Source organism: Schistocerca americana, chromosome 1, assembly GCF_021461395.2.
Source record: "Schistocerca americana isolate TAMUIC-IGC-003095 chromosome 1, iqSchAmer2.1, whole genome shotgun sequence".
NCBI classification, from domain to species: domain Eukaryota; kingdom Metazoa; phylum Arthropoda; class Insecta; order Orthoptera; family Acrididae; genus Schistocerca; species Schistocerca americana.
In genome coordinates this window covers 798,218,551-798,358,951 of record NC_060119.1, presented here as the reverse complement: position 1 = coordinate 798,358,951, position 140,401 = coordinate 798,218,551, and the positions used below count along the sequence as shown (strand labels likewise).

The 140,401-nt window shown below is 41.9% G+C and overlaps 1 protein-coding gene and 1 non-coding gene across 2 annotated transcripts; one reads left to right on the top strand and one right to left on the bottom strand.

The window, feature by feature from the left end:
* The first annotated feature begins 31,707 nt into the window (after nucleotides 1-31,707).
* Nucleotides 31,708-31,780, top strand: Trnat-agu. Its single transcript has one exon. It is a non-coding gene; the product is annotated as a tRNA-Thr (tRNA).
* A 9,472-nt stretch (nucleotides 31,781-41,252) lies between these two features.
* On the bottom strand, nucleotides 41,253-129,365 carry LOC124612575 (5-formyltetrahydrofolate cyclo-ligase). Its single transcript, XM_047140863.1, has 5 exons — nucleotides 129,346-129,365; nucleotides 125,874-126,014; nucleotides 46,967-47,094; nucleotides 46,757-46,890; nucleotides 41,253-41,592 (listed from the first exon to the last, which is right to left on the bottom strand). Exons 2-5 carry the CDS (start codon nucleotides 125,988-125,990, stop codon nucleotides 41,369-41,371), a joined length of 603 nt encoding a protein of 200 aa, XP_046996819.1. The 5' UTR covers nucleotides 125,991-126,014; nucleotides 129,346-129,365; the 3' UTR covers nucleotides 41,253-41,368.
* Between the last annotated feature and the right edge of the window lie 11,036 nt (nucleotides 129,366-140,401).

Here is a 140,401-nt window from a genome sequence, read left to right as displayed (position 1 = left end):
TCCATGAGTGACCTGGCAGACATCAATACGGTAATCTAATTCGTGCTATACCTGTCCCAGCATGGAATCGTCGACTGTGGCAGTCGCTTCCCATATTCTCTCCCAGAGCTGTGCTACATCATGTGGTAGAGGCGGTACACCATATCTTTAATGTGGCCCCACAGAAAAAAGTCACATGGGGTTAGATCTGGTGATCGGGGAGGCTGTTTCACGAAACACCTCTCCCCTTCAGTAGCTCAGCCAAACCATTGCTGCGGCAGCTCCGTCTTCAGATACCCATGAACTTCACGATGGAAATGGGGTGGAGCCCCGTCCTGCTGAAAGATGAATGGAGTGTTTGATTGCATTTGAGGCATCAGCCATTGCTGCAACATGTCCAAGGAGGAATATCCAGTGGCAGTGCACTCGGCAAAGAAGAATGGCCCATACAGTTTTCGACGTGACAAGGCACAAGACACATTTACCTTTGGGGAATCACACTCAAATTCAATGCATTGGTGTCGATGCTTTGTACCCCAGATTCGACAATTATGCCTGTTCACTTTCCCATTAGTGTGAAAAGTGTCTTCATTGCAAAAAATTAAGCGATCAACAATGCCATCATCATCCTCATTCAATTGTTGCAACTGCGAACAAAACTCAAATTGCTTCTCTTTGTCATCATCATTGAGCTTCTGCACTAGCTCCAATTTGAATGGTTTCATAGACAGCTTTTGTCGCAGAGCTTTCCAAACTGTCATTGGAGCCATTTTGAGTTCATGGGATGCATGATGCATGACGAGGCACAGCCACCATTTCTTTGGACTTCTTATGAATGTCTCTTGCACGCGCTCCACATTCACTTCATTCACACTGGGATGTCTGCTTCTCTTTGCCGGGCACAATTATCCCATTGTTATGAATTTGTTATGCTAGTGGTAAATGGCCTTCCTTGTTGGTGCTTCTTACCGTACTTGGTTCTAAACATCCATTGAACAGCTGTAACACACTTGTTGTTGTCGAACTCCAACAACCAGAAAGCTCACTCTGCACCTGAACTCAACACCCAGAAAGCTCGCTCTGCACCTGAAGTCACCATGTTTGCGACTAGCACAGACTATTGGCAAATTACCAAACTACGTTATGGCGGTATACATGAAAACAAAACAAAAAAAAACTTTCAGGGTTTCTCTTCAAAATTACATATGTATGATATTTGTACAATGTTTGGTTCTTGTGCAATAAATAATTAAAAGTGTTCCTGAACTTTATGTACACCCTTTATTTTGGTGATAATAACTGTATTATTTTGGCATGTTAACCATTTTAGAAAGATTGTGACAGTTTTAAGTATAAATTCTGTAAGTTGTTTTAGAAACCCAATCAACTTGTAATTGTAAACTTCAAAATTACTGTTTGAAACAATAAAGCCATGATGTGGCTTGTATTGTCTCAGACTTTGTAAGGTCAATGTCAGTTTATTAGGCTAAGACAGCAGCTCTTCTGGGATTTGTGAAGAGTAATCTGCTTTTACAAAAGGTGGGTGTATATGAAATTCCATGTAAGTGTGGTAAAAGGTGCATAAGACAAACGATACACACTGTAAAAGAAAATTGGAGTGAACACAAGTAATACACCCACCTTCTACAACTGTGGCTGAATATGGTATTTCAACTTTAATTCCATGGATTATGGGAAAATTAAGATACTGGTCACAGCCCCCTCGTACTGAGATTCAGTGGCCAAGAAAGCCATGGAAATACAATTAGCAGACAACTGGCTCATCTGAGACAAGGGTTTCCAAATCGACAAATCATGGTAACCATTTTTTCATGTCTGTCTCTCAAAGAAAATATTGAAAGTCTTCATGCCATCTATAACTATCAATAACACTTTGTAAGTGCTGTGGATTCACTGAATCTACACTTGCTTTGTTTTACTTTTATATCCATCAAGTTTTATCTATGACATGATGCTAAGTGCGTTTACTCCACAGTGTGTAAAGAGATTTTTTAAAGAAAATGATCGGTTGGCATTGGTGGCTGGAACGCCATATCCAGGAGAGTTCGGCCACCTGAGTTGCAAGTCTTATTCCAGGTGATGCCACATTAGACGACTTGCATGTTGGTGATGATGAAAAGATGGTGGTGGTGGTGGTGGTGGTGGTGGTGGTGGTGGTGGTGGTGGTGGTGGTGATGATAACACAAAACCAGTCCACATACGGAGAAAATCTCCACCGTGGCCAAGAATTGATCCTGGGCCTGCTGCGTGGTAGGCAAACATGTTTTCACTCAGCTAAGCAGGCAGACAGAGATTTAAAAACTTCCAAGTGCATCACCTTGAGAATATTTCAAAGATTCTCAGCCAGAACATCGGAACATGAGTTGAAAATATCTCGGATACATGTCCAAAAAAATGAGGAGAGATTTAAAATTACTGTTTGAAACAATGAATGCTCTCCTGTTTCAGTTGTTAAAACACATACAAGGTACAGTGGGAGCATCCATGGTAAGAGTGCTGTTGTCTCAAGATTTTGTACGGTCAGTGTTAAGTCATCTTTATGGCGCAAATAAACAAATTATTAAGTTCATTTACGTTTCGGCTACATCAGTTACTAGATTTGATAACCTGACGTGTTGATCCTGATATTACAAAGAGCCCAGACTTACTTTAAGGTGGAGGCAGTTTACAGCAGCCTACACATCTCTAAATATGATCATCAAGAAATAGCAAGTTAAGTATCCAGTTTGGATGCCATTAAAGGGGGCTATATTTTAACACCTCAAAAACAAGCATTGATCTGTTTCTTGTTACAAACTAAATATTTTCGTAAGTGAAACCTTATGTACACTATTCAGTTGAGCATTCTCAAATTAATCGACTTAGATATTTTGTTGAACATTTTCTCTTGACGGACAGAAAATTATGGAGAATAACTAGCACTACAGCTGTGACAGTATCGGTTCTGCATGACAGAAACAAACAAACAAACAAACAAGCAGTGTGGCACGCACCAATACAACAAATGTGGCAAGCCATTCAAGAATCATGTGAATAACATATGTTTAGTGACCCTTCTGTGTCTAATTAGATGCTGATCAAGAGCAGCCCACATAGCCACAGATCTTGTACTGTCTTGGACAGTATCACTATACAGATATTTTCACAGAAGAGTCTGGTATTTCATTTTCCGTAGTCTTAACATAGCAATATCTTTTGTGTTGTGCTATGCTTCAGGATAAAACAAACAGTAAAAACCAGGGTCCTGTAGCACTATTGTGTTGGCAACCATTTGCTCACCACGTCTTCCTTCTTTAGCATCACCGTCAGCTTATTCCAAAACCATGGCTGCGTTTCCCATGTCAGCTGATAGGACCATGAAGAGAGGCTCACTGCATAGCATGCAATGGCCGTTGTGCTCAGCCCTAATTAATTCATTTTGGGTGGGTGCAGTTTCGATTTTGAAAAGACAGACTCATTTCATTCACAGTCATCATGAACACCTGCATTGTAGAGAGGGTGATCTGATGGTCAGTTTTATTGTCATCTCATTATTTGTGTATACTCCAGTCAAAGACTCTGTACACATGTTCTCCCAACTCTTTGTCAGCATAAGTTTAAACAATCGAAATTCAGTTACATGGAACATGCAGAATATGACTCCATCTGAAACAGTTTAATGTTCACTCAATTACCACTAAATTGTAAACAAGATCTCAGTTCAGGAAGGCTAGTTATCTCCAGAAGACTTTGCAGTGATTTAAAGACTTGTTGACCAGAAAAAAAGAGTAAATAATGACTTCACAATTATGAATCTGCAGAACTGAGTGATCTAAAATGTGTTAGATGACCATTCTAAAATAAATAATTTCTGGATAAATCTCTCTCCCCCCATAACAGAAACTTCCCAATGAAAAATACAAAGTGTGCCACCAATATAAAATTATATATACTAAGGGAAATGGAACTATAAATAACGACTAGGACAAGTATAGATCACATAATATTGAAAAATCCAGCTCATTTTGTTCTATGACAACAGGTTCATGGAAAAGTCGTTTTCTTAATTTCTTCAAAATACTAACATCAAAGGTATAGTTGATAATATTTCAAGCAAAATTCTAAAAGCTTGTTCTGACATAATTGTTACATTCTGTTATATATGTAATGATAAATTTCAGAAGGAGTTTTTCAAGAAAGATTTGTTTGTTGCTTTTGAACATGTGGCAGTACAGTCAGGCCAATAGCCTGGTCATGGGCTTGAACCACAGACTTTACCTTTTGTTGTTAAACACAGCTATGAAAACCGAAGTAATGGAGATATGAATAATTATTGACTCGTTTCATACACTCCTGGAAATGGAAAAAAGAACACATTGACACCGGTGTGACAGACCCACCATACTTGCTCCGGACACTGCGAGAGGGCTGTACAAGCAATGATCACACGCACGGCACAGCGGACACACCAGGAACCGCGGTGTTGGCCGTCGACTGGCGCTAGCTGCGCAGCATTTGTGCACCGCCACCGTCAGTGTCAGCCAGTTTGCCGTGGCATACAGAGCTCCATCGCAGTCTTTAACACTGGTAGCATGCCGCGACAGCGTGGACGTGAACCGTATGTGCAGTTGACGGACTTTGAGCGAGGGCGTATAGTGGGCATGTGGGAGGCCGGGTGGAGGTACCGCCGAATTGCTCAACACGTGGGGCGTGAGGTCTCCACAGTACATCGATGTTGTCGCCAGTGGTCGGCGGAAGTTGCATGTGCCCGTCGACCTGGGACCGGACCGCAGCGACGCACGGATGCACGCCAAGACCGTAGGATCCTACGCAGTGCCGTAGGGGACCGCACCGCCACTTCCCAGAAAATTAGGGACACTGTTGCTCCTGGGGTATCGGCGAGGACCATTCGCAACCGTGCAGCCCGCCTCCAGTGGTGTCGCGACAGGCGTGAATGGAGGGACGAATGGAGACGTGTCGTCTTCAGCGATGAGAGTCGCTTCTGCCTTGGTGCCAATGATGGTCGTATGCGTGTTTGGTGCCGTGCAGGTGAGCGCCACAATCAGGACTGCATACGACCGAGGCACACAGGGCCAACACCCGGCATCATGGTGTGGGGAGCGATCTCTTTCACTGGCCGTACACCACTGGTGATCGTCGAGGGGACAAACCGTCATCGAACCCATCGTTCTACCATTCCTAGACCGGCAAGGGAACTTGCTGTTCCAACAGGACAATGCACGTCCGCATGTATCCCGTGCCACCCAACGTGCTCTAGAAGGTGTAAGTCAACTACCCTGGCCAGCAAGATCTCCGGATCTGTCCCCCATTGAGCATGTTTGGGACTGGATGAAGCGTCGTCTCACGCGGTCTGCACGTCCAGCACGAACGCTGGTCCAACTGAGGCGCCAGGTGGAAATGGGATGGCAAGCCGTTCCACAGGACTACATCCAGCATCTCTACGATCGTCTCCATGGGAGAATAGCAGCCTGCATTGCTGCGAAAGGTGGATATACACTGTACTAGTGCCGACATTGTGCATGCTCTGTTGCCTGTGTCTATGTGCCTGTGGTTCTGTCAGTGTGATCATGTGATGTATCTGACCCCAGGAATGTGTCAATAAAGTTTCCCCTTCCTGGGACAATGAATTCACGGTGTTCTTATTTCAATTTCCAGGAGTGTAGTTAATACACCCATGTTCCAGAAAAACAGAACACCCTGAATGACTAAAGATAGGAAGTTCATATTCACAGGACATGTACATTAGTATGTCCTGCAGGAATGATCAGCATTTCTGTCACCTCAGTTCAGCATGTGTCCTTTTGCCTAGTAGGCACAGGGCCCGCCATGGATCCTGATAACTTGTTCCATGCATGATGGTATCAGTGCATATAAGGCGCAAATCGAGTCCTGTTGTGTAGCAATCTGTGCTGCATTCACCTAGTTCCGAAGTTCATCTGTGGTGGTTGAGAGTGGGTCACAGCGCTGCACCCCTCATTTCACCATATCCCACAAATTTTCAATTGATGATGAGTCTGGTGATCTGGCAGGCCAGGGCAAAAAGGCTGATATTCTGTGACACTAAGAAGGAACATGTTCACGCAGCAGCACGTGGTCATGCATTGTGTTGCTGAAAACTGGCGTCTAGGGTGACGTGCAAAATGGGTATGACTACGGGTTGCAGGATGTCATTCACGTAAGTCACACTGGTCACAGTACCCTGGACACACAGCAACTGTGATTTGTGGTTTTACCCAATAGCACCACACATCATAAGGCCTTGAGTTGGCACTGTATGTCTGGTGTGAATGCAGTTGCTGTGATGCTGCTCCTCCTGTCTGCAACGAACAAAAATGTGGCCATCATTTTCAAACAACAGAATGTGCATTCATCCGAAAACGCTATCTGAGGCCTTTCCTGTCCCCACTGACATCGTTCCATACACCATTGCCATTTAGAATGTTTCTGCAAATTTGTCAAAAGTAGACTGTTAAGTGGATGACTCACACTTAATCCATGCTGTAACCAACAGTGACGGACTGTCACCCCCGGTAAGGTACGGTGTGTTCAACTGTTGCACCATAACCGAGGAGGACGCAGATCTGTTGTACAATGCCATTCAGATGTGGTGTTGATCTTCTCGGGTGTGGGGGGGGGGGGGGGGGGGGGTGATACGACCTGACCCATCTTGTGTTCTACGACCTTCCGCGAATCATTCTGCACACATTGGTTGCACTACCAAGATAATTCGTCCCACATGAGCTTTAGTTTCCCCGATGGATGCATCACATTCTCTCAGGCCAATGATGCGCCCTCTGTCAAACTCACTGATTTGGTGGTACAGTTCAGTCATACATCTGCGAGGCATCCTGCATGTCTACTCATGTCGCACCGATCCATTACCTCCAGCCGCAGACACATTTTCGTCAATGGTGGTGTGCTACAATATTGATGTTGATCTTGAACCTGTGGGCCATCGTGATCCAGATACTAATCATTTCTGCAGAGTATACTAATGTACATGTCCTGTGAATAAGAACGTCCTATTTCTAGTCACTCAAGGCATTCTTTTTTTTCTAAACATGGGAGTATATTTTTCACAACTCTTTAAAAAGGTAATTTATCCAAGATTGCTTGAGCATTTCTACATTGCATTGTAATACAGGGTGTTTCAAAAAGAATGTATGTATTACAAATTATTATATTGTCAAAACTATTGATTGCTGTGCCATGGCTCAGTTATTGGAAAACCAAATGCATAGTCTAGTCCATATTCATTGCCACAATCAAACTAGGGAAAATCTAGGATGGAATAATGGCAGTGTTAATGTAAAGGACAGACTTTTGTTCATCATATAGAGATGTTGAGCCACAGATAGGTACAACGAAAAACTGCTAAACATGTCAGCTTTTGCCGGAAAGGCATCCTTCTAAAGTAGACAACATGTGTTATCTAATTTAGAACAGTGTTCATATTCATTGCTGCTAGATGTCAGTTGTCTTCTGTTTACTTGGGTACCATCACCTGTTGCAAAATGGCTTCTCCATGCAGAAATAATTGTGTGTTCTCGACGTTGCAAAGTCATTTCAAGTTGAGGTACCAAACTGACCCTCCAAATGGATGGAACATTCGCAGATGATATCAACAGATTTTAATTATCTTGTGTATGTAAAGGGAAGAGTCTTCGTGTTCGCAACAAAAATATCTTACAAATTCAGACTGCTTTTCAGCATAGTCCTACAAAAGTCAAATATCATGCCAGTGGGAGTTACAACTGCCTACAACTTCAGTTTAGTGTGTTTTGAGATGTCAGTGGGTTCTGAAGTTTCAAAAGTTCATCTGTTACAGTATCTTTGTCATGGCAACAAACTGAAGTGTTTGGCATTTTCTGACAAACTTCAGAATGCTATTGTCAATGATAACACTTTTGCACAATCCACTGTGTTCAGTGATGAGGCAACAATCCACTTTAGTAGAAAAGTAAACAAATATGATGTTTGAATTTGAAGCCTACAGAACTTGCATGCACACAGTGAACATCTACAAAATTCACCCAAAGTCAATGTGTTTTGTGCGATAACCCACTTATTTGTTTACAGCCTATTCTTATTAGATGGAAGCACAGTTAACAGTCAGCAGTATCTTGCTATGGTGCAAAACTGGTTGTTTCTGAGGCTGAACGAGGACAACTTAATTTTTCAACAATATTGGGTAAATCCCCCCCCCACCACTGAAGTCACCAAGTGTGTGAATATCTGAATGAAACTCTACCGAACTGTTGGAATGGTTGTCAAAAAGCCAGCTCCCCCTGCGGGTCCGGGGATTAGAATAGGCCCGCGGTATTCCTGCCTGTCGTAAGAGGCGACTAAAAGGAGTCCATCCCCCTCACGGGGGTAGTTAGCGCCTGCGTCCGGAGACGGACGGTTCCACGGCCTATCATCGTGGTCTTTTAGGTTTTTCACTTCTCGTTTCTTCCTTCCTTTTGTTGGTTCCTTTCTTTGCTTTTCTCCACCTCACTGTCTTCCTTACTCTTTCCCTTGACTTCTCCTTGCCTTCTCATTGCCTTTTTCTCCTTGCCTTCTCATTGCCTTTTTCTCCTTGCCTTCTCATTGCCTTTTTCTCCTTGCCTTCTCATTGCCTTTTTCTCCTTGCCTTCTCATTGCCTTTTTCTCCTTGCCTTCTCATTGCCTTTTTCTCCTTGCCTTCTCATTGCCTTTTTCTCCTTGCCTTCTCATTGCCTTTTTCTCCTTGCCTTCTCATTGCCTTTTTCTCCTTGCCTTCTCATTGCCTTTTTCTCATTGCCTTTTTCTCCTTGCCTTCTCATTGCCTTTTTCTCCTTGCCTTCTCATTGCCTTTTTCTCCTTGCCTTCTCCTTGCCTTCTCATTGCCTTTGCTTTCTCATTGCCTTCTCATTGCCTTTGCTTTCTCATTGCCTTCTCATTGCCTTCTCATTGCCTTTTTCTCATTGCCTTTGCTTTCTCATTGCCTTTGCTTTCTCATTGCCTTCTTCTCCTTGCCTTCTCTGGTCTCCGCCTCGGCGTTTGAGACAGTCTGTCCTCTTTCTCCCTCTCTCTCTCTCTTCTTTTTCCTCTTCTTCCTTCCTCCCTGTGCGTGCCTGAAGGCCGACCCACGCGTTCGCACGCGTAGCCGGTGACGGGGTAACGCGTAAGTCCCCGCCCTGGGTAGACATGTAAGGCACGCGCGTACCCCCTGGTAAAGGCCAGGCCCGGGGAGGGGTGATTGCCTGAGCTGATACCTTCTGACCATGCCGATTGGTCCCTCAGTCTGTTTCTCGGGAGGTGTGACCTGAGGTGTAAACATTCACCTAAGGCGGGAGTGCCCTCTGAGAGGGTCCCCACAAGGAAGGAGCGCGCCATCAGAGACGCTGGCAATCATGGAGTCGTGTGAAGTTAGCACCCCTTTTTCGAGAAATATACATTTTTTTCAGAGTTCTTGATAGATATGGCATAGTTCTAGAGTTCTTTGTACAAAATTTCAATAGTTCTGCAGAATTTAGCGAAGAAAACAACAAAATTCGAAAAAATTTTCGTATCGAAAACGTTCTTTGGCAATTTCCGCAAAACGTAAATAAGTACAAGAGTTCTGAGCACAGTTCTGAACAGAACTCCAAGAGTTCTATCGAAAAGCCAAGTAACATTTTTTTGTGCAGCTAATAGTTTACGAGATAATTGCATTTTAATGAGAAAATCTTTTCACTTACTGTGAAGTTGGCACCCTTTTTTTTAGAAATATATATTTTTTTCAGAGTTCTTGATAGATATGGCATAGTTCTAGAGTTCTTTGTACAAAATTTCAATAGTTCTGCAGAATTTAGCGAAGAAAACAACAAAATTCGAAAAAATTTTCGGATCGAAAACATTTTTTGTCAATTTTCGTAAAAATTAAACTTGTACAACAGTTCTGAGGACAGTTCTGAACAGAACCCCAAGAGCTCTATCGAAAATCCCAACAACATTTTTCTATGGCGATAATGGTTTGAGATAAATTGATTTAATATGGGACACACTTTCTTTAAGGAAAATATAAATATATTCGTACAACAGTTCTGATGACAGTTCTGGACACCACGTGAAGAGTTCTATCGAAAATCCTAGTGAAATTTTTTTGTGCAGGTAATAGTTTAAGAGGTAATTGCAACTTAATTAAGAATTCCATAAGAGCTCCTACTGTGAAGCTGGCATCCTTTTTTTCAGAAATGTATACTTTTTTCAGATTTCTTGATAGATATGCCATAGTTCTAGAGTTCTTTGTACAAAATTTCAATAGTTCTGCAGAATTTAGCGACGAAAACAATATTCGAAAAAATTTTCGTATCGAAAACATTCTTCGTCAATTTTCGCAAATTGTAAATAAGTACAACAGTTCTGAGCACAGTTCTGAACAGAACTCCAAGAGTTCTATCGAAAACCCAAGTAACATTTTTTTGTGCAGCTAATAGTTTACGAGATAATTGCAATTTAAGGAGAAAATCTTTTCACTTACTGTGAAGTTGGCACCCTTTTTTCAGAAATGTATATTATTTTCAGAGTTTTTGATAGATATGGCATAGTTCTAGAGTTCTTTGTACAAAATTTGAATAGTGCTGCATAATTTAGCGAAAAAACAACAATACTCGAAAAATTTTTCGTATCGAATACATTCTTTGTCAATTTTCGCAAAAAGTAAATTCGTACAACAGTTCTGAACAGAACACCAAGAGCTCTATCGAAAATCCTAATAACATCTTTTTGTGGCGATGATAGTTTATACGGTAACTGCTTTGATGTTAGACCCACTTTCTCCACAGAAAAAGTAAATTCGTTCAACAGTTTTGATGAACAGTTCTGGTTAACACGTCAAGACTTCTATCTATAATCATAATAACATTTTTTGTGGTTGTAATAGTTTGTATGGTAATTGATTAATTGTGGGGCACTCTTACTCAAAAAAAATTATGTCTGTTCGTATGCTCTGATGCCAGCTCTGGATAGCATTGTAAGAGTTCTATCGAAAAAACTAGTAACATATTCTGTGCAGGTAATTGTTTACGTAGTAACTGCCATTATTAAGGAATGCTTATGAGCATTTCCCGTGAAGTTTGAACCCCTTTTACGATAAATATAAATTTTTTTCACAGTTCTTGATATATATGCAATAGTTCTAGATTTCCCTGCTCAAAACACGAATAGTTCTACAGAATTTCGGGAAGAAAACAATAACACGGCAAAATTTTGGTATGGTAAAAAATTATTTGTCAGTTTGGAAAAAATAAATTTGTATAAAAGTTCTGTTGGCAGTTCTGGATAGCACCGGAAGAGCTGCATTGAAAATGATAAGAACATTTTTGTGGCGATAATAGTTTATACAATAATTGTAATAATCTGATACTCACTTTATCTAATATAGCAAAATTCGTAGAATAGTTCTGATGACAGTTCTGAATATCACCCACAGAGTTCTACCAAAAACTATAATAACATTATTTGTGACGATGACATTATATGAGATAATTAATGTGGGACTCACTTTTGTCATGTAAAAGTAATAAATTCGTACAAAAGATCTGACGGCATTTCTTAATACGACCCTAAGAGTTCTACCGACAACTGTAATAACATTTTTCTGGGGATAACAGTTAATGAGATAATAGCATTTTCGAGAGACCCACTTGGTCTACATTATAATAAATTGGCACAACCCTTTTGCTGCCAGTTCTGGATAGCACCGAAAGAGTTCTTTTAAAAACCCTCATAACATTTTTATGGTGCCAGTAGATTATGAAATAGATTGTGTGTTCACTCTGCAGTGGGTGTGCGCCGATGTGAAACTTACTGGCAGATAAAAACTGTGTGCCGGACCGGGTCTCTAACCCCAGGTTGTGACCAAAGAATATCGTCACAATATCCTTTCGTCCAGGAGTGCTCCTTCTGCAATTTTCGTAGGACAACTTCTACGAAATTGGGAACGCAGGAGATGAAGTACTGCTGGAAGTACAGCTATGAGTACGATCGTAAATTCTCACTTTTATTTTGGAAAACCGAAAATCGAAAACCGGATGTATATTCTACTAAATACAAAAAGTCTAAATGTTCAGCACTATACAAATGCCAGCACACCTTCTTAAGACTGACTGTAGTAACTGTAGGTGGAAGCGTGGGATGTGCACACTTAGATGATTCAAGGAGAGAAGGCTCGTCAGTGCAAAACAAACAGATGGCTGAGAGAGCAGATACATTCACACGCGCCACTAACCAGATGGTGTCACACCTGTCGAGAATCGCACCAGAGGTACAATGAGCTGTGGTGGAGTGCTGTTGGCGTGGTTACTATGCAACTTACTTGATGGGCATCAATACACCGTTATATTAATGTACAATACTTGAGAAACAATGTCATTCACACACTCCGAGTTCCTTATCACTCAGTACTAGACTAAATTACCGGCCTGGTGATAAGCAGCCTATGTACCTCACCGACTACACATCTTCGTGTTATAAGAAAAAAAGAGAAAAATACCAACGGACACAAAATATGAATCCGGATAAACCGGAAATCCGGATTATTGTGGACCAAATAAACGAGGTTCTTATTTACAAATTTCGAACTTCTTATTAACTTTAATACTGTATCCCCTCAACATTATAACACCTCTATCAGTCATGTATTGAATTAGGATTTAAACATACTATTTAGTTCGTTTGTACGATATATTCAGTAAATATACTTACATTTCTATACATTGTAAAGACTTTTAACTCTCGCTGTAGTGTAACTCATCAAACTTCCACACTTCCTTTCTAACTAGAACAAATGTTTGCAACAATATTAACGACATCAATTTCAAATTTATTCGTTACACACAGCACATGTTTTTATGTATCCTAGCGGCTGGTGATGTTGCAATATAACTTTCATCCATGAGGGTCCTGGGCATATTTTTAGCTGTTAGTGGGTCCTGGATGTCATGAGAGTTCAAAACAATTACTGTTTTACGTGATAAAATTCATCTGGTTCTTCCTGATTCTAAAAATATACACTTCATGTGTGCCTTTCATTGTTGTATGTATGATTCAGTATCGACGCTAATGCTCTCTTGATGAGATATGAGCCGATTGCTCGTTTTTATCCACTGTGCCCTTTCGTATTTCATTTCAGCGACTAGTTTATTTGTTTATCAACGTTGTAAGTAGTACAAAGCTAATCCAGAATGTAAACTGCACTTAAATTCTTGTTTAATAGTCAGTGTCCGCTGTCTGAACGTCAAATATCAGATTAATACACTGCGCCTGGTTGCGTTATTTTATAGGAATTTTATTATTTTAAGTGGGAAGTACTAGATAATGTTGAAGAAATTCGAAGCATATTGTTCGAAGAGCATAATATTATTCGAAATTTACCTGTACCAATAGGTGCAGCCAAAGCAGCATTTGTGATGCTGTAATTACCTCATAGATAACGATATTTGTCTATTGTAGTTTTGTATTCCAATCAGAATTTTGAGAGCATCAAAGCCTCATTTCAGCGTGAGAGAGGGGTAAAATCAATAGATGATATTGAATTGAAAGCCTTCATCAGTCTCTTGTTTTTAATTGTTGTTAACAAAAGTAACAGATAAAGCCTGGAAGATCTGTGTGGAACTGATGGTGATGGCATTGAAAAATTTCACCTCGCAAACGAACATAAAACGTTTCAAATTTATTCTGGAGAGACTTAGATTTTACAGTCGCGCTATTCGGGATGAAAGGAGACAATTAGACAAGCTAACAGCTATTCGGGAAATATTTACTGTGTTTGTACGCAACTACCACAAATCTTACACCCTTGGAGAAAATGTTACAGTAGGCAAGAAGCTGGAAGGATTCTGTGGAAGGTACAGTTTTCGCCAATATGTATCAATCAAAACAAACGAGTATGGATTCTTAAGTGTGGATTCTTAAGTATTTTACCTGTACAATTTGGAAATATATGCTGTGTTTCAACCAGATGGATTTACCAACTGAGAAATAAACAATTTGATGTTGTTCTGTGACTGTGTAAACCTATATATCAGTCAGGTCGAAATGTGAAAGCGGACAACTGGTTTACTAGTACTGGAATGATAATAGAGCTATGAAGGGAGAGTTTTTCTTTTGTTGGCATGATGAAGAAAAACAAGTGTGGAGATTTCTCTAGAGTTTGCTATCAGTAAAAGAAAGGCTGCCCACATTTCCTTTTTTGACTTCCACAAGACTGAACTCTAGTTTCCTCCGTACCTAAAAGGGGAAGTGAGTGATCCAGGCATCACGTTTGCATGAATATAATTCGATAGATGCTGACATTGTAGATAAACGGAAGCCATCCACCGTAAATTTTAAAATAGCGTTAAGTGTAGTATTTTCTCAGCGGATAAGCCGAATGCTTTGTACAACGCTGCAAGAAATGTGCGCCGCTGGTCAATGGTTGTATTTTTGTAATGATCAGTACAGTTGGAATCTATGCACAAGTGATTTATTGTGGCAACAGGAAGAATTGTATCAAAAGGAAAGGGTTCCTGAATCAGCTTTGTTATACAATGTTGTTTTCTTCGCTAAATTCTGCATAACTATTGAAATTTTGTACTGAGAACTCTATAACTATGACTTATCTATCAAGAACTCTGAAAAAAATATATATTTCTGAAAAAAAGGGTGCCAGCTTCACAGTAGGAGCTCTTATGGGGTTCTTAATTAAGTTGCGATATACCTCTTAAACTATTACCTGCACTAAAAAATTCTACTAGGAATTTCGATAGAACTCTTCACGTGGTGTCCAGAACTGTTGTACGAATATATTTATATTTTCTGTAGAGAAAGTGTGTCCCACATTAAATCAATTTATCACAAACTATTATCGCCATAGAAAAATGTTATTAGGATTTTCGATAGAGCTCTTGGGGTTCTGTTCAGAACTGTCCTCAGAACTGTTGTACCAGTTTAATTTTTGCGAAAATTGACAAAAAATGATTTCGATAGAAAAAATTTTTCGAGTATTGTTGTTTTCTTCCCTAAATTCTGCAGAACTATTGAAATTTTGTACAAAGAACTAGAACTATGGCATACCTGTCAAGAACTGTGAAAGAAATATACATTTCTGAAGAAAATGGTGCCAACTTCACAGTAAATGAAAAGATTTTCTCCTTAAATTGCAATTATTTCGTAAACTATTAGCTGCACAAAAAAATGATAATTGGGTTTTCGATAGAACTCTTGGAGTTCTGTTCAGAACTGTGCTCAGAACTGTTGTACTTATTTACAATTTGCGAAAATAGACGAAGAATGTTTTCGATACGAAAATTTTTTCGAATATTGTTTACGTCGCTAAATTTTGCAGAACTATTGAAATTTTGTACAAAGAACTCTAGAACTATGGCATATCTATCAAGAAATCTGAAAAAAGTATACATTTCTGAAAAAAAGGGTGCCAACTTCACAGTAAGTGAAAAGATTTTCTCCTTAAATTGCAATTATCTCGTGAACTATTAGCTGCACAAAAAAATGTTAATAGGGTTTTCGATACAACTCTTGGAGTTCTGTTCAGAACTGTGCTCAGAACTGTTGTACTTATTTGCAATTTGCGAAAATTGACGAAGAATGTCTTCGACACGAAAATTTTTTCGAATATTGTTTTCGTCGCTAAATTTTGCAGAACTATTGAAATTTTGTACAAAGAACTCTAGAACTATGGCATATCTATCAAGATATCTGAAAAAAGTATACATTTGTGAAAAAAAGGGTGCCAACTTCACAGTAAGTGGAAAGATTTTCTCATTAAAATGCAATTATCTCGTAAACTATTAGCTGCACAAAAAAATGTTACTTGGATTTTCGAAAGAACTCTTGGAGCTCTGTTCAGAACTGTGTTCTGAACTCTTGTACTTATTTACATTTTGCGGAAATTGCCAAAGAACGTTTTCGATGCGAAAATTTTTTCGAGTATTGTTGTTTTCGTCGCTAATTTCTGCAGAACTATTGAAATGTTGTACAAAGAACTCTAGAACTATGCCATATCTATCAAGAACTCTGAAAAAAATATATCTTTCTGAAAAAAAGGGTGCCAACTTCACCGTAAGTGAAAAGATTTTCTCATTAAAATGCAATTATCTCGTAAACTATTAGCTGCACAAAAAAACGTTACTTGGATTTTCGAAAGAACTCTTGGAGCTCTGTTCAGAACTGTGCTCAGAACTCTTGTACTTATTTACATTTTGCGGAAATTGCCAAAGAACGTTTTCGATACGAAAATTTTTTCGAATATTGGTGTTTTCTTCCCTAAATTCTGCAGAACTATTGAAATTTTGTACAAAGAACTCTAGAACTATGCCATATCTATCAAGAACTCTGAAAAAAATGTATATTTCTCGAAAAAGGGGTGCTAACTTCACACGACTCAATCATGGGGGATTCCTCCGCAATGGATTCTACTCCATCTCTTTCGACTTCGACCCAAAAACGGAAACGTGACCAGCCAACAGTGACAAAAGTACTACCGCCTGCCCCACAGTTCCTCGTAGTTTCTCGATCTGAGGACGGAAAGGATTTTTCCTCTGTCAACCCTTTCGTTATTCAGAAGGGCATCGATGCCATAGCCGGATCTGTCAAATCTTGTACCAGGTTGCGTAACGGCACCTTATTACTAGAAACTGATAGTGCCTTTCAGGCACAAAAACTGCTTCGGGCCACCCTCCTGTACACGTTCCCTGTCCGGGTGGAGGCCCACCGAACTTTGAATTCGTCTCGTGGTGTAGTCTATACTAGCTCCCTCGACGGATTGACTGACGAGGAGCTTCAATCATTCCTCGCTGAGCAGGGCGTGACGGCTGTCCGTAGGGTCATGAAAAAGGTCAACAATGACCTTGTACCGACCCGGACAATTTTCTTGACCTTCGATAGTGTTAAGCTGCCATCGCGCATCAAGGCGGGCTACGAGGTTATTTCTGTTCGCCCCTATGTCCCGACACCTACGCGCTGCTACCAGTGTCAGCGTTTCAATCACACTCGACAGTCTTGTTCCAATGCGGCTAATGTGTCACTTGTGGCAGGGATGTCCATGAGGGTGACTGTCCACCTCCGTCTCCTCGTTGTGTGAACTGTCAGGGTGACCATGCCGCATCCTCCCGCGACTGTCCTGTCTATAAGGAAGAACGCGGTATCCAGGAAATTCGGGTCAAAGAGAAAGTGTCCACCTCGGCTGCTCGCAAGCTATTGGCTAGTAGGAAGCCCACGCTGCTCCCAGCGGGGAAATACAGTACTGTCCTCGCCTCTCCTCGGACTACCCGGGAGGTAGCAACCCAGACATGCGATCTGACCTTCAGCACCACGGTCGTCCGTTCGGCCAGTGCTAAGATCGCGCGGTCGACGTCTCCTCTTCCTCCCATCACCCCACAGACACGAGCACCTTCCTCAGCTTCTGCTAAGACGAAGACATCGAAGTCAGATGCACGGGCCTTCAAGAAGGAACCATCCCGTGCAGACTTCCTCCGTACCTCGACCTCCCAGCCTTCGACCGGTACTTCCACTACACGTCCTTCCAAAAAGGCGCATAGGAAGCACAGTTCTCCTTCTCCGCCACGGCGCTTTTCTTCTCCTGCGCCACCCAGCGGTTGCCGCTCCAGGCCGTCATCCGTTTCGCCTGGCCGCACCGCTGGTAGCCGTACATCTGGCCGTTCACTGGCGGAGGAAGCTCCCCCTCCCGGCCATCCTCCCGAGATGGCCGATGACCCTATAGACCCAATGGACGATGACTGTCCGCCTACTGATAGCGGCGGCAGTGCTCGCTCGAAGCCAGGCCCTAAGCGGCCTTCGAGGTGACCCCTTCTTTCATCTTCCTTTCCTTCTTACGATGGCACTTATTCACTGGAATATTCGCAGCCTTCGCTCCAACCGAGAGGACTTGAAGTTGCTGCTCCGCTTGCACCGTCCGCTTGTCGTAGCCCTCCAGGAAACGAAGCTACGCCCATGCGATCAAATTGCCTTGGCACACTACACCTCTGTGCGTTTTGACCTACCCCCTGTGGTAGGTATCCCAGCTCATGGAGGGGTTATGTTGCTGGTCCGGGATGATATTTACTATGATCCCATCACGTTGCACACCGGCCTGCAGGCAGTTGCCATCCGCATTACTCTCCCCACTTTTACGTTTTCCTTTTGTACCGTTTACACTCCATCGTCATCTGCCGTTACCAGGGCAGACGTGATGCAACTTATTGCTCAGCTACCTGCACCATTTTTGTTAACTGGAGACTTCAATGCCCACCATCCCCTTTGGGGCTCTCCAGCATCCTGCCCGAGGGGCTCCTTGTTAGCAGACCTTTTCAACCAGCTCGATCTTGTCTGCCTCAATACTGGCGCCCCTACTTTTCTTTCGGACACATCTCACACCTATTCCCATTTAGACCTCTCTATATGTACTCCCCAACTTGCACGCCGGTTTGAGTGGTATGCACTTTCTGATACATATTCGAGCGACCACTTCCCGTGTGTTATCCATCTCCTGCAGCATACCCCCTCTCCGTGCTTCTCTAATTGAACCATCTCCAAGGCAGACTGGGGGCTCTTCTCTTCCAGGGCGACCTTTCAGGATCAAACCTTTACAAGCTGCGATCGTCAGGTCGCACACCTCACGGAAGTCATTCTTGCTGCTGCTGAATATTCCATCCCTCACCCTCCTTCTTCTCCATGTCGCGTACCGGTCCCCTGGTGGACCGCAGCATGTAGAGACGCTTTACGTGCTCGTCGACGTGCTTTACGCACATTTAAACGCCACCCTACAGTGGCGAATTGTATCAATTATAAACGATTACGTGCTCAGTGTCGTCGTATTATCAAAGAAAGCAAGAAAGCCAGCTGGGCTGCTTTCACAAGCACCTTCAACAGTTTTACTCCTTCTTCTGTTGTCTGGGGTAGCCTGCGCCGGCTATCTGGCACTAAGGTCCACTCACCAGTTTCTGGCTTGAAGGTCGCGAATGACGTCCTTGTGGCCCCTGAGGCTGTCTCCAATGCCTTCGGCCGCTTTTTCGCAGAGGTTTCGAGCTCCGCTCATTACCACCCTGCCTTCCTCCCCCGCAAACAGGCAGAGGAGGCTAGGCCACCTAACTTCCGCTCCTCGAATTGTGAAAGTTATAATGCCCCATTTACCATGCGGGAACTCGAAAACGCACTTGGCCGATCACGGTCCTCTGCTCCAGGGCCAGATTCTATTCATATTCAGATGCTGAAGAACCTTTCTCCTGCGGGTAAAGGTTTTCTTCTTCGTACATACAATCGCATCTGGATTGAGGGACATGTTCCCGCATGCTGGCGCGAGTCTATTGTTGTCCCGATTCCTAAGCCAGGGAAGGACAAGCACTTGCCTTCCAGTTATCGACCTATCTCGCTTACCAGCTGTGTCTGTAAAGTGATGGAGCGAATGGTTAACTCTCGATTGGTTTGGCTGCTCGAGTCTCGACGCCTACTTACCAATGTACAATGTGGATTTCGTAGGCGCCGCTCTGCTGTTGACCATCTGGTTACCTTGTCGACCTTTATTATGAATAACTTCTTGTGGAAGTGCCCGACCGCGGCTGTGTTCTTTGATTTGGAGAAGGCTTACGACACCTGTTGGAAGGCAGGCATTCTCCGCACTATGCATACATGGGGCCTTCGCGGTCGCCTCCCTCTTTTTATTCGTTCCTTTTTAATGGATCGACAGTTCAGGGTACGTGTGGGTTCTGTCCTGTCCGACACCTTTCGCCAGGAGAATGGGGTGCCACAGGGCTCAGTTTTGAGCGTTGCTCTCTTCGCCATCGCGATCAATCCAATCATGGATTGCCTCCCAGCTGATGTATCTGGCTCCCTTTTCGTGGACGATTTTACCATCTATTGCAGCGCCCAGTGTACACGTGTCCTGGAGCGCTGTCTTCAGCGTTCTCTTGACCGTCTTTACTCCTGGAGTGTCGCCAATGGCTTCCGTTTTTCTGCCGAGAAGATGGTCTGTATTAACTTCTGGCGCTACAAAGAGTTTCTCCCACCGTCCTTACGACTCGGCCCCGTTGCTCTCCCAATCGTGGAGACAACCAAATTTTTAGGCCTTACATTTGACAGGAAACTTAGCTGGTCTCCGCATGTGTCATATTTGGCCGCCCATTGTACCCGTTCTTTAACTGTCCTCCGTGTTCTCAGTGGTCTGTCGTGGGGAGCGGATCGAACCGTCCTACTTCGTCTATATCGGTCGATCGTCCGCTCCAAGCTGGATTATGGGAGCTTCGTATACTCCTCTGCACGGCCATCCATCTTACGCCGCCTCAACTCCATACAACATCGGGGTTTACGACTTGCGATCGGAGCATTTTATACCAGTCCCGTAGAGAGTCTTCATGCTGACGCTGGCGAATTGCCACTCACCTACCGGCGCGATATACTGCTTTGTTGGTATGCCTGTCGGCTACTGTCGATGCCCGACCATCCGTCTTATCGTTCCTTTTTTGACGACTCTCTTGACCGTCAATACGGGTTGTATGTCTCTGCCCTGCTACCCCCTGGAGTTCGCTTTCGTCGCCTCCTTCAACACCTTAATTTTTCACTCCCTGCAACCTTTCGAGTGGGCGAGAGCCGCACGCCACCTTGGCTCCAGGCTCAGGTCCGCGTTCACCTTGACCTCAGCTCGCTCCCAAAAGAGGTCACCCCCGGTTCGGTCTACCACTCCCGTTTTTTGGAACTTCGTTCGAAGTTCATCGACATGACTTTCATTTATACAGATGGCTCTAAGACCAATGACGGGGTCGGGTGTTCCTTTATTGTCGGGGCACAAAGTTTCAAATACCGGCTCCATGGCCATTGTTCGGTCTTCACAGCTGAGCTCTTTGCCCTCTACCAGGCTGTTCTTTACATCTGCCGCCACCGACATTCTGCTTATGTCATCTGCTCAGATTCCCTGAGCACCATCCAGAGCCTCAGTGATCCGTACCCGGCTCACCCTTTCGTACACCGGATCCAACGCTCTCTTCAGCGGCTGGTGGACGTCGGTTCTCCAGTTAGCTTTATGTGGGTTCCTGGCCATGTCGGTATCCCAGGGAACGAAGCTGCAGATGCCGCGGCCAAGGCTGCGGTCCTCCAGCCTCGGACAGCTTCTTGTTGCGTCCCTTCGTCCGATTTTAGCAGGGTGATTTGTCGGCGCATCTTATCTCTGTGGCATGCCGATTGGGCTGCACTTACCGACAACAAGCTTCGGGCCTTAAAACCTCTTCCCGTGGCTTGGACGTCCTCCTCACGCCCTTCTCGGCGGGAGGAGGTCGTATTAGCCCGGTTAAGAATTGGACACTGCCGGTTCAGCCATCGCCATCTGCTGACGGCTGCGCCGGCGCTGTTCTGCCCATGTGGGCACTTGCTGACGGTTAGACACATTTTAATGTCCTGTCCAGATCTTAACACACTGCGCCTCGATCTTAACCTGCCAAATACTTTCGATGCCATTTTAGCGGATGACCCACGAGCAGCTGCTCGTGTTCTTCGTTTTATCAATTTGACAAACCTCGCTAAGGACATTTGATGATGCTGTTTTTTAATCCTATGCCTGTCAGTCTGTCTTTTATCGTGTTTTCCCTTTTAGTTGTTGTGGTCAACTTGTGCCTCGCGGTGCATTCTTAGAGTAGTCAGGGCGCTAATGACCATTGAAGTTGTGCGCCCTAAAACCACAAAAAAAAAAAGCCAGCGACGTAGCACTTAGCTGGCCTCCGTGGTCACCAAATTTGACACCCTGCAACTTATTACTGTGAGGTTTCATTAAGAACGTTTCTACACCATCAGAACCACAGAACCCAGAAGAGTTGAAGAACTTGATCCATACAGCCTTAACATCAGTGATGATGGACATGTTTATCTGAGTACGGGAGGAATTCAGGTATCAATGTAATTTTGATTGTCATATTGGTGGAGGACATATTGAATGTCTATAATCTAAACGTGAGAGATTCAAAATATGTATCCCAAGTTTCATAGTTGTACGACTTACACTTTAATAAATACATGCATTTGAAATATGTATATTCTATTTGAAACATCCTGTATATTTCATTAGTTGTATTCCTTGGATCCAATGGAAGGAGGTCTCTGTGATGAAAATAGATGGCAAGAATGTATGTGCAGTTCAATGAAATGACATAACATTATAAAATATTATTGTATTACAGTACTAATTTAACTATAAAATAACGCAAAACATTAATTTTAGAAGTTTCCGTAAAGATAATGTTCAGCCATGTGGAAAGAATTGTCTGACACAAAAGAACTAGAGATGGTCCCACTGGCATGGTAGCAGAGTCATCAAAGGCATTTTTTTCCTCAAGATTCATGGTGAAGGACAACTTCTCCACTTCCTGCCACAACTGAACTACTTTTCCCAACTCAAATTTAACGGGTCATTTTCCATATCCTGGACATTTACCTCCACGTCACTGAAAACCACATCTGAACCTCAGTCGATTTAAAATCAACCAACATCCTAGTTGAACAAAATGACATCGCCAAACCACTGTCCGTACATGATGGTTCCTACCTGTGCAATAGCAATAGTTTCCACTGTAAAGCCTGCCCAATGCAACCCCCCCGCCCCACTACCACCTCTCCATCCCCACCACTGGTAACTCTTACAGTATCCAAGACAGAGTAACTTGTGGAACCACACATATTGTTCATCAACTAACTTTTTTTCCACTATACAGTTAGTGCTGGGTGGGATGGTTTGTATGCATCAGTGACTCTGAGGGTTATGCCACACTTCATATGAACCCGAAATCTTTCAGAAGCTGTTAGCAACAGACCTGGCATTTCAAACCACATACAGCTGTACACTGTCAGAAGACCACTATGCCATCCCCTTTACCAATGTGAGCAACTTCACATAAGTTAGGAAAAACAGTACACAGAAAGTTATTCCAAGTCAAAGAAAGTGGCAACTGATGAGCCTTCTCCCTTTCTGATGGTTATTTTACTGTCGAGAATATTGAGATCCACGTGGAGGAACCAGAGAGCCGGGCACCGTCTTATGTTCCCCCCTGACCTCTCGGATAAATTACCTCCACCGAGGAAGGAGGACAAGGACAATAATTGCTAATCAATGGCTCCCATAGGAACTTCTGTGTTGCATGGAACTTAAGTGATTTCCAGTCATATTTGGAAGAAATATAGCTCCCGGCCCAGCAGAGACCATTCGGCATCTCTTACAAGAAACTCCTTTTAAAGTCATTGATACACTTGCCTTAAGGGGCTATCACGACTACAAGAAGCATTTATGTCGATGGAGACAGGACTAAGGGTAGTGTGTGGGTTTTTTGTCAATGTCAGAGCCATTCCTCTCCTGTCCTTGTGCCAGGGCCATACAAGCAGTTGCAGTGGAAGTTCTCACAACAGTTAAAATCACAGAGTGTTCTCCATATCTTCGGCCTCATGATCTGTTGGATGCAGGTACACTGACAGAACTCTTCTGGGCACTTCTCTGCCCATTCCTCCTTGTGGGGGATTTCAATGCACACAATGTACTGGGTGACTTGGCTACCACTTGCTCCAGGGGTCGAATTACCGAGTGTCTCATCCATTCAGAGAATATCTGCCTTTTGAACTAAGAGGAACTCCTGGAAGGAATTTGTGAATTCCATTAAGCGGATCATTTCCACTGCTCTAGTTTGAGACTCAGTAAGATGAATTCCAGGCAAAGGCAGCTTACATCCCCTTACGGCCTTGTTGAGAAATAGGGTTTTGTAGACACACCCAGAAGACATGGCTCAACTTTGCACTGATCATTTTTTTACCATCACTGTGTCATTGAGATGAACCAGAGTATTCCAGGTGTTTTGTAGGACTGAGGAGATGAGGAGGCTCTGCTGCATTTTATGTAATGAGGATGTATGCAGTCTTAGAACTGGAATCAGCTCTGTCCACAGCTGGAGACAGTGTTCCAGAACACGTGGTCAACCAAAGCCTCGTCTGTCTCCTTGAATGCCGAGGTCATCTGTGCTGCTCCCAATGCAGTTTCAGGTGCTTCAGTTCTGCTCTTGACAACTTAATTGTACTGGAGACAACAACACCTGGTTGGTGGGTCTTTTTACCTTGAATAACTGTACAAAATCACTTGGAGGTACAATATTCTTCATGGATGGGGTCCACCTGGACATCTGCTGCTTCTTATCCAATCTTTTCAGTGCTTTCAATGTTGCACTGATGATCCCTTGTCTGATTGCTGTGTTAAGGAGAGCAGGGTTCCCAAAGGAAGTGTACTCACTGTCACATTGTTTGCAGTCACTATCAGTAACACCACCTCCACAGGTGGTAGTCCTATTAAATGCTCATTGTTTGTGGATGACTTTGCAGTCTTCTACTCTGTCTCAGATCTTACAATGACAGTGAGGCAATTACAGTTGACCACCTGGAGGCTGGAAGCTTGGGCCAGTAAAACTTGTTTTAGGTTTTCATTAGAGAAGACTACATGTATCAGTTTTAACTGTGCTCGTTGAAGTTTAAGCAACCAGAACTCACAGTGGGAGACAATATTTTCATTTTAAGGACAATGTGCACATTTTGGCCCTAATGCTTGATTCTAAATTAACTTGGCTACCACACCTCAAAGACCTGTGGACAAAGGGCTTCAAATCATTGGATATTTTAAAATGCCTCTCCAGAAAATGTGGGGAGCTGGCAGGTCCCTCTTCTTGCAGTTTTACAGGGCATTTGTCAGTCCACAGTTACTTTATGGCAGCATGGTTTGTGGATCAGCCCTTATTTCTTACCTCAAGATGTTAGACTCTCTCCAACATGAAGGTATTTGATTATCGACTGGAAGCTGCCGGACCAGCTCAGTTTAGAGTATGTGGGTGTCTGGACCCCACCCCCAATGAAATTACAAGTGACCTAATTGCCATGCAGTGAAACTGAAAAAAGATATTTTAATTTTCAGTCATATAATGAGAAAGGGGTATGCACTGTTGATAAGTCAGCAAGACCATCAATACATTTAAACTGTTGATATATCAATAACCCCATCAGCTCTCGCTCATCCCTACTTTAGCAAGATACACTACTGTACATTGTTGGCCTTGCTTGAGGTCAGTTATTGTTTTGTTGATCAGTTTAGTTCTTACTTGCTGTTGAATTTAATGTAAGCGCTGCAATTTATTGTTTTCGTGCTGTGTGCTGTTATGATAGTTTCTAATTATGCATAAGTTCATGACAAGAAAGAAGAGGAAAACCAATTGTGATTCATCTGCTAACATTATGGTAGATTAAAAATATGTATGCCCTGCTATAATAGCCTAATTCCTTGAGTGTTGCAGTTTAAAGTTAGCACTGGAGTCATAATTAGGAGACTGGTAGAAATTTTGGGTTGACATATTTCAGTATTTCATGAGGCAGCATAGTGGTAAACATCATTACAAATAACATTAAACTAAAGTCAGTGCACAAAAATACACTCCAATTTGCCTGTGTCACCCAAAAATCGCATTGAACAACAAAAATATCACCTAAATGACATAGTTACATTTATTTAAAAAAAAGTTGCTCAAAATTTTATCATTAGTAGCCCAAATAGCTAAATGTCACCCAGTCTGGTCACCTGTGTGGCACTCTGTTATGAAAAGCAGTTCTGGTATGGATCATTGGGGTTTTTGGAGACTGGAAGAGGTATGTGATGATGGCACATTCTATAATTTGTTTGTTACAAAAATACAACAACCTCTGGTCGGGGGGGGGGGGGGGGAAGCGTCTTCGATTAATAATCATAATGTCCTTGATCCTGCGTTCAAAACCGGCCTCTGCTTAAATTTAGATAAATAATCAGCATTGGCAGATGAAGACTTCTAGCATAAGAAGTCAGTCTCATCCTGCCAACAGCCTTGTCAAAGAGTGTGGAGGAGTGCAGAGGTCCTTGGGGTGGAAACTGCCCCTAAAGCTGGAGGAATCAGCAATGATCGATGGCATGACGATGCAGAAGGCAATGGAAACCACTCCATTAAAGACACATAACGTGTATCCACAGAACATGTGACCTGTAATTGAAAAATTGTCATGACAACCTCTCCATTGGCAAAAGATTCTGGAATAGTCCCCCATTCAGATCTCCAGGAGGGGACTGCCAGGGGGGAGGTGACCAAGAGAAAAAGATTGAATAACCAAAAAAAGGTTACATTCTATGAGTCAGGGTGTGGAATGTCAGAAGTTTGAATGTGGTAGGGAAGCTAGAACATCTGAAAAGGGAAATTCAAAGGCTCAACCTAGATATAGTAGGGATCAGTGAAGAAAAATGGGAAGAAGACAAGGGTTTCTGGTCAGATGTGTGTAGGGTAATATCAACAGCAGCAGAAAACAGTATAACAGGAGTAGGATTCATTATGACTAGGAAGGTAGGGCAGAGTGTGTGTGTTACTGTGAACAGTTCAGTGATAGGGTGTTCTTGTCAGAATTGACAGCAAATTAACACCGATAATGATAGTTCAGGTATACATGCTGATGTCGCGAGCTGAAGATAAGAGATGGAGAAAGTGTATGAGGATATTGAAATGGTAAAAAAATATGTAAAAGGAGATGAAATCTAATAGTCATGGGGGACTGGAATGCAGTTGTAGGAGGAGTGGAAGAAAAGGTTACTTGGGAATTTGGGCTGGGGACAAGCAATGATAGAGGAGTAAGATTAGTTGAGTTCTGTAATAAATTTTGGCTAGTAATAATGAATACTCTGTTCAAGAATCACAAGAGGAGGAAGTACACTTGGAAAAGGCCAGGTGAGAGGGGAAGATTTCAGTTAGATTACATCATGGTCAAACAGAGATTCTGAAATCAGATACTGGATTGTAAGGCATACCCAGGAGCAGATATACACTTAGATCACAATGTATTAGTGATGAAGAGTAGGTTGAAGTTTAAGAGATTAGTCAGGAAGAATCAATATGCAAAGAAGTGGGATACAGCAGTGCTAAGGAATGACAGAATATGCTCAAAGGATATAGGTACAGCAATAATCAATAGCTCAGTAGTCAGTACAGTTGAAGAGGAATTGATATTTATAAAAAAGGCAAACACAGAAGTTGGAAAAAAAACATAAGTACAAAGAGGGTAACTGTGAAGAAACCATGGGTAACAGAAGAAATACTTCAGTTGATCGTTGAAAGAAGGAAGTACAAAAATGTTTAGGGAAATTCAGGAATACAGAAATGCAAGTCACTGGGGATTGAAATAAATAGGAAGTGCAGGGAAGCTAATATGAAATGGCTGCATGAAAAAATATGAAGAAATAAAAAAAGAAATAATTGTTGGAAGGACTGACTCAGCATATAGGAAAGTCAAAACAACCTTCGGTGAAATTAAAAGCAAGGGTGGTAACATTAAGAGTGCAATGGGAATTCCACTGTTAAATGCAAAGGAGAGAGCAGATAGGTGGAAAGATTACATCGAAGGCCTCTGAGAGGGGAAGATTTGTCTGATGTGATAGAAGAATGAAACAGGAGTTGGTTTAGAAGAGATAGGGGATCCAGTACAAGAATCAGAATTTCAGAGAACCTTGAAGGACTTAAGATCAAATAAGGCAGAGGGGATAGATAACATTCCATTAGAATTTCTAAAATCATTTGGAGGAGTGACAACAAAACAATTATTCATGTTGGTGTGTAGAATGTAGGAGTCTGGTGACATACCATCTGACTTTTGGAAAAATATCAACCATACAATTCTGAAGACTGCAGGAGCTGACAAATGTGAAAACTATCACACAATCAGCTTAACAGCTCGCGCATCAAAGTGACTTACAAGAATAATATGCATAAGAATGAAAAATAAAATTGAGGATGTGTTACATGATGAACAGTTTGGCTTTAGGAAAGATAAAAGCGCCAGAGAGGCAGTTCTGATGTTGCGGTTGATAATTGATGCAAGACTAAAGAAAGATCAAGACACCTTCATATAATTTGTCAACCTGGAAAAAGTGCTTGACTATGTAAAATGGTGCGAGGTGTTCAAAATTCGGAGAAAAATAGGAGTAAGCTATAGTGAGAGACGGATAATATACAATATATATACAAGAACCAAGAGGAAATAATAAGAGTGAATGAACAAGAACGAAGTGCTCTGATTAAAAAGGGTGTTCAATCTGTACATTGTACAAGGAATGGTGGAGATAAAAGAAAGATTCAAGAGTGGAATTAATATTCAAGGTGAAAGGATATCAATGATACAATTCGTTGATGACATTGCTATCCTGAGTGAAAGTGAAGAAGAATCACATAATCTCCTAGATGGAATGAACAGTCTAATGAGTACAGAATATGGATTGAGAGTAAATTGAAGAAAGACAAAAGTAATGAGAAGTACTAGAAATGAGAACAGCAAAGAACTTATCCCGGATTGATGGTCATGTGTAGATGGAGTTCAGTGATTCTACTACCTAGGCAGCAAAATAACCAATGATGGATGGACCAAGGAGGACATTAAAAGCAGACTAGCACTGGCAAAAAGGGCATTCCTGGCCGAGAGAAGTATACTAGTATCAAACACAGGCCTTAATTTGAGGAAGAAATTTCTGAGAATAAGTGTTTGGTGCACAGCATTGTATGGTAGTGAAACATGGACTGTGGAAAACCAGAACAGAAGAGAATCGGAGCATTTGAGATGTGGTGCTGCAGATGAATGTTGATAATTAGGTGGGCTAATAAGGTAAGGAATGAACGGGTTCTGCAGAGAATTGGAGAGGAAAGGAATATGTGGAAAACACTGACAAGGAGAAGGGACAGGATGATAGGACATCTATTAAGACCTCCATGGTATTAGAGGGAGCTGTAGAGGGTAAAAACAATAGAGGAAGACAGAGATTGGAATACATCCAGTAGATAATTGAGGAGGTATTTTGCATTTGCTACTCTTAGATGAAGAGGTTGGCACAGGAAAGGAATTCTTGGTGGGCCGCATCAAACCAGTCAGAAGACTGATGACTCAAAAAAAAGTTTTTCAGCTGGATGCTTGAATTCATCTTAGTCATCTGTGCCCTGCATGTTTTTATGATACTAATTATGAAAGTTTTTTGAAATTTGTTACTGTTTGTTGGACAATTAACTCATAAATGCACTTAAACAATGATATTGCTTCACTGATTAGCAATCAATTGTTGTACTTGGTGAAGAAAGGGACTGATTGCGTAAAGGAGAGGAGAACTCATTATGATCGAAACTCAGGGTTGAAATAGCGCCATATTAGGAAAAGGATAGATTGTACTCATCATAAAGATGACAAGTGACAGTCTGACTTTCATATATCTTGAAATAGTTTCTCATTTGTTTGAAGACCTGAAAGTGTTAATAGATGTGTTTCTTATATGTTAACTTTGTGATATAAACTGTATGCTTGTATATTTTAATGGTTTGTTCCATACGAAAAAATTGTGTGTCATTCTGTGACATGGCAGGGGTTACAGAACACCAAAAAGTGGTGGCCACACCTACTGGATGCCATTTTTCCCTGTCTGGCCTATTTCTGCTCTGGCAGATGGCATCCTATCATAACCGTATGTCACTTGTCTGGAAACTCCATGAACTCCATGTTACTCCATGTAAAAGTTGTCACAATGTATGTACGAGGGAGCACTCCATAAGGATTTATGCAATTTTCATTTGTGAACAAACTTAAACAAAAAGATAACAGTTTGTTTAATAAGACAAGATGTTGTTATGATTTAAAACCAGAATGCTCAGAGTAGTGTACAGCTTATTATATCTATATTTATAAGTTTATTTTTGAAACTCTGTTGATATTCTGATGTTACTAGCAACTCATCATGTAGAAGCATTTAATTTTTTAGAACAACAGTGTTATTTGCGTCATTCCAGTCTGTATTTTGTAAATACTTCTTTAATTCCTCAATTTCTTTTATTTATTACTCTCACCTTTTCCCAGCTCTTTTAACGTCTTCATGCAGCCTCTTGGGTATTGTTTGTGTAGTTTCTCTGATGCTTTACCAAATCTAATGAGGTGGATGGTGCAGACCTGCTTAATTGCCAGGCTGGCTACCCCTTAACACAGGATGGCACATGCAGGGCAATGGGTCATAAAACAGCAACAACTCGACTGTCATGAAATAAATTGAGCTCAGTTAGAAAATACATTTTCATATTTAATAAGATGCTCATATAGTGATTGAAGGTGGTGACTTGATGCTGTGTGGTGGTCTCCAGGCAACAGTGACTACCTCAGCATAATAGAAGGCCATATGCTTGACTGCAGCAGTTCACGGTCACCAGGTAGGAGTGCTGGCTCTGCGAAGCGGCAGTGTTAACATGCACATTGTGGACCTGGGGCAAACATCAGGTGTTGATAGCTAGCAATCACGTTTGTGTGGAGTGGACAGGCAGCTGCTTAAGCAGTCGGTCTAGCTTGTCCTGCACCGACACACAGGCTCCAACCCCAAGATCTTTTGGAAACACTCAGACTGGATTAAGTCACACTGGAGGTGGTCCCTCTTGGTAGCTCTAACTGAAGGCTTGTACTCATCAGGTCTAACAGCAGCTTACAGACTGGCAGCTAGTGGATGTAGTGGCTTGACTTAGATGAAGGTGGTTGACTCACTTGGGTCCGTCGGTTGGCACTTAACATGGCTTGGCGTCAGTACTAGTCGAAGACAAAATGATACTGGGTCTGAGCTGTGAGTATTTCTGGTGGCTGTGCCAAACTTTGTTGTGACAGGGACCCCCTTGGTCATGTACAGGATCAATGCACTGCAACATTAGCTCACTACTTCAGCAGACTGCTGTTTACAGCATGCTGCCTCAGCAGTGTTCCACCCCTGGCACTAGGATTTAGCTAGCTTGCCTGCCTTGATGCAGTTTGTGAAGTCTGCATGGAGGAATGTTGTCACAATGCAAGGGTGTGTATGGATAATATCCCACTGAGTCCAATAATCAGCAGGTCTGTTACCTCAGTTTACCACACAACTCTCTGCCCCTGTTTGAGGAAGGCTGCTACCACAGATGCAACTTGATGGTCATCATCCAATACTTTAATGAATTATGCATTGGTGCTGCTGATGTTATGGTAAGATTTAATGTAGTTTACCTGTTCATCTTGAGAGATATGATCTGAGAAACCATCAGTTACAGAATAATTTATGTCTTGATACGTCCATAAAAATGTTATCAATAGTGATGCTGTTGGCTCAAGTAACGCTTGCTGCAGATTGGGTGAGAGGAATTTGATTACAGTATGCGGAATTACAAAGGACTCAAGTATAATTCTAAAATATTTAAATTGAAAAATTTACTATTTATTACTATACCTCTTTTTGTGTGGAAGTTAAAAGGTTCAGTTACACATAAAGTTGTTTTATGAATAACTAGGGTATATGACTTGGGTAGTTCATGCAGCTCTGTTGACCATAATGCTGCGATGGTGTAATGGTCAGCATATCTGCCTAGTAAGTAAGAAGACCCAGGTTTGAGGGCCAGTCAAAGCACAAATTTTAATTCACTTCTTCAGCTTCCACCGTTATTGTAGACAAATTAGAGATTTAAATGTCTCAGGGAAAATTTAATTGAAGGTCTTTATGATCACATGTAGTACTGCACTTTTCCATTATGTCCAATGCTGGGGTGCTATGCCAATGTCAGAGAGCCCTGGTAATAGTGACAATATAAGGGGAGCTGTGAATTGGAGTTTGTGGTGGAGTGGGTATTTGACTTGGGTAGTTCGTGCAGCGATGTTGACCATAATGCTGTGGTGGTATAGTGGTCAGCATATTTGCCTAGTAAGCAAGAAGACCTGGGTTTGAGTCCCAGCCGCAGCACAAATTTTAATTAACTTCTTCAGCTTCCAATGTTACAAAATTATTTACTGGTGTCCTATATATTATGAGTTTTACTGTCAACTTTCCGCGCTTTTCTTGCTCTGTGCACAAGCTTCAAAACACTGTTCAAAGCAAAATCTAAGAATACAGTGTTCCTATTTTTATGTTCACCTCCCGCCCTTAATGAAAGTGGCAAATCCTTTTTCCATATGTCACCTGCAGTAACTGGATAATGAATTATATCCATTCATATTCAGCTTTCTTGTTTTAGTGGTCAATCTGGATTCTGGAAAGGTCCTTTCACTGCAAGTGCCATTTATCAATTTACAAACAACATAATAAAGTATTTAAATGATAAAATATCACCTATTAGTATATTCTGTGAGCCATCTAAGACACTTTTTTACACATATTAAAACATTCTTTTCGCAAAGTGTACTTTTATTGGCACTATAGGCATATGTAATAATTGGTTTTCTTCAGATTTAACTAGTAAAGATCCAGGGACTCATGTAGGGCAGGTCCGTTAGTTTTGATATAGAGTCATATTTGGACGGGGAAGGGGGAATCTACTTTCAAAGAGTTTGATACTGGTCAATGTGTTATATTTAGACAACCTGCTGCATTATACCACTGAAACAGAAATAATTGTCTTTATTGATGATTTAGGTGCAATAATCAGGGCCACTAAAGATGCACTGGCCAAAGAGAAAGTGAATTTTTCAGCATGATAGGTTAGTAACAGGACAGCAACTTATGTTAACCAGTTTGATATAGAAACAGCCAAAGGTGCAGAATTAGTGTTTTTTATTTACTTGATGACTAGTTTTGGGTTACGTTGAACCAGTTATCAAATCATCCACACAGGGAAAACAATATTTTTCTGTAATAGCATGCAAACCATGTTGAGATTGCACCTACAAGTATATCAGTGTCAGGTAATTCTATGAACAGTGGGAATGGCAGTTGTATGTTTGCCTTGCAATTGATAATAGAAAAACTTGATTTTCATATACATGTATGTGCAATTTTAACATGGTTTGCATGCTGTTATGGAAAAAAACACTGTTTTGTCTACCTGGATTGTTGAGAGTGGTTTCAGGTAAGTTGAAGCTAGTCGTCAAATAAATAAAAAAAAAAAAGAAAGTGAATTTTGCAACTTTGGCTGTTAGTATATCAAACAAAGGAAAAGTATATTAAATTTGCTCTAAAATAATTGGATGATGTCTGTAAGTAGACTGTCATTTATTTTAGAAAAAACACAGTTCTGCATGGAGCAGGTTGCAACCTTCACAGCAGGTAGTAGAATACAGGATGACGGAAAATGTAAATTGGAATGTTCAAAGTTTCTTGATACGCATATTCATAAGAACTTGCTCTGGAAACGACTTGCATTTTTAATTTAATTAACTTTGCCATTGTGAGTTAATGCTGATTTTGTTATCAGAAGTTAGAAATTTTGTTTGCTTTTCAAATATCCTTTCATTAATGTCACTTGGAACAATACTCTTAGGTAATTCTATTGATATGGCATTACATGCCTCCACAGCCTTGAATCTCCTGGAGATAATTCTTGTGAACAACTCAGGAGATTGACAACTCTATAACACATTTAGCCCTTTGAGAAGTTTGTGTGACGTGGACAACTTTTTCACATCACACAACTTTCGACTCAGATATTTGCAGTATCTCCTTTCGTAGACAAATTGTGATCAGCAGTTCATGAAACAAAGACCAATATGTTTTTACAACTTAATGACTACTAAGAACAGGGATTCATTTTTAAAGTCGAACTATGATTTCTTTTGCATCAGAATAGCAGATTTCTATGAGACAAATTCTGCAATATAACTCTTTAGTAAGTATGAAAAGAGATTTCAGAATAAAAATGCATTTAATACGGGGATTTTTGTGCTGTTGTTGAAGCCATTTGAATGGTGTGCTGCCTGACAAAACATTATGCTACTTTCCATATAAACTTGGGTGATTTTGCTAAATGGGGACTAATGCAGGAAATGATCCCTGAGAGAATGAGGAGAGAAAATGGTTATATGGACACTTTACCAGAAATGCTTTCCAAGGGAGAGGCACCTACTCGAGGGTGGAGATAAACGATCTTTGACAGTGTAGATTTCAATGATTGACAGCACAAATGAGAACACACCAGGCAAGTGAGAATTTTCTTTCAGTACTAGTGTTTTAGCTACACTCTCAAGATGGCTGTGTGTTGTAGCAACATCATATAGCAACTGCATCACCCTTTGCACCAGTAAAGGCAACTCTTCAGCGGTGAGGCAGGGTCACCCGCAGGTAGTGCAGATATTTCTCACCTGTGAGATGTTGTGGAAGTACAACTGGTCCCACGAGACAAGTCACTAGTGATCCCTGCTCACACAAAAACATCCAGGAAACATTGGCTCTACAAGCTATGAGCACTTGTTCATTTTCACTACTGTGAAAAACATTTCATTTACTGTGCCTACAGAGCTAATAGCACTCTTCGGGCAGGGGTGATCAAGCAGCTCGATGAACTGCAGAATGCGCACAAAAGTGCCACATGGTGGGTAGCCCACATTACCTGTGCTTACCGGCTAACACAGCACAGCTATGGGCAGCTACAGATGCCTTTGCCCTGTGAGGCAGCATTGGAATAACTGGTGTAGTAAATGAAATTCCACCATGATAAAGACCAAACTGAGAAAGACTGCATGAAGGCCAGAAATGATATTCATATGGTTCACACATTCATGGTTTGCCTAGAGATAGACATCCACCACCACCTTTAAAGGAAGGCATGGGAGACAAGATATTGGTACCAATATAAGAATGAAGGGAAAATGAAGTTTCTGGATCACCACAGCAGTCTGAAGAACCTGAACAGCAAGAAACTGTAGGTCAACTAGTTTATTATTCACTAAGTAGTAGTAGTGACCAATGAATACAGCTATTAGAGAAGACACAGTGACATCAGTACCAGACAAAATGCCAAGCACTTCTTGTGGAGGTGCAGGACATCAAATAATGAGTCCTGACAGTGATGGTGGTCCATCTAAAAAGAGCTAAAATAAGTGGACCTTTTAAAGGTGGCAATCAAATTAGTAATTCCTCAAATACCAGAGACTATCCATTACCTGCACCCACATATTCTCCTATTGTAGATGGTGATTTCGTAGTAATGGTGATTTCGTAGTAATGGTGACCACTAGCTGAAATACTTTTTGCTCGACCATTTTTGTATATGTCATCTTCTCCATTTGATTTATTACCAGTGGGGTGCCAGTAGAGGGGATGCTAGGGCACATAACTCGCATATAGCATTCCCCACAAATTCCTCATTTTGAAATCTTGCAACACTGGATCAAAATAAAAATTTGGTAACAGACATTGGTTTGAATTTACAAATGCCAAGGATTAGTCTTCAGCGTGTTGCATTTGAAGCTACTAATATTGTGGTAACAACTGTTATTAGTAAAGAATGAGGTACAGCATTAGTAGGTTATATGTGAATACTTGGTATGGATTTAATAATACACACAACAGCTTCTCAGCAAATGTTGAAAAGTATAAAACGGGTCTTCATTTTAATAGAAAATTTTAATACTCTTTCATTAATCATGCTGGAACTAATAACACACACACATGGTGTTGGAGATGATTACAGAGTTGTCTCAGAAATTGACTCTGATGTAATCACATATAGTTCTGTTATTCATTCTGAGTACTCTCCGTAACTTGATTTAGTATGTAATCCATACCCATTGCTTAATATTATTTTTCCAGCTGTATTAGAAAATCAAATACACATTACATACTTGAATAAACAAGGACCTTATATTAATCCACATGTGGGTAGGTTAAATTTTGGTATAAACCCAGCATCTGTATTAACTGCTACAGAATCTGCCTTAGCAACTGAAACTGTTACAAGTGTTGGAAGTTACACTGATCTCATAGGGAAAGCTGACACATAAAATCTAGGAAATAGAAATAACAGTGACCCATCTTTGCAGTCGAGTGTATGTGTTGGCATAAATCCTACGTACTCCTTATCCACATTAACTGCTCCAAATGAAACTTCATTTACAGATACTATGATGTTGTTGAAACAACTGCAGAGTGTACTGTGATTGACAAGGAACACTAGCCAAGAGCATATTAGTAATGTGAATAGCTCAGAAACAGTACTTGGTCTAGTCAGAGGCAGTCATTCAACTATGTTCAGTAACCAGTATGATATATAATATACCATTCCAAAAACAAATAACTAATTTTTATAACATTTATTCTAAATATGGATTGGGGCTGATAAATAAAACAAGGTTTTAATAAATGCATTTTTTTATTTCTAAGTCCAAAATCGCCTTTTACCACATCAGTATTAAGTAAGAGACTGAAGAAGCAACACATTTAAAATCCTCTATAGCACCATCTTCCACTGAAATTTCATTATCGAGTATAATCCTTCTGTTTACAGCATCTCGGAGCACAGACTGATTTGTTTATTATTGTACTGGTTAATATGTCCAACATTTATTGCTAAGTTGATGAAACAATTAAAAAAAACAGTTTTTCCATTATTGTTAGTCCAATGATAATTAAAGCATTTAACTTTCTGTTGAATCTGTTATCAGAAACTCCACTTTTGACATCCATTTATTCCAAGCATTTTTATTGAACCACAGAACTAAATTATTAAGAAACATCAGTGTTGTCTTTAAACTGAAAAAGAAGAATTTTATTCAACCATGTTAAGCTATCAAAAAGAGTATAGTAATAGTTCCAAATTTCATTTAACCCTTTAACAGCTCTGAACGTGTTTACGCGCCACCAGTCCTTCTACCTACACGTAGACACGTTCAGAGTACCAGGTAGAAGGATTGGTGGCGCGCGTAAACACGTTCAGAGCACACAGGGACAGGTACAAAGGCGCGCGCATTAACACGTCCAGAGCAGTTAAAGGGTTAAACTACTATAAAAAGCGTTATTATAAATTGACCAGTTTTGTCACTTACTGCTGATGTTAACATTTCTTCAATACCTTGTAAGTCAAGTTCATTAATTTTGCATTTATATAGTTCTAAACTAACATCCCACCATTTGTCATATCTTGGATTTATAAGTATCTCAAAGGTAGATTGATTCATTGGAACAATTATATTGAGATTTTCTGGTGGCATATAGTTGTACTAAATTAGTATGGCCAGAAGGGTCACCTTGATCCCTGATGCTTCACACCATTTTCTTTTAAGGCCCAGGTACTATAGGCTGTCAGTTCCTTGATGTGGTAGAAGTGTCTATTGGCCATAAGAGAATGTCCACCTCTTTCCCCTTCCATTCATTCATGTACTGCAAGAGACCATGGAACCACTCTAAGACTTCAGCCCTTCTAGGTGTTCCATGGGAGACAGTTCTATATTGTACTTGCTTGTGGTGGTGTTGGGTTGTGTGTTCACATAGGAGCTATAACATTCAGCTGGCTGTTTCAGGTCTTGGGTGACAAAGATGTCTGAGATATAACAGTAGGGACTATTTTTAACTTCTAATTAAACTGCTATTTTTTTAACTTCTAACTAAACTTAGCAGTTTACCAGAACTGAAGCATCTTCTGTATACTCCTAATGAAGTTAAGATATCTGAATCTTCATTTGGCCACAATAGTATCCTACTCAACACCAACAACTTAGAGAGATCCGCTTGCTTGACTTGACACATTTCACCCAAGTTCATCCAAATAGTTGGTGGGAACATGTGTCATGTAGTACTGTAGTGTACTGTACAGGTGGCCCAGTACACTAGTCAGGAACAGGCCAATCAGGTCTTTACATATGGACACGCAAATGGCAGCAAGACTGAAGTATCCCTGCTGACAGCAACCATATCATAAACTGTTTGCAGCAATTGTTTGTGTGAGGCAGGCTCCTTTATGAGAATGGGTAACCATCAGAGGAAGTGCCTGGACATATGCAAGCTTTGTAGGAACAGGCATTGAACATTATAGAATGTGACACAAGTATGAGCACAAGGCTGATGGCCCACCAGCTTGGGGTAAGATGGCCAGCCATATAGAACATTCTGCATGACAGTTGCCACTATCTATATCACTTAAATGTGTGCATGCTTTCTTATCTGTGGACTTGCCTTCACAGTGACTGTTTTGTTGTCAGTTCATTACACAGACCACCATGGTGCTGGTATTTCTGTCATCCACACTATTCACAAATGAGGCGACTTTATGAGAGGCAGTGTTGGCAACCTTCACATCACCTGTGGGCTATGGAAAACCCAGTGGTATACTGACAGTGAACCATTAAAACCCGTTCACTCTCAATGTGTGGGTGAGGATTGTTGGTGACTGTCACGTAGGACCAATCATTCTTCCACAATGCCTCACAGATGAGGCATATTTGCACTACCTGTGAGTGACACTGCCTCCGCTGCTAGAAGACTTGACTTTGGTGGTACAAAAGGCAATATGGCTACTACGTGATAGTGCCCCAACTCGCTTCCACATTTCCATGCAGAGACATCTTGGCAACATCTACTCTCGCTGATGGAATGGATGAGCTAGTCTAGTTGCATGGCCTGCCCTATCACTGGTTCTCAGCCTTTTAGATCTCTTCCTGTGGGGGCACCTGGAAGAAGTTGTGTATGCAGAACAATCCTGGACCAGTCACTGTGGAATTGTGTTCACACGTGCTTAAGAGACCTATGGATATCGCATTGAACAGTTTGTGTAATGGTGGTCTCATCACAGTATGGTGTGCACTGATTTGCACTGTACAGGCATGAAGAATTAATTTTTGGCTGTACGTCCATGTAAGTCCACAGCTCGTGGTAGTGTTCTCGCTTCCCAAGCACGGGGTCCTGGGTTTGATTCCTGGCGGGGTCAGGGATTTTCATCTGCCCCGAGATAATTGGGTGGTGTTGTGTCATCTTCATCATCATCATTCATCCCCATTACGGTTGGAGGAAGGCAATGGCAAACCACCTCCATTAGGACCTTGCCTAGTACAGCGGTGCGAGTCTCCCGCATCGTTCCCCTACGCTCTGTCAAGCAGTATGGGACTTCATTTCCATGTACATGTAACCTTTCTTGCTTCTTATCTTCTAAGGGGCTGTTTTGTGCAGTTTGCCCCCATTGAGAAAAATCACCCTTTATAATTTGCACAATAGGCATTCTTATTGACTGAACACACTCAGCTGGTATTAAAAGTGAGACAGTTGTGTTTTTACCTCCTATAATGTTCAACTAATGGTCAGATATCTGTCATGACATCTGATGCTTGCACTGAATTGTTGATGGTAAATTATATTATTTTACTTGAACATCAAGTGAGTTCTTCTTGTTAACGTTTTTACAGTATGGTGCCACATTTGCATGCAGGTAAAATATCGTACATTAAATAATACATGTAAAGAAAACTAAATATTGTTCACAAAAAACCAGACATGATTTTTATGACACAAAAATACTAGATCAGTTTAAAAAAATTTGCAAATCAGAAGTATTTGACGCATTTCCATTTGTAGCATTATGTCACTACCTGTGAATCTAATATACTGGGTGTATCAAAAAGAATCATCCAAATCAGATGATTCTTTTTGATACACCCAGTATGCCGATTTGGCATGTCTGTATTTCTGAAACTAATAAACATATACAATGAATTTTGTTTTTTTGATGAATGGGAAACTCAAAAAAGTTTTTTTTTCATACCTTTTCATAGGTGTTCAATACGCCCACCTTGAGAGGCACAGCATATGACAGTGCAATATTCAAGTTGTTCCCACACTGCAGCGAGTGTATCTTGAGTTACAGCTTCCACAGTGCTATTATGCGATGTCTCAGTTCATTTGCTGTTGTTGGTAATGGAGGCACATAAACAGTCTTTTATAAACCCCCACAAGATATAATCACATACAGCCAGGTCTGGTAACCTTGGAGTCTAGTAACGTAAGGCTGAATCACTTGGTCCAGTGCGACCGATCCATTGACCAGTTATCCTTTGATTTAAAAATTCCCGCACTTCCAGATGCCAGTGGGGCAGTGCCCCATCCTGTTGGTGGATGAAGTTGTTTGAAGCAGTCTCCAACTGAGGGAAGAGAAAGTTCTCAACCATATCGAGATATGTGCTTCCTGTAACAGTGTGCTCAGCAAAGAAAAATGGACCATACACCCTTTTCCTGTGAAGCTGCACAAAACACAGTAAATTTTGGAGAGTCCCTTTCATGTTATACAACTTCATGTGGAACCATGGAAAACTTGAGTTTGCTCTTTCCAACAGTACAGTGTTCACGCACATATCTCAAACAACATAATAATTATGATTTTTTAAATTTGGGTGGTACTTTTTGACACACCCTGTATTACTGGTGTGATTTTGGATGACTCCATTCCAATGGGAAATCATAATGGAATATTGCGAGCTAATGTTAAACAAAGGAACACTTCCTAATATTCTGAAAAATTGCACTCATGAACTAGATTTCGGCTTCTTAGGTCAGCTTCAGGTTATCACCAAAAGCAAGTTTATTACCAAATAAATATAACTATGCAAAATATTAGGAAGTGTTTCCTTATCTAATGTTGTTATCACATTTTACAAAGCACTGATGGAAAATGTAGTTCATGTTATTGCCAGTTGATGTTTATCTCAAGATCTTTAACTGATGTTCGTTTGTACAGTTAAAGTGTCAGAAAAAAATTCAGAGAATGTCAACTGGGGATCCTGCGATGAAAGTTAACAAGAAAGTCTTCAACAAGTCTCCAAACAAATCTGTTTTGTAATAACCATAACATTGGAGTATTATTATTGTCTACTGACTTGAAATTTCCTGGTAGATTAAAAGTGTGTGCCAGAACAGGAATCAAACATAGTTTCCATGTCTTTGAAGAGCAATGCTCTTTCTGGGTCAGTTATCGAGGCATGTCTCTCATTTTAAAAAAATTGACCCACATAAAAATTTTATTAGTGACAATCAGATGCAGCTTATTGATTGAAACAGAGTATTTTTCCTTAATGGAAAAAGAGATCTATGGAGACAGCTGTCGTGGGATTTTGATAAATATGTATTTTCCATCTATGAAGGGTATTGACTCACTTGTTTGTATATATAATTTCTGGTGATGTTGTGTGTCGAAAGCAGGCTGCAGTAGCTATTTAAAGTTTCAAAATTATAAGAAGTAAGAAAGAATGGTAAGATCATTGTTGTCCTTCACTTTAACCCTTTAAATAACACTTGTAAATATATATACCACTGAAACTACCATGCAATAATTTTTTCTCCTTGTGCATTGGTATGAATATTTACCACCTGATTACCTATGTATTTTTAAATACATTATAAATTGACCAGTTTTGTCACTTACTGGGAGAAAAATCCTTGCTTAAAATTGGCACATATCATAAGTAAGCAACTATTATAGTGACCTTTTCACATCTGTATCCAGTAATAATGTAAAGAGAGAATATTTTCTTTGGAAAAATAATAAAATATGTGTTTATTGCAGTAGGGAAACATTAGTTGCATCACATTATTCTACATCTTCCTTCTAAGAGCAGAAAAGTACTGTTGAGACAGAAAATATCATTTGTCTTCAAAGAGAACTTCATCGAGAACAACATCAGTCTCAGTCTGTGGAATTTCAGGTACAATTTGTTCTTTAAATGCTAGTCCTAATATTGTAGGGCGTTTCTCCAGTTTCTTGAAACACTTGGCTAAAAACTTATCATAATAGCCTTTTCCTCTTCCTAATCTGACTCCATCTTTGGTGAACGCCTGCCCAGGAGCCAGAACTAAGTCCAAAGTACCTGTAATCATATTTTGTTAATTTCAATCACTGAATAAGGAAAATGTAGTAGAAATCAAGAATTATTTCAGTATGATATATCTATACTGAGATTATCTGTTGGAATAAACAACTTTACACTTGTAAACTTATCAGTAAGACAGAAAAAACTTATGCACTTTAATGCTAGCAATATGACAGAACAAATCTATCCAACTGGATGTTGCCAATGTACAAGGATGGCTGAACTCTGACAATGTGGATACCAAATAAGAATCCCCTACCTTTTACACTCTCACTTTGTTTTATTTACGAGGATTGCCTTTTAAATTCTCACAAAATCAATGAAATAAAAATATATTTACGCTAGATTTCGTTTTCCTGTTGCTTAAAATAAACACCTTTAAAATTTATATTTTTTTTGGATGTGTTTGAACAAATTATGCTCAACATTTATTTCATTCTGATGTTGGAAACATTCATGCTTGAGGTGATGAAACTTGTGTCCACAGTTTTTGTTTGATGTAGGAGAACAAAAAGGAGTAAAGAATATATCAGGTGAATACAGGCAATGAGACATTATTTGGTGGAGAAAAACATCAAATTAATCAATTAGTTTATGTGCTGTGTGCCAACTGGCAGTGTCATGTTGAAGAGTAGAGGAATTTTCTCAGTATATTCTTGGTATCTTCAAGGACTTCCGTGATATGCCTAAGGATGACTGTATCTGAGAATATGTCACACACTGATCCTCATCAGTCATGTTGCAAACATCAACTAGGTTTGGTTGGCCTTCATAAAATTTGTTGCGTATCGATTGTAAATCTTGCTTGAAGATAATTGATGAATGAAGATTTTTCGAGATATTGGTGTGACAAAAACTGTAAAAAATCTTCCAACAAAGACCATTACATGAAATATCAATTTTATTAACAGCACCATTTCTTTAAGCACTCATGCTAACCATTTCTTTAAGCACTCGTGGTAAACAAATTACTCAACCAGTTTCTGAGCTACCATTGTTTTAACAATATCAAATGACCAAAATGTAAAACAATGGTAATGTCACATGTCAGTAGCCTTGTATTATATCTGTTTATGTGTTTCTGAGAGTATAGGAATGAATTTGTTTTCACTATTTAATATCTTACTTGGAACTTTAAAACACATGTTTTGAGTAAAGAGTTGATGTAGTATGTGGGTTCAGATATTTTTGGCTAACAAAATCAGTCTGTGGTTTGCAGGTGCATTCATGTGCCCACTTACTCAATATTTTTGATCAGTACGTCTCCATGTCATGATTGTCTGTTATTCAGTTTCTGTAGAGTTGGTGGGAAATGATATTCTTGCTCCTTTATCATTACCATTTGTGTTACACTGAGGTTATTGTTTTATCCTATGCTTCCTGTCACTTGTCACTATCATACTGGCCCAATAAGGGGTTCTTGAAGAATATAAAAACTGGATACTGATTGTGAAATGGTCCACAACTTTTGACAATTTGACTGTTCTTGCACAGTAAGATCTTTGATGATCATGCTTATGGATTCTCCCTGTTATTGTATACCTGGCAGGTAAATTTTTTTACTGGTATTATGTAAAAGCTGTTGTATAAGGCGTGCTTTTTAATTAAGGACTGTATATATACCTGGAACCCAATAGTTGAACCTGCTTTTCCAACATAATATACACCAATATGAATACACCATATCAAACAACATACATCTGAATTCTATTCTCATAAAACTGTGCTATTTGGTGTGCAAGCACAAATGTCAGTTTCTGAGCATGCCACACCTTTTGTTTTTGATTGTTTTACACAGTTTGGTTGCAGTCTCACAATGTGCATCAGAATTGTGTTTCCTTGACACAAAAAAAGTTACTCCTCCCCTTAGCCCCCTCCCCATCTCTCCCTGTACGCCTATTCCAGGACCTATATCTGGATCAGAATAATGTGATTGGCAGTTGGACATGGAAGGGGGAAATGCTGGTTTGCTGTTTCATGCAAGGGCAATATGGCTCCCATAACATCAGCTGTGAGGCTCCATACTGACTACATTCCTATGTTGCCCATTAAAGTAAAGTGTTGAGTTTGCTTTGTAGGGTAATAATAATCTTAACACTTTTTTACACAACTTCACAGCTATCTTCACACATTCTGAAAAACGAACATACTGGACAGACAAATGAAGCATATAAGAACAAGTCACAACAATCATCCTATAAACAACAAGCTGTCAGTCACTTTGTTATTTTGACCCAAGTATAGTGCACATGATTTTAGGGCTGAAATTGTTTTCTTGGACTTCGGTTTCTTTGGTAATGTTAAATGAGTCCACTGTCATTTTGATTCTGGTCAGTGTGCAATTACCTTGTGTGGGGAGTTCTCAAAGTCTAAGGTGTATCACAACAAGCCTCATAGTCTTCAATAACTGCAGCAGAACATTTTGGATGAGACTGTAGCAATTACAGCAGTCCAGCTTCGACTTTTTAGGGAGCTGTTCCTCTCTTTGCATATGATCTCTACACCTATCCATAACAGTTGTCATGTTTTATCTGCAAACTGCTGCCCTTGGCTGCTCATGAGTCACTGTCATCGTTTGTGAGGTCCACACAGTCCAGACACTTCTTTATAAGACTGTTTTTCCAGCCCTGTACCACTGCATTGAAATATGTGATCTGTATGAGATCCATGCCCATCCTTTGCAGAGTCACAAATAATTTGTATTCTGTGAACAGCGTGTAGAGCTGCTGAAGCATTGACAGGTCTGTTTTGAGATGACAACATCTATGTTGTTGCTCTTTCAATGAATTTGGATCAGGATTCCATGTCCCTTTTGATTAGGTTTTCATACAGCTTAATTTTACTGCTTCATTGCTGACTATATCTTAATGCCTGAGAGTCTCACCACATTTGCTTCCACTCCAGACTGTGGTCCAGCTGGACTTACTTTTGTATTAGCATAATGTGGTGTGGATGTTCCACAGCATGAGTCTCCACTGTTTTACTTTTTTGTCCAGCATATGACAGATTACATTTAATTGTCATGTAATTGGATAGATAAAAAAATCGACTCACCAAGCAGCAGCAGGAAGAATTACTTTATTCAGTTACATTGAAATGGACTGCTATAGATTCCTAGCTTTTTGTAAGTGTAAGTCATCTTTAACATAGCCAAGTAGATTGTTTCTTTTGATCAGTGACCATGCCACACATTTGCCACTGCAACTTTTGAGGATTTTGTTGACTTTTTGTGGGAACTATCCTGTGTAATATAGGTACACTTAAGTCTTTGGCTTTTCTCTTACTTTCTGGGTGCAGTTAGTCAGACACGTTCAACTTGACAATGAAATAACTCCTTAGATGTTGGAACTCAGAGACTATCTTAATATGGCAGGATGTGTGTTCTGTGAATGGGTCTTCACCTTAACATTCTGCTGTACAGAATGGTGAAAATAAATTGTGTGGCTCTACAAGTTAGTATGTGTTGGATTTTGGTAGTTGCTGTGTCTGTGTGACCTACCTGATGCCTCTTACTGAATCATCTGTCCATTCTTTCCTACTGTTATGGTATAGATGATAGTAGAATGGCATGAGCAGAGATGTTGAAGGAACTTGTTGAGTTCATCTAGTCTGTTGTGCTAATTACAAAAGTGTAATCCACTTATCATATCAAGAGAGACAGGTTAGTTTGTGAGTGAATGATTCCAAGGCCACTCCCTCAAAGTGTGTCATAAACAGCAACCATCCTAGAGAACACACTGTGCATGGCTACAACTTCTGTTTGTTAATAATATTCTGATAGATGTTAATGTGCCTGAGCATGTTAAATATTGTGGAGTCAAGAAACCTTTAACTAATCAGTTCTAATGTGTCTATAGACATTCAGATGAATGGGAAAACTCTATCTAAATGACAGTAGCACTGAAATTCAGTCCATTAAGGTTTTGGAGTAATTCCTTCAAGCTGCATCTTCAAACATGGGGGAAGCACAGACTTGGAGAATTTTGTGGCTGGGCAAACTGAAGTACCTGTGTATAAGGGAGAAAAGTCTCCCTCCTCATCTAGAATTAATTTGATTTTTGTAGGAAGGATTTTACTGCTCTTTTCTTTGAAACAATTGACAAAATATGTAAATCTTTGTGTTTCCCTTAGTAACATTGCAGGTACCCATGCAGTATTGGGGATGTTTTTGGCTATTAAGTGCTCTCTATTTAAATATGAAGTGTTGAATATACCAGATTCAAGTAAACGCCATATAAATGCAACAAATGGTAGGTATATTCTGCTGAATTATTCAAAAAATCATTCATCACAAAACATCATCTTACGTAGGACCATGGAACTAAACACAAATTTTCTAAAGAAAACTAATCCTAATTTCTAGAACAGCTTGGAAAAGTGAACCATTAAAATGTGAGTTGTTGCCAAGCCAAGGTGGTTTCCAGATCAACAGAGTGGAAGAACCTGCCTTCATTTAGCTGAAAGAACAGTATGCATCAAAGACAGAAGCTGTGTTATGGGAGTGAGTTATCTGTTTATCTGTGATGAGAAGAGGGTTTTGGTCTATAAATAGACTGCCTTGATCCAAAACAAAGGCCAGGAGGCAAATGCAGACTGTAAACGTTTTACTACTCTACAAAATTTGAAATGGGGAAACTTGGCCAGTTAGGACAGAAATGTGTTCTAATCGCTCCGTGCCACAATCCAGTTTATACTGGCACTGGAGGAGGAGGAGGTTATTAGAGACAGAGCACACGCCTGGATTAGGGATGGATGGAGAAGGAAAGCATCCATGCCCTTTTGAAGGAGCCATCCTGGCATTTGGCTTAAGTGATTTATAGAAATCATGTAAGACCTAAATCAGGGTGGCCAGATGCAGGTTTGAACCATCATTCTCCCGAATTCACGTCCAGTGTGCTAACCACTGTGCTACCCCACTCACCCTGTCACTGGAGTTTGACAGCTAAAATAATGTTGTCATCTAGTACTGTTCTCATGCTATTTTAGCTATTTCAAAATATGTCATTATACATATGTAGCATCATATTTTACAAATACACAAACTAAAAAAAAGGAGAAAGCACTACTTATGTTTGAATTAACCATTATGCAATGGAATTTGATTCCTCACAGTATACATAATTGTATATGACAAATTACAGGTAACTGCACTAAAACATACCATTATCAAAAACACTCTCTCTTTGGTCATCAGGTGAGGGCTGTTTTATGTTCCATTTATTTACTGGTAGACTGTTGTAGTCTTGTAGTGAGCGAAGTATAATCATCTCCATTTCAGGAATACCTTTCTGAAATCTTTTAAGGAATTGCTTTTAAATTCTTGTTTCTAAGCAAATAATTCTTTTTTAGAAACAAACTCATTTGCACTTACCTGGGTATGTAACATGTCTTTCCATTCTTGAGTATGTCTTCAACTAAAGTTCCTGTTTGCACTTCCTTATCAAAACTTAGGTATATTGAAACAGAGTTTGCTTTTTGATATGCTGGATGCTTCAGGACCTTAAAAATTAATAAGAACATTTTATTACACAAAGTTTCATCTGAATAATATGAAAGTAAGTGCACTACTCACCAAGTAGTATAGGCAGGCACATAAACAAGACTTAAAACTTAACTAGCTTTTGGACAAATATGGTACTTTTTAAAGCTAGAGAACACTGTGCTAGCTGAATATACAGTGCCAGGACTGCAGTTCTGCAGGTGGACTGGGGTGAGGGTTGAAGAGGGGTGGGAAGCAGGAGGCTGGATTTGGGAAGACTGACTGACTGTTTGAAGGGAGGCAGCATGTGTATGGGGTAAGTATGTGTCACGGAGGAGGAGCAAGTGCACTGGATAGGAATGCCACGCACAATGAGTGCAACATGCTCAATTTCAATGGCTGCTTCACCATGCGGGCCACCTGCATCTGTTTCTGAGCTATACATTTGGGTGTTACCATTGCAACTCATTCTTTGTTTCTAAAGTCTTCCTGTCCTCAATTACCCTTGCCCACCACATCCACCTCCACCTTGCGCAATAATCCCCAAACTTCACTCATCCTGCAACCCCACCTTCTTCCCCCCAGTCTCCCTTCCTCTGTTCTGTTATTCCCTCCCTGTCCACTCCTCCAGGTCACTAACATTGTACACAGCATGAACTCCCCAATCCCTCCTGCATCCACCTCCTTTCTTCCCTCACCTACCCCACCAAACGCAACCCTTCACCCCAGTCTACTACCTGCAGAACTGCAGTTCTGATATTGTGTATTCAGCCAGTGTTCTATGTATCCGTATGTGTAAAGTTAGAAGTAGTGAAATTTTCGAGTGGGGGGGAGGGGGTTAGGGACCCTGCTCTAGCTCGAAAACAGATATGTCCAAACACTAGAAAAGTTTTCATTCTTATTTATGTGTCTGTCAACAACTCAGTGCTGCTACTGTACTTTACTCCTAAGTGATTTACAATTTACCACAACTTTTCATACTGTATTTGTAAGGTTTTATTTTAGCTATGTTTAAGGGGTGTTTCATGAAAAAATTCAAAACATGTGCACACAGGGAGTGTGTCATTGATAAATTGTCATACATTGGTGTGTTATTGTTGTGAGGCTCCATCTTGTTGAAGAGTGAAACTATTAGTGTGCTTATGCCATTATAGAAGAAAATGCTATGTAGTGTTTTGAGGTAGTTCATTCGAGTTACTGAGTTGTCCTCAAAAGAGAATGGACCATACACTTTTTTGTAACAAATGGCCACAAAACACATTCTCTTTATGTGAATCTCTTTCATACTCAATGATTCCCTGATAAGTACACTTTATGTCAGTTAAATTTACTGAAAATTAATCATGATAAAAATCTGTTGCCTTCTATGTCCTCTAAGAGAATGTTGCTGACATTAGTGTGCTTTCCTTTAGCACCAAAATTTGAAGAGCATGCACTAATTTTAATTAGCACACCAAACATCACCTTAACACTCTACATACATTTTTATGGAGAACTGCAACTTCTCTGCTTGCATGAGGAGTGTACTTTCATGGGCTCTGCGCAAAAGCCTGCTTAAAGCTCTTCACTCTTTTCTCAGAAGTTTAAAGTCAACCTGGACTCTTATCTTTGCACAGATATCCTGTCTCTTCATTTTAATGATACCAATGACAAATGTTTTTGATGACAGATTGAATCATCTCAAGATACCAATGAAAATTTGGCTAGATCACAATCACTGTCTCGAAATTAGACTGACAAAGATACTTGTATTCATAGAAGTACATTTGTACACAATAATGTCATAATAAATAATCGTCTAAACCAGGAATATAAAGCAGATTTAATGTATAATTCATTTATTAGTGAGAAATAATATAATTTTCACAAAAGGTCATAATGTTACCAATCATGAACTAATACACTGGATATTTAGCATCTGATAGAAACTGGAAAATTGGTACTGTAGATTAAAATTAATTGAACTTGTTCTTTTAATAACACAATGAATTTAGTCAGTTGTTAAAAACATAAATAACCTCACTGTGGAGACTGCATGGTTCTTGGCTGTTTAGTTTTGTCAAAGTTGGTCACTCTGTTACTGTACAGGTCTTGCACCTATGCAAAATAGTTTGAGACATACCAAACAAATGCACTGATGTTGTTGTTGTGGTTGCAGTTGTGGTCGTGATGGTCTTACATTGTGAAGAGTAGTTTGATACAGCTGTCCTTGCTAGTCTATCCTGTACAAGCCTCTTAATCTCTGCATAACTACCATAATCTACATCCTTTTGAATCTGCTTCCTGTATTCATACTTTTGTCTCCCACTACAGTTTCTACCTCTTCCCCTCTATACACTCACACATCTTACCTTTCATCCGTTGATGCCTCATGGTGTGTCCTATCAAACGATCTCTTCTTTTAGTTGAGCTGTGCCACAAATTTCTTTTCATTAGTCAATTCACTCATCTAATCTTCTTTTATAGAAACACACGTCAAAAGCTTCTGTCTTCTTGTCTGAACTACCTACCATTCATGTTTTACTTCTGCAAAAGCTACACAGCAGACAAACACCATCAGAAAAGACGTCTCAACACTTAAATTTATATTAAACAGTAACAAAATCTTTTTTTTTCAGAAATGCTTTTCTTAATACTGCCAGTCTGCATTTTATATGTTCTCTACTTCAGCCATCATCAGTCATTTTGCTTCCCAAATAATAAAACTCATCTACTGTTTTTGGTGTCTCATTTCCTAATGTACTTCCTTAACATCACCTGGTTTATTACAGTTACATTCCATTACAATTTTTTTACTTTTGTTGATGCTCATCTTATAATCTTTTTTCAAGACACTATCCACTCTGTTCAACTGCTCTCCTACATCCTTAGCTATCTTTGACAAAAATACATTGTCATCGTCATACCGCAAAGCTTTTATTCCTTCTTCATGAACTTCAGTTCCCTTTCCAAATTATTCCTTGGTTTCCTTCCAGTGTTCCTAATGTTCTGATCGAATAATATCAGGTATAGGCTATGACCCTGTCTCACACTTTTCTCGACTACCGCTTCTGTTTCAAGTCCTTTGACTGTTATAAATCCAGTCTGATTTTTGTACAAGTCATAAATAATGATTTGTTCCCTGTATTTTTCTTCAAAAAATGTAGCCAGTCCACATTGTCAAAAGCTTTCTCTGTGTTTGCAAAGGATATAAACATAGGTTTGCTTCCCACCCCACCCCACCCCCACCCCCTTCCCCCAACACATCTTCTAAGATAAGTATTACAGTTAGTATTGCCTTGCGTATCCTTATTTTTCTCCAGAACCTACACTGATCTTTCCCAAGTTGGGCTCCATCAGTGTTTTTGTAAATAATTTGTGTCAAAATGTTTTGCAACAATGACATAAACTGATGGTTCAGCAGTATTCCCACTTGTCAGCACCTGCCTCCTTTGGGATTGGAACTGTTACATTCTTCCTGACGCCTGTCTCATATATCTTGCACACCAGATGGAATTATCCATGAGTGCAGGCTCTCTAAAGTATCTCAATAATTCTGAGAGAATATCATCTACTCCAGGGACCTGGTTTCTACTTAAGTCTTTCAGTGCTCTGTCCAATCCTTTTTACAGTATCGTATTTCTCATCTCATTTTCATCTATCACCTGTTTCTATAATATTGCTTTTAAATTTTTTACCTTAATATAGACCTCTATACATTCCTTCCAACTTTCAGCTTTGCCTTCTGTACTTTGTACTGGCTTGTCATCTGAGCTCTTGATATTCATACAGTTGCTTCTCTTTTCTTCAAAGATACCTTTAATTTTCCGTTGGGTAACATTTAAATTTCCCCTAGTTATGCATTCTTCTGCAGCCTTGAATTTGTCTTCAGCCATTTCTGCTTAGCCATTTTGCACTTTTTGTCAATTTCATTTTTAGGTGTTTGTGCTTCATTTTGGCTGCTTCATCTCCTGCATTTTTATATTTCCTCTTTTCATCAATTATATTCAATATCTCCTGAGTCATCCAGTAATTTCTACTAGGCCTTGTCTGTATGCCTATGCAATCCTCTACTACCTTTCCTGTTTGACCTCTCAAAGCTACCCATTCATTTCATTCAATATTCCTTTCCTTTGTTTCACTCCTGTGTTGCCCAATGCTCCCTCTGAAACTCTCACCAGTCTCTGGTTCCTTCAGTTCACCCATGTTCCATATCCTTCATTTCCCACCTTTTCACAATCTCCTCTATTTTACTCTGCAGTTCATAACCAATAAATTATGATCAGAGTCCACACCTACCCCTGGAAATGTTTTACAGTTTAAAAATTGGTTTCAAAATCTCGTCTTACCATTACGTATTCAATCTGACACCTTCCAGTGTATATACAGCGTTCTTTCACAATTCGTAAACCAAGTATAAAGAATGATTAAATTATTCTCTGTGCAAAATTCTACCGGGCACCTTCCTCTTTCATTCCTTTTACACTGTCCAGATTCTCCTAATATTTTTCCCTCTCTTCCTTTTCATTCTGCTGAATTACAGACATTCATTACAATAATCTTCCATCTCCTTTAACTACATGAATAACTTTCCTTATCTCATCATACATTCTTTCAGTATCTTCATCATCTTTTGAACTAATTGGCATATAAACTTGTACTACTGTGTTGGGTGTTTGCTTTGTATCTGTGTTGGCTATGGTAATGTGTTAATTATGTTGTTCTGAGTAGTTTACATGCATTCCTATTTTCTTTTTCATTATTAGGCTCACTCCTGTATTACCCCTATCTGATTTTGTGTTGATAACTCAATAACAGAACAAAAATGGAAATTCCTAGATGGAATCATATGTAAAATAAACTTGACTACAGCTGACTGATGTGTGCCATATAGAAACACTCTACTTGCTCTTCTTCTACACACATTCATACACACCACCACACAGACATATAAATGCACACACATGTGGCTGTGGTGGGATTTGGTCTGTGTCAGTGAAGTATTGTGAATCTGTGTACTTTTACTAGAGGAAGAGCAAGTGCTTGAAAGTTAGTGAAACACAGTCTTCTGTTGCATGTATCTATGTGCCACACATTGATCAGCAATAGGTGAGTGATTGCCTTCCCTATATTTTATGTATCAACCCAATACTAGTCTCACCAAAAGTCCTGTTCTTCATGCCATCACACTTCACAAATTCCCACTATACCTATGTATGTATGTTAACCGGGGATGTAGAAACGACGGAGAGGCTCCGCCCTCGCTGCAGCCGCAGAGGTCCACAACACCACGATGACTACTGCAGTCCACATCACCCCTCCACCAGCCCACACCGAACCCAGGGTTATCGTGCAGTTCGGCCCCTGGTGGACCCCCTCCCACCCCCTCCCCCTCCCCAGGAACGTCTCACACCAGACGAGTGTAACCCCTATGTTTGCGTGCTAGAGTAATGGTGGTTTACGCGTACATGGAGGACTTGTTTGCGCAGAAATTGCCGACAGAGTGTAGCTGAGGCGGAATAAGGGGAACCAGCCTCTATTCGCTGAGGCAGATGGGAAACCGCCTAAAAACCATCCGCAGACTGGCCAGCTCACCGGACCTCGACACAAGTCCGCCAGGCGGATTCGTGCCGGGGACCAGGCGCTCCTTCCCACTCTGGACCCACTATACCTAACTTTAACCAATTCATTTTCCTTTTAAAATCCTCTAAGCTACCATCCACCTGATGGGATCTAACATTCCACATTCTGACGACCCGTGGAATGTGTCTTGTTTATCGAAATGATGATGTCCTCCTGAGTAGTCCCTGGACTATTCCTGACAACTACATGAAAGTTCTAAATCATAAATGGGCACTTACCTTCCACACATAATTTAGAGACCTAGGGAGACTACCTTACACTCAAATGGGGAACTACCTTACATCTGCAATATTTTACCTAAGCATTATCATTACATACAGTAGATGTGCATGGCCATGTTGGCTAATGTTGCAACCTAGATCAATCATTCATCTAGACTGTTGCCCCTGTAACTACTGAAAAGGCTGATTCTCCTCTTCAGCAACTATAGGTTAGTCTGGCCTCTCCACAGATACCCATCTGCTGTGGTTGCACGAAGTCTTATCTGTATCGTTGAGGAAGAAGAGGCCCCCATCTCTGCATGGTCCATGTTTCATAGAGGGAATGCACTGTTATTAAAAGTAAAAACCTAGGCCTGTAAATTATGTGTGGAAGGTAAGTCCCCATTTATGATTTAGAGCTACGAATCTTTAATTTCCTTTCTACACTGATTGCATGTGGTTGTCTGGTATCAGTTGGTATCCAAACTAATGCCCACAGAGTTTTATTTGATGTAAGAAAAATTTTTCTGTAAATTTTGATTGGAAGGAAATGTTAATGGCTCACCCTTGTTCAATTGCCTACAGTTGGGCAAAGGGCACAGTGTTTCAAACTAATGCTGTATAGGTCATACACAATAAATGCATAGACTAGAATCTAGCAGCATTTTTCTAAAACCCTGTGCTACACATATTCTATTGACATACATTTCCTTTCCTGTATACCTGAAGTGTCATAAATCAGAGCACTTTATAATTTGATAGAGAGCAATTCCAGTAAAAAAACAAAACAAAAAAACTTTAAGGTATACTGAGTTTTTTCTAAGTGATAGCTGTTTATAATATATGTTCATCAACAAATTTTAAATGTGAAAATCTAATATTAAAAACCCTGTATTTAACAGTTTGCCTGATTTTGATACCAGGATTATAAAAAGTACAGTATCACAAGTTTGGACAGGCAGATAAATCGGCTCCAGTTTGCCATCAGCTATGTAGGGTGAACCTTGGCAATGCCAGTCACCATGCTGGTGAAGCATCAGAAAAATTCTTAAACACACACTGGCTGATGATCTTGGGAGAAAAGCTAACATGTAATTCATCAACAAGTGGCCACAAAAGGTTCAATTCTGTAAATTTGTATCTCTTCTTAATAGCTGCCTTTGACTTTAATACGATATTTTCATTCAGCCACACATTAATTTCATAGATCGAATTTTTAAGGGAAACCTCTTAACAGATGTGAAGTCAGGAAAAATTGTCACCACACTGATGCAGTTGTGATGAAATGCTTTTGTACACTACAGTGGATACGGTAACCATTATTAAAGACAGACTGCTGAAGTTATTTATGAAGGCCACTTTTTACACTTAGCTTACACTCAGAAGACTACAAATTATTGTATTAAATAACTGAGAGAAAATATATAATTTAAAAAAATGCTGTTGCTTTTTATGAGCACATTATTAGCAGCAATCTATCTACTACTATCTACGCAACAGTAATGCAAGTGTAAGGTCTCATTGATGTTAAATATTAACACTTAATATGTACTGTATGACTGAAGCCTTTCTTATGATGAACACTGAAAACCAGGATTTGTAAACTCAGAAGTTAAAAATGTAGATACTTCACAGAACAAGTTGTTAATGGAAGTTTAGTTTTATGTCAATAGGCAAAATGTAAAATTTTTTCACCAGAATAAAGATCTCCGCATAGTAAAGCTATTTGAGCAGTCCACATATTACGCCAATATCCTAGCTCTCCTGGTAACAAAAGGACCTCATTGTTTCAACTCATCAACACAGTGGAAGAAATCAGTAACTGTAGGATACTGCAGCATCAGGTTACTTGTGTTGAAAGAAATGTTAAGAGAAAAGTGTGCAATATTTTTGTTCAGCAGCAGCCACAAAAACTGTTCATTAATAACTTGTGTAGGCAGCAGTAAGTATTTACTTCTCAAATTAAATAAACATTAAGATGTGTGCTCTGTGCAAGACAATGGGGATGGAAAATAACTCTGTCAAATTTTTTTAATTGGATGAATAGAAAAAAATCTTCTCACCAAGTGGCAACTGAACACACACATAAAAGAGGGCTGTAATTAGGCAAGTTTTCAGATCCAGTGGCTCCTTCTTCAGACAGACGGGTTGAAGGGGAAGGAAGAGGAGTGAAGGAAAAGGACTGGAGAGGTCTAGGAAAAGAGGTAGGTTTCAGGAAAGTTCTGGGTGACTTTCTGGAAATCCCCCTTTTCCTGGACCTCTCTAGTCCTGTTTCTTCATCCCTCTTCCTTGCCCTTCAACCCTTCTGCTATTAGACAGAGCCACTGACTCTGAAAGCTTGCCTAATTACAATCCTCTTTTATGTATGTGTCCTGCTGATGCTTGGTGAGTTAATTTTTTTATCTATCTAAATGAATTACAAAATTGATTGTTTTCATTTTCATTAAAATTTTGATGCAGTGTATGAATGATTATCATCATGCCAGAAATAGTCATTGAAACTCAACTCACCATGCCATTTGTTTTCTCTGTTCACTATTGAATTCATTCCTATGTGTGTTTCTGTATAAACTGAACTAGCGGTTCTATGTCCGGTTCATATTATCTTTTGAAAAACTGTCTAGTTTTATTTCACAAGTTTCCATGGCAAAATGGTGTGACACTATTCCATAGGCTATAGTTTTGTCTTGATGTTTGCTTATGGATCTCATGTGTCATTACCTGTAGTGATGTGATCAATAACACAATTATCTTCATATGCAAGCCAAAAAAGGGACATGACAACATATCCTCTTCTCTGGATGTTTTGGTCATCAGAAATAAATTTTAGGCATTTAATGAGCACCAAACTTGCAGTAGCATTAACTGTTAATTACCACCGCAAATGGACCTATCTGTGAAACACGAGGGAGCAGGCTGATAATTCTGTAATAATGAATTGTCAGCTTACACCTGTTGTTTCAACTACATTTCTTGTGTAGGTTTGTTGGTGCCTACAGATAATTTTTTATTCCTCGCCCGATCATGCTCATTACATCATCCAGCCTAAAACATTGGTCATTGTGAAAGATCTAATTATCGTGCTGGTGGATCGGCTGGTGCTCTTCTGCAACCTCTGTTAGACAACCAGATTGGTTACAAAAACATGGAAAATGTACCCAAAGAACCTGTTCCAGCAGAGAAGGCATTGGCAATAATTAAGGATGGGTTTATTTCTGCTGCTGAGAGAGACATATACACAGGAGACAGCATTCTGATTAATGTAATAACTAAAGATGGTGTTAGTGTTGATAAATTTAAATTGCGCCAAGACTGAGCATTGAGTTTTTTTCATGTATATTGTCTTACAACACTGTCAGTTACAACATTCTTTCTATAAACTGCACATATTTTATTATGGACATCAGCAGATTTTTTTTTTAATTTTTTGCCCACAGAAAATGAATCACTGTACATACTTCACAGTCAGTAGAATTAAAGCACTGCCTTTAGTAGATTCCTAGAGAAGACAGGGACATAAATAAAATAATATCAAATTATGTGAAAACTGACAGTGATTCAACCGCAACCTGATGTGAGGGAGACGTAGAGTCGGCATGGTTTAATGTGAGAAAAATGAGAATAAAAAAGGATCATTTCAAAACTTATGTATACAACAATGTAGAATGAAAGGTATTACATTCTTTGTTGTGGCACTCCAGCCTTGTTACTCAGGCAGTCATGGCTGACATAAAGCTTACTTGTTCATCTAGCATCTTTTGACCCAACATCTAGGTGGGCTCATTTTGTTCCTTCCTCACCTGTTTAACCTACTTTTTCACTTTCTTTCTTTCTGACAAAGACTACTGTTGCTCCAAAAAGAATGTAGTATGGTCTGTGTTGTATAGTCCTAGTTTCTCGCAGTTCCATTTCTTAGGAGTGTATTGCAATTTGTGTCTTATTTCAGCAGTGCTTGTATACAGTCCAGTCACATGAATGTGACTACTGCCTATGTTTGACATCAGTGTGCAATAGACATTCACTTATGGCAGGTGGCTGCACTAGCAGTGGCGGGTGTATAAAGTGTACTTGTGTGTGTGTGTGGGGGGGGGGGGGGGGCGAGGCGGCAGTTGAAAACAGTGCAGTTGCTGCCATAATGCAGAAGTTGAGCGATTTGTTGATGTATACCAAACATGGCAAAATGACACTATCCTAAAACCAGTGCCAAGGCAACTGCAGTGCACCACAGGTCATAGATGGCAGGGGTGAATGACTACTGTGGAGATTTGTATAGCCGAATATATATGCACCTGTTGAGTAACTTACTGCCCAGGTAAATCAAGAGGCTACAAACAGTGTGTTTTCAATGACCATTTGGTGAATGTTGCTGCATGTGTGCTTCACAGCAGATGCCTAGTTCATTCGCCTATGCTGACTGTTGTTCATCAGCGATGAAGGCTGGAATTTGCATGCTATTACCAAAACTGGACGTCCACTGAATGATCACAGGTGGCTCTTTCAGATGAATCTCATCTTATGCTCCATCAGATAGATGGCTATTGGTGTGCACAGCATGAAATGTCTGAAAGCAAACACCCTGTAGCAATTGCCAGAGTGTTAAAGTCTGGGGAATGTTTTTGTGCCATTCTGTTGGTGATCTCATGATTCTGGAAGACACGATGACACAAGTAGGCATCTACACTTGGGGACCGTGCCACCCCTACATGCAGTTTGTTTTTCCTCAGTATGATGCCATCTACCAGCAGGGCAATGCAACATGTAACACTGCGTACAGCGTATGTGTTGTATATGTGTGATTCAAAGAGCTCCAGGATTAGTTTACGATGCTCCCCTGGCCACCAAACTCTCCAGATTTAAAGCCAGTAGAGAATCTGTGAGACCAGTTTGATTGATTGTTTGCCCAGTGGATTCTCAGCAGAGAGAGTTAGTGCAGCTGACCACTGCACTGGAGTCAACATGGCTCCACATCCCTGTCAACACCATCCAGAACCTCACTGATACTGTTTCGGCGTGTCTCACTGTGCTCTGTGCCGCAAAAGGTGATTATTCAGGCTTTTGACAGGTGGCCGCATTAAATATGGTTGGACAGTGTATATTCATAAAAGTCACAGACTAGGCTTACTGCCTTAGATAAACACAGTAACTGTCGTGTAAAGTTTTTAATTATATGGGACATGTTGAGAAAGTAAGTGTACTGGCATTTATATACTCTTTTTAGAAAAAATGCATTTGAAAAAAATTATGGTATATTGTTGATAAACTTGTTGACTTTTTTTATTTTTACATAATCGCCATCCCGCTCAGTGCATGTGTTGAGCCGTGGCAAATGATTTCTTATGCACTTCTCAAAGATCTCTTCAGATAGCTCCTTTTCCCACTTCAAACCGCTTTCTGCACCTGCTTGTCGGTGAAATTTAATACAACTCGTGTGATTTCAGGGAAGTGAAAAGATGATAACCTGAAGGCGCCAAGTCAGGGGAATATGGGGAGGGGTTCAAAACATCCCAACCAAATCAGTTCAAGAACGATGTGCTAGCTAAGGTTGTGTGAGGACGGAGAGTTGTCGTGCAACAAGCACATTCCTCTCCTTAGCATTCCCCTCCTTTTGTTATGAATGCTCCTTTTGAGTTTTTTTAGGGTCTCAGAATATCGTCGTACGTTTATGATCTCCCACTGAGGCGCAAATTCAATCAGAATAATGCCTCTTCAGTGCCAAAACTCTGTAGCCATGACTTCTTTTTGCCCGGAATTGTGGTTCTGAATTTTTTCGCACATAGGGAACTGGTATGAAGCTACTGTGACGACTGTCTTTTTGACTCGGCGTGCAATGAGCGACCCATGTTGCATCTCGAGTCACAACAGTCCTCGGAAAATTCTCACCTTCCAATTCGAGTCGCTCAAGCAACTCGAATGGGTGCTACTGTCCCAATTTTTCTTATGCTGCTGTTTTGGGACCCATCTTGCGCAGTTTCCGGCATCCCAGCGTTTCTGTGAGTGTTTCGTATAACAGTGATCTGGAGAGTTGTGGTAACATCGCCGAAATTTCATCCACTGTCAATCGACGGTCTTCGGGAACAGTTTCCTCGATTTTTTACACCAGCTCATCAGTCAGAATGGAAGGTCTTCCACTCCTCTGTTTGCTATGAACGTTTGTTCTGCCTCCACTGCACTTCCTACACCACTTAAACACACTCGTTCTGTTCATAACACCTTCGCTGTAAATCGTTTTGATCCTCGAAAAAATTCGGTTGGTGTTATTCCTTCCGCGAATCGGATCACACCACGTGGCTCTTACTGACATCGTTCGCACGACTGGCCGCTAAAACGTGAGTTTACGTGCTACCCTGTTCCTGCGCTGCTCGCTCGGTAAGGGAATCCATCCCCCTCTCCTATTTAGTACTGCCAAACCTCAAAACACCACACAGTACACTTGCTTTCTGACCATTCTTCGTATATTTCAGTCTTAGGTCACATATGTGGTATCATAACCAGTTAAGACTTATTACCAAGTCATCATGAGATCAAAAAAACCATGAACTCGTTGTGTCTGCTATGTAATAATACTTGTAACTTTTGCATATGCGGGGTATCATTGTTCACCCAATCAAAAGCCTTTCGTAAGTCACAAAATATCCCCAATATCAGTATTTTCTGACTGATTGATTCTAGCATATCTGTCATGGTAAACAGAGTTCTTAGAATCCAAACTCTTTGGTACTGAGTATGTTTTTCTGTACTAGTCTATTGTACATACTCTTCTCGATCTTTAAAAAAATACTGGCAGTTATGAGATGCGCTGGTAATTTTTTACCAATGTTGTCTCCTTGTATTGAAAAGGCTTGACAAATTTCTCTAGGAAAGTACCACTGTGAAAAGATTTGTTACATAAGGAACTCAATATCAAAAAATGGTTTAAATGGCTCTGAGCATTATGGGACTTAACATCTTAGGTCATCAGTCCCCTAGAACTTAGAACTACTTAAACCTAACTAACATAAGGACATCACACACATCCATGCCCGAGGCAGGATTCGAACCTGCGATCGTGGCGGTCGCGCGGTCCAGACTGAAGCTCCTAGAACCGCTCGGCCACACCGGCCGGCTGAACTCAATATCAGTTGTACAACATTTTTACATCTACATCTACATGGGTACTCTGCAAACCACACTGAAGTGCCTGGCAGAGGGTTCATCGAACCACCTACACAATTCTCTATTATTACAATCTCGTATAGCGCGCGGAAAGAACGAACACCTATATCTTTCCCCACGAGCTCTGATTGCCCTTATTTTACTGTGGTGATCGTTTCTCCCTATGTAGGTCGGTGTCAATAAAATATTGTCGCATTTGGAGGAGAAAGTTAGTGACTGGAATTTCGTGAGAAGATCCGTCGCAACGAAAAACGCCTTTCTTTTAATGATGTGCAGCCCGAATCCTGTTTCATTTCAGTGACACTCTCTCTCATATTTCGCAATAATACAAAACGTGCTGCCCGTCTTTGTACTTTTTCGATGTACTCCGTCAGTCCTATCTGGTAAGGATACCGCACTGTGCAGCAGTATTCTAAAAGAGGACGCACAAGCGTAGTGTAGGCAGTCTCCTTAGTAGATCTGTTACAATCTCTATGTGTCCTGCCAATAAAACGCAGTCTTTGGTTAGCCTTCCCCACAACATTTTTATGTGTTCCTTCCAATTTAAGTTGTTCGTAATTGTAATTCCTAGGTATTTAGTTGAATTTACGGCCTTTAGATTTGACTGATTTATCGTGTAACCGAAGTTTAACGAATTCCTTTTAGCACTCATGTGGATGACCTCACTTTTCGTTATTTAGGGTCAACTGTCCATTTTCGCACCATTCAGATATCATTTTTAAGTTGTTTTGCAATTTGCTTTGACCTTCTGGTGACTTTATTAGTCGATAAACGACAGTGTCATCTGCAAACAACTGAAGACGGCTGCTCAGATTGTCTCCCAAATCGTTTATATGGATAAGGAACAACAAAAGACCTATAACACTACTTTGGGGAACGCCAGAAATCATTTCTGTTTTACTCGATGACTTTCCGTGAATTACTACGAACTGTGACCCCTCTGACAGGATATCACAAACCCAGTCACATAATTGAGACGATATTCCATAAGCACGCAATTTCACTACAAACCGCTTGTGTGGTACAGTGTCAAAAGCCTTCCGCAAATCCAGATATACGGAATCGATCTGAAATCCCTTGTCAATAGCACTCAACACTTCATGCGAATAAAGAGCTAGTTATGTTTCACAAGAACGATGTTTTCTAAACCCATGTTGACTGTGTGTCAATAGACTGTTTCCTTCGAGGTAATTTATAATGTTCGAACACAATATACGTTCCGGAATCCTACTGCATATCGACGTTATTGATATGGGCTTGTAATTTAGTGGATTACTCCTACTACCTTTCTTGAATATTGGTGTGACCTGTGGAAATTTCCAGTCTTTGGGTACCGTACGGATCTTTAGTCGAGCAAACGGTTGTATATATGATTGTTAAGTATGGAGCTAATGCATCAGCATACTCTGAAAGGAACCCAATTGGTATATAGTCTGGACCAGAAGACTTACTTTTATTAAGTGATTTAAGTTGCTTCATTACTCTAAGGATATTTACTTCTACGTTAGTCATGTTGGCAGAAATTCTTGACTCGAATTCTGGAATATTTATTTCGTTTTCTTTTGTGAAGGCATTTCGGAAGGCTGTGTTTAGTAACTCTGCTTTAGCAGCACTGTCTTCGATAGTATCTCCATTGTTATCTTGCAGAGAAGGCATTGTTTGTTTCTTGCCGCTAACATACTTCACATACGACCAGAATCTCTTTGGCTTTTTTGCCAGGTTTCGAGACAAAGTTTCGTTGTGGAAACTATTATAAGCATCTCACATTGAAGTCCGCACTACATTTCGAGCTTCTGTAAAAGATCGCCAATCTTTGGAGTTTTGCGTCTGTTTAAATTTGGCATGTTTTTTTCGTTGTTTCTGCAACAGTGCTCTGACCCGTTTTGTGTACCAAGGAGGATAAGCTCCGTCGTTTGTTAATTTATTTGGTATAAATCTCTCAATTGTTGCCGATACTATTTCTTTGAATTCAAGCCACATCTTGTCTACACTTATGTTATTAATTTGGAAGGAGTGGAGATTGTCTCTCAGGAAGGCGACAAGTGAATTTTTATCTGCCTTTTTGAATAGGTATATTTTTCGTTATTTTTGGAGGATTTGGTGGTTACAATATTCAATCTCGTTACGACAACCCTGTGTTCACTAAACCCTGTATCCATTTTCATGCTCGTTATTAACTCAGGATTATTTGTCAGTATTTTACTACTGATTTCGTCATAACCTTTTGAACATTTGTTTCCGAGAGAGTTGATAATGGTGGAACCTTGTTTTGGTCGTGTAGAATGAAGCTGTATTTTATCGAACAAGTTTTGGAAGGCTTTACTTAGAAACTGAAGGCTTTCTACTAAGGAAGTGCTCAGACCTAAGATACCTATTGTTACTGACGGTAGCAGTTATTAAAAGTTTCTGCCATTTTAGGGTTATCTTTGATGAGTCCATTATCAATGGTGCTGTTAAAGAAATATCTTCGTTTTCTTGATTTGTTTTTCATGTTTCGTTTCATACTAAGCTGCAGATGGCTCTTATTTTGTTGCCTGAGGAGCTTATTCTATAACACACACACACACACACACACACACACACACACACATATCTTTAGCCTGAATACACGGCTTACCGTACCTATTTTATGACGGGCCGAGCAGGGTGTCGAAGGTAAGTCTGATAAATATAAAGAAAACTTTTTTTTTTGTACGCTTTATAAGACAGTTGAGGTTTTGACTGGACTCTACGGGTGCATTGGAACCGACCTCATTGGTGCTAACCTGTTCTTCAGACGGAGAAAAATCGCTACTCACGGGAAACATGAGGCTTTCGTTAAACGTGTACGCCTGGAGCGACTGAATGAGCGATTCATGTAAACATAATTTCAGAACCGTATGGCGAGAATTATCGTGTCATACAAAACACAGTTGGCGTCAGTCGTATTGTGCAAGTGCAACTACTCGTACATCATTGGTTCTGTTGACAAATGCAATGCATCATGTGAGACACTGACGCCACACTTGCGACAAACTATATCCAGCACGTCTGCATCGGCAGTAATTTTTCAAACGTTGGACATCAGCATGTGATGAACGTGAAGGCATATAGGTTATATTTAATTAAGAAATTCGTTGACTTTTCTTGCTAATTGTCTGAAACAATCAGCATATTAGAATTGTTTTATCTTCGCCAAGGTCCGCTACTGAACTACGGTACTCGGCGCTATATAAAAGATACGGTCACATAGAGATAATAAACACTGGTTTAATGTAATCCTTACTTTAATTAATTTAATGTTCAAAACGCCTCTAGCTTTTTGCCTGTGTTCGGATGATTATACAGGATGAAAGTGACTAGTGTGTCTAATTATGGATGTAGGCGCCCGCAGATTTTTTTTAGGAGGGGATAGGAATAAAAAATTGCTAGTTCTACTATTAGGCCTAGTGATTTGGCGAGTTCGAGATCGTACTGTCCCAAGAGGTAAATTTGATGAGAAGTATCGTAGACAATACTTTTAATACCTCAAACCCTTGATAGTTATCCGGTAGATAACTTCGATATCTAAATCTACAACTACATCTACATTTATAATCCACAAGCCACCCAACGGTGTGTGGCGGAGGGCACCTTACGTGCCACTGTCATTACTTCCCTTTCCTGTTCCAGTCGCGTATGGCTCGCGGGAAGAACGACTGCCGGAAAGCCTCCGTGTGCACTCGAATCTCTAATTTTACATTCGTGATCCCCTCGGGAGGTATAAGTAGGGGGAAGCAATATATTCGATACCTCATCCAGAAACGCACCCTCTCGAAACCTGGCGAGCAAGCTACACCGCGATGCAGAGCGCCTCTCTTGCAGAGTCTGCCACTTGAGTTTATTAAACATCTCCGTAACGCTATCACGGTTACCAAATAACCCTGTGACGAAACGCGCCGCTCTTCTTTGGATCTTCTCTATCTCCTCCGTCAAACTGATCTGGTACGGATCCCACACTGATGAGCAATACTCAAGTATAGGTCGAACGAGTGTTTTGTAAGCCACCTCCTTTGTTGATGGACTACATTTTCTAAGCACTCTACCAATGAATCTCAACCTGGTACCCGCCTTACCAACAATTAATTTTATATGATCATTCCACTTCAAATCGTTCCGCACGCATACTCCCAGATATTTTACAGAAGTAACTGCTGCCAGTGTTTGTTCCGCTATCATATAATCATACAATAAAGGATCCTTCTTTCTATGTATTCGCAATACATTACATTTGTCTATGTTAAGGGTCAGTTGCCACTCCCTGCACCAAGTGCCTATCCGCTGCAGATCTTCCTGCACCTCGCTACAATCCTCCAATGCTGCAACTTCTCTGTATACTACAGCATCATCCGCGAAAAGCCGCATGGAACTTGCGACACTATCTACTAGGTCATTTATATATATTGTGAAAAGCAATGGTCCCATAACACTCCCCTGTGGTACGGCAGAGGTTATTTTAACGTCTGTAGACGTCTCTCGATTGAGATCAACATGCTGTGTTCTGTTTGCTAAAAAGTCTTCAATCCAGCCACACAGCTGGTCTGTTACTCCGTAGGCGACAGTGCGGAACTGTATCCGATCGCTGTTTCCGGAATCCATGTTGATTCCTACAGAGTAGATTCTGAGTTTCCAGAAATGACATGATGCGTGAGCAAAAACCATGTTCTAAAATTCTACAATTCTAAATGGAACGCATGTTTCAATATTATATGTAAAGTCCATTGTAATGTAAAGGTGGATTAATTAAGATGAACGGGGATGACAGGTTTTTATTCAACGATCTGAAATTACATCGTCATATGATTAAAACCAGGGTGAAATAAAGCTAGAAAATATGCCCACCATGAACTAATGTTTTCATTATGTTTCACTGCAATTGAAAATTATAAATCTGAAATAGGAAAATGTCAAAATGGTTGAGAATATCCTGTTGAACGTCTACAAAAATAACAAAACAAATTTTATTTCATCTACAACACTTCGTTTGCTTGCAAAACTTTACATCTTAATGGGTTTATTGCATTACTTTCATGCTTTCTGTTTTTTTTTTCTGTCTCGACTAGCATAACTAACATTAAAGAAAACGTGTTCTGAATGCTACACTTTTTGGGATGGTTGGCTGAAGTGTAAGGGGGCCAGTATACGATTACATGAACGAGGGAACTCTGCTAGATGCAGCCTCAGATTGGCCGGTAGACTCGATTTTTAGCAGGTTTCGACTGAACCAAGCGAGTCCACGTCTCTGCAATTCGTCACGTTATTGTGCATCCATGCGCACTGGCCTGAAGAATTCTGCGTTACAACTCATATACTTTGAGCACGTACCAATTCTTAGAGAGGTATTCTTTTCGACCTCGAAATTTAACCTAATTTGCCTCTGTTCTAGCACAGAAACTGGTATTTCCTTTTTTCATGTGATACATTTGAGCCAATGGATCTTCTGTAACAGCTTTGCCGTGTAAAACTGAAAGTAGAAAGCACACAGGTGTCTTGTTTGCCTGTATACAAACCAGCGAAAAACAGTTCCTGTTTGAGCACAAAAAAGGTTAATATCCTGCTCTTTAAAAGACTCTGACAGAAAACTGGGGAATCAGCTACCTCAGTCCTCGCCAAAAAGTTTCGACATGGGAACATATTCTCGCTTTTCTTTAACACAGAACGTTCTATATCCTATTACCCACTCTCTCTTTGTAGTGAAGCCTTCATACTCAGCATCTCCTTCTCACTGCCACTGTGGCCTTTTTCTCCCACTGGCACTTCCTCCTGTCTCTCTCTCTCCCCCACTGTCACCGTCCTCACACCTTTCTCTCACTCCTCCTTACCACTGTCTTCTTCTCTGCCACTTTCACTCTCTCTGCCCCACTGCCATAGTCTTTGTCCCATGCTTCATCTCTCCTATTGCCACTGCCACTTTGTATCTCGCTCTGTAAAGTTCTGACGCCGCCAGGTGGCACCATAGAATAATGTCCGGATATAGACAGCCTGTACAGGCGTGACGTGGCTATTACACAGAGACAGCAGGTCATAAAGTTTTATTGGTGAAAAATCAGCGACTAAAAACATAGTTTCTTAACCTCAGAATCCTTCATATGATTCCAGAATACTTGTCATGTGTTCACTACGTCAGTTAAAACTACATTTACGCCTCAGATGGGATATTACATGCGTATTTTGCGTGGACAAGTACAGTAACTTTGAACCTCTGGTTCAAGTGGACATCCTCACAATCCTAGTACCACAATATCCGATTTTTCAGAGTTTTCTCTTGAACCGCCCGTGAACAAATGGTGCTTTTATAAGCCGTCTAAGGCCCACCGTGGACCATACCTAATGCAAGATAACCAACGATTTGTTCAGTTTATATGGGCTGGAGGAAGCGTGTAATGCTTAAATTTTGACCCCGTACTGCAGGATCCTTACAGTGCGCCCGTTCTTCCGATAGGAGCACAAATGATCGCTAGGCCAAGGGCTATCCAAGACACTTGACCCCTTATCTCTGTGACCAATAGAAACCGAGATATGGCCCCCTTAATATTCTCATTTTCGCATGCGGCTTTTTGAATATATTGGTCCGGTGCACAGGCCAATCGTGGACTACAGTTGTGTGACTGTTACGCAGCAAGGAGGGGTAGGGAAAGCGTCTCTGGCGGATGAACAGCACGCACGGTAATGCTGCCATGTAGTTACGTTGTGCTGGGAATCTGCGTGCCGATGCTTGTCTGTAGTTCGATAAGAGCTGTACGAGAAAGGGGCAGAACAAATATTGAGAACACTATTTCAACGATGTTTTATAAATATTCGCATCCATCTTGACCGCAGAACAGCGCTGAAATTGCCGTCGAAGTAGCAATCAGCATAATTTACCGTGAGCAATGTGACAGCCATGGAAAAAAAAAAAGATATGTAGCGGTTGCTAAAATTTTAGTAATTCCCATCGCGCTCGGCGACGTTAAAATGCATTTAGTGGCGTGCCAACAATCATTGGCAGAAATGCGTGAGAATACTGAAATAAATGAGAAATTTATATCGTAGATTATTCCAGGCGGATGGGAGGGCAAGGGGCCCCTCTTACACTCCCCCACTGCCCTCCCTTTGCGGACGGCAGTCCGTCCCCGTTAGCTGAGTGGTCAGGCGGTGGAATGCCACGCCAAGTGGCCTGGGATCTATTCCCAGCTGGGGCAGGAGATTTTCTCCGCTCAGGGACTGGGTGTTGTGTTGTCCTCATCATCATTTCATCCCCGTCTCAGACGCGCAAGTCGCCCAATGTGGCGCCGAATGCAATAAGTACTCGCCCTCGGCGGTCGAACTTCCCCGAATGGGGGAACCCAGGCCGACAAGACCGTACGCTCATTTCCATTTTTTTTTTACGCGGATGGCTATGATATGGATGCTAATTATGCGATCTCCCAGAAAGCACGCTATTAACTGGTGTTAGTTATGTTTCTTTTGTCGCCTTTCCGAGAAGATACGATGAGCATTGGTTAACAACATTCGACAAAATATACCTTGGCCCATTTGATTCATTCTGGCTGTCCGATGCAAACGGCAACTAATTTCACAATTGCTTTCCCTGTCTTGACACTTTAACTGCTAGTAATGTTTCATCACAAGTTTTATTGTACTTTTCCTAATACGTAACGCTGGACGTACCCTCATTTGGCGAGAGGTGGAACATGTAATGCACTCAGGAACAATTTTGAATATGATAGTTTTGGTTCCTGGTTTTATGGTGCGAGGAGGCATAATGTAGCTTGGATGGACTGACATACGAATCTTTGAAGAAGGCACACTCACCGGTCAACGTTACTGTGACGCCTTACTACTTCTCCATGTGCGCCTTCCCATGGGTGCATTTGACCGTGGGTTCATTTTTAAAGAAAACTGCGCGGCCGCATCGAACAGCGCAGGTGGGGGAGCTCTGGGAACGATAAGATAAGCGAATCAGCTGGCCTGCCTATTGCATCGACGTAAAAATACCATCGAGCACTTGTGCGATATGCGCGTGTGTGTGTGTGTGGGGGGGGTGGGGGGTTGGTATTGCAGCACATATACATGCTGCACGAACGGCCGCCCAGCAGTTGTCAACAGTGCAGGTGGAGGAACAGAACGCCCTGCCACAAGAACTCCTTACCACCGTTGTGGCCAGCACGAGAGCGCGTTGCAGAGCACGCACTGCCGCCCACGGTGACCGCACACCCAATTAAGAACCATGTCTCGCCTTTTATAATGTCCAGAAGACTGTGAATTCAGTGCAATTAGAGTTAAAGTGTCTTTTTTGTTCTTCGCATTGCCTATTTCTTTCAGTTACCTTTTGTACTATACTGAAGCAGTTATTCCCATGTATGATCCAAGCTTCATGGAGCTATGTTGCTTGGCAGTGACACATCGCGCGAAAGTCATTTTCGTCCTTAAGTTTTGCACACCATTGTTTAAAACACTTTCTGCCTCACCCTGAAATTGCGTAAGGCCCAAAACGTGACGAAACGCCGCTCAATAGAAATTATTGCAGGAGCGGAAGGAATGTTGCTAATGAATACATTACTGTAATTAAACAAGTGTAGCCATCTGAAGATGGACATGATATCCTGAAACCGGTAACGCCTTTTACAAGTATGTGGGGCTCGTTCCACTCTCCACCAACAATCGGTAACTGAATAACAAACACGGAGTTCAACAAGGTCCTGCATGGTTAAAATAACATTGACACATGTTTCCCGCTCGTAGGAAGATAGACTGAAGGGACTGGGATGTGTCCTGAAGGGTTTCTTCCAACCAAATTTTCAGCCTTGTTCTCTCCAGTGATGGGATGCTAGAGATTGAGTGATAAGAACCCAACCCCTCAAACTGCCATCGATCGTCTTGTGAAGAGGACGGAGGAAGCGGCAGAAGCTCGCGGCACCTTTTTAGTCTTCGGATGGAAAACTGGCCCTGTGGCCAGATAAGCTGCATTCTACTACGCAAGACAAAACAAACAGTGATGTTAAAGACGTATGAGTTATCTAAACAATGTGTGTGTGTGTGTTTTTGTTTAACAAGAAAGTCGTTCTGAGAGAAAAATGCTCGAGGCAATCCAATTTTCTGCCCAGATGTTAGTGGGGATAGCCAAAAGAAAAACAAACAAATGTTATTTCATGAATGAGGGCGTTTTATGTTACAAGTCTCCAAGTGATACTCGAATCTACATCTACATCTACATCTACATGATTACTCCGCAACCACAATTAAATGCCTGGCAGAGGGTTCACCGAGCTACCTCCAAGCAATTTCTCTACCGTCCCACTATCGAAAAGTGCACGGGAAAAAATAACACTTAAATCTTTCCGTTCAAGTGCTGACTTCTGTTACTTTATTATGACGCTCATTTCTCCTTATGTAGGTTGGCACCAACAAAATATTTTCACTCTCTGTGGAGAAAGATGGTGACTGAAACTTCATGAGGACGTCCCTGCAACGTCCCGTGGCACTCTCTCCCCTTTTCGCGATAATACAAAATGAACTGCCCTTCTATGGACTTTTTCGATGTCCTTCGTCAATCCTATCTGATGTGGAACCCACACCGCACAGCAATACTTCAGAAGAAGGGAAAAGTGTAATGTAAGCAGTATCTTTACTAGATCTGTTGCATTTTCTAAGTCTTCTGCCAATAACTCGCACCTTTCGTTTGCTTTCCCCACAGCATCATCTATGTGATCGTTCCAATTTAAGTTATTCAGTTGAATTGACTTTAGATTTGTGTGATTTATTGTGTAACCGAAATTTAGCGGATTTATTTTTGTATTCATGTGAATGACTTCACATTTTTCATTATTTAGAGTCAATTGTTACTTTTCGCACCATAGTTATATCTTGTCTAAATCATTTTGCCATTGGTTTTGATCACCTGATGATTTTACAATACGGTCGAAACTACAGGATCATCTGTAGATGATCTTATGGGGCTGTTGAGATTGTCTCCTAAGTCGTTTATGAACAGTGGAGGGCCTGTAACACTTCCTTGGGGAGGAACTACAGATATTACTTCAGTCTTGCTCGACGACTTTCCATCAGTTACTACGAAAGGAGCTGGAAAAACTGAAAGGTTGCTATGGCAAGAACAAAAGAAATGTGTGTAAACGGAAATGTCTAATGGACTACAATCACATGATGTAGCTTTTAATCATATATGCTGTAATTCTATTGTGCGGGAGGAAAGGAGTATGAATTGCTGGTAACAAATGAAAGCGAAGAAAGTTTCAGGTATTTCACTATAAGTGTTCATTAGTCGAACAAAACAAAACTCATTTGATAATAACGAGAGGTAGAGGTATAGGTCTACTACGAAGACAAAGTGAGGACCAGAATGGAACGCAGGAATAAGATTTTGCACTATAAGGCATCCAGTGTGCTGATCTTTCAGATCATTATCTAGTAACGGTGGTTAATTCTGAAATTACTTTCTGAAGCAAATAAATATATGATTGTCATATTTGTTGTAAATAATCCATTTACAGAATATTACATTAAAACATGCTATGAAAAGAAACCAGAGGTTCCACAATGAAAGTGAACATTAAAACCCGTTCCACTCATCGAGAAGATTAAGAAACTATGTCTTAGGATATCACACCATTAGTCATACAGTTAACTAGCGGGAGACAGCTAACACTCTGGAATGCTGAAGTTATTTACAGGAAGGTGAGTACGATGTTCGCATGATGAACGGACTTGTGCTAGTGTGGTACTGCAAGCCGAAGTTATTTATAGAAATACTACTAAGGTGAGTATCATATTCTCATTATGAACAAACTTGTGTCACTGTGGTACTTGTCACCTTTAGGTGCCAAATTTCGACTTATGGTTCGCAACGTGACAATGCGGAAGACTTGTGTTGGAGAAGTAAGACGCTTCTAGGAGTGCAGTCTTTGTAATGAATGAAGAAAAACTCGATGAAAAAATAAGAAATATCCATAAAAAGCTTCAATAAACAGAGAAGTTCTGTTCCTATCGAATTTTTGAACGCAGTGCTATGTACAGCTTTCTTCAGCAAAATCATACTTATGTTTACAAAAAGAAGTTCACAGTTTATTACGAGGACTCGACCTTTGGCCAAAATAAGTAAAGCCGACGTGCTGCTATGAAGTCTTCCTCGCTGCATTTTTTTTCTCGGAGTCTGTTGATGGTCGTATACCATTGCAGTCTTTTTCAGGTGTTTACTTTACTTCAGCAACAATGCCAATATATCGATATCAAATGTAGATATTCAATTAATGCACAATTGATTTCAAGACTATAAAGGCTGGTAGGGTATAAGTGAGGCTATTTCTCTTCATGACTGAGGACAGTGTACTGAACAACATACATCGGTATTTACTTTATTTGCAGGCTAGTCGTTATAGCTACTACGAGTAGTATATTTTGAGATTGGTTAGAGCCTCCATGTATGTATGGCATAAGCCAGCCACTGACGTTTACTGTATTTTCCTCGAAGTGGGTTCATATTGAGGTACCAGTTATCACAATATCTGTATCTATACCCCAAATACCCTGTATAGTCTTGTTATCAAACAACAAGCATGTCTTAAAAATCGAGTGCATCTAACTGCTTTGCATCAGTGCCCTTCACACTTAATTTTTGAGGCACGGTACAGAGTAATGACCTAATTATGATTTATTTGATGACAGACTTCTTTTTTTAAATTCATGCTTGTTGACTCAGAGGAAGTCATTCTGTTTTAAGGTAACTCATTGTGCTTCGGTTCAGAATATGTTCTAAAATTCTACAACAGACGGACGTCATTAAATGAAACTGTGTTTCGTGTATAGCTTCTGCTTCCTTCTTGTAGATGGGTGTAACTTCTAATTTCTTCCAATCACTGGAAGAAGGACGTGTTGTCATCCATATCATTTACAGAACTGTAACTACACGAGTCGATTTTTGGCTAATTAAACTCTCCTTCAATGATGACAGTGATTGGAGAAATTACGTATTACCAAGCTGTTGGTGTTTTCATTTACATCTGGGTATTAGTCTGGTGGTCGATAGGAGGATCGAATTATAAGCTTATGCTCACCGTAGGGAATCTTGCCCAAACAATCTCGCATTCAGCTTCAGTTTCTATCTCGCTAGATTTGAGTTTCTTGTCTACTGTAACAAATACACCACCTCCACTTCTTAGTAGCCTGTCCTTCCGATGTAGATTCATCACAAAAATGTCACTGCTGTCAATGTCGGGTTTTAGGCAGTTTTCAGTAGCGGTTGTTATATGAGCCTAACTACTTTTTACGACCGCTTCAAATTATGACTCTGTGTTGCTGATGCTTCGGCAGTTCTTCACTTCCATTTTAATCGTTTCACCTGTGGACAGCAGTTTTTAGGTCTTGCACTAATACTTTTGGGTTCCCTACAGCGGTCATATTCTAGAATGGATGTAGTGTCGCCACAGCTTTCTTTAAATTTTTTTTTTAACCTTGTGTACTTGTACTCCGCGTGCAGTCAGCCACTGGGTAGTAGGATAGCACCTCTGATGTGTAGTGTGCTCCTGACTCATTTGGGTGAACCCTACAATTCTCAAACGCAAGTCGAAGCCTAGCTTGTCGCAGAACCTTCCTGTTCTCTAGTTCAAATATTCTACAGGGATCAGAACCAAGGGCCCACGATCTGTTCTGGAGAAAATGCTGCAGACTTCGAGCTTTGCTGGAACTCGATGTGCAAAGTTGGTTTTGTCCACTTTCTCTGCCAGTCGCTGGAATGTACCATGTTGTAGGGGCAGGCCTCATACACCATTCGGCTCATATTTGGCAAGTCACTTGTGTACAACCTAAAATGAAAGTATCTGAGATATTCTGGCTCAACAGCTCTCCGGTTTTGAGAAAACCACCTCCAAAGTTCATCACGCGCAAACGACTCAAAATTGAAATGCTCGATAGATAATTAAAAATTGGTATTTTTTCATTATCATACGTGGGATCCGCAAATGCATATTCTCCCAGAAATCGAGGAAAGAAACTATTACGGCTACTGATTATGTACCAATAACGTAAAGGCTGTTAAATGAAAACGCCGCTGGTGTAACGACCAATCAGCAAATGTGGTACAAATAAATTTCGCAAAAGAGGTTGATTGTTTACTTATTTATTATTGCTAATAATTTCGGCACCCGCCACCTGAAATCCAGTGGAGGTTGTTCAGTGCAAGAAGTGTAATTTAATGGTTGCGAATAAAGCGTCTTCATAAAGCTACCAGCTTTTGGAAACACCTCATCATTCTTGACTTTTTATTGTTATTTTTATGATAACTTGAACGGTTATTGAGTATTGTTATTGTTATTCATAATGGCTCTGCGCTGTGGTTGCCCTCCCCAGAAAGTTGTCTGAACCTATCAGTGTGGTTTGGTTTTTAATGTAGATAATTCCTCGAAAGTTGGGACTCCGTAACTGTCCATTTACCATTATAAACCTGAAGATGCGTCTATATTGATGTGAAACCGGTAGTTGCGAATAAAGCACCTTCGTACAGATATGCCGCTATTGGAAACACCTCATCATTCTAGATTTTTTAATTGTTGTAATTTTTATAATTTGAACTGTTATTCATAATTTAAGGATTTTCATTAACTGTTGTTGTTCTTCTTGTGGTCTTCAGTCCGAAGACTGGTTTGATGCAGCTCTCCAAGCTACTCTGCAAGCCTCATTATCTCCGATCTACATTCTTCTGAGTCTGCTTACTATGTTCATCTCTTGGTCTCCCTCTGCGTTTTCTATCATAGTCCCCTCCAATAATAAACTGGTGATCGCTTGATGTCTCAGAATGTGTCCTGCCAACCCATCTTTCTTTTAGTCAGTTTGTGCTACATATTTCTTGTCTCCCCAACTCTATTCCGTTCCTCTTCATTAGTTACGCGATCTATTCATTTAATCTTCAGCATTCTTCTGTAGTACCACAACTCAAAAGCTTCTATTCTCTTTTTGTCTGAACTGTTTATGGCTCATGTTTCTCTTCCATGCATGGCTATACTCCGTAACTAGTGAAATTAATTATAAGAAAAATAGAAAATTTGTAAAATGTTAAGTGAAAAGGAAGAAGACCCAAAACTCTTAAGCCATTGTACCACATCTGCTAATCATCTACACTACCTTCGTAGCAGGTGGATTACTGGCAGTTCCTAATCTTAACGATTGGTAAACATGAAGGTTAGTAAAGAATTGAAATTTTAAGCCTCATTTTATGAAAACAATTTCGATTAATACTGCTGAGAATTCGTCACGAGGGAGCACGGATGACCGATTTTATTTGGAGGTTTCAGAACTGTAAAGTGCATCTGCAAAGCCAGCAGCAACTGCACAACCGGGCGGATGCATCAACGATTCTTAGCATAATTCATTATCAATTTTAGCACCTGTTTTTCAGGCGATGTATGCGCGGTATACGTTAAAAAGTATACATTAAAATCAACTCCCGAAAAAGAAGTTTTTTAATGTAATCCAAGTCTATTTCCCGTCAAATATTCGGAAGAAACGAAGATTGCAATCATTGGTTGTTCTTGGTGCCGCGTGTATATTTGTTTCGAATGTTTATATGACAAGCATTATCCTTATAGTTGTTCGAAGGGAAGTGAGGACATGTAACAGAGTGAGTGAATGAGCCATTGTAAGGCAACCAGGATTAACATTTTAATTCTGTGCTAATCCAAGTAGTCTGAGAAACCTCGTTATTCTTCCTTATTGATTATCTTATTAACCCTCGTGTTTCTACCAATTTCGATACTGAAAAAAATACAAATACACAAAAAAAACTGCAGGATGCATTTGGGAATCGAACACTGGTTCTCCTCCTCCCCAGCCAGAAGCCCTCATTGCCACACCAGCAGCATTTATATTTGACAGCGTTTAGCTTATGTGTACATTAGCGGAAGTCGTAGCAGTTTACTCATATGTCCTAGATTTCTAACGGTTCAATCCCGCGTCCGGCCATCCTGATTTAGGTTTTCCTTGATTTCCCTAGATCACTCCAGGCAAATGCCGGGATGGTTCCTTTGAAAGGGCACAGCCGACTTCCTTCCCCATCCTTCCCTAATCCGAGCTTGTGCTCCTTCTCTAATGACCTCGTTATCGAAGGGACGTTAAACACCAATGTCCTCCTCCTCCTAGATTTCTAGAAAAATACGTGTTTACGGACTCCACATATGATGATGAAACATGCTCAGTTATCAATTCACTATGTTACCGACAATTCTGAATCGATTAAGTGTCATGAACGTTACAAGCGTACTTCGGAAGCCACCGTACGGCGCGTGGCGGAGGGTACTGTGTACCACCACTTATCATTTCCTTTCCTGTTTCACTCGCAGATAGAGCGAGTGAAAAACGACTGTGTATACATCTCCATATGAACCCTCATTTCTCGCATCTCATTTTCGTGACCCTTACGCGAAGTGTATGTTGGCGGTGGTAGGATCGTTCTGCAGTCAGCTTCAAATACCGCTTTTCTAAATATTTTCAATAGTGTTCTTTGAAAAGAAAGTCGCCTTTCCTCCACGGATTCCCATTTAAGTTCTCAAAGCATCTCCGCAACACTTGCGCGTTGGTCGAACATACCGGTAACAGATCCAGAAGCCCGCCTCTGAATTACTTCGATGTCGTCCTTTAACCCGACCTGGTGCGGGTCCCAAACACTCGAGCAGTACTCAGGAATCAGTCGCACCAGCGTCCTATATGCGGTCCCCTTTACAGATGAACTAAACTTCCGTAAAATTCTCCCAATACACCGAAGTCGACCACAATCATCACATGCTCGTTCCATTTCATATCGCTTTGCAACGTTACACCCAGACATTTAAGCGGCGTGAGGCGTGACTGGGTCAAGCAGGACACTACTAATGCTATATCCGAAAATTAACTTTCTTTTTTCTACATTTAGAGCCAGCTGCTATTCATCACACCTACTAGAAATTTTGTGTAAGTCGCCTTGTATCATCCTATGGTCACTTGTCTTCGATTCCGTCCCTTACAACAGGTATTATCCGCAAACAACTGCAGATTACTGCCCACCCTGTTCCCCGGATCATTTATGTACACAGAAAATAAAAGCAGTCCCATCACACTTTCCTGGGCCACTTCTGGTGGTACCCTTGACTCTGATGAACACTCGCCGTCGAGGAGAACTTGCTGGGTTCTACACTCCTGGAAATGGAAAAAAGAACACATTGACACCGGTGTGTCAGACCCACCATACTTGCTCCGGACACTGCGAGAGGGCTGTACAAGCAATGATCACACGCACGCCACAGCGGACACACCAGGAACCGCGGTGTTGGCCGTCGAATGGCGCTAGCTGCGCAGCATTTGTGCACCGCCGCCGTCAGTGTCAGCCAGTTTGCCGTGGCATACGGAGCTCCATCGCAGTCTTGAACACTGGTAGCATGCCGCGACAGCGTGGACGTGAACCGTATGTGCAGTTGACGGACTTTGAGCGAGGGCGTATAGTGGGCATGCGGGAGGCCGGGTGGACGTACCGCCGAATTGCTCAACACGTGGGGCGTGAGGTCTCCACAGTACATCGACGTTGTCGCCAGTGGTCGGCGGAAGGTGCACGTGCCCGTCGACCTGGGACCGGACCGCAGCGACGCACGGATGCACGCCAAGACCGTAGGATCCTACGCAGTGCCGTAGGGGACCGCACCGCCACTTCCCAGCAAATTAGGGACACTGTTGCTCCTGGGGTATCGGCGAGGACCATTCGCAACCGTCTCCATGAAGCTGGGCTACGGTCCCGCACACCGTTAGGCCGTCTTCCGCTCACGCCCCAACATCGTGCAGCCCGCCTCCAGTGGTGTCGCGACAGGCGTGAATGGAGGGACGAATAGAGACGTGTCGTCTTCTGCGACGAGAGTCGCTTCTGCCTTGGTGCCAATGATGGTCGTATGCGTGTTTGGCGCCGTGCAGGTGAGCGCCACAATCAGGACTGCATACGACCGAGGCACACAGGGCCAACACCCGGCATCATGGTGTGGGGAGCGATCTCCTACACTGGCCGTACACCACTGGTGATCGTCGAGGGGACACTGAATAGTGCACGGTACATCCAAACCGTCATCGAACCCATCGTTCTACCATTCCTAGACCGGCAAGGGAACTTGCTGTTCCAACAGGACAATGCACGTCCGCATGTATCCCGTGCCACCCAACGTGCTCTAGAAGGTGTAAGTCAACTACCCTGGCCAGCAAGATCTCCGGATCTGTCCCCCATTGAGCATGTTTGGGACTGGATGAAGCGTCGTCTCACGCGGTCTGCACGTCCAGCACGAACGCTGGTCCAACTGAGGCGCCAGGTGGAAATGGCATGGCAAGCCGTTCCACAGGACTACATCCAGCATCTCTACGATCGTCTCCATGGGAGAATAGCAGCCTGCATTGCTGCGAAAGGTGGATATACACTGTACTAGTGCCGACATTGTGCATGCTCTGTTGCCTGTGTCTATGTGCCTGTGGTTCTGTCAGTGTGATCATGTGATGTATCTGACCCCAGGAATGTGTCAATAAAGTTTCCCCTTCCTGGGACAATGAATTCACGGTGTTCTTATTTCAATTTCCAGGAGTGTATTACTGACGAGTTCTTCGAGCCACTCACATATCTGGCAGTCTGTTCCATATGCTCCTATCTTCGTTAACAGTCTACAGTGGGGTACTTTGTCAAATGCTTTTCTAGAAAGTACATTATGTGAGAAAAAGGCAAGCTGAGTTTCATACGGGCGATGCTTTCTAAAACCTTGCTTTTCTAGACAGTACATCATGTGAGAAAAAGGCAAGCAGAGTTCCATACGGGCGATGCTTTCTAAAACCTTGCTGGTTCGTGGACATTAGCTTTCTGTCGCTAGGGAATTTATTATATTCGAACACAGAACTACGTTGCAGAATTCTGCAGACAAATCGATATTGTTATAAAGTACTGCAGCAAATCGATGTTAAGGATATTGGTCTGTAATTTTGCGGGTCCATTCTCTTACCCTTCTTAGGGGTGTTTTCTCAAGAACAGGTGGCTGTTGAGCCAATAATCTTAGAGACTTCCGTTTTAGGTTGCACACAAGCGACCTACCAAATAAGGAATGAGCCTATTCGGTTGGTCATGTGTGACGTCTTCCCTTGTGAACCCTGGCGACAGGCATCGTTAGGCAAAGTGCGCCTCAATCTGCAACTGTTTGCACCCTGATCACTCACTGGCTGCCAGAGAACTTGTCTTGACGTGTCGAATGAGGTCCCCAGATATATACATTTAGTGCACGAGGCGATTATTGCTATCCGTTTGTGCCATTTCCTCGAGAGCAACCATTATTCGCCACACGTTGGAGCTGTCTACGATTAACGGACCCCTATCGTTACCCTTTTGTGTTTGCTTCCCAGTCACGCGGGACGCACGAGACTTCCCAACGGGCGCAGTGTGTCACACTGGCTCAATTTCGGCATCTGTCCATCAAAGTGTTGTATTTACGTTGGATCTACAAAAGAGCATTCCTTTCTTTAGGTCGATGGCGTGCTAGGCCACACATTTTACAGGAAAAAGTTCCACACAGACTTGTACCTGCACGTAACGATGTGCCAGCATCGGGCGCAGACGCATGCATACGTTGTTAATCACTCTGGTACACATGGCGCGCGTCGAAGAAAACGAACCAGCCGAGCTATAACACCTGAAAGAAGTCTCCGTCTAAATGCGTAAAGTGAAGCCCATATAAGAAAAGGTTTTAAGGAAAGAAATGATGCAGCAAACCAGGAAGATGAGGCACTAAATAAGGAGAAAAAAAGGAAGAATGAAGGTTTGTGGCTAACGTCCCATCGACAATGAGGTCTTTAGAGACGGAACATAAGCTGAATTAGGGAAGGTTAAGGAAGGAAATCGGCCCGGCATTTAATTTGAGCGATTTGGGTAAAGGAAGGGACCGCATTCTGGCCAGATCGGGAGCGACCGACCGCCGCTACTGGATGCGGTATGGAGTGGTATGGGCTCAGCACACCGCTCTCTAGGGCTTGACTTTGGACCCGCTACTCCTCACTAAGTAGCTCCTCAGTTGGAATTACGAGGCTGAGTGCACTCCGTTCCAGTCCTCCCACTATGGAAAAATCCCTACGAGAATCTAATCCCGGTCCATGGCGTAGCAGCCAGGCACGATGCCCCTCAGCTTCAGAGGCGAACTACGGAAATCACGGGAAACCTAAATCTGGATATCAGAGCGGTTCGAGCAGTCGTCCTTCTAAATGCTAGTCCAGTGTGCTAAACTATGCGGCAGCTAGCTCGGTGCAGGAACCACTCTCGGCCATTAGGCTTCTAGACAAATGCAACATCAAAATCGTCTTTCCTCTCCGAAGGACTCAGTGAAGATTCACGTATCAAGAATATATTGCTACAGTTTCGTAACTCTGTGAGGTGCAGATCCACACTGACCGAGGCAACGGTAGTTGTGAACTTGGGACCAGCGATCTCTATGCTACCTGAGTTCTCAAAGTAACAACTGTACATATACCTTGCGGTACCAACTGTATACCGCACATTTCCGCGTTAAAAAGAGGAAAAGGAAACAAAAAACGAAATCCGATAAACCGGAAATCCGGATTAATGAGAGCCGGATGAACAAGGTCTTTGTGTATTCCTGTCCCAGCAGATTCCACGAAGAATCTTATTTCTTATTTTATTAGTCTATTTAATTTTCAACATCTTTCTAAGCACACATCTCAAACTCTTCTATTCTCTTCTTTTTCGGTTTCCCCACACCACACGGTTCACTTCCAGAAAATACCGTGCTCCAAACCTTCATTGAAATAAATTGAAAGACCAATACACTCAGTTTTAATTTTTTCTGTCATTTTCAGTTCATATTCAATTTTTATTTTTTAAGGAGTTTGTTATACTAAACACCCAGATTTGAAGACTAAGGTTTTGAGCAATAATCAAAAATTTAACAATAACAATGGTGGCTAAATTGAAAAAGTTTTAAGCTCAATATTTTTTCAATAATGAATATGTCAATGTTTTTTCTAAGTACCAAAAATAGAAAACGTATAAAAAGACTGTAAATTTGGCTTTTTTAGGTACTTGATGCTGTGATATGACGAGGTACCAATCATGTTCGATGAGGGGGTCCTCGAGAAAATTTTGTTGGGAACCCCTGCGTTAGGCTATCCGAGCGTGACTCAGGTCCAGACCCAAAATTCCATATGTCGTCAAGTATGTGTCTACAACCTGTCCCCGTACATCCATTATGTATATTCTCGCACGGGGGAGACATTTTAATTGAAAGTTGCTCGCCCTTTGTCTGCGTATAAATACGATATTACAGTGCATGCATGTCTGACGGAACATTGCATCGTTCTTCAGAACAACACAGGCACTGCAATATCGTATCCATGAATAATTTCCATCGTATTATAAGGAGGTATATTAAAGAGACCTTTGGAGAAAAGAGAACCACTTGTATGAACATCAAGAGCTCAGATGGAAACCCAGTTCTAAGCAAAGAAGCTAAAGCAGAAAGGTGGAAGGAGTATATAGAGGGGTCTAAACAATGGCGATATACTTGAGGGCAATATTATGGAAATGGAAGAGGATGTAGATGAAGATGAAATGGGAGATATGATACTGCGTGAAGAGTTTGACAGAGCACTGAAAGACCTGAGTCGAAACAAGGCCCCGGGAGTAAACAACATTCCATTAGAACTACTGACAGCCTTGGGAGAGCCAGTCCTGACAAAACTCTACCATCTGGTGAGCAAGATATATGAGACAGGCGAAATACCCTCAGACTGCAAGAAGAATATAATAATTCCAATCCCGAAGAAAGCAGGTGTTGACAGATGTGAAAATTACCGAACTATCAGTTTAATAAGTCACGGCTGCAAAATACAAATGCGAATTCTTTACAGACGAATGGAAAAACTGGCAGAAGCCAACCTCGGGGAAGATCAGTTTGGATTCCGTAGAAATGGAACACGTGAGGCAATACTGACTCTACGACTTATCTTAGAAAATAGATTAAGGAAAGGCAAACCTGCGTTTCTAGTATTTGTAGACTTGAAAAAAAGCTTTTGACAATGTTGACTGGAATACTCTCTTTCAAATTCTGAAGGTGGCAGGGGTAAAATACAGGGAGCGAAAGGCTATTTACAATTTGTACAGAAACCAGATGGCAGCTATAAGTGTCGAGGGACATGAAAGGGAAGCAGTGGTTGGGAAGGGAGTGAGAGAGGGTTGTAGCCTCTCCCCGATGTTATTCAATCTGTATATTGAGCAAGCAGTAAAGGAAACAAAAGAAAAATTCGGAGTAGGTATTAAAATCCATGGAGAAGAAATAAAAAACTTTAAGGTTGGCCGATGACTTTATAATTCTGTCAGAGACAGCAAAGGACTTGGAAGAGCAGTTGAACGGAATGGACAGTGTCTTGAAAGGAGGATATAAGATGAACATCAACAAAAGCAAAACGAGAATAATGGAATGTAGTCGAGTTAACTCGGGTAATGCTGAGGGAATTAGATTAGGAAATGAGACACTTAAAGTAGTAAAGGAGTTTTGCTATTTGGGGAGCAAAATAACTGATGATGGTCAGAAGTAGAGAGGATATAAAATGTAGACCGGCAATGGCAAGGAAAGCGTTTCTGAAGAAGAGAAATTTGTTAACATCGAGTATAGATTTAAGTGCCAGGAAGTCGTTTCTGGAAGTATTTGTATGGACTGTAGCCATGTATGGAAGTGAAACATGGACGATAAATAGTTTAGACAAGAAGAGAATAGAAGCTTTCGAAATGTGGTGCTACAGAAGAATGCTGAAGATTAGATGGGTAGATCACATAACTAATGAGGAGGTATTGAACAGAATTGGGGAGAAGAGACGTTTGTGGAACAACTTGACTAGAAGAAGGGATCGGTTGGTAGGACATGTTCTGAGGCATCAAGGGATCACCAGTTTAGTATTGGAGGGCAGTGTGGAGGGTAAAAATCGTAAAGGGAGACCAAGAGACGAATACACTAAGCAGATTCAGAAGGATGTAGGCTGCAGTACGTACTGGGAGATGAAGCAACGTGCACAGGATAGAGTAGCATGGAGAGCTGCATCAAACCAGTCTCAGGACTGAAGACCACAACAACAACAAATAATCAAATGTGTGTGAAATCTTATGGGACGTAACTGCTAAGGTTATCAGTCCCTAAGCTTACACACTACTTAACCTAAATTATCCTAAGGACAAACACACACACCCATGCCCGAGGGAGGACTCGAACCTCCGCCGGGACCAGCCTCACAGTCCATGACTGCAGCGCCTTAGACCGCTCGGCTAATCCAGCGCGGCACCACAACAACAACATAGAAAGTAACACTATAGGAGAAGACAGAACGGAGAACTGTAACAAATAGTCAAGGACGCTGGGCGCAAGTTCTTCAACGATGAAGAGGTTGGACCGCGCGGGATTAGAAGAGCGGTCTAGGGGCACTGCAGTCATGAACTGTGCGGCTGGTCCCGGCGGAGGTTCGAGTCCTCCCTCGGGCATGGATGTGTGTATTTGTCCATAGGATAATTTAGGTTAAGTAGTGTGTAAGCTTAGGGACTGATGACCTTAGCAGTTAAGTCACATAAGATTTCACACACATTTGAACATTTTGTGAAGAGGTTGGGAGATGAGAGGAATTCATGGTGGAATCTAACAAACCAGTCACAAGACTGATGACACCCCTCCCCCTCCCCCCCCCCCTTCCCCTAGATAAAAGGAGAGAAATGTAAGTACGCACAACAGTAACTGTGGATTGCTTTAAAGTCAGGTACACCGGTCCAAGGACCAACGACCGGCGCACATTTCTACCTCACGACGCTGCATCCAGCACGTAGTTTTTCTCGGGACATGTTACGTAAGCGACAGCGCTGCTCGGCGGAGTTGTTCTGGCGCGCGTGCGTGCGACGCGAGCGACACGATCCGAGTGTCGTTTCGTCCCGTGGCCTACTTGACAGACTCATGCCTCGCCGCTGCTATGCTCTCGAGCAAATACACCCGTGGTTGGGCCTCTCTCTGGTAACTGATGCATTAGCGTTACCCACCTAACAGAACCTAATGGTTCCTTTGGGTTACAACTGGTATCAAGCCGTCATGTGACCTTCCACCTCAGACGTAATAAATGTGTGTGTGTGTGTGTGTGTGTGTGTGTGTGAGTGCCAATCGGTTGTATAGTATCAGCAGTGAGGTGGGTCGACGTGGCCGTAAGGAGCTATCGTATTTGTACATGTCCATGACCACACTGTGAATAAAGTTACTCGATTTGTTGGTGTATCAACGCCGACTGTCCAGTGAACTTAAAAGGAATGGTGTACCACTCGCACCCATGTAACGGGGCCTACGAAAAGCAGCCGTAAAAAATTACTGACCGATAGAAGCCGGGGACAAGTGTTATGGTTCAAATGGCTCTGAGCACTATGGGACTTAACATCAGTGGTCATCAGTCCCCTCGAACTTAGAACTACTTAAACCTAACTAACCTAAGGACATCACACACATCCATGCCCGAGGCAGGATTCGAACCTGCGACCGTAGCGGTCACGTGGTTCCAGACTGAAGCGCCTAGAACCGCTCGGCCACACCGAGAGTGTTATGCCTTCTCAATGGCAACCATCTACATGTACATTTCTACTCCGCAAGCCACCCAGCGGTGTGTGGCGGAGGGCACTTTACGTGCCACTGTCATTACCTCCCTTTCCTGTTCCAGTCACGTATGGTTCGCGGGAAGAACGACTGCCGGAAAGCCTCCGTGCGCGCTTGAATCCGTCTAATTTTACATTCGTGATCTCCTCGGGAGGTATAAGTAGGGGGAAGCAATATATTCGATACCTCATCCAGAAACGCACCCTCTCGAAACCTGGACAGCAAGCTACACCGCGATGCAGAGCGCCTCTCTTGCAGAGTCTGCCACTTGAGTTTGCTAAACATCTCCGTAACGCTGTCGCGCTTACCAAATAACCCTGTGGCGAAACGCGCCGCTCTTCTTTCAATCTTCTCTATCTCCTCTGTCAACCCGACCTGGTACGGATCCCACACTCTTGAGTAATACTCAAGTATAGGTCGAACGAGTGTTTTGTAAGCCACCTCTTTTGTTGATGAACTACATTTTCTCAGGACTCTCCCAATGAACCTCAACCTGGCACCCGCCTTACCAACAATTAATTTTATATGACCGTTCCACTTCAAATCGTTCCGTATGCATACTCCCAGATATTTTACAGAAGTAACTGCTACCAGCGTTTGTTCTGCCATCATATAATCATACAATAAAGGATCCTTCTTTCTATGTATTCGCAATACATTACATTTGTCTATGTTAAGGGTCAGTTGCCACTCCCTGCACCAAGTGCCTATCCGCTGCAGATCTTCCTGCATTTCGCTGCAGTTTTCTAATGCTGCAACTTCTCCGTGAAAAGTCGCATGGAACTTCCGACACTATCTACTAGGTCATTTATATATATTGTGAAAAGCAATGGTCCCATAACACTCCCCTGTGGCACGCCAGAGGTCACTTTAACGTCTGTAGACGTCTCTCGATTAAGAACAACATGCTGTGTTCTGTTTGCTAAAAAGTCTTCAATCCAGCCACACAGCTGGCCTGACATTCTGTAGGCTCTTACTCTGTTTATCAGGCGACAGTGCGGAACTGTATCGAAACGCCTTCCGGAAGTGAAGGAAAATGGCATCTACCCGGGAGCCTGTATCTAATATTTTCTGGGTCTGATGAACAAATAAAGCGAGTTGGGTCTCACACGATCGCTGTTTCCGGAATCCATGTTGATTCCTACAGAGTAGATTCTGGGTTTCAAGAAATTACATGATACGCAAGCAAAAAACATGTTCTAAAATTTTACAACAGATCGATGTCAGAGATATAGACCTATAGTTTTGCCCATCTGCTCGACGACCCTTCTTGAAAACTGGAACTATCTGTGCTCTTTTCCAATCATTTGGAATCTTCCGTTCCTCTAGAGACTTACGGTACACGGCTGTTAGAAGGCTGGCAAGTTGTTTCGCGTAACCAGTGTCAAACTCGACAGGAATTGCTGCTGTCAGTTAATGCAGATCCTTCACAACCAGTTTCCGACCGAACATTGCACATCGCAAGAGAATTGTATGCAGTGGACACCTGGATTGGGGTACCTCGCGAAAGGCCACCGCTCACAGCCTCACAAAAAGCTGCACGTCTGTCGTGGCGAAATAACGCAAAAAACTAGACAGTAACTGGCGGGATCCGTGTAATGGAATCCAAAGGGCTGCGATTTGTCTATTTTCAAATCGGGCAAGCCCTGTTTTGAATTTATTTCAACTGAACATGATCATGTACCCATACGTTATGCATGACAGAGCAAAATGCAGTATGTAATAAAACAAAGTACTTTTTTTGCCACCATAAAAAGTTAGCGACGAAAATAAAAAAAATAATTTATTGTTATCAAGCCTCGGTTAAAGTACTCATTTCTTCTACTATTTTCTTGTAACTTTTTTGTGTGACTTCCACCAGTGTGTTTCCCTTTACGATAGTTCCACTCCATCTTATATGTTTCTTTATTTTTGTATCGTCATCAGTCTTGAGGCGTTCCTTTCACTCGTTTTTTCCTGTTCATTACTGTCATGCACTGGAACCGAACTCTACCATTATTAAACAATTTTTATGATCACCTCTGTCTTCCTTCATTACAGATCAGATTCACGTCATTTTCCTGTTTTATACATAAACTGTTCAAACTATTTAGGGGAACATGTGTATCAACGTCCATTGTGCTAATCTATTATGATACAGGCGCGAACGGCCTTGCCTCAGTGTTAACACTAGTTCCCGTCAGATCACCGAAGCTAAGCGCTACTGGGCTAGGCCAGCACTTGGATGGGTGACCACCCGGTCTGCCGAGCGCTGTTCGCAAGCGGGGTGCACTCAGACCTTGTGAGCCAAACTGAGGAGCTACTTGATTGAGAAGTAGCGGCTCCGGTCTCGTGTACTGACCACATGCCCCTCCATATCCGCATCAAGTGACGCTTGTGGGCTGAAGATGACACGGCGGTCGATGGGTACCATGGGGCCTTCATGGCCTGTTGGGGCGGAGTTAAGTTTAGTTTTTTGATACAGGCTGTACCTCTGGTCTGAGAAGAGTTGAGATCTTCGCTTTCAGAACAGACAACAATTATGGCTGTTATGCATTACACTGTCAGGTGATCGCTCAGAAGCAAATGAATACCGGTGTCGCAGTGTTTTCTAGTGAGGCACACAGACGACAGTTGTCATCTGTGTACGTTGTATTCAACCAAGGGCATTTAATGCGACGTCTTAACGCAGTGCAAGTTGCATCAGCGTTCTATTTGATCCAGAAAGGATGGACTTTGGATTCCGTTGCTGCACACGTCAATGCCTCTCCAAGTGTCATCCGTAAGTTGTGGACACGCTTCAGGGCAACAGATCAGTACATCAGTGCACAAGGTGAGTTCGACAAGGTCGCCGACGCATTACTACCCTACGTGAAGTCTGATATTTCGCCAACTCTGTGCTGCGGCGTCGTACGGCTACCGCCACAGCACTGCAAGACGATTTCAGAAGGGCCACTGGCGCGTAATGGGGCCCCTTAGGGAAATGGCAGCAAGAGAGGGGAAGAAAACCAATGTGCACTCCGTGTGCATACCGGGGGGAGTCATTCCAGATGTGGAAAGGGTCCTTCCGGATGCCATGAAGGGTACAGGGTGCACCCATCTGCAGGTGGTCGCTCATGTCGGCACCAATGATGTGTGTCGCTATGGATCGGAGGAAATCCTCTCTGGCTTCCGGCGGCTATCTGATTTGGTGAAGACTGCCAGTCTCGCTAGCGGGATGAAAGCAGAGCTCACCATCTGCAGCATCGTCGACAGGACTGACTGCGGACCTTTGGTACAGAGCCGAGTGGAGGGTCTGAATCAGAGGCTGAGACGGTTCTGCGACCGTGTGGGCTGCAGATTCCTCGACTTGCGCCATAGGGTGGTGGGGTTTCGGGTTCCGCTGGATAGGTCAGGAGTCCACTACAAGCAACAAGCGGCTACACGGGTAGCAGGGGTTGTGTGGCGTGGGCTGGGCGGTTTTTTAGGTTAGGTGGCCTTGGGCAAGTACAGAAACGGCAACAGCCTCAACGGGTGCGGGGCAAAGTCAGGACATGCGGGGACCAAGCAGCAATCGGTATTGTAATTGTCAACTGTCGAAGCTGCGTTGGTAAAGTACCAGAACTTCAAGCGCTGATAGAAAGCACCGAAGCTGAAATCGTTATAGGTACAGAAAGCTGGCTTAAGCCAGAGATAAATTCTGCCGAAATTTTTACAAAGGTACAGACGGTGTTTAGAAAGGATAGATTGCATGCAACCGGTGGTGGAGTGTTCGTCGCTGTTAGTAGTAGTTTATCCTGTAGTGAAGTAGAAGTGGATAGTTCCTGTGAATTATTATGGGTGAAGGTTACACTCAACAACCGAGCTAGGTTAATAATTGGCTCCTTTTACCGACCTCCCGACTCAGCAGCATTAGTGGCAGAACAACTGAGAGAAAATTTGGAATACATTTCACATAAATTTTCTCAGCATGTTATAGTCTTAGGTGGAGATTTCAATTTACCAGATATAGACTGGGACACTCAGATGTTTAGGACGGGTGGTAGGGACAGAGCATCGAGTGACATTATACAGAGTGCACTATCCGAAAATTACCTCGAGCAATTAAACAGAGAAACGACTCGTGGAGATAACATCTTGGACCTACTGATAACAAACAGACCCGAACTTTTCGACTCTTTAAGTGCAGAACAGGGAATCAGTGATCATAAGGCCGTTGCAGCATCCCTGAATAGGGAAGTTAATAGGAATATAAAAAAAGGGAGGAAGGTTTATCTGTTTAGCAAGAGTAATAGAAGGCAGATTTCAGACTACCTAACAGATCAAAACGAAAATTTCTGTTCCGACACTGACAATGTTGAGTGTTTATGGAAAAAGTTCAAGGCAATCGTAAAATGCGTTTTAGACAGGTACGTGCCGAGTAAAACTGTGAGGGACGGGAAAAACCCACCGTGGTACAACAACAAAGTTAGGAAACTACTGCGAAAGCAAAGAGAGCTTCACTCCAAGTTTAAACGCAGCCAAAACCTCTCATACAAACAGAAGCTAAACGATGTCAAAGTTAGCGTAAGGAGGGCTATGCGTGAAGCGTTCAGTGAATTCGAAAGTAAAATTCTATGTACCGACTTGACAGAAAATCCTAGGAAGTTCTGGTCTTACGTTAAATCAGTAAGTGGCTCGAAACAGAATATCCAGACACTCTGGGATGATGATGGCATTGAAACAGAGGATGAGACGCGTAAAGCTGAAATACTAAACACCTTTTTCCAAAGCTGTTTCACAGAGGAAGCCCGCACTGCAGTTCCTTCTCTAAATCCTCGCACAAACGAAAAAATGGCTGACATCGAAATAAGTGTCCAAGGAATAGAAAAGCAACTGGAATCACTCAATAGAGGAAAGTGCACTGGATCTGACGGGATACCAATTCGATTCTACACAGAGTACGCGAAAGAACTTGCCCCCCTTCTAACAGCCGTGTACCGCAAGTCTCTAGAGGAACGGAGGGTTCCAAATGATTGGAAAAGAGCACAGGTAGTCCCAGTCTTCAAGAAGGGTCGTCGAGCAGATGCGCAAAACTATAGACCTATATCTCTGACGTCGATCTGTTGTAGAATTTTAGAACATGTTTTTTGCTCGAGTATCATGTCGTTTTTGGAAACCAAGAATCTACTATGTAGGAATCAACATGGATTCCGGAAACAGCGATCGTGTTACACCCAACTCGCTTTATTTGTTCATGAGACCCAGAAAATATTAGATACAGGCACCCAGGTAGATGCTATTTTTCTTGACTTCCGGAAGGTGTTCGATACAGTTCCGCACTGTCGCCTGATAAACAAAGTAAGAGCCTACGGAATATCAGACCACCTGTGTGGCTGGATTGAAGAGTTTTTAGCAAACAGAACACAGCATGTTGTTATCAATGGAGAGACGTCTACAGACGTTAAAGTAACCTCTGGCGTGCCACAGGGGAGTGTTATGGGACCATTGCTTTTCACAATATATATAAATGACCTAGTAGATAGTGTCGGAAGTTCCATGCGGCTTTTCGCGGATGATGCTGTAGTATACAGAGAAGTTGCAGCATTAGAAAACTGTAGCGAATTGCAGGAAGATCTGCAGCGGATAGGCACTTGGTGCAGGGAGTGGCAACTGTCCCTTAGACAAATGTAATGTATTACGAATACATAGAAAGAAGGATCCTTTATTGTATGATTATATGATAGCGGAACAAACACTGGTAGCAGTTACTTCTGTAAAATATCTGGGAGTATGCATGCGGAACGATTTGAAGTGGAATGATCATATAAAATTAATTGTTGGTAAGGCGGGTACCAGGTTGAGATTCATTGGTAGAGTGCTTAGAAAATGTAGTCCATCAACAAAGGAGGTGGCTTACAAAACACTCGTTCGACCTATACTTGAGTCTTGCTCATCAGTGTGGGATCCGTACCAGATCAGTTTGACGGAGGAGATAGAGAAGATCCAAAGAAGAGCGGCGCGTTTCGTCACAGGGTTATTTGGTAACCGTGATAGCGTTACGGAGATGTTTAATAAACTCAAGTTGCAGACTCTGCAAGAGAGGCGCTCTGCATCGCGGTGTAGATTGCTCGCCAGGTTTCGAGAGGGTGCGTTTCTGGATGAGGTATCGAATATATTGCTTCCCCCTACTTATACCTCCCGAGGAGATCACGAATGTAAAATTAGAGAGATTAAAGCGCGCACGGATGCTTTCAGACAGTCGTTCTTCCCGCGAACCATACGCGACTGGAACAGGAAAGGGAGGTAATGACAGTGGCACGTAAAGTGCCCTCCGCCACACACCGTTGGGTGGCTTGCGGAGTATAAATGTAGATGTAGATGTAGAATGTAGATGTAGATGAGCCGTTATGTCCAGGAAGACTGTAAGGAACAGGTTAGGAGGAAGGACCTAATGACCCAGACGTCCTCTTCGAGTACGTCACTTGACACGACAACATCTTGCAACAAGCCTTCAGTTGCGCCGTTCCCATGTCAACTGGCAACTTCGTCACTGGCGGAACGTGTTATTCACAAACGAGTCCAGATATTCTCTGACACAAGGTGATGACAATGTTCGCGTGCGGAGACATGTGGTGTGCGGTATATGCCAACTGTTGTCCAGAAAATTGACATTTTCCAATGTTGTGGGGAGGCTTCAGTGTTGACAGCTATACGGATCTTGTCGTTGTCCATGGCAGGCAGTACTTCGAACAGATCCAACACGGGTCCTGGGTTCGATTCCCGGCCGGGTTGGGGATTTTCTTCGCCCAGGGACTGGGTGTTTGAGTTGTTCTCGCCATTTCATCATCATTCATAAAAGTGGCGAGATTGGACTGAGTAAAGATTGGGAATTTGTACGGGCGCTAATAACCGTGCAGTTGAGCGCCCCACAAACCAATCATCATCATCATCATCATCATCAACAACAACAACAACAACAACAAATCATGTTGGACTCGTGTGGTGGCTGCTGCATCGGGTGGTGGCCCTGAATTCCTTCTAATACCTGGGCCTATGTGGCGGACCTCAATTGGGATGTTTTGCGAAGCCTGGAAACTGAAGTAATGAAATGGTCAGGGGTGAGTCCCGACCTAAAACCCATCGCGTATATTTGGGACTTGCTTGACAGGCGCGTTCGTGGTCGTGCTGTTCCACCACGGACTCTCCAAGAACTCTCTTGGGCTCTCATTGAAGAATGGGAACTGATGCACAGGCTGACCTCCGTAGACTTATAGGGAGCATGCCACTTAGGTGTCATGCAGTGATAAACGCTCACCGAGGGCATATACCTTGCTGAAGCTCTCAAAGTCCAGTGACAGGCACCCAGGACGACGGCATGAATGATTGTTTCCGACATCTGACTGACATTTCAGCTCTTTTTATGTAAACGATCGAAGACGAAATGATGTTTTATAGTTTACTTAGTTTTTTGATAGATAAAATTATAATTTGGTAACATACCTAGACCTCAATTATTGCTCTGTGGGGTTTCCCTAGTTATTTTGAGCAGTATATAAATGGCGTTTCTCCTAAGAGTCTTCAGGAGCACTCTCTCTGATGTTTTGGCACATATCTGTAATTTAGTTTCTGCAATGTTGAGCTGGAATCAGCCCAAACAAATACTGCTCGTCACGTTCTTCATACGACGTCCAGTGTCGACGGAATGGGTTGCTTATTTTCCTGTTACAAACAAAATGGCGAGTAGTCCAGCAGCGATTGAACAACACTGCTGCTTGGCAGTAGCGGTCAGCACAGGCCAGGGCGGCATACGAGTCTCTGCTGGAGTACTCGTTATTCTTCGCGTTGTACTGTATTGCTAGAAAAAACTCTAGGGATTATGTATATGTATAATCCCAAGAGTCAACAAACGGAGTGGGCGAGCGGTTCTAGGCGCTACAGTCAGCAACCGCGCGACCGCTACGGTCGCAGGTTGAATCCTGCCTCGGGCATGGATGTGTGTGATGTCCTTAGGTTAGTTAGGTTTAAGTAGTTCTACGTATTAGGGGACTGATGACCTCCGAAGTTAAGTCCCATGGTGCTCAGAGCACTTTGAAACAACAAACGGAAATTTGCCAAGTTGCGTTTATTTTGCCACAAAACAGTATAAACAGGTGATAGTAAAGTAGAAATAACGTAAAGAATGCAGAACGTAATCATCTGGAATATTCATAACGTCAGACAAAAATGTTCTTCGTTTTTTTTCAACTTGACGGATTTGCATACACATTCTGGCAACTGTTTAATGTGCTCAGAATGGGGTGTGACCACCTCTGGCACCAATATAGGCCTGACAATGACGGGACATGCGGTGAATGATGTCATCAGTCTCCTGTTGAGGCCATAACGCCCATTCTTCCTACAGAGCAGCTCAGAAGTCTTGGAGAGTGGTTGGTGGATGCTGATGTGATGCAACCCGTCTCCTTAGCGCATCCCAGACATGCCCTATGGGATTCAAATCGGGAGAGCGAGCAGGCCACGCCATGCTTGCAATACCTTCCGTTTCCAAAAAAGAAAAAGAAAAGACATCAACCACCCACCAGATCGAGCATTATCGCCCACCAATACGAAGTCTGGGCCCACAGCACCTCGCAACAACCGCACATGAGATCCCAAGATCTCCTCACGGTATCTGACAGGAGTTAAATCTTGCTGATTCACCCGTACAATTTCATGAAGGGGTGTTCGGGTGGTCAACATAATACCTGGGGGGCCACACCATTAGGGATCCTCCTCGATATCGGTCTCCTTCCACGATTGGGTCCCGAAATCATCGAAATCATGTTAAATGTGCCCCCCCCCCTCCCAGGTACGAATCCTTCGGGAATGACCCCCCAGCCCAAATCGGGACTCATCTGCCCATCTGTAGAAAGAAAATTGGCCCACCATTCGGCCGTACAGTTGGCATGATGACGGCTCCATTCCAGACATTCCCTTCTGCACGCCGGAGGTAAACAGGTAGTAGATTTCCAACAATAAAGGCCACTCCGCTGACGCCTTCTGTACACCGTTTGCCTCGATGCAACACGTCCAGGGGATACTGCGAGGTCAGATGGCAGTTGCAGTGCTGTAATAAGGCGGTACCGTCGTGCCCTTACAGCCAGATAACGGCCCAGTCTTTCTGACGTCACGCATGGTCGGCCCTGACCTGCTCTCCGGGATACAGTTTCGGTCTCTATAATCTGTAACCTCATCCGAGAAACAACAGAACGATTCAAATTAAGCCATCGGCCACATCAGTTTGACTCTCCTGCTTCCATTCTTCCTGTGGCCCTCCACAGCAGACAGTCTGTAGGCGTCATCTCTGTACCATACTGCACAATCTACGACTCTGAAGACAGCGATAGTGGATGTGAGACTACCCTGCAAACACTACCCGAAAAAAAAGTCCAGTAGTTACAAGCGACCCACAGAATGCAATAAACAAATCAGAACACCTTATTCTGTTACGGCGAAACAGTAGACCTTGGAATGTAAAATTTACTTGTTATTGCATACGACCGCCGGCCGCTGTGACCGAGCGGTTCTAGGCGCTTCAGTCTGGAACCGCGCTGCTGCTCCGGTCGCAGGTTCGAATCCTGCCTCGGGCATGGACGTTTGTGTTGTCCTTAGGTTAGTTAGATTTATGCAGTTCTAAGTCCAGGGGACTGATGACCTCAGATGTTAAGTCCCATAGTGCTTAGAACCATTTGAACCATTTTTGCATACGACCTACACTTTGAGCCATCGCTAAAAATCATCTCTATCATTTCCTACGTCGAATAATTAGCTTCCATTGTGCTGGTAAATGCAAAGATAAAACTACGATGTAAAAGCATTTCACATACTCATCAAAACACAAACTGGTCCCCTCAGAACTAATACAGGGCTATTACAAATGATTGAAGCGATTTCATAAATTCACTGTAGCTCCATTCATTGACATATGGTCACGACACACTACAGATATGTAGAAAAACTCATAAAGTTTTGTTCGGCTGAAGCCGCACTTCAGGTTTCTGCCGCCAGAACGCTCGACAGCGCAGTGAGACAAAATGGCGACAGGAGCCGAGAAAGCGTACGTCGTGCTTGAAATGCGCTCACATCAGTCAGTCATAACAGTGCAACGACACTTCAGGACGAATTTCAACAAAGATCCACCAACTGCTAACTCCATTCGGCGATGGTATGCGCAGTTTAAAGCTTCTGGATGCCTCTGTAAGGGGAAATCAACGGGTCGGCCTGCAGTGAGCGAAGAAACGGTTGAACGCGTGCGGGCAAGTTTCACGCGTAGCCCGCGGAAGTCGACGAATAAAGCAAGCAGGGAGCTAAACGTACCACAGCCGACGGTTTGGAAAATCTTACGGAAAAGGCTAAAGCAGAAGCATTTCTTAAACAGGAGATTGGAAAACCGATGGATCGGTCGTGGTGGAGATCATGATCAACAATTCATGTCATGACCTCCACGCTCTCCCGACTTAACCCCATGCGGTTTCTTTCTGTGGGGTTATGTGAAAGATTCAGTGTTTAAACTTCCTCTACCAAGAAACGTGCCAGAACTGCGAGCTCGCATCAACGATGCTTTTGAACTCATTGATGGGGACATGCTGCGCCGAGTGTGGGAGGAACTTGATTATCGGCTTGATGTCTGCCGAATCACTAAAGGGGCACATATCGAACATTTGAGAATGCCTAAAAAAACTTTTTGAGTTTTTGTATGTGTGTGCAAAGCACTGTGAAAATATCTCAAATAATAAAGTTATTGTAAAGCTGTGAAATCGCTTCAATCATTTGTAATAACCCTGTATATACGTAGCGATTACCCAGAACTGTGAACATAGTTTATAGTAATAGCACAACAGATGTTTACTGCATGCTGCGTCCATTGACAAGAAGAGAGGAATGTGTCCTCACTTGTTTACTGCATTCTGCAGGTCGTCCGTAATAGCAAGGGGCTTACAATAGAATAGATACGTTTCAGACTCGCGAAGATGAACAAGTACTCGTAGCTCATGCTTTTCAGAGCCTTTGTCTACGGTATATTTTTCTGTTGTTTTGGTCCATACTATCACTTCTCAGAATACGGAATACTTTTGTTGTGTGTGTGTGTGTGTGTGTGTGTGTGTGTGTGTAAGTAACTGTTGCTTCAGCCTCAAAAACGCCGTTTTTTATTATTTATAGCCTAATTTTATTAATCTCAGCTTATAACTCCTACGATCGCTTAAAGATTTACGCTAACTCTGATCACTTCTGTTTGACAGTATCTTCTGCAATTTTTCATTTCAGAAAGTCCATAGCGACGTAAGTATATGCATTAAGAAAGTAGCGTCGCGTGAAGACTTCCCGATTGCTCAGTAATAAAGTCTACTCCGCTGAAGTTTCTAGTTTTTATTTCTTTTTAAAAGTGACGCCTGAATAATAGCAACATAGAAATATGTCACTGCTCTGAAATGAGGAACGAATCAGGAGAAACAGTCCTCCGTAGCGCCTTTGAGTCGGCAGGAAACAAGTAAGACTAAACAGAGATTCCCAACATCACCGTTGCTGTCTTGACGCCAACATTTAGATCGTTCAAAAATTATTAACGGCCATTGTAAGTGCTACTGCGTCAGTAGTACAAATGGCTCTGCGCACTATGGGACTTAACATCTAAGGTCATCAGTCCCCTAGAACTTAGAACTACTTAAACCTGACTAACCTAAGGACATCACACACATCCATGCCCGAGGCAGGATTCGAACCTACGACCGCGGCAGTCGCGCGGTTCCAGACAAGCGCCTAGGACCGCTCGGCCACCGCGGCCGGCGTCAGTAGTACCCCGCAGACAGTGATGTACGCCTTGGCTTGGGTCATGGGCGGAAACAAATAGCAGCAGAAACACGGCCGTCACACGGCAGAGCACCGCCAAGCTGGCAATCACCGAGCGCCGTCCGCAGGGCCACCTGTTGCTTTCGCAGCAGACAGGACTCTGCTGTTTACACGCGGTCCGTGTTCCTTGGCGCGGTTCATGTTGCCCGGACGCTGCGAAAACAAGAGACACGTCTCCGCTCGGCGGTTACGCAGTGTCAGTTCAAAGGTCGGAGGAAGACAACGGCAAACGACGTCCAGTAGAACTCTGTTTTGTACAGCACTAAAAGTGAAATTTTGCCAGCCAATCTGACTGAAAACCCTAAGTAGATATGATCATACGTCAAGTCAGTAAATTGATCACAATATTCGCCCAATGACCATACTGGCACCGAAAAGGAGACGACAGAGAGATGGTCGAAATACTGATTTCAGCCTTCCGAAACTGTTTTCGTGGTTGGTAGTAATATGTTTCTTCTTTTCAATCATCGCACGAACGCCGAAATGGCGGGCGTTGACATAAGTGCTAGCGGAATAGGAAAACAACTACCGTCGCTCATCGGTGGAAAGGCAGCTGGACTGGATGAGATACATGTGAGATTCTACAAAGATTATGCAAAAGAACTTGCTACCTCGCTGGCAATAGTCTGTCGTAGGACTCTGGAGCAACGAAGGTAACTACACTCATGCTCATAAATTAAGGATAATTGCAGAATGTGGTGACACACAACGTGACGCTACACAAAACTGGAGCTAATAGCATAGGGACATAGGAACACACACGACACACATCTGTTAAGTCCACGGTATTGGCGATAAGTTGAGAAAACCGTTCCGAAACACATGTGCTACAAAACGCCACTGTTTCCTGCGCATGTACACCGATATCAATATGGGATGTGATCACCATGCACACGTACACAGGCCGCACAACGGGTTGGCATACTCTGGATCAGGTGGTCGAGCAGCTGCTGGGGTATAGCCTCCCATTCTTGCAGCAGTGCCTGTTTGAACTCCTGAAGTGTCCTAGGGGTTTGAAGACGTGCAGCGACACGTCGATCGAGAACATCCTAGACGTGCTCGATGGGGTTTAGGTCTGGAGAACAGGCAGTCCACTGCATTCGCCTGATATCTTCTGTTTCAAGGTACTCCTCCACGATGGTAGGTCGGTGGCGCAGTGCGTCATCATCCATCAGGAGGAAGGTGGGGCCCAATGCACCCCTGAAAAGACGGACATACTGGTGCAAAATGACGTCCCGATACACCTGACCTGTTACAGTTCCTCTGTCAAAGACATGCAGGGAAATATGTGCACCGATCATAATCCCACCTCACACCATCAAACCACGACCTCCATTCAGGTCCCTTTCAAGGACATTAAGGGGTTGATATCTGGTTCCTGGTTCACGCCGGATGAAAACCCGGCGAGAATCACTGTTCAGACTATACCTGGACTCGTCCGTGAACATAACCTGGGACCACTGTTCCAATGACCATGTACTGTGTTCTTGACACCAGGCTTTACGGGCTCTCCTGTGACCAGGAGTCAGTGGAATGCACCTTGCAGGTCTCCGGGCGAATAAACCATGCCTGTTCAGTCGCCTGTGGATTGTGTGTCTGGAGACAACTGTTCCAGTGGCTGTGGTAAGGTCCCAAGCAAGGCTATCTGCAGTACTCCGTGGCTGTCTGCGGGCACTGATGGTAAGATATCGGTCTTCTTGTGGTGTTGTACACTGTGGACGTCCCTTACTTTAGCGCCTGGACACGGTTCTTGTCTGCTAGAATCGTTGCCATAATCTTGAGATTATACTTTGTGGCACACGACCTGCTGTCTTTGACCAGCCTCCAGTGTTCTTTGAACCATATTCAACACACAGTCACCATTAACACGTCTGAAAACGTCTGCACACTTACTCGCTGCACCGTACTCTGACATGCACCAACACACCTTTGCGTACGTGGACTGCTGCCAGCGCCACCGTGCGACGACCGCAGGTCAAATGCACCGCATGGTCATACCCCGAGGTAATTTAAACCCGCAAACCGCCCACCAGAGCGTTGTTTCACCATGTATCAACATTCTCATTAACTTATGAGCATGAGTGTAGCAACTGCAAAAAAGGGCAGGTCATTTCCGTGTTCAAGAAGGATCGTAGGACAGTTGCATACACATCGCTGGAAAAAATTAGTAAACCATTTTAGAGGCTTCCAATCCACTCAAAATTTATTGTTGCAACAGTGCATTGGGAGTACACGAAATGATTACACTTAACAGATCAATAGCACAAGCGGTTCTGAGGTATCAGGTATCGACCTGTGCTGCAGCACCCGTATCAGTATTCAGTACGCTTCCACAGGTGGCAATGCAGGCGCTGACTCCGGCATCCATTCGATCGTACAAAAGGCGAATACTGTCCTGGGATACGTTATGCCACGCATGCTTGACATGTTCACGTAGTTCTGTAAGAGTTGTTGGCTGGCGAGTCGCATTAGCTATTTCTCGTCCCATCATATCCCACACGTGTCGATTGAAGACAAGTTCGGAGATCGTGCTGGCCAGGGAAGTTTCTGCACGTCTTGCAGAGCACGTTGAGTCTCATGGACAGTGTGTGGGCGAGCATTATCCTGTTGGAACAATACATCCTTCCTGTTGCAAGAACGGCAAAAGAACGAGTCTAACAACATTTTAGGCTAGGCGCAAATTGAGAAGCGTATAGCACGTGTGACGTGACACGACACTACAGCGCTACACGCACGTGCCGCTCGGGTCGCGCGGGTGCAGCGCATATTGGGACGCGTACACCGTACTTCGCACGCACCGACTGGCGACGCTCTGCGCTGACAGCACCGAAGCGCGCGCAACCTGTTATCTTTCTCAAACGATTTTACAGAAACTATTCTCTGAAAATGTATGATTTTTGCCTTACTTGTAGCGTTATATGTCAGCTTTGTGCCCATCACCTCGCTAATGACCATTCTTATTGTGATGTACATGTTTTAGTAAGACACTACGCAAAACGCAAAAAGTTTGCAACGAAAATTAGGGGGCGCTATGATTTTGCGTTTGCTGCGTATGAAATTTAGCTAACATGCTGAATTTTTGTTTAGACTTGGGAGGAGATCTCTATCTGCCTCCGATCTCGAGAAAATGGATCCCATGCAGCGCGCTCACTTCCGATCTCACGCCCGCGAGAATGAAGAAATACTCGCAACATCTCTCGTATCTCCTAAACCGCTCGAGACATCGAAACGAAAGTTGGGCGAATGACAGCACATGAAGAGGAGAGTGTTTTACCAATTATTAAGCACACGGAACTTTCTTATCTATGGCGATATATCACTACTTATACTTCTTTTTTTATTTATTTCACTCCAGTGACTGTAACTTTTTAAGAGTTATAGACAGCTAGCGAAACAAGAGCTTCCTAGCATGAAAATAAACATGAAATTTCTTCTTTTATGTTACTGCAAACCGACCTATGAGGTTTTTCGTAAGCTATTGAACTCTGTGACTGCCAATTACTTGTTTAATGAGGTCCTACGTTTCGGAATTCTGTCTCAATAGCTGCTGTGAGATGAGTTTGGCAAATTACATTGTGACAAAGGAAGTACAATTAAACTAGTCACCAAGAGAAATGTGGCCTTTCCTCATAAATGTTGATGCTTCTTCGAATGAGAAAAGGTTAACAACTCACACAAAAACAGATTGGCAATTGTGTTGGAATTTTGGTGGAATCCTCGTAACCCATCGTATTTTTAACACTGAGCGACTGGAATGGAAACTTCGCAAAGGATTTTATTCCTTCTTGATCTGAGCAGTATTAAAATAATGACGAGCGTTCCTTCAGGCGGAATGATAGGCACATGCCAGATACTGTTTACTCACCTAGGGCTTGCCAAACTGACAATGCGTGGTCGCGAATAAAATAGTTATTATTGAGAAAAATAAACAATTGATCTGTCGCACAACACAATGGTCACTGTATTGTCAGTAGCGAAGGATAATGCGCGCGACAGGAATGCACAAGCTAGCCATGTGTGCCTTGTGAGATGGAGTTCGAAAAACATTGTCATGAAAGTAGATCTGCCTTTGTCAGCAGCACATTTCAACAAATTAAATATATCTAATCATAACACTGTTTTAGGATATTCCTACTTTCGTAATAATACCGTCCATTTTCTTTATTTGTGTAGCCTCTTTTTGTATAATTAGTTTATTAATGCTGATAATGACCATGCAACAATTGAAATGCTTTTTCTCATCACAGCGAACCAATTAAAACATTGTTATTTGTGACTGCTTTTCGACTCTTTCTAGCTTGCAGTGCAAATATGTTGTTCACATGCATGTAATACAGTGTATTACATTACATTACATTTCTCATCACGGCGGACCAATTAAAACATTGTTATTTGTGACTGCTTTTCGACTCTTTCTAGCTTGCAGTGGAAATATGTTGTTCACATGCATGTAGTACAGTGTGTCGTATTACATTATTACATCCATATCAGAGTAATCACAGTGAAACTTCTATACTTCAGATCTTGGACGCTTTTTACCAGAAGCACAAAGGGATCACACACCTGTGGAGATGATCCCTTTCTAAATTTTTGTAACATCGTACAGATACGCTAGCTTACTAGGCAGCGAGAAGATAACCTTGCTTTACTTTCCTGCCTTGATTCTTAATCACATGATTTTATAATATTCCTTCCTTCCTTATTCACTACCCTCTGTCCCTTCTTGCGATCTGAAAACATCGCGGAGACATATGGTGCAATTCCAGCGGCCAATGGCTCATCAGTTACTGAAGTATACATTTTTCTTGACAGATGAAAAACAAAACGAAACTATGCAGATATAAATAACAGAAAAGTATAACGTGCTAACGAAGAAAGCTGGAGCGTTTAAATGGCTAAAAACGAAACACTACCCAAAGGCAATAAAACTCAGTACACAGCAAGGCAAAATTTATCGTATGGGCAATATTACCACTGCTCATATGCGCCGTTCCGATGTGAGCATGTGGCCGGGCTACTTTACCGCTCCCCGCCTCAAATTTCCCACCGTGCTAGCGAGTCAAGCGCGACGCGCGGCGCGAGAAACTGTGCCTCAACCACAACGCCGCGCGACCTGGCGCAGGCGCGTGTCGCGTCCCAGTCGCGTCGCGTCGCAATTAGCGCGGCCCCATTTGAACCTGTGATGTTACAAAAACACGCGCTGCGCTGCGTCGCGCCAACGCCACCTAGGAACAAGGCCTCACATCGTGAGTCTAAGGAGCCCGTGACGTCACGGGTAGCGGTCTGAGAAGCTAGGAACCGACTACAGACACACGTGATTCGTAGCGTTTCCATGTTGTACTTTGTGCTGTTCGTGAGTGGTTATTTGATCTATACTCAGTTACGATGCCCCGAAGGTGTTGTATGCCGAATTGCAGGGGCAATTACGATAATGGACCTAAAGTCAGTGTATTTTATTTTCCATCTGACGAGAATTTAAGACGAAAATGGTTATCGGCTGTTCACAGACAAGACTGGACACCGAGTAAGCACTCTGTTGTAAGTATCAGTGTATTTGTTTGGTTAGTGTGTCGTAGTTACTTGAAATGTGGTACAGCTGAACAAAATACAGTAAACAGAAGAACGTATTTATAATCTCATACCTCATTAATTTTCGTTATATGTTTTAAAGAGAACTGTATGGTTGTTTTTAGATATGTGAACTGCATTTCAACAAGGACGACATTTTAAGCAGTACCAGCATGTATGACCCGAAAACTGGTATACTCTTGACAGCACCGTTGGATCGTCGACGCTTGAGAAAAGGTGAGTTACGAAACACGCTCTTAGTAAAGTACAGTGGCATAAGAACTATCTTTATTTCACGTATATGCTGTGAGATCGGTTTCATACTTCGTTATTAATTTTTTCAGATGCTATCCCATCGAAGTTGCCTGGATGCCCATCTTACTTGTCGAGTCATCAAACTGCAGTACGAGAGGACCCAGAAATTCGTAGGGGGCGTTTAGAAAATCGTGCTCTTCAAATTGCTATCCAAGAAAGTGTGGACACACAAGCGAAAATGATTGATGCGATATCGGTCGATAGTTTAGAACAAATGAAAACAAAGTTGAGTGAATGTGAAAAGCACAGTGACTGGGTAGTGATAAACAAATCTGACAGTGTGAGCCTAGTGTTACTAAAGCATAATCCTTACCCAAGAATTTTTTGCCACGTAGTTATAAGCAGTGGTTTATTACTCAGTGTCTTCAATAATGATATTGAAGTGAAATGTATTGGAAACATGAAATTTCCCATGAAAGTAAACAACATACAGGTGGTAAGTGATGTTCTTAAGAACATTTATCTTCTGTATAATAGTTCTGAGGCTCCTGTAGATAACATTTTGTCTTTAATTGACCTGTTATTACAAAATTTATTAGAAAAGTTGCCAGGAAACGAAACTAAAATTACATTTTTGAAGGAACAGATTTCATTTTTGAAGTGCAGAAGTTCAACTCAATTTAGGTATGATACTAACTCTATGATAATGTGGTCATTAGTACATTCTATAAGCCCACATGCTTACAAATTTTTGAGGAACACTGACAGTTTTTCTATGCCTAGTCCTAACACCCTTTCAAGGCTTTGTAGTAAACTCTCAACAAATCCTGTCATTGAGCAACAGGGTCATCAGTTTATGAGCTACATCACAAATAAAGTAGGTACTTTATCCTCAGATGATAAAACTGTGCTCCTGTTGATGGATGAAATTCATCTGAAGTCTCAGCTTGATTACAAAGCTGGAAATGTTGTAGGATGTGCCTTTAACACTGAAAAATTTTTGTGTGCAACCAGCGCCTATGTTTTTATGGTTCAGAGCATGGAATCACCTTACAAGGATGTGGTGTCTATTCTGCCAGTTCATACTATTCAGGGTGATGTTCTGTTCTCTTACATTAAAGCAGTCATTGTTAAATTAGAAGCAGTTGGATTTGAGGTGGTTGGTATAGTAGCAGACAATAATGCAATTAATAAGAAAGCAATGTCTAAGTTTTCTACCCCTCCAGATGTGAAAATAAAGTATGATCACCCTGTACAGTCTTCTCCAAATCGCCCATTGTATTATTTTGTGGACACTGTCCATATTTTGAAGTGTATCCGCAATAACTGGTTTAACCAAAAGGAGCAGATCTTGTGTTTTCCTGACTTCAGTGACAGTTTGAAGGGAGGTTTGTCTTCTGTTGGAGCACTGAAAGAATTGCACTTGATAGAAAAAGATGAACTATTGCAATATGGCAGTTCCTTAACTTTGAAGTCTCTATTTCCTAACTCAATTGAGCGCCAAAATGTCAAGTTAGTGTTGCGTATTTTCAGTGATACGACAGTTGTTGCTTTGGACACATCTGGTTCAAAGAAAGCAATTAGCAACTGGGAAAGTACTGCAACATTCATCAAAATAATAGTTCGTTGGTGGGATATTGTAAATGTAAAAACATTACTCAAGGGACAGAGGTTAAGAAATATTTTCCAAGAACCTGTGACTAGTAAATCCCATCACATACAAGAATTCTTACAGTGCTTCATCTCATGGTTATGTTCTTGGGAAGAGTGTAGTGATGAAAGAAAACTTACTCGAGAGACACATAGCGCTTTGAAACACACAACTGCTGCTTTGATAGACTTCAGTGACTACTGGCTTTCTGAGAAAAACAGATCATATTTGCTGTTAGGAAAAGTACAGATAGACAGTTTAGAAGACAGGTTCGGCAAATACCGCCAGCTATGTGGGGGAAATTATCATGTTTCTCTAAGACAAGTTTTTGAAACTGAACAAAAACTAAGGGCACAGTCTATGTTTTCCCTTGTGCTTCGGTCGAAAGTAGTTGGGGATGTTGTTATTAAGACCACTGATATTTTTTCTACTCATACTGAAATTCAAGGATTAAAAGAAACATCAATACCAGAATTTTTAAATGTAGCAGTAGATGAAAATGATGTTGATGGAATAGATGAGAATACTTGGCCACTGTTGCATTACATAGCAGGTTACTGCTCACACCAAGCTATTAAAAAAAACCATTGTGAATATCGTAAGGTATTCCTTACTACAGATGAAATGAAGCAGGGTGGTGATGATTTGATTATGGTAAAAGACAGAGGAGGGTTGACATATCCTGCAGATGATGTAGTAGTGTGTGTGACATATGTCTATTTAACTCTACAGAAAATTCTAAAAGACCAGGAAATTTTATTTTTAGAACAGGCAAATCAGAGAAATGTACTTGTGAAGGTAGCATCCCACAACATTCCCAGCAATCTTTTTTATGGGTTTCACTGTAAAAATAAACACTCAATTGATTCAGTCATGAATTGCATACTGTTTTGCTGTGCAAATATTTTGCTAAACAATTACACCAAGAGGAGAAATGATGTAACTACTGTTAAAAATGTAACTGTGTACAAAAGATTGAAAAAATGTTAAATTATACTGTTTGGGGCTTGGGAAGATGATGTGAAATAAATGTTTATTTCTATTTTCTGTTTTTATTTCATGCACAGTATCCCATACATCTTGTTGGTAAATGTTATGTATTGGACCCCTTCTGCTCTCTTCGAAATGGTGCAGCCGTAAACATGAGTCTTTGCTACAGATTAATTTGTTACCACAAATTCTCTGTGAAACCCCAATCTCATAGAATTAGGGGAATAGTCTTTTCTGTTCATCAGTAAATATATAATTAATGCTGCTCCTGCTCTGTGGTTGACAAGTTTTTGTATATATTTTTGTCCAGTCAGTAAATTAATTATTCTCACAAGGAGAACAATTCATTGCTAGTATTAGCATGCTAGTCTGCCATCATCATAAGTAAATATTAATCTGCAGAACAGGTCCAGTCTGTCAATACAACCAATATTTCGGGGAGGTGGGAGGACTATACATAACTTAAGCCATTCTTCATTTGAGAGAAATTGATGATGTTTTTGGAGGATGGAATAGCAGTGCTTTTTTTCCTCTGGGACAACATTAAATAGTGAATAGTAAAAGAATTTAATTGTCATTTAGCTATTGCAGCAATAGACAGTCAAATTACAAATGTTTAAAAAGTATACAGCATGTATACAAAAATTACTTTACACAAATTAAAAAACAATGTTACAACAGATTTTCCATAAAGTAAAATATTCAAGCTAAAACGATTTGTATAGTACATCTTAAATTGAAATCATTAAGGAAATTATGGTACACTCACCGAGCAGTTATCACTGTGATATTTACACTCATACATTCAAGTGAGTAGGGAGGATTTACTGATAACCAACTGTACTACTTGTGCTTGAATAAATCAAATAAAGCTTCTACCCATTCTAGAGGCAGTTTGTTAAACAGCTTCATACTCACTACATTGCTGTTCTATGATTTAGATAATCTGCAGTAAGGTATGTGAAGATGCACACTATTTCTAGTTCTGGCATTACTGAAGATTGGGATACCACTCATCTGCTTTCACAAATGGCTCTATAGATGACATTTTAAATTTTTACAATGCTGTAATACCCATTGCCAATTATCAGTGTATCAAATGACAAGTATTTCAATTAAAAGATGGGGATCAGTATGTGGATGGGTGAATATAAATGGATCAGTTTGTACAGTAAAAAGTAACAACAGGTTCTTAAGATGTCATTACATGAAGCTGATGGGTGGTGTCCCATTCTTCAGTTAAACCTCAGTTCCATGAGAGTGTAAATCCTGCCTAAGCTGGTATTCTGTTAAGTTAGTCTTTGAATACAGTAGAACAGTGAAAATGTGCAAATTTATAACAATTAATATTTTCAAGCTGATAAACAATGGCTTACAGTGGGCAAGTTTGTCAGAGTTTGTAATGATTCTAATGTGTGATTCCCATGTCAATTTATAATACCTAATAACTTAACACTACCTAGTCTTCTACTGGCAAATCTCTTAAACTAAGTAGTATGTAGAAGGTTCAGTGAAGTTTACACAAGTTTCTGTACGGTAATGTTTTCTTAAGTATGAAACTGTAGATGACTGCCAAATGAGGTATCTGTCATACGAAACTAGAATTTGACATAGATACAAGTCCCAGAGTACCTGCTTCGATTGATTGTCAGTCTTTCCAATTGCGGTACCTCATTTTCAATTAAATTATGCAAGGTGACTTACACGGTGAAAATAGTGCTGTCAGAGTTATGGAATTAGAAATTCGCATTTTCAAAACGCGAGTGACGGAAATTAAAAAGTATTTTCACCTTTGGAGCTATAGTTTACGAAATTTGAACAATGTAATTCTCCTGTGAGAATGATTAGCGTTTGTTTACAGATTTGTGTATAAAACAGTGAGTAGTCTACCAGGAAACTGTTTAATGTTTTCATATACGTGGCGCAGAGCCTAACAAGCCGCTCGGTATTTCGGACCCCTAGTCGTGACGTCACGAGTCGCGCTGTGAGGCCTTGTTCCTAGGTGGCGTTGGTCGCGCCACACGCGCGTTTTTGTAACATCACAGGTTCAAATGGGGCCGCGCTAATTGCGACGCGACGCGACTGGGACGCGACACGCGCCTGCGCCAGGTCGCGCGGCGTTGTGGTTGAGGCACAGTTTCTCGCGCCGCGCGTCGCGCTTGACTCGCTAGCACCGTGGGAAATTTGAGGCGGGGAGCGGTAAAGTAGCCCGGCCATATGCTCACATCGGAACGGCGCATATGAGCAGTGGTAATATTGCCCATACGATAAATTTTGCCTTGCTGTGTACTGAGTTTTATTGCCTTTGGGTAGTGTTTCGTTTTTCGCCATTTAAACGCTCCAGCTTTCTTCGTTAGCACGTTATACTTTTCTGTTACTTATATCTGCATAGTTTTGTTTTGTATTTCTTCTGTCATGAAAAATGTATACTTCAGTAACTGATGAGCCATTGGCCGCTGAAATTGCACCATATGCCTCCGTGATGTTTTGAGATCGCAAGAAGGGACAGAGGGTAGTGAATAAGGAAGCAAGGAATATTATAAAATCATGTGATTAAGAAGCAAGGCAAGAAAGTAAAGCAAGGTTATATTCTCGCTGCCTAGTAAGCTGGCGTATCTGTACGATCTGTTACAAAAATTTAGAAAGGGATAATCTCCACAGGTGTCATCCCTTTGTTCTTGTGGTAAAAAGCGTCCAAGATCTGAAGCGTATAAGTTTCACTGTGATTACTCTGATATGTATGTAATAATGTAATACGACACACTGTACTACATGCATATGAACAACATATTTTCACTTGAGGCTAGAAACAGTCGAAAAGCAGTCACAAATAACAATGTTTTAATTGGCTCGCCGTGATGAGAAAAAGCAGTTCAATTGTTGCACGCGCATTATCAGCATTAATAAACTAATTATACAGCAGGCTACACAAATGAAGAAATGGTCGGTATTATTACGAAAGTAGGAATATCCTAAAAGAGTGTTACGATTAGATATATTTAATTTGTTGAAATGTGCTGCTGACAAAGGCAGATCTACTTTCATGACAATGTTTTTCGAACTCCATCTCACAAGGCACACGTGGTTAGCTTGTGCATTCCTGTCGCGCGCATTATCCTCCGCTGCTGACAATACACTGACCATTGTGTTGCGCGACAGATCAATTGTTTATTTTTTTCAATAACAACTATTTTATTCGCGATCACGCATTGTCAGTTTGGTAAGCCGTAGGTGAGTCAACAGTATCTGGCATGTGCCTATCATTGCGCCTGAAGGAACGCTCGTCATTATTTTAATACTGCTCAGATCAAGAGAAGGAATAAAATCCTTTGGTAAGTTTCCATTCCAGTCGCTCAGTGTTAAAAATACGATGGGTTACGAGGATTCCACCAAAATTCCAACAGAATTGCCAATCTGTTTTTGTGTGAGTTGTTAACCTTTTCTCATTCGAAGATGCATCACCATTTATGAGTCAAGGCCACATTTCTCTTGGTGACTAGTTTAATTGTACTTCCTTTGTCACAATGTAATTTGCCAAACTCATCTCACAGCAGCTATTGAGACAGAATTCCGAAACGTAGGACCTCATTAAACAAGTAATTGGCAGTCACAGAGTTCAATAGCTTACGAAAAACCTCATAGGTCGGTTTGCAGTAACATAAAAGAAGAAATTTCATGTTTATTTTCATGCTAGGAAGCTCTTGTTTCGCTAGCTGTCTATAACTCTTAAAAAGTTACAGTCACTGGAGTGAAATAAATAAAAAAAGAAGTATAAGTAGTGATATATCGCCATAGATAAGAAAGTTCCGTGTGCTTAATAATTGGTAAAACACTCTCCTCTTCATGTGCTGTCATTCGCCCAACTTTCGTTTCGATGTCTCGAGCGGTTTAGGAGATACGAGAGATGTTGCGAGTATTTCTTCATTCTCGCGGGCGTGAGATCGGAAGTGAGCGCGCTGCATGGGATCCATTTTCTCGAGATCGGAGGCAGATAGAGATCTCCTCCCAAGTCTAAACAAAAATTCAGCATGTTAGCTAAATTTCATACGCAGCAAACGCAAAATCATAGCGCCCCCTAATTTTCGTTGCAAACTTTTTGCGTTTTGCGTAGTGTCTTACTAAAACATGTACATCACAATAAGAATGGTCATTAGCGAGGTGATGGGCACAAAGCTGACATATAACGCTACAAGTAAGGCAAAAATCATACATTTTCAGAGAATAGTTTCTGTAAAATCGTTTGAGAAAGATAACAGGTTGCGCGCGCTTCGGTGCTGTCAGCGCAGAGCGTCGCCAGTCGGTGCGTGCGAAGTACGGTGTACGCGTCCCAATATGCGCTGCATCCGCGCGACTCGTGCGGCACGTGCGTGTCGCGCTGTAGCGTCGTGTCACGTCACACGTGCTATACGCGTCTCAATTTGCGCCTAGCCTTATACGTAACGAGATCTGCTTAGCGGCCCCTCCAGAAACGCCACAGGTCTACGAGAGTTGTGCTTATCGCATCCTAGACCATAAGACGTGGGATGGGGCTAGCGTGTCTTGGACGAATGCTCTCTACGAGACAGCGCTCACCAGTTCTACATCGTACGCAGTGAGCACTCCCTATTAAAGGGTACACACAGATGGAGCGCTGGCAACTATGGCAATATACTATCTGTTGGTGGACGACGTTGAAACCATTATTAGCATATCTGTTATCCCCCAGGTGGCATATGCCGTCATCGGATCAAAATCAACATCGTCTTCCCTGGTGTACCAACTGTTTTCCGACGGTGTAATTACAGGCCCGTATCGCTAAGGCGACACTGTTGCAGAATTATGGAACATGTTTTTGCTCACGTATTGTGATGATTCTGAAGAACGAAAATCTCTACAAAAATCAACATGGATTCTGCATACAGAGGTCTTGCGAAATTCATCTCGCTCTGTTCATCCATGAGATTCTTAGAGCTGTAGACGACGGCGCTTAGACTGATGCCGTGACTTGACTTCAGGAAGACGTTTGACACCGCATCGAACAGCCATTTAGTGAAAAAAAAAAAAATACGAGCTTACCGAGTATCGTACCAGTTTCGTGCTGGATTCAAGGCTTCCTTGCAGATAGAGCTCAACACGCTGCTCTTAACGAACAAAATCGACAGATGTAAAAGTAAGTTCTGGAATACACCAAGGAAGTGTGATAGGAGCGTTACTGTGTAGACGTAGTGGATGTGGTGTTCTAACCAACAATTGTGTTTGCTTTATCTCGCGACTGATGTTAGACGCTTGTGATACCCCACCCCTATATTATCTGCCCCCCCCCCCCTACCCCCACTCTCCTCCCTCACTAGGAAGGCATCTGTTTCATTTCTACAATACCAATGAAAGAAAAACATTTTCTGTGCCATCCCCAAGACATGGTTCTGGAAGGATTCAGCAACTTCTTAGAGTGATGGGAATCGCTGTCCATGCTTTTTTAGTTTGACTTAAGAGAACAGAGGGTGAATTGAGATAGTGCGGGTAATGATATTGGAATTCGTTGTTTTTCCTCGTCAAATAATCAATTGTTTGACTTGTTGTGTGACACCTGGAACTGTCATTATGAAGAATTATCGATGTTGTCGGTTGTTTCTCCTGATTTTTTGTTAACTTGCGGCAAACAAAATTTTATATGCTTAGATCCTCAACAGTAGTGGCTGCTACATATCAAGTGTAAACAAATAAACGAACGAACAACCATTTTCTTGGAAATGCTTCGCTAACGAACCTCGTTTTGTTGGTTTTTCCGTTAATCTTGGAACACCCGAACAATTATCGACTGCTGCTTAATTTCCGGCTCCTACGACAATACCCAAGTTTCAAGTCTCGTTGCGATGTTATATAAAGGGCCTTCTTTCGAAGGCCGTACAGTCCAGAATCGGTATGCTAATCAGGCTAAATCGCCGTCAACAATGAGGCAATCATCCCAGCGGGATCTGTGACCGAGCGGTTCTAGGCGCTGCAGTCCGGAAGCGCGCGACTGCTACGGTCGCAGGTTCGAATCCTGCCTCGGGGATGGATGTGTGTGATGTCCTTAGGTTAGTTAGGTTTAAGTAGTTCTAAGTCTAGGGGACTGACGACCTCAGATGTTAAGTCCCATACTGCTTAGAGCCATTTGAACCATTTTGAAGCGCCAGGTTGGCGGGTACCCTTCTGGTAATACACCATGTCCTCATGCGTCGGTAAGTCCGTAACCGCCTGCACCACATACCCGTGCGACAGGAATCGTCGTCCCATCAAGGCCTTTTTTAAGGGACAGAGAAGTGATAATTGCATGGTGAAGGTTCAGAGCTATAGGAGGGGTTCTCGAGTGTCTCCCGCTCGAGTTGGCGTAACTTATGCTTCATGATATTTGTGATATGGGCCCTGGTAATTCGAGAACAGGGTAAGCATCACCTTTACAGTAGGTGGCTGACTCCTGAATTCCGAGGGGACGATGTATGACACCACTGCAGAATCGACACTTAAGACCACGATTCCCTGTGGCGGCACAGCTGCAACAATGCGCTCAAGGGCCGTGGCGCACCATTCCACAACGGTGGACAGACATGCTGCCCCATACATATTCTCCATTCTCCGGTGGATGTCTACTGGCGTGCGTGCTTGAACCCCCTAATAAACAATAACAGTACGTTGGTCCTTTTTGAACACATTTGGCAAAAACGTCCTCATAGTTTGTGTTTCTGTATTTACCGCATGCGCGTTGGAAAGACACGAATGCTAATTAATATGTGTTTGAAATCTTATGGGACTTAACTGCTAAGGTCATCAGTCCCTAAGCTTACACACTACTTAACCTAAATTATCCTAAGGACAAACACACACACCCTTGCCCGAGGGAGGACTCCAACCTCCGCCGGGACCAGCCGCACAGTCCATGACTGCAGCGCCCTAGACCGCTCGGCTAATCCCGCGCGGCTGCTAATTAATCTCATGCCTACCTGTCGGTGCTTATATACACGCATCAGGGTCGCGCTAGGTTGCATACACGCTGCAATAACGCCCTCGAACGGAAACTTTTTGATCGCCCTTTATATATCAGATTTTTGTGCAGAATCCATCACGAAAAGCCCTTTTTCACAACTCGCTATCTGATAGAAAGTATGTGGGCACCTATTACTGGACATTCGCCTTTATGACGGATTGAATTCTGCCCGCGGACAGTTTCAGTGAGGTGGTCTGTGGATGAATGGCAGCCCACTCTGACTCAAGAGCCGAAACCAAGTACCATGTACGCTGGGGCTTGGAGCGAAGTCGACGTTCTAACTCATCCCAGAGGTGTTAAACTGGGTTCAGGTCGGGACTGTGGTCAGGCACGTCCATTTCAGGAACGTTATTGTCCACAAACCATTACCTCATAGCTAGTGCTGTATGTCAGGCTGCACTGTCGTACTGATGTAATAATAGTCTCCGAACTGTTCCTCTACTGTGCACAGTACACAATGCTGTGAAGTGTGTTCATAATGTTATGCATTTAGCGTTTTCATAAAAGCAACAAGGAGACCACACCCTAACCACCAAAAACACCCCCAAACCGTAACACTACCTCCTCTGTACTTAGGTGTTGGCACTATACATGATGCCAGATAACGTTCTCCAGGAATCAGACAAATCCATATCTCCGATCGGATTGCCACAGAGCATAGTGTGAGTCATCACTCCTTATCACCAGTCTCCAGACATCCGTCGTCCTTGCTCTTTACGTCACCTCAAGCGCCGCTTAGCAGTTTCTCGACCACTGCACCCCATTCTTTTTCATCCCTACACACACTCATGGTGCTAGTTAGACTGCTGGTAGCACTTTGGAACTTACGAGTGATCCCTTCCGCCGATTTAATGCGATTTTTACGTCCTCGCTCCACAATGCTCGACGATACTGTCCGTCAGTACACGAGATCTGACTGGCCTTGGTTTAGCTAAGGTTGTTCCTTCGCGGTTCCACTTCAGAGCCACATAACCAACAGTCGACATTCGCAGGGTCAGAATGTCCCTCACGTAGTTGTTACCCAGGTGACATTAAATGACTAGTCGAGGTATGATATTACTGAGCTCTCCTGACCGCTCATTCTGCCGTTACAGCTTCTCTGCTGACAACACAATAGTCCTCGCCCCCTTTCATACTGGCGAGTCCGCCTCTCGTGGCATTTAATTACTATTCCACATTTCATAATGGTGTCAGGATACTTGACGTCAGATAATTTATGGGGCTACTAGTTGCATTAGATAATTTTGAATGGACAAACGGTTACTCTTACATAAAAGAGTTTGTTTGGCTGTTATTACGTAAAAGACTTTTAATCACAGTCGTTGTTTACATTTTCGTTACAGTAGCTGCTTATATACACTACTGGCCATTAAAATTGCTACACCGAGAAGAAATGCAGATGATAAACGGGTATTCATTGGACAAATATATTGTAGTAGAACTGAAATTTGATTGCATTTTCACGAAATTTGGGTGCATAGATCCTGAGAAATCAGTACCCAGAACAACCACCTCTGGCCGTAATAACGGCCTTGATACGCCTGGGCATTGAGTCAAACAGAGCTTGGATGCCGTGTACAGGTACAGCTGCCCATGTAGCTTCAACACGATACCACAGTTCATCAAGAGTAGTGACTGGCGTATTGTGACGAGCCAGTTGCTCGGCCACCATTGACCAGACGTTTTCAATTGGTGAGAGATCTGGAGAATGTGCTGGACAGGGCAGCAGTCGAACATTTTCTGTATCCACAAAGGCCCGTACAGGACCTGCAACATGGGGTCGTGCATTATCCTGCTGAAATGTAGCGTTTCGCAGGGATCGAATGAAGGGTAGAGCTACGGGTCGTAACACGTCTGAAATGTAACGTCCACTGTTCAAAGTGCCGTCAATGCGAATAAGAGGTGACCGAGACGTGTAACCAATGGCACCCCATACCATCACGCCACGGGATACGCCAGTATGGCGATGACGATTACACGCTTCCAATGTGCGTTCACCGCGATGTCGCCAAACACGGATGCGACCATCATGATGCTGTAAACACAACCTGTATTCATCCGCAAAAATGACGTTTTCCCATTCGTGCACCCCGGTTCGTCGTTGAGTACACCATCGCAGGCGCTCCTGTCTGTGATGCAGCGTCAAGGGTAACCGCAGTCATGGTCTCCGAGCTGATAGTCCGTGCTGCTGCAAACGTCGTCGAACTGTTCGTGCAGATGGTTGTTGTCTTGCGTCCCCATCTGTAGACTCAGGGATCGAGATGTGGCTGCACGAGCCGTTACAGCCATGCGGATAAGATGCCTGTCATCTCGACTGCTAGTGATACGAGGCCGTTGTGATCCAGCACGGCGTTCCGTATTACCCTCCTGAACCCACAGATTCCATATTCTGCTAACAGTCATTGGATCTCGACCAACGCGAGCAGCCATGTCGCGATACGATAAACCGCAATCGCGATAGGCTACAATCCGACATTTATCAAAGTCGGAAACTTGATGGTACGCATTTCTCCTCCTTACACGAGGCATCACAACAACGTTTCACCAGGCAACGCCGGTCAACTGCTGTTTGTGTATGAGAAATCGAAATGGCTCTGAGCACTATGGGACTCAACTGCTGAGGTCATTAGTCCCCTAGAACTTAGAACTAGTTAAACCTAACTAACCTAAGGACATCACAAACATCCATGCCCAAGGCAGGATTCGAACCTGCGACCGTAGCGGCCTTGCGGTTCCGGACTGCAGCGCCTTTAACCGCACGGCCACTTCGGCCGGCTATGAGAAATCGGTTGGAAACTTTCCTCATGTGAGGACGTTGTAGGTGTCGCCACCGGCGCCAACCTTGTGTGAATGCTCTGAAAAGCTAATCATTTGCATATGACAGCATCTTCTTCCTGTCGGTTAAATTTCGCGTCTGTAGCACGTCATCTTCGTGGTGTAGCAATTTTAATGGTAAGTAGTGTACTATTTTCCAAATGTTCAAATGCGTGTGAATTTCTAAGGGACCAAACTGCTTAGGTCATCGATCCCTAGAATTACACACTACTTACACTAACGTAAACTAAGAACAACACACACACCAATGCCCGAGGGAGAACTCGAACCTCCGACGGGAGGGGCCGCGCAGTCCGTGACATGATGCCTCAAACCGCGCGGCCATACTATTTTTCTTTACGCCACAGTATCGACACTTCTTGTCCGCTTTTCTGATGACAACACTTGGATGCTGACTGCTTTAGATGAACTGAAACGTCCGTGATTGATTGGATACTCAGGTGACATCCAAACATCCAATGATTAGCCCACGTTCGAGGTCGCTGAGCTCTCCTCAATGACCCACTGTGTTGTTACTCCTTTCTACTGACAACACGATACTCCCTCGCCTCGTTTTACACTGGCGGGACCGCCTCTCGTGACATCTAGTGGTCATTTCTGCATTGCATGGGAGTATCCCCATTATTTTGATCGGTTTTTTAATTGTTGTCGGCCGGGGTGGTCGAGCGGTTCTAGGCGCTAGTCTGGAACCGCGCGACCGCTACGGTCGCAAGTTCGATTCTTGCCTAGGGCATGCATGTGTGTGATGTCCTTAGGTTAGTTAGGTTTAAGTAGTTCTAAGTTCTAGGGGACTTATGACCTCAGAAGTTAGGTCCTATAGTGCTCAGAGTCATTTGAACCATTTGATTTGTTGAATTGTTGAAGCGAAAATCGAATGTGCTGTAGTTTTCGAAATGCCAAAGGATGCCACCAACTCGCGCTACATTACATGCCGATTCTCTTCAGCCTAGACGTTTTCTGGAACAAAAATCGATTTTGGTAGACCTTCACGCAATTTGTAGCGACGTAAGTACCATTACGACAGAATTCTGCAAAGCAATGGCAAACCGTCTTTTCTGAAGATGACTGATTACCTACAGCTCAATGAAGCGACTCAGTTGTTGTTGTTATTGACGTAGTCTTTTCATAAAATAGTAAATAAAAAATAAAAGAAAAAACATTCAGGTGAAACTTCGACTTTTACACAACACTTTCATTAAACACTGACTGTAAACGAACTACTCGGATAATTTCTGAGCTCTTTTGCTTTAACAAGTACTAGACATGAATTCTGAGATAATAGTAATGTCACGTCTGAACTGTGCCATCCAGTGGTCGATTGTTAAGAGTTTAAAGGTGAGCCTCAAGTCAAGGAGAAAGTCGTGCGTTATCTTTCTGATCTCTTCCGTGCGACCTTTAACGAAAAAAGCTAACGACGTTTGACGAACTGTTTCGCGCATAAATTAAACTGGGATGATTACTGCGAAAGAAATGTCGTTCTCCTTATTTAAGTTCATCAGGTATATGTGTAATGCCCTGGAGCCTAGATAAAGGGCACAGCTGTCTCGTCCAGTTTAATGCCCCTGCTGTAGTATGAATTGCTCGCTGCAACACATATCACGTAACGGGGTTCCTTAGCAGATACCCCGCAGCCTTGCGCAATACCTCATTGGCGTCCTTGGCAAGCCAGCGTCTTCCTATCGCGCTTGTTTGTGTAACTTTCTTTTCTTCTGTAGTGAAGTGGCTGTCTGTAACTGGTGCGGCAGCAGAACCTTAGATTTGAAATTTGATCCGAATGCGGCCAAAAATTTAAAAAAAACCTTTCTTTTATTAAACATAAAGCAAATGCCTGAAATAGTCTCCTGAAACAGGGTTACAGTTTGTTACTTACACGGTTTTTACTAAAATCGAGCAGGTCCTTTGCAACTACCTCGAAATTTATAGGAGACTGGCATCGCTTGTCGATGCTTGTCAGCAGTTGCTCAATGCATTAAATGTGTATGCACTAAATGCTTCAGGCGTTTGCGGTCTCGAATGCATCCTACTTCGAATGTGACATCACTAACTGAACATGCCTGGTAAGTTCGTGTGTACAGAAACGATGCTTATCTATTATCGATTCTGTACGACACATAATTGTATATAAATGGAAATAGATACGGATAACTCCGATCATTCACTTAAGAAATATTTGTTTATTTCGATTAACTAGTTTTCGCCCTTTTCAGGCTCATTTTTAGATAAGATGTATAGAAGATAAGCCTGAAAAGGTTTACTGTAAATTAACAAACATTTCATAAATGACTAGTCCAGTTATCCTTATTTATATTCATATGTTCACAAATTTAAAGCATATAAATCTGTATCTAAATATCCTGCAAGCCAATATACGGTGCTTGACAGAGATTAACTTGGAGCACCGCCGGTCATTCGCTTTCCTGTTCCACCCACAAATTAACAAAGTGAGGAAAACAATTGTCCATAAGCTTCCGTACGAGCCCTAGCTTATCTTGTCTTGCCTTCGTGGTCACTACGCGATATGTATGTTGGTGGCAGTAGGATCGTTCCGCAGTCTGTCGCAAATGCCGTTTCTCTAAATTTTCGCAACAGTGTTCCGTGAAAAGAACGTTATCTTTCTTCCACGTGTTCCCATTTGAGTTCCATAACACTCGCGTGTCGATCGAACCTACCGCTAACAAAACTAGCAGCCCGCCTCTGAACTGCTTCGATGTCTTCTTATAATCCGACCTCAAGAGGATCCCAAACACTCGAGCAGCACTCAAGAATGGGTCGTACGTGTTCTGAACGCGGTTTGCTTTATAGACAAGCTAGTGTTTTCTAGAGTTCTCCCAATAAACCGAAGTCGACCATTCGTCTTTCCTACAACTGATCTTTAATAATCTTTGTATTTAATGTCGCTTTGCAGCGTTACGCCTAGATATTTAATCGGCCTTACTTTGTCAAGCAGCACGGCAGTAATAATGTATTCGAACATTAGATGGTTGTTTTTCTTGCTTTTTTATCCACTAAAGCTAAGCTGCCATTCATCACACACAACAGAAATCCTATCCAAATCATGCTGTATCCTTGTATACTCAACTCAAAGATAACACTTTCCCTTCACTACAGTGTCATCAGCAAACTGTCACAGATTGCTGCATATTATTCCCGTCAGGTCGCTTACTGATGTAGAGAACAAGGGCGGTACAGTTACATTTCCCTGCGGTAGTCCTGATGATGCCTTTTGTTTTCGATGAACACTCGCCATCCACGACAACGTGCTTGGTTCTGTTACTTAAAAACTCTTCAAGCCATTCATTTATTTGACAATCTATTCCGTATGCTCGGACCTTCGTTAACAGTCTGTAGCGTGGCATTGTGTCAAACGCTTTCCGGAAACACAGGAATATGGAATCTACCTGTTGTTCTTAGGATGGTACGCAGGCTATCATACGAGAAAAGGGCAACATTAGTTTCGCACGAGCGATGTTTTCGAAATCCGTGTTGCCTTGTGGCTATCAGCTGTTCTCTCTCAATGTTATTTATGATATTCGAACTTAGAATATACTCAAGAATTCCGTAGCAAACCGACATTAAGAATATTGGTCCGAAATTCTACGGGGCTGACCTGCGCTTTATTCCAGTTGTTTGGGAATTTTCGCTGGGCAAGAGAGTCTCCCAAGTAAAATCGAATAGGGGTTCCGTCGGATCTGGCGTCTTATTCGTTTTCAACTCTTTCAGCTGTTTTTTTTTTTTTTTTTTTTTTTTTTTTTTTTTTTTTTTTTTTTTTTTTTTTTTACGCCAGGGATGCCTCAGTATCTGTCTAGTTTTTTATAACGTCTGGGAAGTGGGACCCACAATCCTTACAGAATTACTAAGTAGCCGCATGTTTTCTTTATCAGGTTCTAAGCGTTATACATGTGGCTTCATGCCTCACACTGTGAGCTGATTTTGGCCACTGTGGACACTTTCAAATGAGGTGTATAGCCTCTTGTGTAATGGTTACATTCCGGTAAAGGAGAAATGATGGAACCTAATAATCTTCTTTCCACTCTTACACGAAATTTTCAGCGAACACGTCTGTGATAAACTGCTCGTCCAGCGGCAGTGAGCTGGAGTGCTTTGATAAAACTTGCCACAGCGTTCAGCGTCGGAAGCAGTCGTGCACCATTGCTCTACAACAAATAGTACCTCAGTAGAGTGAGCAGTACCAAAACTGTTGGTCTTGGTTATAAAAGGTACTTTTATTTTTTACTGAAAACCGATTAAAAAGTGATATATCTCTATCATGGCAATGATGTTACAATTTTTGATTTTTAAATAACCCTTTTTTTTTTTAAAAAAAAACGAGTTTGGTAGGAAGTTCTGTAGATTCTGAAAGATTTCGTGTTGTCTTTGAATGATATTGATTCTGATTAAAGGAGTCAGCTTACAGATCAACACATTATATAACGAGTAATATGAACAGACTGGGGAATAAATACCAGTCAATGCATTAATTCATTATTGAAATTTTAATTTCAATTTGACATGTAATCGTTTCTGGTGAATGACGTATTTTGTCTATTACCGAACTTATTCATCTGAATTTTTTGAAAGTGCAGTTCTCATGTTGTCATTAAAAAATCAGTTGTACTCAAATTCCCATAAAAAACATGAGTTTTTAATTTAAAATAATAAAAGAAAAATGCAACAAATATTTCAGAAAAGCTTATTCCTTGTCATTTCTATGAAATTATAAAAGAGAAATGAAGTTGTGGCAACAGCAGTAAATTAAAAACTTAACAATTTATACATAATTTGCAATAAAAATAGAAAATAGCGGATCTGCTGCCTATGCCTACATATATGATCTTATCTACTTGTTGTCCTTGGAAACACACAGTTTACCACGAAAAATAGAGTTTTACAACCTCAGTTCTCACTCTTTAGCATTGACTATTTCTATTATTTTCGAGCAGTGATTAAAAAAAGAAAAAATTGAATCAGTAGAGAACACTGGTGAATTTTTTGTAGCGTTCAATCTCCGATTATTTTTCGAGCACAGCAAAAAACGCTGGACAGACTAAATTTTCTTTTATTTGCTATTTTGACTGTATGCATCATGAAATGTATAAAAGAAATGCGAGGGAACCTTAGAATTATCCAGTTTTTGTCTCTGTCCACGTTTATCGCTGAAATAATGGCAACAAAAAACCGAAAATCGAGTATTTCGGAAACCAGTTATTTTCTCAGGTTAAACTGGAGATGAAAAAAACCAGCACAACCAAAAACCGGTTGTTCCAAAGATAACCGCCATTCCTTTCTCGGGGTGAAGTCAGAACTATATCCGAATATAAGTGCAGGCAAAGTACGACTATCCTATACAGTAATTTTCATAAAATGAGCAAGTGCAGAGACAAAAGCATCAGCTATGAAAGGCCCGCACAACCAAGTATTCTGCCGGAGAGATTTCAAAGGCTGGCGCCGGTCCAAAGACGGTGGCATCACGACCTCCCTCCAAAATCATTTTCCTGCAAGCGATGATATTGTTATGATATTTTTACGTGTCTCAATTTCAAAATTTCGCGTCTAATTTTCGGAGAATAAAGTTGCATGGAAACTAAGAGTCTCGAAAATGGTAATGAGTTCTATAACTTACAAGCTACTCTTAACACTGAATGCTTTACAGTGGCTTACATGAAGGGACCTGCCCACGTCTTTATGCTTGGTGTCTGGCCAGTGACATTCCAGCTGCCTAAGTGTGCACATTCAAAGGTTAACTGTACCTGCTGCCAGCAACAAATCCGTTACGGTTCGTCAGTCCACAGGTAAAACTTGCCTAACCACAGGAAGTCGAGCAGGGCAAGACACAAGAGGAATGACACTCCGCTAAAGGGGGGAGGGGGGGCACAACAGAAAGGTTGGGTACCTGAACGCAGCAAAGAACGACTCAAAGGTCCAGCATTCCCGTCGTTTACGTGCTCGCGCAGCCATATTTTACACGACTGACTGCAGAATCGCGGTGCTAAGTTGAATTCTGATAATGGTGAGTCCAGTTTCCTATTTTACATCGGGTAGATTACGACGTTGAGGGAGTTGCGAGAATTTGTTGCTATCATTAGTATTAGGTTGGTGCATAAGTTCGTAGAGTATTTGTTTTGCACGTTGATATTCCGATTGCTATGAGTTAATTTATCGACTGTAATTTTTCATTTGTAATTCACTGTTGGTGTTTGGGTTTACGTGTTGTCATTTTGTCACATGGAAATAATGAGTGGAACTGTGGACGCTAGAAAATGCAGTTCCAAGTGGAGAAATAGGAACATTTCCGAAGCACCGTTCTGTTTGAGTTCAAAAGAGGGGTGACAGCAGCGGGGATAATGCTGTTGGACAAAGCAAGACGTGAAAATGGTTTTATTGTTTTAAGGAGGATGATTTTGACCTTAGGAACTGTCCATGTTCGGGGAGACCTTGAGTGTTTGATGAAGATCCTGTACACGCATTAATCGACAAAGATGCACGTCATTGTACTCAAGAACTGGCAGATAAGATGCACTGTGATCATTCCACCATAGTGCGACATTTGCATGCAATGAGAACGGTCCAAAATCGGTTGTATGCGTGCCGCATGCTTCAAGCCAAAAGCACAAAACTCGGCGCGTGGTCGCATGTGCACCTGTCCTTGGTCGTCATCAATTGGCTCGCGAACAGCACCGTCCATTCCTATCCTGTATCGTTACTGGAGACGAGAAATGGTGTCTTTACGCTAACACAGGAAAAAGAAAGGATTGGGTGAGGCTAAATAAAAAGACCTACGCGTCAACGGACGATAATGTTATGCATCTGATGGAACAGCGAGGGTGTGGTGTACTACGGACTGCTTCCCCGAGGTGTAGCCATCACTGCTGACGATCGTTGTGAACTGAGACTTCTTGCCGACGCACTCCAAGAACAACGACCAGAAACGCTACGTGAAGTGATGTTGCTCCATGATAACGCCCGCCCGCGTTCTGCTAGAATGACAAAAAACACTACACGGGAACTGGGTTGGGAAGTCATTCCACACCCACGGTATGCACATGATTTTACCTCTACGCTCTCTATCGAACAACCGGCAAGGAACTTCCTTTCCAGATGAAAATGCGCTCCGAACAGGTCTCGACGACTTCTTCGCCTCAAACAAAACTACGTGATTTCTACAGTCGCGGAATCTGAAAGTTACCCCAGCCTTGGCAGGTGCTGTAAATAGAGAAGGAAAATATATTATTGACGACAACAGTCTCTGTTATGTGTACCTGTTGTGTTTACTAAACTTGTGAAAAAATAATACGAACTTAAGCACCCAACTAATATTATTATATTTATTAACGTCATAGGGACCTGTGTCACGTTAAAAGTTGAGATGACAGTAGGTTATCTGGAGAGCGAGAAACAGAAACAGAGACAGAGAGAAAGAGAGGGAGACAGAGAGGAAGGAAGCTACCTTTCTCCAAGATCCGCGCCTGTTCGCGAGCGTTAAATGTATCCAGGTCTCCTGTTGGCTACTCAGCAGGTCTAAAGCATACTGTTCGGGCCGATGGTAAGACAGGGCTCCGATATGTAAGGGTTTGTTCGGCTTTGGGGGCTTTCGGGGACGTCCTGGGTGAGGGGTTACGCAAGTGACCACGGTAAAAACGAACTTATTTATGTCTGGATAAATTCAATTAATGGAAATAAATAGATTTTTAAAAACCTTAGTTAAATTTCACAAATGAAGACTAGTGCGTAGGTAGTTTCGTTCGTATTTTATATCTAAAAAATAACGGCCAGCACACTTAGACGCTCTCCTACACACACATTTTCCACACTTCGTTGTTGAGAAGAATGAGAAGGTGCCGACAATCGACGATCACATGCCCCGAGCTTCTGCGGCCCTGGCCGCCAGACAGTTTTGCTCATGCAAGCCAACTGTGCAAGTCTAAATTTCATTCCACACCGTGCCGCAAACATATGTCAATACTGCAGTACATCGACTTATATAACTTCGTATCATTTGTATTCGTTAAGATTTATTAACTCGCCTTGGTTTTATTTGCATCTCTTACCTATTTTTTTAAAACTGTAAGCGTGCTAATAATCTTACTATTAATCGCCATAAAATCCGAATAACAACAGCCTATTCCTTGTTTCCAGATGCAAAACATCACAACGTGAATGCTTATTTAATAGCGAACTGCAGAAGAAATATCCACCTTTGAAAACAGGAAATCATGACGGTTTGTGCCCGAGAAAATAAACCGCTTCAAAGTCCGGGATTTTCGAAGTCTTCGTCAACATCTACATGGATACTCTGCAAATCACATTTAAGTGCCTGGCAGAGGCTTCATTGAACCACCTTCACAATTCTTTATTATTCCAATCTCCCATAGCGCGCGGGAAGAATGAACACCTATATCTTTCCGTACGAGCTCTGATTTCCCTTATTTTATCGTGGTGAACGTTCCTCCCTGTGTAAGTCGGTGTCAACAAAAGAAAGTTCGTGATTGGAATTTCGTGAGAAGATTCCGTCGCAACGAAAAACGCCTTTCAAAAAATGATGTCCATCCCGAATCCTGTATTATTTCTGTGACACTCTCTCCCATATTTCGCCATAATACAAAACGTGCTGCCTTTCTTTGAACTTTTTCGATGTACTCAGTCAGTCCTATCTGATAAGGATCCCACACCGCGCAACAGTATTCTAAAAGAGGACGGACAACTGTAGTGCAGGCAGTCTCCTTAGTAGGTCTGTTACATTTTCTAAGTGTCCTGCCAATAAAAGGCAGTCTTTGGTTAGCCTTCCCCACAACATTTTCTATATGTTCCTTCCAGTTTAAATTGTTCGTAATTGTAATACCTAGGTATTTAGTTGAATTTACGGCTTTTAGATTGGACTGATTTATCGTGTAACCGAAGTGTAACGCGTTCCTTTTAGCACTCGTGTCAAGGGTTGGCAATTTAAGTAATGGCAATCCTAGTAAGACATTACTGTCATATATTTATCGTCGCGTCTCCGATACAGATGTAAACGACAGAAATACCTGTCGGTAAGTAACAGGGCACGATTGTCATTGCCCTGCAGCGCCCAGCAGCAACTGACGACAAGAAATAACGTATGACCAACCCTTGTGTTGTCGGAACAATACCATCATTGGTCAGTGGAGCAGTGGAAGGAGGGCTTCTTACACAGTCGTGAGTCAGGGCACAAGGACGTGGTATTCAGACAGATGCGCGTGGACCTGTCCAAACCTGTTTGCCTAAGCGCGTTACGCGGGGAGGGGAGGAGTTGTAACGGCGTGGAGGAGTTGTAACGGCGTGGGGCTGCTTTCCTAGCTTTGGGCTCCCATCAGTAGCTTTACTCGATGACATCGCAGTTCACGGTTCCCGTAATGTGGCAATAATTTCTAAACATACCTGTTCTGCATACGCAATGTCTCCTGCCTGAAAAACGGGGTCCATTGCATCATGGTTGTGGTGGACTGGTCTACTCAGTGTCTCGACTTGAACTTCACAAAATGCCACTGCCGTGACAGATCAGTGTGCAGAAAAACGCGACATCAACTATTCCTCATCAGGACGAGCGTAAACAAGTTCGTCTACAACTCTACCAGAAATCAGAGGAACGCCTTACCTACATCTACATCCACACTCCCCGTACAACCATTGTGAAGTGCATGGCGGAGGATACTCCCTACTGTATCACATAATAGGATTTTAAGATTTCTTGCTTTTTCCTTCGAATGATTAGAACGGGAAGAGTGTCTACGACAAAGCCTCTATGTTGTATTTAGTGTAACCTTATATTCGCAATCTCTACAGGAGGGACTCGTAGAAGATTGTAGTACTTAATACAGCTTCTCGAACGTTTATAAGCACATTTCTGTGACGGTCTCCCACGAGTCAAACAAACATGTGACCATTCGTGATGTACTTCTTTACATACCTTCAGTATCTCTTGTTAGTCCTGTTTGGTGTGAATCGAAGTCTGCCACGTGCTTTACGTACTACAAAGCCTATGACATCATCGTATTTCATGTTCTCGCAAATTACTACATTAAAGTATTTTTATGAGTTTATTGATTCCATTGGTGAAATATTCAGACCTTAGTCGTACGATACCTCGTTTTAGCAATTTGTGAACAGTTTTACATATTTGAACATATAGAGCAAGTTAGCAATCCTAGCATCACCTGGAAATTGTGTCATGATCTGACTGGATAGAAGCAGCTTTTTTTCAGATTATCATTCCACATGTAACTGCATTATCTGCAAAAAGTCCGAGGCTACTTCTGCTTCTGTTGACAACTTTTCATTGAAGGTAACATTCTGCGTCCTCCCTCCCAAGAAATCCTCTCACTTCTCATAGGCGACCGTAGAAAAGAGGGCGCAAGATCCTAAAATTATCTTTTTCTTGTATCTGATCGGTGAATCTGAGCCACATTAATAACCCTCGAAGTGGACTTCAGCTCCAAACCATCCCCCGCGCCGAGGAACGTGCTATATCCCATGAACCGAGTGACAATCAAACAAACGCAAGTAGCATAGTGACGGCTAAATCCACATTACTCCTCAAAGCATTCCGCAATGCTAAAACTGCGATGTGGTAGACTCGCTAGAAATTAGTTGGAATCTTGTAATGAATGAAACATCTGTACTCCTATATTCCTGGAGGGAGAAAGTGCCCCCTCTTGCCTCCATTTACAGACGCCTCTGCTCCCTCTCAAGAAATCCTCAATCCAGCCCAAATGATGGTACTTTCGTTTGGCCTAGTACTGCGTCAAAAACATTTCGAAAGCGAAGATATACTGTATCTGCCTGTTTGCCTTAAACGATGTTTTTAAGCTTGTCATATAAGACGAGTGTCGGAGTCCGGTAAGTAATAGCAAACGCAAGTACGCTATCATAGTTAAGGCTGCTGTTTCCTGGGTAACTTCTTCGGAAGGAAAAACAACTCGAGTACGAAGACTTAGGCAACTGTAGTGCACCTCACGTAGGAAACCGATCAGCACATCCCCTTCTATTAACCCACGGCGGCCAATGAGATTCAGTCTTCCTCCAGACGCCTTGCCGGGCATTGCGGAAGCTGCCTCCTCAGCCATCTTCTGGCTGTAGTATAGCCATACTTAAGTGGCGAAGCAATGTTACCCAGAGCCGTCCGCAGCAGCACTTTGTAAGGCTTAGCAACATGGAAGGTGCTTGCGCCCTCTCTGCAAAACATCCCCGCTTCCTTAATGCTATCCCTCTGCGGCGAGGCACCTTCCATGTCACGTGCCCAATAGTGAACATTGATGTGCTCAAAAAATTTTCAAATGTGTGTGAGTTCCTAAGGGACTAGATTGCTGAGGTCATCGGTCCATAGACTTACACACTACTTAAACTAACTTATGCTAAGAACAAGACACACACCCATGCCAGAGGGAGGACTCGAACTTCTGGCGGGAGACATTGATGTGTAAAGTGGGCATTAAGTACGTAGGTTTTGGGCATTAATAATGAGCATGGCCGGGAGACCCCTCGCGGGGCGGTTCGGCCGCCGCTCCACAAGTTCTCTAACGCCACTACGGCGACTTGCGAGTGAATGAGGATGAAATAATGATGAAAGACACACAACATCCAGTCATCTCGAGGCAGATAAAAGCCCTGACCCCGCCGGGAATCGAACCCGGGACCCCTTGCGCGGAAAGCGAGAACGCTACCGCAAGACCATGAGCCGCGGACTTTTGGGCATTGATGTTGTAGTGAAATATTCATAAGTGTGTCGATTTTAAAGATCTGATAGTGGTGTAATGGAAAATGCACCATGAAAATTTAAGAACAAAGGGAAAAGACTTTGGCGACCAAGATAACTGTATAATCGTTAGTGCCAATGTGGCCAAAGATGCCCTTAAAGAATTATTGTCTAAGGTGATGGAATAACTAGGTACGTGCAGAAGAGTCTGCGTCGCTAAAGGAGAATACACACATCAGGTACATTACGCATTTACGAGGACTGATCGATTGTTCCTGTAAACATAGCGTGGTGGAGGTTTTTACGAGCCACTGAGGGTTATACCTTGTCGGTGATGATGCGGGACTGGCGTTGGATCTCGGCGTCGGTGAGTGCGTCGACGGCGGCGGCCACCTGCTTCCGGAGCGCCGCCTTGCGCTGCTGGATGGTTGCGGAGCTCATGTTGGCCCTGGCGAACTGCCGCTCCTCAGGGGGGGCCCATAGTGCGTGCGCAGAACAGAGATTTTTCGTCGTACTGCGCATGACGTCAGCGTCGAGAAACTCCGCTCAGTTCGCGCGCTTTCTTACGTGTTGAAGCAAGTAAGTTTTGTGTTGTTGCTGTTTGTTATCGTGTTGAATCGTGTTTATTCTTTCTGCGACACTTTAACAATGCCGAATTGTGCCGTGGCTATGTGTGAAAACTATAATCAGAAGACTAAAGGGAGTAGTATTTCCTATCATAAGTTTCCGAAAGATCCTGAAACCTGTGCTCGGTGGGTTCAGCTCTGTAGAAGAAGTGATAGTATAAACATTAAAAATGCTACTATCTGTAGCGTACATTTTAAAGAAGACGATTATTTACGTGATATCCAAGCTGAATTAATGAAACTTCCGCCAAAGAAGATCTTAAAGCCGACTGCAGTTCCTTCTTTGCACCTCATTAAAGCCACATCTGCAGCTGCTGCTGCTGCTTCGTCTTCTGTCCAAGAAAGAAATGACAGAAGGAAAGATCGTGAAACACGTAAACGTGCACTTAACAGACTAGCTTCACTGTCACCGAAGAAAAAAAAAGTGGATCAAAGCACAGAAACTGAAAAAGGCCGCATCGAGGATGAAATGAAGAGGCTTCATAAGGAATTATCGCTACAGACAGAAGAAAATAAGCGTTTGATAGCTGAAAACAACACGCTGAGAACGAGAAACAAATTACTAGCTCATGCATTAAGCAGACAGAGAAAGCTATGCCAAAGCCTTCAGTATCAACGAAGTACTAAAGTGACAACTAAAGTACACCAAGTTTTAAAAACAGTGTTTACGAACGCACAAATTGAATGTCTTCTTAAATCAAAGAAGAGCACCCATTGGACCCAGGAAGATATAAGCAAAGCCTTGCTTCTGCGCTCTCTGTCCAGAAAAACTTATATTTATTTAAGAAGTGTAATGGGAATACCATTACCTGGACTTTCTACGTTAAAACGATGGATTTCCAATTCTTTTCGTTGTGTTCCCGGAATTTTGACTGATGTATTGTACTTAATGAATAAGCAAGCAACAAACTTAAGTCAAGCAGAGAAGCTGTGTGTGTTAAGCTTTGACGAAATGAATGTGGACAGTCGCATATGCTACGATCAAGAAACTGACACAATATACGGACCACATAGCCAGGTACAGGTTGTTATGGCACGTGGTTTGTGTGGAACCTGGAAGCAGCCCGTATATTATAACTTTGACACTACGATGAATCGGGATTTACTGATCAGTATCGTCAGAGAGACGCAGAAAGTGGGATTTGTCGTAGTTGGTATAGTGTCTGATTTGGGGGGTAAAAATGGGAAAGTGTGGAAGGAATTACACATCGACTACACAAACACGTGCTTCACCAACCCAGATGATGAAACGAAACGTGTTTGGGTATTTGCTGATGTACCACATATGGTGAAACTTCTCAGAAACCACTTTTTAGATGATGGTTTCTCATTAAGTGACGGAAGAACGATAACAAAGGGCGTAATCGAGCAGCTATTGTCGAAAGATAATGGAGAACTGAAACTGTGCCCTAAGCTTACTGCTCATCATTTGACTGTTTGTGGAAGAGATCGACAGCGTGTTCATCTTGCTTGCCAACTCTTTTCTAACACTGTATCAGAAGCAATTTCTTTTGTACTGCCTGAAGAAAAAGACACGGCAGAATTCTTCAAATTGGTGAACGACACTTTTGATGTTATGAATTCGAGGGTACCTGTCGGCAAACGACCAATTTCAAGTGCGTTTGGATTGTGTAAGGAGACGCAGGAGGAAGTTCTTCGTAGATTCTACTCCGTCTGTGAAAAAATGAGAGTGGGAAATCGTAAAACTTTACTTCCTTTCCAAAAGGGATTACTCACCTCGATTCGGTCACTGCTGGGTTGTTTTTCGGATTTAAAACATGGCTACGGTTTGAAGTATGTATTGACCTCAAGGTTCAACCAAGACTGCCTTGAAAACTTATTTTCCCAGATTAGAGCAATTGGCAGAGCCTATGATCATCCCTTACCAGTGGAATTTAAAAGCCGTTTGCGTATTTTAGTTATGAACAAAAGTATCGCTGACATTCAGTTACGCAGTTCTTGTCCAGTCTCAGTGGAAACTGATACAAATTATTTGACTTCTAACCTGTTTGCAGGACTTGTGCCGGGCATTGAAGAAGCGTTGTCAATGGTAGAAGGTGACCAACAAATGAGGGACATTACACTACATGACTTAATTGTTCCACCTTTGATAGAAGATTCAGAGTGTTCTCTAGAAGGTCTCCGCTACATCGCTGGATATATTGCCTGCAGGTGTGTCTCCATTGACAAATCACTTGGTCATCCTAGTGGTAAAACACTCGAAGTGTCGAAAGACCGTGCAAGTTCTGGGTGGATTGAGAAACTGTCTCGTGGTGGCTTAATCATCCCTTCAGATGAGTGGTTTGATGTTGTTAAGCAGTTAGAGGTGCTTTTTTTAAATTTTCATGGCAGCAGTCTGTGTAAAGACGGCAATGTGATCAGAAACCTGACGAGACTTTTAATTGGGAAGTTTCCTACTATTCCTCAAGAGGTAATCACAGTGTACGCTAAAACCAGAACCTTCATCCGGTTAAGGCACTTCAACACATCGGCAAAGGCACAGAGGGCCAAACAGCAGCAGCAGAAAGCAGCACACAGGTGGAGAGCTTCTGCAGTCCCCTCCAGATCTGATTAAGGTATTTAAATTCTTCTTAAAAATTTTGAATGTGAGTTCATTAAACCAGGCTTCTGTATCATTATGTGTAGTAATGTCTCATCTAACTAGACGCACGGTTGCTGCTTAATACCTGCATGAATAAGATGGTACAAACTATTGCCGACTGTGATGCACAAAATGTGTTTAGTAAACTGAAAGCTCTTGTTGTAATTGTTGCGTTTACAGTACTATTAAAAATTGTAAAATATATAAAAAGGGACTGAAGCATACCAGATCGTTGTTATCTAACAAAAAATATTGAGTAATAGAATATAAATTGAGGGGGAGCCACAAATCTGTAGTTTTACTTTTGTCATTACCAGAGAGACAATATAAGAGTTTCACAGTCGTAGCAGGTATTAACATTCAGTCTCTGTATTTATAAGCTTCGATCGAATCCATAATTCATTATATTGCCGTTCACTTTTCGTAAATTAATGTTAGTTTAAGCGCAATAGTGCCGTATGCGAACGTCTCGCGCTGCTGACGCTTCTCGACAGTGACGTCACACGGAAGCGCCCGATCGCTGCCGAACACATTGGCCCAACCTTCTATATAGCAACCTTGGCCGCTCCTTGCCCAACTGTCCCGCCAGCGGTTCGCGCCAAGCCAACACGAGCGCTAGCGCCGCACGCCATTGGAGCGCCAGCCGCCTGTGGAGGGGCGAGGAATGCGGTCTGCCGTGCGCCTTCTGCTATCGGCATCTCGTTAAGTGGCTGGAAGGCCGCTTTCTTGATCGTGGTTCACTCGCTTACGACAAATACGTAGTATTTTCCTTTTTTCAGAATGACTGTGCATCCGAAACAGGAAGGTCGACACATATAGCGCGCGCCAAGGCGGGGGATGGGTCTTATCTAAGAGATAACGACCTACAGTGCAGTATGTTCACAAAGCTTTGTTGACGGCCGGTACGAAGAAACCGGGCGCCGCTTGTCTTTCTCACTGAGCGCGTCGTTATGCTACACAAGACAATGATTCACATTACACGAAGTCAATTAAAACAACCTTCGGTGAAATTAAAAGCAAGCAAAGGAAATTTCACTGTTAAATGGTAAGGAGAGAGGTGATAGGTGGAAAGAGTACATTGATGGTCTGTACGAGGGGGGACGACTTACCTGATGTGAAAGAAGAAGAAACAGCAGTCGACAGGGAAGGGATACGGAATCCAGTATTAGAATCAAAATTTACAACAGCTTTCGAAGATTTAAAATCAAATAAAGCAGAAGGGATAGATAACAATACTATCGGCATTTCTAAAACCACTAGGGTAAGAGGCAACAAAATGATTAAACACTTTGGTGTGTAGAATCTTTGACTCTGGTGTATGAGTCCGGCGGTAAGCCACTTACGAAAAAATATCATCCGCACAATTTCGAAAGACAGCAAGAGCCGACAAGTGAGGGGATTATCCCACAATCAGTTTAACAGCTTACGCATACAAGTTGCTGACAAGAATAATATACAGAAGAATGGAAAAGAAAGTTGAGGATCTTGTCAGATGACTCTCAGTATGGCTTCGGGAAAAGCAAAGCCAGCAGAGAGGCAGTTCTGACAATGCGGTTGATAAAGGAAGCATGAGTGAAGAGAAATTAAGACACATTCATAGGATTTGTCGACCTGGAAATAGTGTAAGATGTTCTAAATCCTGAGAAAAACAGGGATAAGCCATAGGGGAAGACAGGTAGCATACATTATGTTCAGGAACCAAGAGGGAACAATAAGAGTGGAAGACCAGGAAGGGAATGTTCAGATCAAAAATGGTGAAAGTCAAAGATGTAGTTCTTCGCCCCTGCTGTTTAAGCAACACGTTGAAGATGCAATAACGGAAATAAAAGAAAAGTAAAAGGATATCGATGTTATGATTTGCTGATGACATCGCTATTCTCAGTCAAAGTGAAGAAGAATTACAGGAGTTGTTGAGTGGAATAAACAGTCTAATGAGAACAGGTATGGAGTCGAAGAAAGTCGAAAGTAATGAGAAGTAGATGAAATGAAAATAGCGAGACACTTAGCATAAAAATTGTTGATCTCGAAGTCGATGAAGTTAAGGAATTCTGGTACCTAGACAGCAAAATAACCCATGTCGGCCGGGGCAAGGAGGACATAACAAGCAGATCATCAGTAGCCAAGAGAAGTCTACTAGTATCAAACACCGTCCTTAATTTGAGGAAGAAGTTTATGAGAACGTACGCTTGCTGCACGGCGTTGTGTGGCAGTGAGACGTGGATTGTGGGAAAACCGGAACAGAAGCCAATAGAAGCATTTGAGATGTGGATACTACAGAAGAATGTTAAAAATTAGGAGGACTGATAAGGTAAGGAATGAGGAGGGTCTGCGCAGAATCGGCAACGACAGAAATATGTGGAAAACACTGACATGAAGAAAGTTACATCAGTTAAGGCATAAGTGAATAACTTCCATAGCACTACATGGTGCAGTAAAGGGTAAAAACAATAGAGGAAGACAGAGATTAGGATACATTCAACAAACAATTGAAAGTACGTTGCAAGCGCTGCTCTGAGATGCAGAGGTTGGCACAGGAGAGGAATTCGTGGCGGGCCGTATCAAACCAGTCAGAAGACTGAAAACAGCGAATGTAGCTTCAAAATTATATCATTTTACGACACACAGCTAATGAGATTTGATGTTTCATAAATGGGAATTCGATTCTTTAAAGAGTCTGGAGTGGAGGTTTAATGGTTTAGTTAACTGAGAGGCAAAGACGAGGAGAGAAAACGCCCTGCGTCCAGTCAATGAAAGCTTCATTATTTCCGCATGCTACTCATATAGCTCAAACGATTGAATTGGTGCGTGAGTTCGTAGCGTCCTTCCATAAGTTTAATAAACACAACAGATACACGTAACAGAAACTTTAGCAATCAATAATATCTTCTCCTTCACTATTTACAACAGTGTGCCAATGGAGGGGTAACTTTTCGATTCCGCTAATGTAGAAATCACGTGGTTTTGAGGCGACGAACTCCTCGAGCCCAGTTTGGAGTCCATTTCCATCCGGAAAGGAAGATCTGTTGAGGCTGCTCTATAGAGAGAGAAAAAGGTGAAAATCTGAGGGTGCAAGGTCAGGTGAATAAGTTGAGTGCGGAATGACTTCCCAACTCAATTCCTGTATAGTGTATTATTTATCGTATCGCATATATATATATATATATACATATATATATATATATTTATATATATATATCAGAATGCGGGCGGGGCGGGGGGAGGGGTGGGCGGGGTCTTATCGTGAAGTAGCATCACTTCACGCAGCCGTCCTGATCGTTAGTCTTTGACTGCGTCTGGAAGACATTTCGGTTGTTAACAAGAAATATCAGCAGTGATGGTTACACCCCGGGGAAGCAATTCGTGGTACACCATACCGTCGCTGTTCCACCGGATGCATGATGCTATCTTTTATGAATGCGCGCAGGTCTTTGTAGGGAGTTACTGATTTCTTTGGGCTCAATGTGTTACCATATGTTAGCATAAAGAGACCATTTCTCGTCACCAGTAACGATACAGCAGAGCCAGTTGATGACGAACAAGCAGAGATGCACACATGGCCACCCACTGACTTTTGTGAGTTTGGCTCAGAGCATGCGATATCCATACAACCGATTTTTGAAACTTTCCCACTGCATGAAAACGTCGCACGGTGGTGGAATGATTACAGTTCATCACATTTGCCAGTTCTCGAGTACACTAAAGTGGATCGTTGTGGATTAAAGCGTTTAAACGATCTTCATCAAAGCCCGAAGGTCATTCTGAAAGTGGAGAATCACTAATGTCAAAACGATCTTCCTTAAGACGAGAAAACAATTTTCTTGCCGTGCTGTGTTCAACACCATTATCCTCATACGTTTCCGGCTGCATCCAATGCTGTCACCCGTCTACTGAACGCAAACAGAAGAATATGTCGGAAGTGTTCCAATTGCTGCCTAGGCACTCCATTTTCTAGCGTCTAGAGTTCCGCTCACTGACTCCAAATGACAATTTGTAAACTCAAATAGCAACAGTGCACCACAAATAAACATAACATTCGATAAATAAACCCAAAGCAACCGGAATACCAACATTAAAAATAAATACAGTACGAACTTATGCAGCAACATAATACTGTATATTGTCGAGGCATCACACCGAACGATAGACACACTGGACTCATATTTATGACGGCGACTGTTGATATCTCCCTCCGACCACCCAGATCTAGATTTTCCCTGCATTGCTTCAAGCGAATGTTGGGATGGATGCTTTGGAAGGCCACGGCAGGTATCCATTCCCACGCTTTTCCAAGTGCGAAATGCTGTTGTCAACATAAACATTAGTCTATCGCAATAATATTGCACCCGAGAGTGAGCGAGCTTCTGTCAACTTATCGTGAGTCAGCGTGTAATCAGTGTAGTGGAGGGAGAGAGGGGTGTTATAACTAGAGTTATCCACTGAAAACTGCACCAACCTTGGAGATTAGAGTTATGAAGTGAATGGTCCATCACACGAGTTCTTCACCTGCTGTATCTGTTTCACTGGAATCTGTTCCAATTTCATGCATCGCGTCAGTTTCCACTGTCGTCGTTATCTGCTGCATATTCATCCTCACTCTCCTAATCAATATTGATTATTATATTCTTTATTGCTTCTTCCGTTAACCCATGTCTACGCCAATATTCATCTTCAACTCTTTTCAATGTTCAAAAGCTTTTAACCAATCATGTTGTATAATCCTACATAAGGACTCTCTGATTATTTGTTTTAGGGTTATGAAATTAATGGAGGAAACATTTATTTTCTGTCTCTTATGTGTGAATGCGTTGTTTGTTTTATGTTCGTGTTTGATTTCTTTTTATATCTTTCGATGTCATTTAATTAGCACGCGATTCGTGTTTCTAGTAGTATGCGAGATTGTAGGATCGCACCCACGTGCTTCGCATATGGTGTACTCTTCAGCTATGGTAATTCATCTTCTTATGCCGTAGGCTTTGTTATAATCTTCCATGTGTGTGCTTTCATTTAATTCAAATATCTCTCGCGACTTGGGTGTTTTCCATTGGGTATCTTGTCTGAGTCAGACCTCCTGTGTTCTCGAATCGTGGCGAATTTTCAAGACAATATAATCCGTTCTTGCATGCTCCGAATACCAATTTCACCTTATTCTGTAGCGTGTGTCAAATTACTTTAGTTCCAAATTTTTCTATATCAGTCGTATTTCCGAAGTATTTAAGTTACTGATCCTGCGGTCGACCAGTAAAACTAGTCACTCTCTGGCCCAAATAGAAACATCCCCATAGATTTTATTCTTCTCTGTGTGTGAATTATTATTGTGAATGTGCCTGTGCTTTGACGAATCTTTCCTTTTATTTATCCTACAATAAATGAAGTGCGAACTGCATTGTCTAATGAGCACCAGGCACCAGCATTCCCTTGCGATTCTGATTTTCATTTGATATCTTTTGTGTTGAATAATCTAACCAGAAAATAAAAATTTCTTAATTGCGGTCCTATTGTTAATTCATGCAAACAAGCGCCACTTTCCAGCCTAAGCTTCTTCAAAGCCATCCGCTTACCAGTCCCTCAATGAAAACTGTTTGACTCTAATATTTTACTTCATATGCTTAATTAATACAAGAATCTCTATTCTGATTTCGATGAAATACTAATCAGAGAGGTAATTTTGTAACAGCTCCCTTTATTTTAACTGAATTATTTATTCACTCAGAGTGAACGAGCACCAACCAGTCATTCGTCTTGGCCATTCAGTAGGATGCGTTAAGTGAAAACTGAGTAGGAATCATTTAGCTAGATCACGTGCTGCGTTATGTAATTCATCTTTATGTTCTAACGCATGTTCATGTTCTCAGGCGTAGCAGCCGGCCGAGACACCAGCAGCATCAGGTAAGTAACCGATTTTGTGACATTTTACGAGTTTCTGGCCAGGAGCGAATTGTATAATTTCATCTGCGTGCTCTGGTAGTGCAGTTTCTTGAGTTTCTGCGTGATAATTTAATATTTAAGAGACCCAGTTTTCGCGCTTTCGTTTGTGTCGGAAAGTCAACAGATCCTAATCAGGAGCGAATTATTTAGTCTCACCAGAGTCCTTTGGTTGTTCAGATTTTGAATCTATGCGTATTAATCTAATTTATTAGACACAGCTCTTGCGTTTTCCTCTGTATCTACAGTAGAGTTTCATATAATGAAAAGTGCTAAGAGGAATTCGTTAAACTTCGGTTACAAGATAAATCAGTCAAATCTGAAGGCCGTAAATTCAACTATATACCTAGGATGTGATTCTTCAATTTCTACAGGTGTTTTTTTTTAAATTTTTTTTAAGAAATAAATCTCGGGTGAACAGCCTGGTACACTGTACACACTCATACCAGGCTGTTCACCCGAGATTTATTTCGTCGTATACCTAGGAATTACAATTCCGAAAAACTTAAAATTGGAAAGAACACATAGAAAATGTTGCGGGGAAGGCAAACCAAAGACACTATATTATTGGCTGAATACTTAGAAATTGTAACAAATCAATGAAGAGACTGCTTACACTACGATTTCCGTTCCTCTTTTGGAGTAATGCTGCGCGGTGTGGGATCCTTACCAGATAGGATTAACGGAGTACATCGAGAAAGATCAAATATGAGCTGCACGCTTTGTATTATCACAAAATAGGGGAGAGAGTGTCACTAACATGGTACAGGGTTTGGGGTGAACATAATTGAAACAAAGGGATTTTTCGTTACGGCGGAATCTCCTCACGAAATTTCGATCAGCAACTTTCTCCTCCGAATGCGAAAATATTAGGGAGAAACGATCACGATAATGAAATAAAGGAAATCAGAGCTCGCACGGAAAGATTTAGATGTTCATTTTTTCCGCGCACTCTTCGAGATTGGAGTAATAGAGAATTATTGTGAAGGTGGCTCGATGAATCCTCTGGCAGGCACTTCAGTGTTATTTGCAGAGTATCCGTGTAGATATAGATGTAGATGAAAGTATTCTGGAACTTTCTCATTAATGTGACAGAAATATGTTCGGGAATATTCGATGCTATGCATAAATAAGAACGCTCTCCCTTTTCTCCTTTCAGTAGCCAGTTTGTTCTACTTTGTGTACGTGCCATGGAACGTGGACCAATGAACTGCAAAATTCACTGGCTGGTCCCTCACAATTCGGCACAGCGCTTACCGCAGACAGAACAACCTGCTCTACATGCATACAAGGGAGATGATGTATATCTTAATAGAAACAGTGAAAGATGAGTAGATTTTTGTATAATGTTAAAAGTAACAATTATCTTAACGAACAGTGCCCGAGGCGGTTTCCTGCTTATTTGCATTAGGCAAAAGTTACTCCAAAAGAATGTCAAATCAAATGGTTCAAATGGTTCTGAGCGCTATGGGACTTAACTTCTGAGGTCATCAGTCCCCTAGAACTTAGAACTACTTAAACCTAATTAACCGAAGGACATCACACACATCCATGCCCGAGGCAGGATTCGAACCTGCGACCGTTGCGAAAGAAATGTCAAAGCAAATTTTTAAATATGTGTAATAATTAGTTGTTCAATCCATTGACGTGTCGACAACCTTCATTGTGATTTTCTGCGCTCATATTCGACTATAGCTCACAGAGCTAACGTAACTTTTTATGTACGGCCATTTTCGTAAACAAATTGTTGTTTGCCCGCCAGTTATAGGCGACAACTACCTTTGGAGATCGTAGTGGTCCCAAAAAAACAATGTTTTGTCTGAGCGTACACCAGACACGTTGTAAACCACCTATGACGTGCTTCACGACGAGAACCATGTCCCGTGTGTGGACAGCTTTAATCGCCCTGATCGCGAGGGTAGTACAAACATTTTGAATACCAATATGGGCGTCATGGCCTGAACAGACATTATAAGTGTTGGAAGGATGAAGATGTATCCGACCCCGCTAACAAAATGAAGAAAATTAAAACTGAACATGAAGAAACTTGCGCCTTTATTTTACCATTGTAAGCTCTCCCTTTTGGATTTTGCGTATACTCGTATTGCCGTTTCATTAGTTCATTTATTTATTTAGTTATTCTGCAATCGGATTTGTAAGGGAGGCGACTTAAAACATAGCACGTCCGACATGAAATAAACCGTCCATCTAATTTTCATGACATTTCTGTAATTAATGGCTGTAATGGTGAAAGGTCTCTGTTGAATTCCTTTCATGTTAATTTCTTAAATATGTTGTCATTTACGGCATAAATTCCTCTTCTAAATTTACTGTGGTGTTTCTGACTATCTGGGAGGAGACTGAGCAGTGAAACGTGTTACTTTTGCACATAAACAAGCATGATCTGTCACACTACTACACTTTAAAACACAGTTTATATGTAATTCATGTCACACAGTCTCATACGGAACCTACATCCGCTTTCTTTTATATACTGTATATGATAAGATACTATCATTCCACTCCCCTTCTGTGTGAGAGGATGAATGAGCAAATGTATTTCTAATTGCATGCTTGATGGTAGCAGACAGGCCTGTCTGCTAGAGAACAGTAGGACCAACGTCGGAACAGGTAGCTACGCTTTCTAAAAGCAGAGAGGTTTCTATTCTTAGGATGGTCCTGTCCATCCCTTGTCATATTGGTATAGGAAGCTGCCTCTCTGGTCACTTCCGTTTGTATCTGTTAAGCACGCTCGGTAGGAGCCCAGGTCAGTCTGTCCGCGGCGAGCGTCTGAAGTGGTAAGATCTCCGGCTAAGCGCGTGTCTGCTAAGTCCGTAGGACAATGGATTTCTTAAGTTCAGCCTAACTGAAAATTTAATCACCTTTATTTCAGGTTTAGTTCTAAAATATCTAATGTTATCTTAAATTACAACACAGTGTAATTCGAGTGTGAAGTTCAGAATATCTTCCGGTAGTTGCTTTGTCACTACTTTGTGAGTAAAGTGGAACCACGTGTTGATCAGTAACTCTAACTAAGATCATCAATCTTAAATGCGAATGTGTGTGAGATTATAACGTCTCGTCTTGACAATATTTTTCAATATAGCAACTTTTCTTTATGTTCAACCCACGTGGGGTGTACTTTGTGAGACCAGTACCACGTGCTTATACAATTGTTTGACCCATCAGGTTAATAGTAAGACGATAGTAACCATTTTGAGGTTTTTCTTTTGTAAATTGCGTTTCAATGTAATTTATTTTAATTATCAATATTATTGTGGAGTTATGCTCTTTGTGTAAACTAAGTTGACCATGTGAAGCATTTGGTGTAATCATCAAAGTAGCCCTCAGCTATTCTTTTCGGGAAAATTTCACAGAGAGTCAGTATGAATTTAGTATACCACTGTGTGGTAATTACATGACGGACAGGATTGCGCTACGAACGTAACTTCTTTGGGTGAAAATTGAATCGGTTGGTTGTGGTTAATTTCCTCTTGCATATGTTTTAATGTTTTTTGTGTGTTATTTTATGAATGCAGTGTTGTATGCAGTCTCCCAATCTTGGCTCCATATTTGATGTGTTCCGTAAGATTACAAACTCACATTTTCACAATCCTAAATAAGGCACCAGTTTAGTTATGAATCAAGTTTACTATGCTGAAATTTTAACTGCACAATGGTCAATGTTAAAATAAATGTGCAAATATAAACTGATTTATTTCTTTTTATTTAAATTGTCTTATATATATATAATCACTGGTTATCATAAGATGAGTACTAAAAGATTATAATTAATGTTAGTCTGGTTGGGAATTTGGTAAGCTAGACTGGATACCTGGTGAAACAGTTGCTCAGTAATACAAGGTTAACTTCCCCAGATAGCTCACAACTTTTAACCCGCTTTTATTGTCTTGAATATCAGCACCGCTTTCAGAATAAATTAATGCAACAACATTACACATAACAACATTACAATGGATAATTACACATGATCAGGATCCGTTACGAATGACAACACGATGCAACGTAAGTTGGGGGAAGACGCAAGTTGGGGGAAGACGCAAACATCGTTAGATTCATTGAACAAACAACTAGCTGGCAGCACCTCCAGTGTCAGAGCGTGTAGCTACAATCTGTGGACGCTGTGCTTGTGAATGCCACTGTGTTCATCGGGTTTAATCGTCTGAAAAGTAAACTGTTTGACTGTGATGAGTTCACATATTATATCATTGCGCTGTCGATTCTTAAGGTTTGGTGACGGGATCATTAGATTAGACGCGATAATGGTGTGATGTGATGTCGTGCGCAGCTTGGGGAGCATGTGGTAGCGCGAAACAACCAGGGGGAAGCCGCAGTGCACAAAGACATCGTAGTGTCATCTTCCCCCAATGCTTATTAACATAAAACAATTCACATCGAAACACTTAATACGGTATTTTGTGAGAGAGGAGCATTAGTAATCTAAAGAAGTCGTCAGTTTAGTGTAAATAATGCCATAAACTGAACATAACATGATTAATAACCATATTAAAACACGTTGTTTATTCATGTGTTTAATTAGTTATTCATCCTGCCTTAAAACAAATCATGGGGAGAACGTATGATCGTAAAACTCAACATGCAGCTTACACAGGAGAAGATCTGCAAGAGGCCTGTGAATCAGTAAACAGCGGGTCATTAAAATTATGGGATGCAGCAAAAACATTTGGAATACCTTACAAAACATTAAAGCGGTATCTTGAGACATTTATTTTTGTGGAAGGATCGCGCAAGGCTTCTTTAATAAATGTTTGTTCGGTTAAATGAAATCCATTTTACAATATTCTTTACTGATATTTGCAGAATGTCTCGGAATAGAAAATGAGAAAAGACTTGTTGAATATATTTAACATCTTCAGAAGACAGGTTGTAAGTAGGCTGTTTAAATTTTATGTTGGTAACGCCATGTGGCGCTCTATATGAAAATCACTGACTGTGCTGTGTGCAATCTTTGGCTGGTTTGCATTGTTGGAATATTCGCCATTGTAGTGTTGGGCAGTTGGATGTTAACAGCGCGTAGCGTTGCGCAGTTGGAGGTGAGCCGCCAGCAATGGTGGATGTGGGGAGAGAGATGGCGGAGTTTTGAGAGCGGATGATCTGGACGTGTGTCCATCAGAGACAGTAAATTTGTAAGACTGGATGTCATGAACTGATATATATATATATATATATATATATATATATATATATATATATATAATTACTTTTGAACACTATTAAGGTAAATACATTGTTTGTTCTCTATCAAAATCTTTCATTTGCTAACTATGCCTGTCAGTAGTTAGTGCCTTCAGTAGTTAGAATCTTTTATTCAGCTGGTAGTATTGGCGCACACTGTATTGCAGTAGTTTGAGTAACGAAGATTTTTGTGAGGTAAGTGATTCATGAAAGGTATAGGTTATTGTTAGTCAGGGCCATTCTTTTGTAGGGATTTTTGAAAGTCAGATTGTGTTGCGCTAAAAATATTGTGTGTCAATTTAGTGATGATCGGAATAAGTCAAGTGAGAAATGTCTGAGTACGTTCAGTTCTGCTCAGCTGTTTGAAAATCAAATAATTTAAGAGGTTTACCAGCACAATCATTCATAAATTTTTCTAAGGGGACATTTCAAGGTTTCCACCTGCTGAAGCAGATATCCGACGTTTGTTCTTTTCATTTTTCGAA

What these genes read in the sequence shown, in the direction of transcription:
- LOC124612575 (XM_047140863.1), bottom strand. Translation starts at nt 125,990, where the DNA reads ATGAGCTCCGCAACCATCCAGCAGCGCAAGGCGGCGCTCCGGAAGCAG. An exon ending in AAGACATGTTACATACCCAG is followed by an intron (nt 46,891 to 46,966) that starts GTAAGTGCAAAT and finishes ATTCCTTAAAAG; the next exon opens with ATTTCAGAAAGGTATTCCTG. An exon ending in AGAGAGTGTTTTTGATAATG is followed by an intron (nt 41,593 to 46,756) that starts GTATGTTTTAGT and finishes ATATGATTACAG; the next exon opens with GTACTTTGGACTTAGTTCTG.